The 142656-nt window shown below is 46.5% G+C and overlaps 1 protein-coding gene across 4 annotated transcripts; it reads left to right on the top strand.

Moving 5' to 3' along the window:
• Positions 1-31788: 31788 nt before the first annotated feature.
• On the top strand, positions 31789-104818 carry DICER1 (dicer 1, ribonuclease III). 4 transcript variants are annotated; one of them, XM_046007665.1, is made up of 30 exons: positions 31789-33005; positions 52721-52980; positions 54597-54660; positions 55529-55629; positions 59395-59582; positions 60416-60578; positions 61812-61942; positions 62870-63004; positions 63441-63601; positions 65407-65575; positions 66998-67470; positions 73455-73587; positions 75044-75286; positions 75837-75991; positions 78599-78731; positions 79487-79562; positions 80372-80511; positions 82172-82351; positions 82594-82807; positions 83006-83159; positions 84073-84255; positions 84733-84838; positions 85181-85356; positions 86518-87301; positions 90967-91122; positions 94241-95129; positions 96800-97068; positions 99623-99785; positions 99872-99947; positions 100298-104818. In XM_046007665.1, exons 5-30 carry the CDS (start codon positions 59469-59471, stop codon positions 100461-100463), a joined length of 5742 nt encoding a protein of 1913 aa, XP_045863621.1. In that variant the 5' UTR covers positions 31789-33005; positions 52721-52980; positions 54597-54660; positions 55529-55629; positions 59395-59468; the 3' UTR covers positions 100464-104818. The 4 variants fall into 4 exon arrangements, with proteins under 4 accessions (XP_045863621.1, XP_045863622.1, XP_045863620.1 ...); XM_046007666.1 differs by lacking the exon at positions 52721-52980 and having other exon boundaries at positions 31789-32844; XM_046007664.1 differs by lacking the exon at positions 52721-52980.
• The last annotated feature ends 37838 nt before the right edge of the window (positions 104819-142656 follow it).

Here is a 142656-nt window from a genome sequence, read left to right as displayed (position 1 = left end):
GGTCTAGTTTCATGTTCATGGTATCGCTCTGTGTTTCCTAAAGGTGCATGGTCTTTCTTGTGGTACAGAGGGGAAAACTGGACTGAGAAAGGTCATTTGGGGATGAGGGGAAGGGTTGGAGAGCCCCACTGCAGCCCACACCTGAGGTGCTGACATGCGTCGGGCCCATCTCCACCACACAGGGCTGCCCACGTGCCCTGGAAAGTGGTTGGGGAAAGAATTGCGGGCCGTCCCAAAATGTGCCTATTGGTTATTTTAAATAGAAGTCACTTAAGAGACAGCCAGTGCAAGGAGGACACTCAGAATGCCCTCTGTCCTCTTGAAAGCAGGACATAAATGTCCCAAATGAAAGGTACCCTCCCTGTACCAGGAGGTAAAGAGACATCCTTATCACCAGAGTTAGTACCCCTTGTTACTTTTATTTTTTTAAAGATTTCATTTATCCATTTGACAGACAGAGATCACAAGTAGGCAGAGAGGCAGGCAGAGAGAGAGGGGGAAGCAGGCTCCCCGCTGAGCACAGAGCCCGATGCGGGGCTCGATCCCAGGACCCTGAGATCATGACCTGAGCCGAAGGCAGCGGCTTAATCCACTGAGCCACCCAGGTGCCCCCCCTTGTTACTTTTTATGAAGTTACTACCCCAGCCCAAATTCTGTTCAGGATTCCTTACTGAAGGAACCTCCCAAAGTTAAGTTTTCTTTGTCCCATCAATTCCTCACGGACATATTGTCTTTGTCTAAAAAATATAAAAACTGCCTGCCTTGGTCATTTCTTTAAGTCCCCATTTCATTATTGGGCCTCTCTGTGTGAGTAATTATACTTTGTTGTTCTTGTTTTCCCTCCTTTTAAATCTGTTTCATGTAAGAACCCTGAAGAGTAGAAAGAAATTTCTCCTCCCCCACATAATCTTAAGTGTTTTCTCCCAACTGGCTTTGACTAGTTCAGCTTCAAGCCTCCTCCATCGAGCACAGCCCTTGGCAGGTGGGCCCACGTGCCACTGGAAGAATACTCCAGCCAAGGAAAGAGACTGTGAAGGGCCTGTGGCTGCCAGGGGTGCTGGAGGTCTTTGTCCAGCTGTCACCATGTGGACACAGGTGAGTACCTGGCTTCAGGAAGCCTGTATCCTCCAACATCATCAAAGCACCAGACAGGACTGAACCAAATCAGACTTCTCCCTCTTTCAAACACTCCAGAAGCCCTGAACAACTTGTGGGAGGGAGGAGGGACAAATCTCCAAATGTCCTCCTGTGCATAGCATGTGAAATGGTGGCCGGCACTGCATTCCAGGGACCAATGAGACCTCAAGCCAGAGACACCCCTCACATAGATGCTATGGAAAATGATCAGCTTTTCTAAATTTATCAAAAAAATAATAACAGCTTTCACTTTTACTATGTATGTGATAAGTGGGATAAAATTCTAACCTTCTAGAACATTCTAGAACTTGTGGTTTAAAGTTGTTACTAAAAGCTAATTCACACCTGGGCTCTCCACATCAGGGAATCCATTCAGCCGCATGTTATAGAAACGTAGTCACAGGAGATCACCACATAGGCGTCAGTTTCTCCCACAGGCCATTGAAGTGGGTGGTCCTGAGGGGCGGTGTCTCCATGATGTCACCAGTATCTCAGGATTTATTCTCTTCTGCCACTCTTAGCTTGTGGGTTTTGCCCTCATGGTCTCTTCTGGTCAAAAGATGGTCTCTACAGCTCCAGCCTCCCATCTCTGTGCCAGAACTACAGAAGGAAGCCCCAAGGAGAAGGTAAAACCATCCTGGTAGACTTCCATGTAAGTCCCGTTGGCTGACACTGTGGATATGACCTGCTCTGGGCAGCAAGGGAGGTTGGGAAATGTAGTTCCATAGCTAAGACTGTTGCCGCCCTTGCAAAAGAAGGACCTGTCAGTGAACAGAGAAGAAGGAGAGAATGAATAGCGGGAAAGCTGCTGGTTGTGTCTGCTCCCACATCCCCTGTCCCTCTTGGGGAATGGGGTTAGCTCATTCTTTTACAATGGAACACCAAATAATAATGACTGCTTATTAAGTCTCTATTATGAGCTAGGAAGTTTGTCAATCTTTGCAATAACCCTGAAGGTAGATTATTATCATCCCAATTTTATTTCATTTCATTATTTTTAAAGATTTAATTTATTTATTTGACAGAGAGAGACAGAGCAGGTGGAGTGGGAGATGAAGAAGCAGGCTCCCTGCTGAGCAGGGAGTGTGACATAAAGCTCGATCCCAGGACTCTGGGATCATGACATGAGCTGAAGGCAGATGCTTAACTGACTGAGTCACCCAGGCACCCCTTATTTATTATTTTTTAAAGATGTATTTATTTATTTGAGACAGAGAGAAAGAGAGAACGGAGGGGAGGAACCGAGAGAGAGGGAGAAAGAGAATACCAAGCAGACTCCCGGCTGAGCTCAGAGCCCAACTCAGAGTTCAATCCCAGGACCCGGAGATCATGACCTGAACTGAAATCAAGAGTTGGCCACTTAGCCAACTGAGCCACCCAGGCACCCCTATCATCCCCATTTTATAGATGAAGAAATAGAGGCTGAGAGATGTCAAGGGTCTTGTCCAAGGCATCACCTAGGCAATAGATGAGAAGATCTAAATCTAAACTCTGAGGTCTCCTTAAAATCGAACTTTCTGCTGTAGCCCAGTATACACGGTGATGAGTGCCTCAGAGGAAGGGCTGGAGCTGAGAGATTTTTCACGCTGAAGATCATTCTTCTAAATTCAGCATCTTTTGTTTTCCGCTTGGTCCTCAGCTGCCTGTCCCATGGGTTCACTCACTGATACAAACAATCTGGTATCCAGTCTCAGATGGCCATCTGCATTATTTTTGGTTCCCATGAATATTTTTGTACCAAAACTCCTATAAAAACAAATGCTTGACAGTTAACCTCTGTTTCTTGAGGTCCAAGGGAACTTGGGTCTCAAGGAAACTGATCAGTCAAAATGCTTCCTTCCAAGCAAAAGAAATGGACCCTGGACAATGAAGCAGAAAAAAGTCAATGAAAAGGATAGAGGTGGGGTAGTTAATAATGCTGGAGGGTGTTTGTTTGTTTATTGTTTGTGTAATCAAAGACCACGCATTCTCACCAAATCAACTAAATAAGTAAACAAAAGGATACGGGAAAAGAATTTGAAGCTAAAGCTTCGAGAACAATACCCAAGTCTGATGAGAAAATCTCTGCACTTACCCCTCCCCTTCAAGCCCCAGGGAAAGGCACCAGCAATAACCCCCTCTGACGCCCTTTCAGCACCAGGAGCTCAACTTTGCAAACCTCTACTACCAATGCCTCCCCGAGAACCAGGTGCCCTCCACCACCACATCTCATACGGGGAGCAGGACTCCACTAGCAGGAATTTCTCTAAGTGCAGAAAACTATTCAGAAGATGACAGACCGAGCGACCCTGTGGCGATGGAAGTGTTCTGTGCTAGACTGTATCAATGTCACCATCCTGGTCCTGATACGTCACTCTACATTTGCAGGATGGTACTGCTGGGGAAACTACATAAAAGGTACACAGGGTCTCTGTATTATCTTGAAAGGAAAGGAAAGTTCTTCTCTACCCTCCAGGTCTTCCAGCGGGACCGAGAATTTAAATTTACATGAGACAGATTCACAGGAGAAAAAAACACAAAGTTTCATTACGTGCTCACGGAAAACTCTGAGAGCATTCATTAGTAGGAAATTCTAGTTTGGGCTGGGGTAGTCAATTAGCAAAAAGTAACAAGGGTTATCTAAACAGGCTCCCTGGTTCTAAATTTCCCACCTCTGCTGATCAGGATGGCTCTCGACCTCCTGGCACAAGAAGGGGACCTTTCGCATGTGACGTTTATTTACTGCTTTCAAGAGGATGGACGGAGTTCTGATTGTCCTTCTTGCACTGGCTGTCTCTTAAGGGACTTTTATTTAAAGTAACCAATATGCCAAAAAAGGCACATTTTGGGGTAGCCTAGCGTTGACCCCTGCAATTTCTTGCAACAACCTGTGACTCTATAGTTATCGCAAAATAAAAAGTTTAACTATGAAAGATTGTGATGAGAATAAAAAGGCAAGCCACAGACTGGGGGAAAATATTTGAAAGACATATCTGTAAAAAAGGACATGTATCAAAAAAACAAAAACAAAAAACAAACCTTCTTAAAACTCATAAGAAAACAACCCAATTAAAAAGTAAGAAAAGGATCCCAACAGATACACCACCGACAGAAATATACAGATGGCAAGTAAGCATTTAATAGGAGGCTCAACATCGTAGATCATTAGGGAATTGCAAATTAAAATAAGATCGCCTTTCACATCTATTAGAGAAGCCAATGTCCAGAACACTGCCAACCCCAAATGCCAGTGAAGATACAGGGCAACAGAAACCCATCCATTGCTGTTGGGAATGCAAAATGGTATCGCCACCTTGGAAGACAGTTTAGCAGTTTCCCACAAAGCTAAGCATCATGTTAAAAAAGAAAAAAATTCAACTGAGTAAACTTGAAGATCTAATTGGCTTTCATTTTAATTGCTTTTTGAGCAACTGAAGAATGGGGTAGCAGCCCATGGAGCAAGTAGAGAGATGCTCAGAGTTGTACCAAATGGAAGGTTTTCATAGGCAGGAGGGTGACGCAAGAAGTTATTAGCAGAAGAAAAGAAAGGATTGTTTCAGCCAGAACATCTTCTTTTGTTGGGGGAGGGGAGGGACCGGCAGGGTTTGTATCACGCAGATGATCTCACCACAGCTGATCCGAAATGTCCTGGGAACTTAAAAGGTCATGTTCTTGGAAGAGGTTGAAACTGTAGAGAAATCTTCATTTGCTATCATGGGGGGCGAAAGACTCCAATTTGGGTTTGTTCTTTCTTTTGTAACAATTGTCTTACCAAATGATCCAGCAATCATGCTTCTTGGTATTTATCCAAATGAGCTGAAACTTCTGCCCATACAAAAACCCGTACACGGATGTTTACAGCAGCTTTATTCTGAATTGCCAAACCTTGGAAGCAACCAAGATTTCCTCAACAGGTGAGTAGATAAACAAACCGTGGTACATTTATACAATGAGATGTTATTCAGCGATACAAAGACATTAGCTATCAAGTCTTGGAAATACACGGAGGAACCTTAAATGCAAATTAGTAAATGAAGAAAGCCAGAGTGAAAAGGCTATACACCTTATGATTCCAACTATAGTACATGACATTCTGAAAAAGGCAAAGTTATGGAGACAGTAAAAAGACCTGTGGTCTCCTAGGTTTGCAGGGGAGAGTGGGAGGGATGAATTGGCAGAGCACGGGATTTTTAGTGAAATTATTCTGTACAATTCTGTAATTGTGGGTACCTGTCATTATGACTTTATCAGAACCCCCAGCCCTATCCAATACAGTGAACCTTCCCATAAAGTATGGACTTTGGGTGATCATGACGTGTCAGTGCAGTTTAGGCGATTGTAACAAATGCACCCCACTAATGCAAGATGTGAAAAAGAGGAAAATTGTAGAATTGGGGCGTAGTGCCCCTGGGAACTTTCTGTACTTTCTGCGCAGTTTTTCCTTAAGCCTAAAACAGCTCTACACATGAAGTCTTTTCAATTTTTTTTTTAGCTTAATGAAGAAAAAAAGATGAATGATAACCATGATTACAACAGGAAGTTATTACAGAATTACCTCTAGGGGTTAGAGGTGCACTGCTTGTCTCAGAGGAGAGATCTGAAAAGTCAAGTCGTGTAAGACAAAGAACAAACTTACAGGAACACATGGGGGGAAATGACAGCTAAAGAAATGTAAGTTAAAAGTACCACTTTTCACATTTTAAATTCACAGAATGCAAATCGAGGTGCTATTTTACACACGCTAAATCAGCATACAATTTCAAATGCCACCTGGCGTTTGCAAAGCTGTGAGGAGTGTGATAGGATAATTTCCCACTAGTGGGAGTCTACTTGATAAACACTTCCGTTTGCTGGTGTACTGAGCAAGATGCTCATGTATTTTGACCAGAAAATTCTAGAAATTTATTCTAAGGAATGTTTGCTGAGAACCCAATTCTACAGAAGTTAAAAACCTATTGAGGAATATTCTTGTTCACGGGAAATGCCCTGGTGTCTCCGATACATTGATGACATTTTAAAAAGTGGGTGGGGGGAGATGTTACAGGATAGAAGAGACTTAGAAGACTTAACAACCAAATGTACTATATAGACTTTGTCTGGACTCTGATTTGAATGAATTATAAGAAGATTCTTTTTAGATTTATGGAGAAATTTTAATATGAACTGGAAATGAGGTGATATTGACAAGTTATTGTTAATTTTGTAATGTAAAGAGTGGCAGACGATTATGTTTTAAAAAGCCATTATTAAAGAGGCATTTTGAAGTATTTAAAGGTAAAATGTCATGCTGAAAAGAATCCAACTTTTATGATATGTATATTTTACCATAATTTTCTAAAATCCATAAATATATGTAGTGGTGGGGAAGAGGGGTGTGGGAATGAAATAAGATTGGTAAATGTTGACACTGTTTGAAGATTTATGATGGGTACGTTGATATTTATTATACATTTTTATATGCCTAAAATTTTCCATAATAAAAAGTTTTAAACTATCGCATTTCAGTAGACTTATTAGATGTACCTTACTACTTGTTCTAGATACTTACCGGGGCACCTAGCTGCCTAGTAAAGACTCCATTTCCCAGGCTTCTTTGCAGCTGTGTGTTGCCATGTGATGAAGTTCTGACCAATAAGATGCAAGAGAAAGTGACATGTGACACATGCTGTTCATGGGTCTTGCTTTAAAACAAAACAAAACTCCGTGTACACCTGTTTCCCGGACCTTTGCCATTTTCCACAGCTATCCTGGGGAAGTCAGAAGGAACCACGGAATCCTGACCCTTTCGTTGTCCCTCATCGTAGAAGTTCATTCTTCGTTGCGTAAGAGTAATAGTGAGGATACTTCATCTCCCCGGATCATTTCAGGACCAGTTTCTAGGACTACATCAAGTGGGCCTTCATTCGGAAGTCACTCATTGAACACACTCTCGCCAGCTTCGTTGAGGTGCCATAAATCACAGGGCATCCATGAGCTTCACAGACACAGGCTAGGAACTTTTAATGTCAGCTTATTCGGGAACGTTCTTAGCCACTTCCTCAGTGAAAACAGATTCTGAAAAATTTGTAGGCAGCATCTACTATGTGCCAAGCACTGTGCAGGTCTGGAGGAAACAGATTAATAAGGCATTATTTCTCCCTCTTTTAAAGATCGTGTAGTCTGGTGATTTAATTTACATGAGATTGGAGACAGAAATATGTGCACTATTGACTGAAAATAGATCTTCCCCAGACCAAGCATAATGCTATTATTTCTGATTAGATATAAAATCCTGAATCTCAGCAAATCTCTGCCTGCTTCAATTTAGCAGTAAAAGAATGGAGTTACTATTCAGAATTTTTTTACCTGCAAAAACATTATAAGAACAGAAAATATTTTAAAAGAGACAATTCCACTGGTAATCACCTAATACATACATTATTTAAGATTTTCCATTTACTTTAGTCCTTGTTTATATTTATGTTTATATTTATATACAATATTTACAAAACCTAACCAGAGCATATTTATAATATTATGCTTGGAAATATTTCGTCCAACTCTCCTTTCACTCCAGCATTTTTCATATTTTTATATGGAGTGCAAATGTATTTTGATGGCTGCAGAATATTTCATCATTTCTGATTGCATATTTTGCTTAGTTACTGTCTTAACATTTGTTATTTAGGTTGTTTTGAATATTTTACTATGATTAAAAAAAAAACCCGTTATAATAAACAACTTCCACCTTTCCCTTTTGGAGTATTTCTTAGCAAAAGTTCCTAAGAATGTAATCACCAGTTCATGGAGTGATTATTTTTATGTTTCCCAGCAAGTTGATTTCCAGAAAAATTGAACCAATTCTTATTACTGGGAATACAGCAGTTTTAACAGAATGTCACCACATCTGGGCATTTTCACATACATTTTTGGTTAACTTAGAAAATATGTTTTAGAAATATATTTATTGAAAAAAAATTTTTTTTTGCTTTTTTAAGATTACAAAGGGGGTTGACCTCTTTATTTGAAAGTTGACTGCCCTTCTATGAATGTACCTGTCCTTTGCACACATTAGCTATCAGGATCTTGAAGATGTCATTGTATCTGTGGCTTTTTGTTTTTTTGTTGTTTGTTTTCTTCAGGCTTCATTTTTTTTTTTTAAGATTTTATTTATTTGACAGAGAGAGATCACAAAGTAGGCAGAGAGGCAGGCAGAGAGAGAGAGAGGAGGAAGCAGGCTTCCCGCCCAGCAGAGAGCCCAATGCGGGACTCGATCCCAGGACCCTGAGATCATGACCTGAGCCGAAGGCAGAGGCTTAACCCACTGAGTCACCCAGGCACCCCCAGGCTTCATTTTTTTAAAGTAGTTTTACGATCACAGCAAGATTGAGGGGAAAGTACAGAGATTTCCCATAAACCCCTGTCTCCCCACACAGTGAACCTCTCCATTATCAACATCCCCCATCAACAGAGTGGGACATTTGTTACACCTGATGAACCTACAGTGACACATTGTCATCACCCCGAAGTTCACGGTTTACATTAGGGCTTATCTCTGGCTTTTAATAATGTCTATTACTTGTACCAATTGCTTTCAATCACAGTACAATTTTTAAGGAAACTCTTTAATTAAACATTTTCTGACAACGTGTAGCTAACAAGGATAACCGGGGCAAGTGAATCCCATGGCTTTTTAATAAATTTAAGCAAAAAGTATGAACTGATTGATAGACACCAAAATGTTAATAATTTCGCATGATATATGAAATACAGAATAGATCACCATGAAATACATAGCTCCATCTACTGTAAGGACTTTGAATTGGATATCTCTGGGTTTTGTACTTCATGGTCCTTAGTTTATTTTCGTCCCGACTTTAACTGGGGAGTTTTGTAAGTGATGTCAGGCTCTGAGCGTTTTGCTAGACCCTGAGGGATTTGAACATAATTAACAAGAGGATGCTGCCCCTTGGATCTCCTAGATGAATTTTTTTTAAGGTTTTATTTATTTGAGAGAGAGAGCACTCGTGCGCACAAGCAGTGGGGAGGGGCAGAAGGAGAGGGAGAAGCAGGCTCACCGCTGAGTCCGGGGCTCCATGTGGAGCTCAATTCCAGGATCCTGGGATCATGACCTGAGCCAAAGGCCGATGTTTAACCCACTGAGCCACCCAGGTACCCCATCCTAGCTGAACGATTTCAAGGCCGCCCTTAACCTAGGCTGACCTCTGGTGACCTGCTGACCCGGTTCTGCCTTAGAAGGACTGAGATTTTACGGTCTAAGAGGAATTATTCTGCTTTACCTAAGCTGCAATCATTGGGGGGAAGGGAGGGAAGTTAAGTGACAAGAGGGGAAAGGACTTCTGGGAAGGGTTGCAGAGATGGGTAGAGAAATGGAGGGCCAAGGGCAAGAGCCAGTGATGCTCTCACTTATCCTCAGCTGACCAGCATTTCAAGTCAATGAAAGACACAGAAGAAAGGTCCTTCCATGAAGGACCAGCTCATTCGTTCAGAGCAGGTGTGCCTTGCACAGACCAGACAGCATGTTCGGAAGCAGAAGAACCCTCAAGCGATAATGCTTAGTAGATGAAAAAGATGCCCAAGCAAGAACCACACCCTGTGGTGGGTGTTGAAATAAGCGTGCGTGTTTGCAATGTGCCGTGACAGTAGAGAGAAGGCAGACATTCCCTCTACTGCAGCGAGCAAGGGCAGGGGCAGCGGGGCACCAGGTGTCCCACAGGTGACCTCACGGAGGAGGAAGCAGGTGAGATAAATACAGTACGGTAGGATTTCTAAGGTCACGGAAAGAGAGGAAGAGCATTTCGGGCGAGGGAAACAGTACAGACATCTGCATCAAGGTGTGAAATTTCATCATGTCTTTAGGAAACAGGGCAGCCTGGTGCGGCTAAAGCTTTGTAAGATGTCAGGGCAAGAAGTTACATAAGCAGGACCAGCTTCTGGAGGACCTTAAGCTTCCGGGGGAAATTTCCGCAGACATCCAGAGGTTTGAGGCAGGGCAGAGACAAGAGAACCATCGTCTGGAAGCAAAACAGAGTGGACTGTAGTGCGTTAAGACTTGGAGGTCAGAGAGGCTGTTAGGGAGCTGTTGGAACGAGTTTGGAAGAGAAATGGAAGATCACAATTGGGACAGTGGCTGTATGAAGTGGAGGAAACAGATCACAAGGGGAAGTTCAAATTCGTCTTTGGAAGGAACGCTATGGGGCCATCAGCTGGACTTGCGTGGCATCTCTCACCGAGACAAGGACATTGAGCGAAGGGCTGATCAGGCATTTGATTAATATTCACCCACGGACACACTAAGTGGCACAGAAAAAGTGTTCCATTCGCGTTATGTATTATCGTTACCATTATGTATCTCAAAAACAGAGTCATCATTTGAGTTTTTTCGGATACTCATTTTCACGGACAATGTTTAGAATAGTTAGATAACTAAATTTCTTCATAGTAAGCAAAATACCAGAGACTGCTAGAAAAACTATTATTGCATTTAGGAATATTAACTCTTAGAGCAGAACCTCGGTAACTTCGTCTCCTCGGTGTTGCTCATGAAGCAGCCCAATGAGGACAGTGTTACGATGCCGCCCACCTGCTCTCCCTCTGTCTCCCGCCCTCACACTGGACCGAGAGCATCCACAAGTCAGACGCCAACTTATTTGCCTTTAGGTCCCCACACTCTATGGGAGATCTCCGAACATGGTCACGACCAGTGTTCCCAAATAAAGAATGAAGGAAGAAATGCATGAGAGAGTGGGTGAGGCAACAAAGAATAAAATCTGGGTGGGAAAGAAATTCCTTCTTTTGGACTAAATATAATGTGTATCATACTTGGAAATGGTCTAAATGACCCAGGCAAGGGGCGAGTAGAATGGCCTCCTGGCAGACACACTCAGCCACTCTGGAGTCCACGGTGAAGAAGGGCCAGTTCTCCTCCCACGCAGAGGCGGCTGAAGTCCAGACACCCACATCCTCCCTCTCCAGAACCGTTTTCTTGCTAAATAGACTCGTCAAAGAGGACAGGTTTTAGCCCAAATAATTTGGGTTCAGTTTCTAATATCGTTCAGATTTTCTGCACACTTCACAGACTTTATTTTTAAGATTTGTATTTATTTATTTGAGAGAGAGAGAGAGAACACAGAGGGAGAGGGAGAAGCAGACTCCCCACTGAGCAAGGAGCCCCATATGGGGCTCGATCCCAGGACCCTGAGGTCATGACCTGAGTCAAAGGCAGACACTTAACTGAGCCACCCAGGCGCCCTGCTTCACAGACGTCTCGTATGAGCATATTATGCAGGTACAGAACCCCAGCTACTAGGGATTTAAACAAGGTTGTGTTTCCCACTTGAGAGTTTTAGGCTCTTACAGCGGCTCCAAGCTGTTGGGATTCCAGTTCTTTCCATTTTATGGCTCTTGCATAATCAACAGGCAGCTTTTAGGACCTCGTCTGACATGACAGATCCCAGGAAAGGGAGAAAAGAGGGCAGGAGGACATCCTCATTTTAAGGGCATGACCCAGAAGTTGCAGGCACTGCATTAGCCAAAGTTGGTCAAGTGACCACCGTGGCTCCCAGGCATGCTGGGAGATGAAGCATCTAGCGGGTCCCCGGCGGGCACACCTACAGCTTCCATCACTGCAGAACGAGGCCCTTCACCTTTCTCAGACCCTGGATCCCTCTGGCAATCTGTTGAAACTGCTTCTTGGAATTCTCAGTGTCTGAGTAAAAACCAAAAACAAAAACAAAAAACAAAAACCCTTTAAAAATATTTCCATTAAAAATCATAGTGAAGGATTTGCGTTTGTGCTTCTCATTGCATTAACAACAAGGCCTAATCACTGCTGTAACTTACTGTGACCCTCACCTCTATTACGTCTGTAATTGAAGGAAATGATGAATTTCACTTAGACATTAGTTAAAACAAAGATTTTTTTTTTTCTTATTCTGGTTCACGAACACACTGAATTCTATCCGAAGGCTTCTTGGAGTCTGCAAACCTCTTTTATGCATCCCCGGTAATAGCATAAGATGAAGGGACACTGGGGGGCACTCATAGTATGGGCCGCACCTCACATTCCCATTCACACCCGGGCTCTGGGGTCAACACTGTCCGTAGTCAGCGTTCCCGAGGAGACAGAAACCACAGAAACGTTTGAAAGGGAAAAGTAACCCACGCTCAGCACGGACTGCTTGAGATTTTCTCTCTCCCTCTCCCTCTGCCCTTCCTGCTCATGCTCTCTCTGAAATAAATAAACCTTTAAAACAAAGAAAAGAAAAAGAAAAAGAAAGGGAAAATTTTAATGTAATTATTAACTATAACATATAATTAATATAATATATAACATATATTATATATAACATATAATGTAATTTATGTAATTATATAAATATACTATATTAACTACAAGGATGGAGGAATTGACTCGTAGGAAGTAAAGAGAGCTCTAGGGGCGCCTGGGTGGCTCAGTGGGTTAAAGCCTCTGCCTTCGGCTCAGGTCATGATTCCCAGGGTCCTGGGATCGAGCCCTGCATCGGGCTCTCTGCTCTGCAGGGAGCCTGCTTCCCCCTCTCTGCCTACTTCTCTGCCTACTTGTGATCTCTGTCTGTCAAATAAATAATAAATAAGTAAATAAATAAATAAATTAGCTCTAAAGAATATAAGAATTGAAGATGGGATGAGGGCTGATGACTGACTTTGTCAGAAGACAGGGCCTGGCTTACTGGATGACAGGGTAGTTACTGGTGGAACCTGCTGGAAATCCATCCTCTAGCTGCCGGGGAAAGCCATTCCTGGAGAGGCATCTCGCTGCTGGCACTATGAAACCACCAGTGGAAGCTGTGGGGTGCTGGGTGCTATGTGCTGGGTGCTGTGTACTGCAGCATCCAGGCTCTAGGGAAGCCACCTTTCCTGCCAGACTGCATATCAGGGAAAGCACCGGCACTGTGCAAGCCAGGTACTGGGGGTCTGCCTGCCCCACTGTAACTGGTGATGCTTCAAACCTGATGGCTGGTCAGTGGCCCCGGTGTGACCACCAATTTGCAACTTTCCTCCTTACTCCAGCCTTGTTTTCTCAATCGGTGGTCTGGTGCTGCTGTCCAAGTTCTTGTTCATCTCCTAGTTTTCTAAGCAAAGATTCAAGAATCTTGACTACTGAGCTGGAACCTGGATACTTAGCTCAGCCTTTTCTAGCTCATTCCTTGGAACCCCAAGTTATTATCCAAGTATCTTTCCTTAGCAGATGCAATCTTATCACAGTTGTGATGTTTTCTGAGAACCTCATTTGCTACGGGGTCCTACGCAACAGACTGAGTCTTCTTGGACCAAGCCCAGATCAACATCTTTTGGATTCTGGGAACCTTGCTGACTCTGGTTTCCGAGGGCCCTTAGTGTCCCAAAGCCCCATCCAGTTCCTAATCTCTGCCCTTTCCTGCTGGTGCACTGCTGAGACCCATGATGACTTGGGGTTAATTTCTTCAGACGGCCAACAGCAAAAGTGGGAAGACTAAGACTAGCTTTAGGGGCATGTAGATGTGGTTCCCACCAATGAGAAGTTTTGTTTTGGGGTTTTTTAAAAAAAGGATTATTTATGAGAGAGAGAGAGAGAGAGAGCGCGCACAAATGTGGGCAGAGGCAGAGGGGGAGAAATTCCCCAAGCAGACTCCCCGCTGAGCCTAGAGCTCAACGCAGGACTCGATCCCAAGACCCCAGGATTATGACCTGAGTAGAAATCAAGAGTTGACCTCTTAACCACCTGAACCACCCAGGCGCCCCCTCCCCATCATGTGAAGAGTCTAGAAAATCCTCCACCGAAAAGTTTCTTCTTTCCTTTCATTCCCTGCTCCCTTGTTCCCCAGCCCCCAGACACATATCTTAGCTCCAGGCTCCCTCAATACTGGAAATAGTACCTTTTGTGATTTTTTCCTTTTGGAGTTAAAATCATTGTGATTACAGAAATCTCTTTCAGGTGCTCATACGTACCCCCAAGAGAGAGATAATAAGCCATTATGACCTAGTAACACTTAACGATGTTTTATTTACTCCTTGCTTTTAATAAGCTGTCTGCAAATAGGGCCTGAGGAGATAAGTCCCAAAACATCTAAGTGTGGCTCGACTACACACCCGGCTTACCTGGGACAGTTCCAGGTTATCTGTGCCATCCCAATATTATTTTCATAAAGATTTTGTTTATTTATTTGAGAGAGAGAGAGGAGGGAGAGAGAGACAGGGAGAGCATGAGTTGGGGGGAAAGGCAGAGGGAGAAGCAGACTCCCCACTGAGCAGGGAGCCTGATGCGAGGCTCAATCCCAGGACCCCAGGATCATGACCTGAGCCGAAGGCAGACACTTAACTGACTGAGCCACCCAGGTGCCCCCAATATTATTTTTAATAGTGTCCCATTTCCCTCTGGCCTAGGTTTAGACAATACTCAGTCACTTAACTAAGTGGGATAGGTCTGGGCGTGTGTTTTCATTTGGGGGAAGGGAAATCTGGAGGACGGATTGAATTTACTGGGAAGGAGTGTGATGTATTGAGGAACAGTTGTCAGAGAAGAGAAAATGCCATCGAGAGTGTCGCAGACAAGCTTTGTTGACTCTAGAACCTGCCTTAAAAAATCTCCCCGCGCATTTTAGTCTCCCACCTGTCTGTGGGCCTGGAAAGAGTACAGGTCAGCTTTTTGAGACCCTAGCCTCACAACACAAACCTAGTGACACAGGCTTCGAAGTCAGCCAGTCAGTCTTGGATTTAAATCCCAGATGCACTGCTAACTGGTATGTGACTGTGTCCCTTATCTCCTGAGGTTTCTATTGATAATCTGTGTCGCTTGTCTGTGTCTTTATTTCTTTATTTGTAAAACTGGGGTAACAGGAACATCCACTATTCAAGTCGCACTAAAGAGTAAAAACATTAGTATGGGTAGGGTATTTAGCATTAACACTCGGGGCACAGCAATCCCTTGAGTTCATTGCAGGTGATCCGTAAGGGGTATCTTAGGGATTGGTTCTTCTTCTGTCCTTCTCTGAAAACTTCCCGCCGCACTGTCGTAGGCCGAGTAAAGATGGCGCTCAAAGATAGCCATGTCCAACCCCTGGAACCCATGAATGTTGTCTTATTGGCAAAAGGGACTTTGCAGATGAGGTTAAGTCAAGGCTCCTGGGATGGGAGGATTCTCTGAATCATCCAGGTAAATGTGAGGGGTGATTGCCAAGTCCTTGTAAGAAGAAGGCAGAGAAGGATTTGACTCGGGTAGAGTAAAAGGTGATCTAGCGTTGGAAGCAGAATGCTGTGCTTTGAAGGAGGAGGAAGGGACCTCAAGCCAGAGAACACATGCAGCCTCTAGAAGTGGGAAAAGGCAAGGAAATGGATTCTCCTCTCAGAGCTTCTGGAAGGAATAAGCCCAATGAAACTGATGTCAGACTTCTGACCTCCAGAACTGTAACAGAATACATTTCTGTTGTTCGAAACCACTGTTTGTGGTAATCCATTACAGTAACTACAGGAATGGAAGACACTTGGCCACAGTGGGAGTTTCTGGCCCACCATATTTCTTTTTTCTATGGACATGTAATTGACATGTAGCACTACATTAGTTTCAGGGGTACAATGTAATGACTTGGTATTTGTATGATTGCGAAATGATCACTACAGAAGGCGTTCACGTCTATCACCATCTATACCTGCAAGATGCCTTTTTCCCTGTAATGAGAACTTGTAAGATCTACTTTTAGCAACTTTCCAGTGTGCAATAATATATTATTAACTGTAGTCACCGTGCTGTATATTACATCTCCATGACTCATTTCAGCAGCCTTATTTCTTTCACTTGGTCTAAGACTTGATACATGACCGAAGCTGGACCAATCAGATTCTTCCTCCCAGGCATGTGGAATTTTATTCTAGACTTATGGGTATTGAGACACATCCATGGCAGAATGCCCATGACCGTGAGCTTCATGCTGCTCCTGCTTCGTGCCCTTGCCTGGAATTATTCAACTCACCCTCAGATTATAACAGGGAGATCTATTGTAGGATTTAACAGTATCCTTCCAACAAAATCCCTTTATTGGTTAAGGTAGCTGGCTTTGGTTTGGGATGATTGTCACTCCAAAAAATTGATCAATATGGACAAGCTGTAATCAACAATCAACTAAGAAAACTGCGTGGTCTGCAACAAGCCACTGGACTGCAGCCTTCGTGGCAGCACCGATTCTGGCTTTTGTGACTTTAAAGCAGACAGCAATGGTCCCTGAGAAGATGCTCCACAGCACAGCTGAACCGTGCACAGACCAAGCACCAGGGCAGCTGAGAAGACCGCTCACCCTGGCCTGGCACAGTCAAAAGTGAAGCAGCTCATTTTTAGGGGGAAGCCCCAAAGACGTCATTCTGAGTTGAGTTGCACGTTCTTGACACATTCCTGGATTTTTACTAAGAGATTGTGGTTGATTTTGATGGCGAGGGCCGCGGGGGTGGGAGGGAGTGACTGAAGAAATAGTCTCACTGCCCAGTTGCCAAACTGCTGGGAGAAATACAAAAACATGAATAGTTCAGTCTAAAAATGTCACACTTGCTCTGGCATGTGATCAAGCTCTACCAAGTGTGAACACTTTATTTATTTATTTTTTTAAGATTTATTTATTATTTGACAGACAGAGATCGCAAGTAGGCAGAGAGGCAGGCAGAGAGAGAGGAAGGGAAGCAGGCTCCCTGCTGAGCAAAGAGCCTGATGCGGGCTCAATCCCAGGACTCTGAGATCATGACCTGAGCCAAATGCAGAGGCTTTAACCCACTGAGCCACACAGGCACCCCCCCCCCCAAAGTGTGAACACCTTAAGAGAGAATATTATAGCTGAAACCTGGGGCTGGAGCATTTGTTTCTGTAACTTGCGTACTTTATATTCTTTGGCATCCATTCAAAAGTCAGTTCAGTGACAGTGACTTCCAAAAAACAGGTGTCTTTTGCTTTAGGGCTCATTCATCCAGCAGATGTTTATTGAACTACTGCTTTGTGCCGGGGTGCAGCTAAGTGCATGCGGTACAAAGAGGATCTGGCATGTTTCCTGATCTCAGGGGCCGATCACCAGGTGGAAGACACACAGAAACAGGCTGCTTCTCTAGGAAGCATCTCGGAATTTTGAAAATCCCCATGCCTAGGGGATTGTCAGCATCTGGAGGGCACAGACCGTGAGCAATTCTCTCCTTTCCCTGAGTGCCCAGCACGGGATTATGAGGGTTGAGAATCCTCATATTTAAGATGTACTCAAATATTGCCACTTCTGTTTCATTGATTTCAGTGACTCTTCCCATATGTCTCTAACATTCCTGATAACTACAACCCGTGGAATGTTGATTATGTGCTACTCACTTTATATACAATATTTCATTGAGTTCTTTCAACTCCAAGGCATGGCTACTATTATTATTTACACTTTATGGAATTCAGAACTGAAGCTTTGTAAGGTGATGAAGTAAGAGACGGAGCTGGGGTTCCAATCTCAATTACCTGGAGACAGCCTGACCTCCCTCTCACTATAGATACTGTCCTTGGACCACATTTTACAGAAAATTTGCTAAGGATCAATGAAAAGTCAAGCTTACTATTTTTCATCATCATTTTAATTGCAAGGACAGAGATGCAATTCAAATGGTTTTAAAAGTATTAGAGGCAAGGTGGGATGAATCTGGCTTTAGGGAGATCTTACCATGTCTCCATCTCTGGTCTCTCTCCTTCCTCCTCCACTCCCTGTCTCCACGTCTCATCTCGGTTTTTTTCTGGGTTTCCTTGGTGTCATTTGCCTCTCCTGACATGGGGTCTCTCCACACCTGGGGAACACTTGGCTGCCAGCTGCCTCCAGGACCACGCACTTACAGCACATTGACTGGAGAGGCAAAGGGATTCATCTTCACCAAATCCAGCCACAAAAATCCTAGGGGAGGTTTCCGACTGGCCAGGATGGTGTCACGTGGCCAGGAGGAACGTGAACAGTGATTGGTCCAGCCTTCACACACCCCGCCCTGAGATTAAGGGAGGGGTCTGTGTCTCGCCCTCCTGGAGAACTGCAAGGTCAGAGGTGGGATGGAATGGGATGGGGGCAGGGGCAGAATTCCTATTTAAGAAAGCGTTGCCCCAAGACAGACAAAACAATGTGTGTGCCTGCTCCGTAGACAGGAACCACGGGGTCGTTTCGAGGTTACTGTCGGTGTAGCTTGCCTTGAAAGAGCATGAAGAAGGTATGTTTAGCTAAACTCTAAGCGGAGGGAAGGACCCTCTCACTAGTGGTGTGATAGGCGACTGTTGCAATCACGGGGAATCATTCAGTCTCGCGTTTTGTTCTCCCTCTCCCTCTCTTCCACCTTCCTCCCCCTCTCTCTTTCCCCCTTTCTACTTTTGCTCCATGCGCACAGTGGAGACCTGGAGATGGGTGTGACACAGACACGGTATTGGAGCCCTCGAGGAGCGCTGCTTAGCGGGGACGTGACCCGGGCACGAAGGCAGGGAGGCGAGACGAGAGAAAACACAGTGTGATCAGTGCTGTACCGTCAGAGGCGAAGTTGCTGGGAGAAAACCAAGCGTGGACATGAACTCTCTTCGCAGGAGAGGAGTCAGGGGCCACGACATGATGAAGCGGTATTTGAATAAAGAGTGAAGGACAAGGAGCACCGCAGACAAGGACAAGGGCAGTCTTTCCAGCCAAGAGATATAAAATAACTATGTTGCAAACTCAAGGCAAAAAGAGGGGCCCCGGCATCCTGCCGCTGGAAAGGAGAGTGTTTTCATGGGAGCCCCAGGAGGCCGGTGGACCCAGAGCACAGGGGCCCGCAGATCAGAGATCAGAGACCAGCAGGCCGTGAGACCGAAACCCTGGTGGAGGCTGGGTTTTGCGGGAACTTGAGCGCCATGCTCAGAAGCTTGGATGAGGGCAACCGAAGACTTTTTTTTTTAAGATTTTATTTATTGGGGGCGCCTGGGTGGCTCAGTGGGTTGAGCCGCTGCCTTCGGCTCGGGCCATGATCTCGGGGTCCTGGGATCGAGTCCCGCGTCGGGCTCTCTGCTCGGCGGGGAGCCTGCTTCCCTCTCTCTCTCTCTCTGCCTGCCTCTCTACTTGTGATCTCTCTCTGTCAAATAAATAAAAAAAAAAAAAAAAAAAAAAGATTTTATTTATTTATTTGACAGACAGAGATCACAAGCAGGCAGAGAGGCAGGCAGGGTGGGGTGGGGGGGAAGCAGGCTCCCCGCTGAGCAGAGAGCCTGATGCGGGGCTCGATCCCAGGACCCTGAGATCATCACCTGAGCCTAAGAGAGGCTTTAACCCACTGAGCCACCCAGGTGCCCCAGGGCAATGGAAGATGTTGAGCCATGGAATGAACCAGTCTGAGAGAGTCATACCTCATAGCCTCGCTTTTTCCTCTGAATTATTAGATAAAGGAGAAGATCATAAGTGGACAGTAGGCAAGCAAGGACGGTGGCTCCCACCAGTGTTCAGCTTGGGGTGACACTCTGGCTGTCAGTTTCAGGCACCCCGAGAGCTTGGTGAGGGCAGAAGCCCTGTAGCGTGTTACGGGCTGTGTCGGGTCCCCACAAAATTCACATGTTGAAGCCTTCATTGCCAACCTCAGAAGGTGACTGTCTGTGGAGAAAAAGCCTTTAAAAAGGTGATTCGGGTAGAAAGAGGTCATATGGGTGGGTCCTAATCCAGGACGTCCTTGTAAGAAGAGGAAAGGCAGAGGCGCAGAAAGACATCAGGGATGAGAGTGAGAAGAGGGAAGACGGCATGAAGACACAGGGGAGGACGGGGTCTACAAGCCAAGGAGGGAGGCTTCGGAAGAAACCAGCCCTGCTACCACCTTGATCTCAGACCTCCAGCCTCCAGACTGTGCGAAAATTAATTTCTGTCCCCCCCCCACCCCCCCCCCCCCCCCCGCCAGTCTGTGGAGTTTAATTCCGACAAAACTAGCAGAGCTAATCCAGTCAGTGCGCCCAAGCCCTCCAGATGCTGGGTCTTGGTAGGGAGTGTCCTAGTCTGTTCAGGCTGTTACAACAAAATACCACAAATCGGTATTAGTCGCTGCAATTTATTTCTCCAAGGTCTGCAGGCTGGAAGCCCAAAAGCAGGCGTCAGCATGGCCAGCTTCTGGGGAAAGCTGTCTTCCGGGTTGCAGACCACTGACTCCATCGCTGTGTCCCTACATGGTGGGAGGGGCCAGCAGCTCTCTGGGTTCCTTTTACAAGGGCACGAATGGCACTCAGGGGGGCTCCACCCTCATGACCTAATCACCTCCCAGAGGCCCCACCTCCTATATATATACCATCACCTTGGGATTTAGGGTTTCAACATCTGGATTTGGGGGACCCAAATCTTCAGACCATAGCAGGGAGTGACTCCGTACAGTTACCTTTTTCTGACTGGCTTGGCTCCTATTGCCTGGGAAAGCTGAACCCCTGCTAATTTTGGTTTGTCCAGGAAAACAATCAGGTAGGCGAATGGCAGTAGGGAGAAAGAATGGATAATATAACCACTGAAAATCAATGTTGAAGTCTAAAATTCTGTTTAACGAAGCTTAGCATTAAAAAAAAATCTGGGTATATCCGATTTTATCATTCTAAGCTGTTTTAACAATTGCTTTATGCAAGTACGAATGCCTTGTGAATGTGGTTAACCGAGTAATAATTCAATACAAATTAAGAGTATACTATATACTTTTTCCAAATGATGAAGAGCTAATGCCAAGATATGGGAAACTTGTCATCCAGTGGGGGAGGGGAAGTCAGTCAAATACTGAGACGGGCTGTAATCTTTCTGTTGTTTTGTTTTCCCTTGTCAGAGTGACAAGATACTGAAACTCTGTAAGGGAGCTATTCGGGGCACCGGGAAAAGCAGCAAGTAGTTTTGGGTAACTTTCCCTGGTAAAATACGGAAGAGTCTGAGGGTCGGTGTTCGTTCCTTCTAAATTAAACAAGCCTCAGGGATTCAGTACTGAGGTGAGCGCAAAAGACCTGATTGAGCAAAAGTCATCCCGAAAAAGGAGATGCCAAGAAATACTGACTTCATTTTATTTGAGTGGAAAGAGAAGACTGTATCAGTGAGGATCTAGGACAGTGGAAAAAGGGTATGGAGTGTGCCTGATTGATGTATTTTTTCTTTTTCTTTTCTTTTTTTAACAAAAAAATTTTTAAAGATTTTATTTATTTATTTGACAGACAGAGATCACAAGCAGGCAGAGAGGCAGGCAGAGAGAGAGGAGGAAGCAGGCTCCCTGCTGAGCAGAGAGCCCGATGTGGGGCTCGATCCCAGGACCCTGGGATCATGACCTGAGCCAAAGGCAGAGGCTTTAAGCCACGGAGCCACCCAGGCGCCCCTATATTTTTCTCTATATTTTATTCCAACTGAAAATGCTACTTGAATAGATGAAGGTTCATGTTTGGCTGTTTTCATTGTTCTGATAAAAACAAAGCAAAATAATGACTAAAGTTGAATTCGTGATAAATTAAAGACTGCTAATCTTTTTCCTTTTCTTTTTTTTTTTTAAATTTATTTGACAGACAGAGATCACAAGTAGGTCTTTTACCCTATTGCAAATGAACGCTCCGATTTTGTTCTTCATTTCTACACTGGCTGGAGTTAACTTTAGACAATATAGATCTTACCACTTTGGCTTAAAAACCTTTCTATGGCTTCTCCATCTCTGAGATGAAGCAGTAAATCCTTAACATGATACCCACATTCCTCTGTGTTCTGGCACCATTTTCTGGTCTTTCCTCATCTCTTGCTTTATGTGTGGGTCAATACTGGACTTCTTTTGGTTCCTGGAATGAGCCATACCTCCTTGCCTCTGGGTTCCGGCATCCTGTTCCTTCTACCTGGAAATCCCCCTACACTTTACCTGGCTGCTCGTACTTCAGGTCTCAGCTTACAGGTAGATTTATTACTTAGGAAGAATGTCCTTGACCCCATGAACTAAGTTCGGGGGCCCCCCCTATTGTCTGGTCTCCTACCCAAAGGCATGGGCCATTAAAGTGATCATTGATATTATTATTGATATTATTTGATCTTCTCCCCTGTTGGAGTGTAAGTTCCATGAGAATAGGAACCATGTCTACCTTTTTCAATTCTGTAGCTCTTGCACCAAAATAGTGCCTCCTGTAAAGGAAGTGCTCAATGAATATTTCGTGAATAAATGAGTGTTTTTAATAAAGTAAGAAAAAAATATTGCAAGAGCTGATACTCAGAATTCCTCTTTGGAAAGGAACTCTCTTCCCGGAACAATAGTCTGAGAAAATTGAAGAGGGTGGGTGAGCCCTTGCTGGTTCTGAATGTGAACAAGCACTAAAACCTGCTTGAGGAAGAGGCCGCCTCTCACTATTGAATTAAAGAGCTGAATTTATTGTTTGCGTGGAGACATAGAGAGCTGCGTGCGGCATGAGCTTTCCGGTCAGAGCAAGCTGCTGATCTTCAACGGGCCTCAGGAAGTGTGGAGTTCAGAGATGGGGGGACTTTCAGAAACCGGAGTGTCTGGGGATTGATGGATCATTAGCTCCGAAGACGGGGTTATGGGACCGAGGCTCACTGACTTGCAGAAAGCTAGGGCTGTCTCTGGCCGGTTTTTGGCAGCACATGCGCTCACGTGGAGCGGGTCTGATTTAGACTGTCTCTGGGAGCCACGTGCGGTGCTAGAGAAAACAATAGGTTGTTCTGAGAGGGTGGAGGTGAGAGGTTTTATTCTCAGACCCCAAGAGATGACAGAAATGCCACCAAAGAGGAGACAGGGAAAGAGTTGACCAAGGTGAAGACACAAAGGAACTCTACAGCGATGGGGTGACCAGAAGTCATTTTGAGGATGACAGTGCCTTCTGTTCAGGGGAAGTTGATTTCACAGATAAGAGGCAAAGCCTCTTCCTCTGCCGCATCCTGCCTCCTAACACCACTCAGCATTTTGAGTCGTTATACTTGAGGAGTGTGAAGGAGCCTGTTGGGGAAATGGAGGCAAGGCTGGGTTCCATGTCGGTGGTACAAGGGAAAGGTGGTGTGTGCACTAGTTGCCCTGAGCCTAGGGTGACCATGAAGAGGTAAGTGAGATCCACCGCGGAGTCGTGGAGTAGAGTGGAGTGAAGTCGTGGAGTAGATTCTGGTTTAAAGTTAGGTTTGTTGAGGTCTAATTTGAATTCAATAAAATTAAGTGAATAATTCAATGAGTTTTGTCAAGTGTAAATAGTGGATTATTCCTGCAACGGTTAGGAGAGAGGATATTTTCCTCACCCCCAAAAGTTCTCTAAGACCTTTATGTAACCAATCCCTTCCCTTCATCCTTTGCCCCTAGCAATGACTGATCTGGTTTCTTTCCCTATATTGTAGTTTTGTCTTTTCCAGAATATTATGTAAATGGAATCCCCTATAGCATGTAACCTTTCCTGTCTGGCTCCTTTCACTTGGTGAAATACTTTTTTTTTTTTTTTTTTATGAAATACTTTTGAGATTCAACAGTGTTGGTGCTTATATCAATAGTTCATTCCTTTTTTTTTTTTTCCATTTTATTTATTTTTTCAGCGTAACAGTATTCATTCTTTTTGCACAACACCCAGTGCTCCATGCAAAAGTTCATTCCTTTTTTATTGTCGGGTAGTTTTCGTTGTATGGATGTACCACAATTTGTTTCCCCATTCACTGAGTGATGACATTTGGGTTGTTCCCAGTTTGGGGTGATTGTGAAGAGAGTTGCTATAAACATTCATAAAAAGGTCTTTGTGTGGACATTTGTTTTCATTTTCAAAGGTAAATATCTAGGATTGAGATTGCTAGGGTTATAAGGAAAGTATATATTTAATGAGAAATAGCCAAAGTATTTTCCAGTGTGGTTATTTGTGTTGTATCAGCAATGCATGAGAGTTCTATTGCTCTGTACCTGGGTCGGCACTCTATAAGCTCAATCTTTGTGGCCATTCTAGAGGGTTTGCACTATAGTTTTAATTTGCATTTTTTAAAATAACTAATGATATCAAGGAAACTTTTTCATGTTTATTTGTGCTCTGTAGATGTTCACTGGTAAGGTATCTGCTCAAATCTTTTACTCATATTTAAAAATTGGGCTGTGTTGAGGTGTCTGGGTGACACAGTCAGTTAAGTGTCCCAACTCTGGATTTCAGTTCAGGTCATGATCTCTTGAGATGGAGCCCCGCATTGAACTCCACACTCACAGCGGAGTCTGCTTGAATCTCTTGCTCCCTCTCCCTCTGCCACTACCCCCACTCTCAAATTAATAAAATCTTTTAAAAAATTGGGTTGTGTTTTTATACTGAGTTGTGAGTTCTTTATAAATTCTGGATACAAGTAATTTACCAGATGTATATTTTGAAAATATTGTCTACCAGTCTGTGCTTTTAATTTTCTTAGCAGTGTTTTTTTTTTTTTTTTCAAAGAGCAGCAATTTTTAATTTGGTGAAGTCCAAATTTAATTTATCAATTAAAAAAAATTTCTGGTTCATACTTTTTGTTCCTATCAAAGACACCTTTGCCTAACCCAAGCTTACAAAGATTTTCTCCTATAGTGTTTTGAGAAGTCTTACATTTATAGGTTTTACATTTAGGCTTATGATCCATTTTGAGTTAACTGTATGAATACAGGGTATGATTTGAGGTTCTTCTCCTCTTTCTTCTGCACATTAGTATCTAATTGTTCCAACACCACTGTGGAAAAGACTATCCTTTCTAGATCCTTGCTATCTTTGGCAGAAAATCTATTGACTATATATGTATGAATAGATTTTTTTTATATTGAATAGATTTTTTTGATATTTTGATATTTGATTATTTTCCATTGATCTGTGTTTGTCCTTACATCGGTACCATACCACCTGGATAATTGTAACTTTATAGTAAATCTCAAAGTTAAGTACTTGCATCTTCCAACTTGTCAACTTGTAAGTTTCCACTAAAAAATTCTGCTGGGATTTTTTTTTAAATTTTTAAAGATTTTATTTATTTATTTGACAGAGAGAGATCACAAGTGGGCAGAGAGGCAGGCAGAGAGAGAAGGGGAAGCAGGCTTCCCACCAAGCAGAGAGCCCAATGTGGGGCTCGATCCCAGGACCCTGGGATCATGACCTGAGCCGAAGGCAGCCACTTAACAACCGAGCCACCCAGGTGCCCCTTCTGCTGGGATTTTGATTGGAATTTCATAGACTCTATAGGTCAATTTGTGGAGAACTGACTTCTTTAGGATACTCAGTCATTGTTCCATGAACATAGTATATCTCTTGATTTACTCAGGTCTTCTCAACTTTCTCTCATCAATATTTTCTAGTTTTCAATGTAAAATTCTTGTATATATTTTGTTAACTTTATTCCCAAATATTTCATGTCTTTTGATGCCATTATATTTTAAAATTCCAATCGCTAATTGTTTATTATTTATTTATAGAAATAGAAATGATTTTTGCATATTAACCTGTATCCAGTGATCTTCGTAAACTCATATATTAGTTCTAGTAGGCCTTTGCTGATTCTTTAAAATTTTCTACAATGTTACCTCTTTTTCTTGTTTTTAAGTTCACTTTTTATTTGAAAATAATTCCAAAATAAAAGTTGCAAGAACATATGATGGTTAATTTTATTTCTCAACTTACTGGCCTAAGGGATACCCAGATAACTGGTAAAAGAATATTTCTGGTTATGCCTGTGAGGATGTTTCTGGAAGATACAACATTTGATTCAGTAGGTTGAGCAAAAATTCGCCACACTCACCAATGTGGATGGACATTATCCAGTACACTGGGGGCCTGAATGGAACAAGAAGGCAAAGGAACTATAAATTCTCTCTCTTTTCTTGAGTTGGGATATCCACTTTCTGCCCTGGGACACCAGAGTTCTGGTTCTCAGGCCTTTGGACTCTGGGAATTACAACAGTGGCCCTTGGTCAGGCCTTTGCACTTAAAAACTGAATTACAACCCCAGCATTTCTTGTTCTGCAGATGGAAGATAGAAGAGGGTGAGCTAATTCCTTAAAAAATCTCCTCTTGGGGTGCCTAGGTTGTCTCAGTGGGTAGGTGTCTGGCTCTTGGTTTTGGCTCAGGTCATGATCTCAAGGTTGTGGGATCAAGCCCTGCATCAAGCTCCTCACTCACTGGGGAGTCTGCTTGGGGATTCCCCCTCCCCCCCACCCCCTGAACACATGCACAAGCACGCACACGCTCTCTCTTTCTCCAATAAATAAATAGATAGATAGATAGATAGATAGATAGATAGATAAATCTCCTCTTACAATTCTTTCCTATATCCACTGGTTCTGTTTCCCTGGAGAACACTGACTAATACAAAAGTACAAAGACCTCCCATACACCCTTCACCCTGAAACTCCATTCACTTTTCAGCAATTATACCAACGATATCTTTTAGGGCAAAAAGACCCAAACCATGCCAGGATTACACATTGCATTTATGTTTCTTTCATTCTGAAATTGTTCTTTAGTTCTTCTTTGACCTTCATAATCTTAAAATTTTCCAGATTATAGGCCAGTAATTTTGTAGGCTGTCCCTCAACTCGGGTTTGTCTGCTGATTCCTCATAAGGTTCAAGACACCCATTTTTGGGAGAAAGATTCCAGAAGTGATACTGTAGCTCCTGATATTAATATATTGCCTTGCTGGCAGTGAGACTGATGAGAGACATCTCTATGGCTCTGGAAGCTCATTTCCTTCCCTCTTTTGGTAGCAGAGCTAAGAGCTTGTTAAGCTGGACCAAGCAGTCTGGTGGAGAGACAAGACCTTGGGCCAGGGTCAGTGTTCCTGGGGAGCAAGGCCGTTCCCAGGGCCTTCTGAGCAGACCTTGGTCCTTGGTATGCTTGCTCCCTGTCACCCTATCTGGGGTTTTCCCTGATATATTTCTTATTATCTGGAGAAACTAGGAATTTTCCAGCCCCAACTAGGCTAGCATACAAGCATATAATGCAGTGTGGGGAAGGCTCACATTCTGTCTTGGACTATGGCTCTGTTGGTTTTATCCCTGGCTGCTGGCTGAAGCAAGCTTCCTCCTGTAGGAAACTTTGACATGGTACACACGTAATAGTTGTGCTTGGCCTGTGCTGCATCATAACGACAGTGTGTATGTGTGTGTGTGTGTGTAAGTTTCTCTCAATAAAACCCATATTATAGCTGTACCATGTAGCACCAGGGGGGTGTGTCTATGACCTTCTGCATGACCGTTAACCTTGAATACTTGAGTAGGGTGATGTCTGTTAGATTCCCTTTTGTAATGTTCTTGTTTTTAAAATGAGAGTTTTATGAGGAGATGCTTTGAGACTATGTAATATCGCATTCCTCGTCCAGCTTTTACCCACTAGATTTAGCAAACATGGATAGTTCTTCTCTGATGATTGGCAAATGGTGATTTTTTCCCCAAATTTTTATTTAGATTCTAGTTAGTTAACCTACAATGCAATATTGGTTTCAGGAGTAGAATTCAGTGGTTCATCACTTACATACAACACCCAATGCTCATCACAACTAATGCCCTCCTTAATGCCCATCCCCCGCCCACCTCCCACCATCAACCCTGTTTGTACTTTATCTTAAGGAGTTTATTATGGTTTTTCCCTTTTTGTCCCCTTCCATATGTTCATCTGTTTTATTTCTTAAATTCCACCCAAGAGTGAAATCCTATGGTATTTGTTTTTCTCTGACTGACTTATTTCACTCAGCATAATACACTCTGGCTCTGGCCGTGTCATTGTGAATGTCAAGATTTCATTTTTTTGATGGCTGAGTAATTTTCCACAATATATATATATATATATATATATATATATATATGTACACACACACATACAAACACACAACACATCTTCTTTATCCATTCATCAGTTGATGGACATTCAGGCTCTTTCCATAGTTTGGCTATTGTTGATAATGTTGCTATAACACTGGGGCACCTATACCCCTTTAAATTTGTATTTTTGTATCCTTTGGATAAATACCTAATAGTGCAATTGTTGGATCATAGGGCTGTTCTCTTTTTAACTTTCCGAGGAAACTCCATACTGTTTTCCAGAGTGGCTTCCCCAGTTTGCATTCCCTAAATGGTGATTTTCTTTTTTTTTTCTTTTTTAAAGATTTTATTTATTTATTTGACAGAGAGATCACAAGTAGGCAGAGAGGCAGACAGAGAGAGAGAGGGGGAAGCAGGCTCCCTGCTGAGCAGAAAGCCGGACGCGGGGCTCAATCCCAGAACCCCAGGATCACGACCTGAGCCGAAGGCAGAGGCTTTAACCCACTGAGCCACCCAGGCGGCCCTAAATGGTGATTTTCTAATTCCATTGTTCCTTCTAAATTTATTAGTTACATTCTAGAATAAGAATGACCTGTCTCTTCCCCTCATTTATTTACTCATTAAAAAAACCCACAACGAACACATCAGCATGGACTCATGAATTCTTCTTTACTCCATGGGACATAATCTCCTACTATCATCATTTATTTTGATGTTCCAATTTCCCAGATTTGGCCAGCATGAGCCCCTTCAAGCTGACTTCCTTTTGAAACGCCTCCTTCACTCTTTGGGCATTTTCCTATTTTCTGGCCCAATAAGGAGTTCCAGGCTCATCTTATACTTTCTCTGTCCTGACCCTGAAATCAGATCTTTCTTCAAGGAGCCCTGGTTCCTTTCAGTGGAAAATGTTATTTAGATCTGGGTGTGAGGTGTTCTCCCGGCTGTTTGCTGCTACTCCAAAGCTCTTTCAGTGGAAAGAGCTAGGAAGTATATATACATATACATACTTTTTTTTTTTTTACATATACATACTTAAAAAAAAAGATTTTATTTATTTATTTGTGTGAGAGAGAGAGTACGCGTACACACAATCAGGGAGCCGCAGGCAGAGGGAGAAGCAGGCTCCCTGCTGAGCAAGGAGCCAATGCCGGGCTCCATCCCAGGGCCCCTGGATCATGACCTGAGCCAAAGGCAGACACTTAACCAACTGAGCCACCCAGGCATCCCATATATATACATTAAAAAAAAATTTTTTTTAAAGATTTTATTAATTTATTTGACAGACAGAGATCACAAGTAGGCAGAGAGGCAGGCAGAGAGAGAGGGAAGGAGGCTCCCTGCCAAGCAGAGAACCCGATGCAGGGCTCGATCCCAGGATCCCGGGATCATGACCTGAGCGGAAGGCAGAGGCTTTAACCCACTGAGCCACCCAGGTGCCCCTACACTTTTATATATACTGGAAACCTTACGTTCACATCAAAACCTCCAATTCCAATCTGACCACCCAAGGCTTCTCGCTTGTCCCCTTTCTGTATTTGTAACCCTGTTCCCCAATAGTGAGAAATCTGGCTTCCATTATTCTCAATATAGTTTTTAATTTGTGTAGTTCCCTTGTGTATATATTCAGTCACCTGACTTTGCAGGACTGCACCCCACCTTCCTTTCTTGGGCTCTGACCTCCACCCTCGGCTGACTTTCTAGATGAATAGGGGAATGGCTATATTCTCCCGTGTAGCTGGAAAAGCAGAGAGAACCAGTTAGTAGAGAAAGATACACAGATAAGCAAATGTAGAGAAAAAAAAAAAACCTAGAAGAAGGACACAGAGAGTACCTTTGAGTTCCTGAAAGCTTTCCAACTCCTGGCTGTAGCTCTATTCCTGCTCCCAGCTTTGTGAGAGATCCTACAACCAATGATAAAATTCTTCCCTTTTGGTTAAGCTATTTCAGGGTGGTTTCTGTTACTTGCAAACAGAGAGTCTTAAACAAAGGTGTATTTATATCCTGGCTTATTCTATAAAGAAAAAAAATAAATAAAACAAATTGTGGAAATAATCAGGGCAAAGGGAAAATAAAAATTAGCCCACAGAAAATGCATACCACATGGTACTGTACCATTGTTTAACATGGGCTGAAATATTAGCTCTAAGATTTCTAGTGATCCAAACAAAGTGTGAAACTCTATCCCTTGTAAGAGTTTAGGTCTCCAGATTTAAAAACAAATCAGCAACTGGAGCATGGATAGATGGATCACTGGAACAAAATGCAGAGCGTAGAAGTGAACTCTTCAGCAAATGGCCAATAAATGACAAACTGTTTAGCCATCTGGAAAAAAATTTTTTTTTGGATCCATCCCTCATCCCATATACTGAACCAGTTCCAAATGGTTCCATGTTTAATTGCAAAAGACTAGGAGTCTAAATGTCCACCAACAGAGAATTGGTTAAGAAACTTAAAGCACATCCCAGCAATAAATGTTATGGGAATTGAAAAAAAAATAACAAGGAGCTCTGTATATATTGCTATAAAATATTTTCTGGATATATGATGTAAAAAAAGTCAGGTATAGTAGGTATGTGTAGCATGTCATCATTTTTGTAAATGAGGAAGTCTTGGCTTGTATCTGCACAAAAAAATTCTGCAGAAGAGTAAGAAACACTGGTTCCCTGTTGGGGGAACAGGAGTGGGAGAGAGATTCTTTGTGCTATGTACATTTTTTTTTTCTATGTACATTTTGATACTGTTTGATGGATGAACCATATGTTTGTACCACCTATTTTTTTTTAAAGATTTTATTCATTTATTTGACAGACAGAGATCAGAAGTAGGCAGAAAGGCAGGTAGAGAGAAAGGGGGAAGCAGGCTCCGTGCTGAGCAGAGAGTCCGATGTGGAGCTCGATCCCAGGACCCTGGGACCATGACCCGAGCCGAAGGCAGAGGCTTTTTTTTTTTTTTTTTTTTTTTTTAAAGATTTATTTATTTGTTTGACAGACAGAGAACACAAGTGGGCAGAGAGGCAGGCAGAGAGAGAGAGGGAAGCAGGCTCCCTGCTGAGCAGAGAGCCGGACACGCAGCTCGATCCCAGGACTCTGGGATCATGACCTGAGCCAAAGGCAGAGGATTTAACCCACTGAGCCACCCAGCGCCCCCGAAGGCAGAGGCTTTAATCTGCTGAGCCACCCAGGTGCCCCTTGTACCACCTATTTTTAAAATTTAAAAAAAAATGGTGAAAATCAGACAAATCTGCCTAGGTAGTCTTGACAGATTGAAAAGGCAGCAGGAGGGGCTAGAAGTTTGACCTGCCCACAGGTTCTCACTGCTAGTGGAGGGCTGCCTATCTTCACCCGGAGAAGCCATCCTCCTCACAAAGGATTATCTCCGAAAAAGCTCTAATGTGTGTTACTGGGGGAGGTCTGTTGCCCACAGCACTGAACATGTAAGAAACGCTTTTATGGAGGTCTCTGCCCAAAGCGTTCTACTTCCTAACGTTGCCCATGAGCATTCTACGTTCAGGGGAAACTTCAAGCGAATTTAAGGTAGACAGATGATCAAGATTGGAGCACGGTAGTGACTCACAGCCCACCAATCCCAAAGCTAGACGACCTGGGATTCTAATCTCAGTTGTTCACTTTTTAGCTGCTTACGGGCTGGAGGTTTGTCAGTTTCTTCAGCTGTTAAAACCGGGGCAGTTACCACGCCCACCTCGCAGGGTCCGTATTAATATCACAGGCCTGTAATCACAGGTCTATGAGCCCTAGAGCAGCCCGTCCAACCGCAGTAGAACGTGGGCCACACAAGACATTAAAAGTCTTCAGCTTTCCACATTCGAAAAAGAAAAAGAAAAAGAAACAAGTGAAACTAATGTTTATTCCAACATATAAAAATATTACCACTTCAATTTGCATCAATACATGATCAGTGTCATGTCTTACATTTTTTTTTTTTTTAAAGAACGCATACATCTGGGTTCCAACCAGCACATCTCAATGGGGACTAGCCAACTTAGTAGCGGCATGGGGCTGGTGGCTGCTGCAGAGAACCGTGTCTCGGGCACGTAGTAGGCGCTAAGGGCTGCCGCCCAAGATCCGGAGCAGGGTGTCGGTCACCGTACCTCCTCTGGAGCGCACTGGTCTTTCACCGGGAGTGCTCTGCCGGGGATGCCTACATTTTGGGATGAATTCATAGGATTCCCTTTAAGCCAATCACGTACTTGACCTCCACCCATACTTTAATTCACAGCCACGAGGTTTGGCAGAGGGTTGCGACCTATGCAAATGAGTAATTTACATAAGCGGGGCTGCCGTCTCCATCCCATTATCCGGTTATCCCAGTTCCGGGGCGGGGGTGGGGTGGGGTCTGTTGTCTCCCCAACTGTGGAGGGTCGTGCACCACCACCGCCGGGGAGAAGCAGGCGAGTGGGGGAGGCCCTTTAGAAAGGGGGAGGCGGTGGTAAGAGGAGCGCTGAGCCTCCGGAGAACAATTCCGGCCGTGGGGAAGGGCCACGTTTGGGGGGCGGTGGGAGCCGGAGGGGCAACAATGGAGGGAACGAATTCTGAGAGCCGGGGGGTACTGCCAAACCCGGCGAGCGCTCGCAGTCTCGGCGCGCGGACCCGGGAGCGCCTGGCCACTGGCGGCGGAACGCCCCGGCCCACTCCCGGCGCTGGGCCGCAAACGCCGCCTGGCTTCCGCCTCCCGCGTCCGCTGTCTCCCGGCTCCTGAGTGGCTGCGGGGCCAGGATTAACCTTTCACCGCCGCACTCTGTCCAATCACAGGCTCGCTCTCATGCCGGCGCGGGGCGAGCAGGGCAAGCGGAGCGTAGGGGCGCGGAGGGGGCGGCGCGGGCGCCGGTGGGATTCTCCAAGCGGCGGTGCGCCGTTGCCGCGGGCCGTGCGCGGGCTGCGGGCGAGCCGGGCTCTGCGCAGTCTCCGCAGGCGCCGGCGGGAGGGGTCGAGGCGGAGGCGCGGCGCGGCGCAGGCGGCTGCAGGCCCAGGTGAATGGAGTAACCTGACAGCGGGGACGAGGCGACGGCGAGCGGGAGGAAATGGCGGCGGCGGCGGCGGCGCCAGGCGGCATCGGGAGGCCTGGGCTGTGACGCGCGCGCCGGAGCGGGGTCCGATGGTTCTCGAAGGCTCGCGGCGCCCCGTGCTGCAGGTGAGGCGGGCTCCCGCGGAGCCGCTTTGTGTGCGGGGCGGGGAGCGGCTCCGCCCGGCCCCCGCGCCGAGGCCCGCGTGGGCGCCCGGGCCCGGACCCGCCGGGGAGGGGAGCCGGCGCGGCCAGATGGCGCCGCCTCGCCTGGTCCCCGGCGGCGCGGCCTGCGTGCCGGGCTGCCCCCGCGCCGGGCTCCGCGCTGCCCCGACCGCGGCGCCACTCCGGAGTCGGCGCCTCGGGAGACTCGGTGCGGTGGCCGGGGCCGCGGGCGCGTCCGCAGCGGGCATGGAGCCGGGCCTGCCGCCGGCCGGGTCGGAGGAGAGCAGGCTTTGACAGGTCCGGTTAGGCACGCGGGAGCGGTGCGGGCCCCGCGGCGGCGTCCCGGGAGCATCCTCGGGACCGGCGGCGGCGGGGACCCCCCCGCGCGGGGCCTCCTCGGAGGGCAGGAAGGCCGGCTGTCGGGGCTGGCAGGGAAGCACGAGTCTTCGGGTCCCGCCCGGGGAGGATTGTTCGTGTTTACTGGCAGGTGACCAGCTCTGGGTCCCCCGGGGCGGGTGGCCGAGGCCATCTTTTCGCCCCTCCCCTCCGGTGTTTTTGTTGCCAGAACGCCGGAACCCTGCAGAGGAGCCTTTCTGGAGGGTTTTTAATCTTCGGAAAGTGAGTGTATGTTTTAGGTTAGCACATTAGATTTATGTGGATTGTCTAGAAAAGCCGACCTGCCCCGAAGGCTTTGCCTGCAGCCGAGCTTAACAAAACCACGTAACGTATCTCTAATAGCATGGAGATTTGTAAAAACAGGGATGAGTGGGGAGCCCCGCGCTCTACAGTGTTCAGTGTGAAGGAAGTCATTCTTTCCGCAACACGTTACCGAACATAGGAAAAGTCTAAGCATTCTTAGAACTATCACACTTGAAAAGCATTCGTCTTATGAAAGGGTAATTACTTTGAAGTCTGTGCTGCTTGGAGGTGCTTCTGGCTTTGAATTTCTCAATCTTTACAATCCCGATTTTCAGTTGTCTTCCGTTGCTTGCTTTTCAAGTTGCAGCACACTCAGTGATTGGAAAAGGGCAGGAGCGAGGACTTAAGTAACTTGGAAAATGTATATTTTAAAATGTGCTTTCAGAAACAGGTTCGCTCAGTTGAACATGTATTGCTGTAAACGTTAAATTTCCTAAGTAAGAGCACGTCTTAACCAAGAGCTCCAGAACTTTATATTAGAGGGTAGATGGTGGTCCAGGATTCTGAATGAGGCTGTAGGGAATAGTGATTTTAGCCCTATTAATATTTTCGGGATTATTATTAGTATCTAGGCTCTGGAATAATCAGTTTATTTGGCTGAGTGTTGTCTTCAGAGCCGGCTACTGCCTGTGGTACATGTGTATTCTTTGGAGCGTACGACACACACACACACACACACACACACACGCATATAATTTTAGACCATGTCAAACTTACTCTGTTTACAGATTAGAAATACTATAAAGACTATCTTTAAAATGGTCATTGTGGACATTTAAATGGTAACGTGGGTTAATGGATGTATTCATGGCCTCAACATGCAGTTCTAAGAAAAGATATATTCGTTTAATTTGGGGAGAAAAGATCATCTTTTCTCGCCATGATTTTCGGTTTATGCTGTCATCTTGTCGTTGAAGGTTAAGACCGTCTCCTGTATTTTGCCTGTGGCTCTTGTATGAGTCATACAGCGAGGTTTGGCCATTGCTAAGTTTTCTTGTCTTGGTTGTAGACGACATTGTCTTTCGATGGAGTCGTGATTCTTTTTTTTTAAGATTTTATTTATTTATTTGACAGATAGAGATCACAAGTAGGGAGAGAGGCAGGCAGAGAGAGAGAGAGAGGAGGAAGCAGGCGCCCCGCCAAGCAGAGAGCCCGAGGTGGGGCTCGATCCCAGGATCCTGGGATCATGAACTGAGCGAAAGGCAGAGGCTTTAACCCACGGAGCCACCCAGGCGCCCCGTGATTCTTATTTGATAGCGATTTTGTGGTGTTTCATAGCTGGTAGCTCTTTTGGCGTAGTGCTGCCTTCTAGGGAGAATGACGTTTATGGCATTGAGATGATTTACTCCCTGCCACTGTCTGGCAAGTGAGAGAAGCTGGCTTCATTTGAGAAAGCAGGTGTTCCACAGAGGTTCTCTCACTTGTGACCTTCACATCCTGTGGTCATTCCTTGTGGCAAAGGAAAGAAGGGACACATTCATTAATGAAAAGTGCCCCCTTAATTATGTACCAAGATGTTTCCGTTGCTTTTGTATACATTCTCCTTTAATCCTCGCTGTGACCCTGAGGCCAACTCAGTATTGTCCTTATTTTACATGTAAGGAAACGAAGACTCAGGTTATTGACCCGAGTTAGGAACCTGGAAGTGGCAGTCAGGATTCGGTCATGGTTTGATTTCAGGGGCCTCTGTGGACCCTCTGTATTGCATTGAACTGCATTGTTGTGCCAAGTGGATTTTAGGAGGAAAACCTGCATAAATGCAGGTGAGTCCTTAGTATCTGTTGAAACAAAGAAACTCTAAATATTCAGGTGACCTCCGATTATCTGATTAATAATTTAGATTTTTCCCCCTTTGTTGTGGTCAAGTATGCAGCACAAAATTTACCATTTTAACCGTTCTTAAGTGTGCAGTTCAGTGCCATTAAGTATGTGCATGTTGTTTTGTGACCGTCACCGCCATCCATCTTCACAACTTTTCGTTCATCTTCAGGGTGAACTCTGTCCGCGTTAAACACTAACTCCCCATTCCACCCATCTCAGACCGGGGCACCCCCATTCTTCTGTCTCTGTGGATCTGACTGCTCTAGGAACCTCGTATTGTTGGAGTCATATAGTATTTGTCCTTTCGTGACTGGTTTATTTCACCTACCATGGTCATCAGGGATCATTCATGTTGTAGCTTATGTTATCACTTCCTTCTTTAAGCCTGAATAATATTCAGTACACCACACACACACACACACACACACACACACACACACACACACACACACACACACACACACACACACTTTGTTCACCTGTTTTGCCGTGAATGGACACTTGAGTTGCTTTTGCCCTTGGGCTTCGTGAATAACGCTGCTCTGAACATAGATGTATAGGTCTCTGAGCCCCTGCTTTCACTTCTTTTGGGTATAAACTTGGAAGTGGTCAGACTGTTTCTCGTTCATCAAAACACACAAAAAATTCAGAATTTATTGCACTGTGAGTTTTCTGAGGGTTGTTCCAGGCAGTGATACTATCCTGTAAATAATTCCTCTGTGTTAATAAAAGACTTTAATCTCCTAGAGGCCCAGGATTTGCTCATTTTTATGATCTTGCTTCCTACCACTGGCCAGTGGATGTTCAGGTAACTGAGGTCGTTGTGTTGCTTCATCTGGGCCTCCGTTGCGCTCCGGTGGGTGCTAGAGGAGGAGAATGGGAAGGCACGTGTTTAACTTGCTTCAATACTAAGTTGAAGCCAAGCGGTTTATCTTGTTCACTTTGTGCGCTCTGCTTTTTGGACATTCAGGAATTTACTTTGTTCAGGAACCCCAGGGGACGAATATGTATTAAACTACTAGCTCGTATTCGCAGGTTTCTTTGTAATATTTTTTTCTGTCGTTATGCACTTAGGATTTGCCAAAGTAGACCAGGATCTTGGGAGGCACCATATCTCTTTGGGAGTCTACCCGCTTAGCCTGTGAGGTGGATCTTTTAGTCCTTATTTTCTGATTCTTTGATGTTCACCAAATCTTTTGCATGACCCAGGGTGGTTTTTAGTTGCAACTAATTTCTGTGAAAGCGATTCTAGGATTAGTACAGCGATGTGGAGACAACTGTGTATTACTTTATACTTTGTCTGCTTGAGAAAGGATTTGAGATTGTCTTTCAATGACAGACAGGTTTGAGAAGACTGGAAGGAATGGTGGAGGTTGAGGGGTAGAGAATGGAAGTTGCTGGAGGGAATTAGAAGAGAGGCTTACGGCAAGGATGGCTCAGCATCTGTGTGTAACTAAAGGGTTTTTTTTTTTCTTTTTAAAATTTTTGTTAGAGCAAAAGAGGAAACAGGACTAATTATAGTTGGCAGTGATTAATGAGAGGAAGTATACCAAGAGAAGCAGACTTTTCTCTTGTACGAAGAGTAGTTAATTGTTTGGATTCTTGCATAAAACGATATTAACAATATATGAGAAAATGTTTTACATTTTACAAACGATAGGGAAACATTTATCGCCTGCCATTTTAGAGACAGTGGATAACAAGCTTCAGGCGTAATAGAAAAGCTTTAGTAATACAGGTGTGCTTCGTTGTGGTAATTTGATTCCATAGAGCCAGTTAATTTATCTTTAGGCTGATGTCCCTGAAATATCAATTGTCTCATTCAGGCTTTTGACAGATGCTGAGTAACAATCCATTCGCAAATGAACTCTTTTCTGCACAGTGTAGGCGGTCAGGATTCTCTTGGTCGTCTTTCTTATGGGGTGGTATATACTCCGTGAGTGAATACAAAGAGAGAAGCGGTAGAGAAGCCTAGCTGATGAAATTGAAATTTTCAGTCCTGTAAAAAGGCCTTTGTTAAAATAAACCCAAGTACAAAGTGACTTTCCTGTTTATCGGAAATTGTCAATGAATTGTTGATACTCTTAAAATACAAAGTTGCTTTACATTTTAAATAAGTGACTGAGAAGGTGCCTCGAGAAAGCACCGCCTGAGGATGTCAGCAGGACTGTTACTAGAAAGAAGACGTAAAGTAACGACCCGTCGGCCCTCGTGTTTTCATTTTGGAGGTTCTTGGTGATATTCAGTGTCTTGGCTGCGTAAGGGTTTATGAGAGTAGGGATAGAATAGTGCCGGGCATAGCAGAAGGTGCTCAGATTTGTGGAATGAATAGATTAGTTTATATTTAATTTTTTTTAATTTTAGAAGCTGAGGTAGATTTATGGAGAATAATATTGCATGTATATTAAGGCTTTTAAAAAGATCATTACCCTTCTGATTTTGGACCAGTCATGCTGTCTGATTCTCAATTCTCCTCCATTTGTGAGGTCCATATGACTAGGTGCATAGAAGCATTGTGGACTGAGAGAAGTGTTAAGAATTTCATAGAAGAGGAGTGCTGGGGCGCCTGGGTGGCTCAGTTGGTTAAGCGTCTGCCTTCAGCTCAGGTCATGATCCCAGGGTTCTGGGTTTGAGTCCTGCATCGGGCTCCCTGCTTGGTGGAGAGTTTGTTCCCTCTCTATCCCTCTGCCCACTCATGCTCTCTGTCTCTCTCAAGTAAATAAGTAAAATCTTTAAATAAAAAGAAAAGTGCTATAAAAATTGGAAGTTCTGCTGGTATAGAAAGCTTCCTCAGTGTTGAAGCAACCTCACTCTGGTAGTTGTCGTGGTAGTTCTGTTTTAGTTGACAACTCAGTGTATACACTAAAGCAGTGATTTAAAAAACAGGTTTGGAAAGTCTTCTGGGAATTAGAAAATGTCGGCAAACCAGTTCAGAATTTTAGAAATAATGTATTTACAGAGCTCAAATAAGGAAAGCAGGATCTCAATTTAAAAATTGATCTTTGAAATGTTAGAAAGGTTCTCTAAGAAGTTAGAGCAGTAACATATTTGAAGGGGAAAGAAAGGCAGTAGACATGTCTGATACTTTGAGATTCCAGAATTTTTGTCTTCCTACTGGTAACAGCCCAGGAAGGCAAAATTAACATGATGACCCCAAAGGTTTGAAGGGGTCTCCTTCTCTCCTTCTCTTACACAGCCTGCTGCACAGCTGTCGCTTGGAAGGAGCTCTGATCGGTGGTATTTTAAGCTTTTTCCACGTTGCAAAATTAAATATTAATATTTTATCAGAGCTTTATAGAGCAAATGTCTGATGTCAGAGAGACCAGGGTTCTGATGCTGACTCCCCCATGTGTAGCAACCTTGCCAAGTGTCCGCCTCCTCATTGGTAAACCGATCATAAGACTACCTGTTTGAGGTTGTGAGGAAAAAAAATGAGTTTCTTAAACTCGCATCCCACTTCTGGCACATAATTACTCTGATAACATTTAGCGGATATTATTTTTCCTTTATCTGCATCGAGAACATCTTATTTATGTTCCTAATGTGGTTATGTTATGATCCCCCCCCAGAATTATTGTGGTAGGGATGGATGTCCAATACATTTATAATGGAAAGTGAAAGAGAGGAGGGCTGGAGAGAAGTTATTTCATAGGCAAAGTTCTATACTGAAAATGGTCTACATTGTGTCTAATGGTTCAGCTGTCTCACTTGGGTCTCTGCAATATGATGTCAAGTGTGATAGTGCCTTAATATTGCTAGCTCTCCCTAAATACCCATTATTCTTCTATTAGGCATGAATAAATACATCGTCCTTTATCTATATTTCAAACCGACACGAACTTTCTGTGTATCTGTCTCCCGTCCTTGGTGTGGGCCAGTGGTTCTTACTCCTTGCAGACTGCTGATTTGTTGAAAGATGTAAATCTTATTCCCAGAAAAATATACATGCTCATAATTTTACATTAAATTATAGGAGGTGCAGGGACCTTTCCTGAATCCTAGCTGTAGATGCTTGATTAGGCTATGTCTACGCATATAAAGAGAAGTAATAGGTTTCTGAGGACTAGTGACACTATCCTGGGTGATAAGGCCCAAGTTCCACCTGATGGACGGAGTGGGACGAACAGTGCCGACTACTGTATGGTTAAGGAGCCTCTGCTCTAGATGGGCTTTACTTCTAAATAACTAGCTGCAGGCTAAGGGCAGGCCACCTCGGCCTTTCCAGACTTAGCTTTAATTTTCTCTCCAGTAACATTGAGAACATTTACAGGTCCCTAAATATCTTAGAGTCAGTCGTCTTTGAAGCACTCGTTCTCAGACCTCTCTGTTTGAAGCTGAGATTCTTTACTAAACTGAGGTGTGGAATAGAGAGGCTGCATTTTTTTGCCCATTAAGGTTTGTGCACAGTGACCGTGAGAAAGGAGACCATGGCCTTGTGAGCTCTTCTGAGCAGGGGGAACATAAGATGAAAACCCCTTGGAAATCATCTTGAAAAGTAGAGAGAGCCAGGTTTTGCCTTGAACGGAGGGCAGAATCAGAGACAGTGGAGTCTTTTTTTCATTTTCTGTCTCTGTTCCTAGTGCAGCTTGGTGAATGCCTGTCAGTGAGGGAAAATCCAACAGACTGTTTAAAGACTTCTCTCTGATCAGTGTGGTGACAAGCAGGTAACCCATCAAGAGGCCTCTGGTCCTGTGAATGAGGGGGAAAGTGTCTAATAGACACCCTGCTATTTTAATTTTAAAAAGGCTTTTCTTTTGTACATAACACTGTGCTGAGATTACTTTTCTCAGTCTTGTATAGCTAAGTATTAAAGAGGAGAACTCCCTGACTTCTAAATCTTTATATGTCCCTCCTGCATCTAATAAACTCTTTATTAATCTTAGACCAAACATAATTTTGGGTGTTTTAAGGAAAAGGCAGGATTTTGTTGATAAAAATATGGGAACAAGTAATAAAACAACCTAAATTAGGCATTTGAATGCCGTTTGTAAATTGAACAGGAATTCAGGCCAGCTGTAATTTCTTGTCTAAATGCAATTAGTAGCTTCAAAGGAATCATTCTTTTTGGCTTTTCCAATATACGGCCTTTAGTTTCCAGCCCTTCTTCAATTATGTGAAATAAGGTATTGCCAAATAGCGCTGTCCTTTTGGGATGTGTTTGTAGAAGATCTCCACTGACTTATGATGCAGTTCTGAAGGAGGATATTGGTTTTACTCGGTCTGTGTAAACACGTAGCTTTTGTATTGCTAAACAGTGGGAGAATTCTGGGAAGTTGTTTTTTTGTTTTTGTTTTTGTTTTTTTTAAACCTGAGTTGGGTCTGTACTTTGGCCGAGAATAGGGAAACAAATAATTTGCTTAAAGCCTTTTTAAAGCACGCGCCTGTGTGCGCACACCTACATGCGTGCATGCGCACACAATCCATACACATATGTGTATGAAATCTGTATCAGCTGTGTATCTGCGGCACATGCTCAGGTGAGATGCTTCCTTGTGTCGTCTGAGTTGAGTGAAGACAAAATTACACAGCAGGTTGTAGTTTCTGAAATATTATCTAGTTTATTTCACTGTGTCTGAACCCCCTCTATGATTGTAATCTCTTTTAAGGTAGTACTTTCCGTTTCACTAAGGAAGTCGTTACGTAGTATTTGTAGCCAGTAGTGCATCACGTTTAGTCATCAGGTGAATGGAATAGAGATACTAGGAAAAAATGGTGAGATGTATAGTCAGGTACTATGTATTTATTGAGCATCTATGTTCTTAGACTAGAAAGGCCAGGGAAATGTCCGTGGGCAGAGCTGATTTGGGTTGCCACAGGCTTTAAAATCAAAGGAATATTTACTTATGTGTGTGTGTGCAGATTGAGCTAAAATTAAAATTTTAGTTTGCTGCTGTTAATGTTAAATTGCATTTACTCTTTTTTACCCCTGTCGCGAGATCAAAAGGAACATATCCAGAAGGAGCTTATTTTGACGGGCAAATCAGTGTAAATAGATTTAGTGTAAATACCCCAGAGGGTAATTGTATATTACAGAAATAAGTTTGGAGTCAGAATTTAAGTAGAATTCCATCTCTCCCATTTATTGGGGCAAATGGCCCTGGGTAAGTGTTTTCAAATCCCTGTAAAACGGAAATGACCCTTATTTCAGGGTTGTTTTGAGGATGAACTGAGATAATAGAATTTGAGTGCTCAGTGAAGGTAAATCTTCTCCCTGCCGTCTCACATGTGCACCATGGCAAATGAGGAAGTTTTACATATTGTATTAAGGATCGCTTACTTCTCTTTCAAAATAAACTTTAAGTGGCATCAGTTTCAGCTGATAAACCAGAAAGTACATAAGTCACAAGGATATACAAAGTGTTTCCAGGCAAGTTCGCCCCACTAACCCCTGGCCAAAAACACCATACTGACTTTTCCTTATTTTTAACTCTGTGTATTGGAAGCTGTATGGTTTCGTGTTGGGTTTCTTTCCTGAACATCTTAGGTGGGTCAGGTTCATTCCGTTGCATCATCTGGGGGTCCGTAGAGTTCTGTTACATGAATATGTCAGTCTTTCCTTGTCTGTTGCATTGTGGGTGGACATACGGCTTGTTTTTGGTTTGGGCTGTTACGGATATTGTAGTTTTTGTTCATGTATTTTGGTGAATATATGTGTATTTCCGTCGTGTGTACACGTAGAATGGAATATCTGGGTTATAGGGTATGTGCATATCCAGAGCATACACGTCTCCTTGACCGTTCTCCCAGCTCTGTAGGAAAGTTCTCGCAGCTCCACATCATTTCTCACACTTGGTATTGTGTCCTCTTCATTTCGGCCATTTTGATGGGTGTGGTAGTGGCTCTTTGTGGTTTAATTTGCATCCTTCTAACTGCATATGAAGATTACTCACCATTGGATATCCTGTGCGGTGAAGTCCTCTGTCCATTGTTCTTTACTTGTTTGTTCCTTATCGATCTGTAGAAATTGTTCGTGTATCTTCTACCCTGGCTTGCCTTTTCACTTTCGTAATCAGGTCATGTAACCAACAGACATTTTTAATTTTAATCTAGTCCAGTTTGTCCATTTTTTCCCCCCTTATGATGAGTGCTTTTAATGTCTTCTCTAAGAAATTTTGCTCACTTCAAGGACATGGAGGTATTATCTTGTTTCCTTTTTTTTTTTTTTTTAAAGACTTTATTTATTTGAGAGAGCGAATAGGAGAGAGAGGGAGAGAGCATGCGTGTGCGCGCGCACATGAGCAGGGGGAGGGGCGGAGGGAGAAGCAGACTCCTGTCTCTGCGGGGAGCCTGAGGTGGGGATGCAGGGCTAGATCCTGGGACTCTGGGATCATGACCTGAGCCGGAGGCAGATGCTTAACCCTGAGCCACCCAGGCACACTTCTTAGGTTGTTTTCTAAACACTTCATTGTTTTAGTTTACACCTTTAGATTTGCAATCCAACTGGCATTGATTTTTGTGCGTGACTTGAGGAATGAGTCAAGACTTGGTTTTTCCATCTGGATACATAGTTATCCTGGTTGTTACTTGAAAAGATCATCTTTTTCTGTACCACAGTGCAGTATTGTTTTTGTCACTAATTAAATAACCTTCTATGTGTGGGTCTGTTTCCATAGTGTGTTCTGTTGCATTGTCTTTTCTTGTGTCATTACCCACCCTGTCTTAAGTATTGATGCTTTATAATGAGTATTGGTGAAAGTCAGTTGACTTTTGCCTGTTAAGCCATCCTTGCATTGCTGTGATAAAGCAAGATGGGTCTTAATGCATTCTCCTTTCTGCATATTCCTGGATTATTTGCTCATATTTTGATTAGTATTTTTGCATTTCTAGTTTGAGAGATAGGTCTATAATTTTCCTTTACTGTAGTGTCCTTGTTGACTTTGGGTGTCAAGTTTATGCTGGTCTCCTGGAAAGAGGTGGAAAGTATTCCCTCTCATTTCAGTCTTACTGAAGGGTTTGTTTTTAAGATTGTAGTTCTTTCTTTAAATGTTTAGAAGAATTCACTCTAGTGCAGCCATCTGGGCTTGGGAGGTTTTTTTCTTTTTTTTAAGATTTTATTTATTTATTTGACAGAGAGAGATCACAAGCAGACAGAGAGGCAGGCAGAGAGAGAGAGAGAGGGAAGCAGGCTCGCTGCCGAGCAGAGAGCCCGATGCGGGACTCGATCCCAGGACCCTGAGATCATGACCTGAGCCGAAGGCAGCGGCTTAACCCACTGAGCCACCCAGGCGCCCTGGGCTTGGGAGTTTTTAATTATCTGTTTTCTTTAAAACCTATAGGTCTTTTCAAATGTTCTTTTTCTTCAGATGTTAATTTTTTTTTTAATTTTTTTAATTTTTTTTAAAAGATTTTATTTATTTATTTGACAGAGGGAGAGAGATCACAAGTAGGCAGAGCAGCAGGCAGAGAGAGGAGGGGAAGCAGGCTCCCTGATGAGCAGAGAGCCTGATGTGGGGCTTGATCCCAGGACCCTGAGATCATGACCTGAGCTAAAGGCAGAGGCTTAACCCACTGAGCCACGCAGGCGCCCCCAGATGTTAATTTTGATAGGTTATGTTTTTCAAGGAATTTGCCCACTTCTAAAATACTATCTTGAGTAGCTACTAAGAAGTAATTGATACTAAAAATAGAAATAACCAGGTAAAACTTGGCTCCATTTGGAAAACTGCAACTTTTTTTTTTAGAGATTGTTAACTGATTTGATATAAAGAATATTCTTCATTGTGGTTTGTGGGAGAATTAACAGTGGTTAATGCTGCTCAAATTAGGTTTTTTATTCTAGTGTGATTTATATGGACAAAGTTAGTTCCCTGAAAACAAATTATTTTCAAAGGCTTTTGCTATGTGAAATCTGTAATTAGATTTGGAGCTTTTTTTTTTTTTTTTTTAATTAGAGAGAAGGGGGAGGGGCAGAGGGGGAGGGAGAGAGAGAGAGAATCTTAAGCAGTCTCTGTACATAGCACAGAGCCCTACACGGGGCTCAGTCTCACAACTCTGAGAAAATGACTTGAGCTGAAATCAAGAGTTGGACACTTAACTGATTGAGCCACCCAGGTGCCCCTTGGAGCTAAATTTTTAACTTTGCTCCATTTTGGATTAATTTTGGATTTATTGTTTTCTAAAGACTTGCATTCATTTTGGATTCATTAGACTAGTGAATTATAATTTAACATGTTCTTGGTTGTTCCTTGTAGGATTGTTTCTAAGGGATAATAAACATAAAAACGGTGATTAAAGTATGAAATAATAGTATCTTAATAATTCTTTCGGAGGGGGGCAGTCAGTGTTCAAGTAACCTCTGTCTGAGTTTTGCTTAGTATTGGTGAGAATTATCAGCACTCATTCATTTATTAAAAAACATCCCGTGTGTGCCTGGCACCCCAGTTGGTTCTGGATGTACAGATTTACTGTCTTTTCACTGAAACTGTTGACTTTCTGAAAAAGTGGCTCTGAGACCTACAGGTTGAGGGGCAGTTAGCTGGGGGATAGCATGTGCAAAGGCTCTGGGGTAGGAAGGCGTTGGTGGAGGTGCTGAGAGGTCCTCACGGCTGTTGGGAGGTGGCAGAGTTACGCAAGGTCCAGTTAGAGATAGATGCAGGGCCATACGTAGTACGGATTTGGGATTCTAGCCTGAGTGCTGGGGGAGTCCAGTGAAGGTTTTGAGCCGTCTTGCTATACTGGTTTGATTCATGTTTTCCTCAAACCTAGTTGCGCACTGCTTTGAGCTCTGTTAGTATTCTTCTGTTCTTAATCTCTTTCTTTTTTTTTTGGGACTTGTGCTTGTTGGTAATCCTGGGCAAGAGCTTGGGTCTGGCAAATGACAAATATTTACTTCTGCCTCTAGTGTTCATACTGTGTATCACATTGTCCCTCGCAGTTCTGACAGTTTACTTACGATATCGGTCCCTTACACGTGCCAGACTTTACCCATGCAGTAAGGTGTAAGCGGATGTGGAAGATTCTGAAACGTATTGCATGTCCTAGGCTTTGCTCGTGTTCAGACAGCGTAGGATGTTAACAGCACCCCGGCTTTGCAGGGTATGGTGGCTGCCAGTTTGGGCCTTTGGTCTACTATGGATTCTTTCCCGTGTTTTCTTTTTCTTTCTCTCTTTTTTTAAAGGAGTATAAATACTCTGGGAGACATGAACCTCCAGTTGTAGTTGTTCCTGCTCCTTTCCCATCCTTTGGGATCCCCACATGTGTCAGTGACGTCTCACGCCCTTCACTGTGCTCCAGCGCAGTGTTCTCCAGCGGGGCCCTTGCGGTGTCCCCCGTCCCCCTGCCTCCAGTACGCAAAGTTCTCTCACAGCCAACAGCAGACCTGTCTTCTTAGTGATCTGCAGATTTGACTTAACTAATGAACTCAATGTGTATGTTGTGGATTGTGTAGGGGAGGAAGAGGAGCCAGAGGCCAACATCTCTGTGGGTCCTAGGGTAGAAATGGGGCTTATGTGGGAAGGCAGACAAGGTCATTTGCCCAAGATCTTGTAGCTCACCGAAGGATTCTGTCACCGCTCCAACTTTGGAGCCCGCTTCTTTTTCCTCTCTCGTCTGGATTCTTTCTGTAACGCATGTGTCCTGGGTTTAATTGTGACATAATTGAGCGAAACAAGGGTGGTTACCTTAGGAGGCTGTGTTTATTCTGACGCTGCTTCTCTTTTTTGAAACCTCTCTCTAATTCCTGTAATGGATGTATTTTTGGAAATTATATTTAGCAGTAGTGAATCTTCATCTTTCTTATTAGATTAGTTTAGTTTTGGGAACAGCCGCAAGTTCCCTTGGTAGCTAAGTGTGGATCTGTCTCCAAGTGGAAATATGCAATCGGCCCCCAAGGATAGAGAATTGTAGCTGGAAATGGGGTGACCAACCCTTCTGGTTCCTCCAGGGTTGGGATAAGTCAGTGGACAGTGCCTGGGACAGGGGACTTTCAGTGTGCAGATGGGCAGTTCCAGTATACTCCATGATTATAACCGGGAAAAGGAATGTCTTCCAGCGAAGAGGGAACTTCAGGAGTCTCTTGTCTTGTCTTGTACTGTTCCTGCCTCTGGAGATTTGTTCTCGGCTGAGATGAACTGGGGGAGAGCCCTTGGTGTATGCTGAGAACAGAGAAGCAGGGGCCCCAGTCTCGCTTGAATTCCCCAGGATGAGAATCGGAGCCTTGTGGAGCTGTGTGTTAACGTCCTTTACGATGTGGCCCTGCCTTGTCTTAACCTGTTGCACCGTTTTGCCACACTCGTGTGGGAACAGTGCCTTGGCACACTGCTTGTCATTTCTGCAGCTTGACTCGCCTGTGTCCTTGTAGTGCTTCTCCACATGCCCTCACCCCCGTGGTGCCCTGTTACTGTCTCCTCTCTGATGGGGCTGGTACTGCTGCTCCTTCAGAACTGACCTCCAGTCCGGGCCTCATCTTCTCCAGAAGACAGGTTTGCAGTACGTGTGTCTTGCTCATTAAGTATTTGTTGAATGAATGGATGATTTTAAGGGGCAGGACTTAAAGTTCTTTTAAATAAGGAAAATCACCTTAAATGTTACTCCTTAGACTACCCAGAAATACAGCTGGACAATTTCCGTTTTTCTGTGTTCTGATAGTCAAACATTATTATCAGTTTGTAGTAGAGTTTCATTTTTAATATTGTTTTAAAATATTACAATATTACAAAATATTACAAAAAATATTACAAAAATATTTAAAATAATACAAGCTTATGAGTTGTAAGAATAGTATGAAGATTCCCATATCGATACCTACATTTACCAATAGTTAATACTTTCCACACTTGTGTGTTCTCTCTCTCTGCCCCCCACCCCCCATATATAGTTGTTATTTTTCTGAACTTTTTTAGAATAAGTAGCCGGCATTATGCTCTTCACTACTGAATATTTTCAAGGTCTGTTTTCTAAGAACAAGAGCATTCTCTCACATGACCACAGTAGAATTACTGAATTCAGAGCATTTAGCATTCATTGATGATAGTTAAATTGTACCAGTGTCCCTGTAGGGGGAGGGAAAAAGGTTTTCCTCTGTGCTCTTCGTGGGTGGAGCCTGTGAATTAAATCAGCAACGGACAGATGAACAAGAGAAAAAAGATTTATCTTGTGTGCACACTGGAGATTCACCCGAAGGAGTGGAAACCCAAGGAAGTGGCTGGACTCGAGAGCTTATATACCATTTTAATAAAGGGCCGTGTATTGTGGTTAAGTGACAAGCCAAAGGAATGGGGGGCGTTTGGGCTTTTAGGGATAGTAAATTGTGGGAAGGTGAGTAGATGACCGAAGACAGTAGGGGTTCGGAACAGGGTTTGTGCAGGTGCAAGTCAGGGGTGTCTTTAGTGGTAATTGTCATCTCCTCTTCCTGGTACTGGAGTGGGGAGAAGGGACACTCACAAAAGCAACATTTGTGTCCCGCTTTTAGGCAAAAAGGGAAAGGGCAGAGAATTTTTCCTGTATCTGCTCTTTCTCTGTTGCCTTCAGCTCAGAATAACCCTTATGGCAAGGCGACATGTTTTCAAGTGGCCTGTTCTGCTCACCCTTCAGCCCGGTCATGTCCTTCGCAGCGGCGCTCCTTCTCTGACACAGGATTCAGTCCAGGAATGTGCATTGTGTTTAGCTGTCATGTGTGTTCACTCTCGGAATCTGGAATCGCTGGGCAGCTTTCAGCTTTTATGTCAGCTGACGTTTTTGAGGAGTGCAAGCCAGTTTTGTAAAACGCATCTCAGATTCGGTTTTGATGCTAACTCATGATTAGATTCCGGGTTCTCACTTTCGGCAAGAAAACTGCACAAAAATGGTACATCCTTTTCAGCTCATCACACTTAGGAGATACAGGTCAGGCTGTCCCAGTACTGATGAGGTCACTTTGGTGGAGGGTGGTGTCGGTCAGGTTTTCCCCAGAGTGACTATACCCGTGTTCGTGAGGATCTGCGGGGAATCTGTGCCGAGGTGCTGTGAAGTGATGTAAATATTCTTCTGGAAACTTCACCCAGTAGCCTTAGCGCCCGTTAATGACTCTTGCCTCAATTACTAACATGATGGTTAAAGATGGTGATTTTTCTGTTGTTCCTCCTACATTTATTAGTTGACATTGAATAGAATTTTTAATCTGGATTTTAAACCTAATAAAACACTGTTTCTAAAATGAGTCTTTGGGTTTTCCCAGTTATGTTGTTAACTTTAGAACCGTGCATTGTTGCTGGAATATGTTCATGGTTTGTATCAGGTCAGACTCCATTAATGTGGAAGACGATTTTGCAGACTTTGGGAGTTCTGGGAGGGATGAGACTGGAGGGATGGGTGTCGCTGGGACGCTGTCAGAATTATGGTGCGTTCGAGGCCACTCTAGCTTTGCTGGTTTCAGATCGGCTCTGAACTTCTGTTTGTTGGAGAAGGGGCACTGAGGGGGTCTTAAACTTGTTAAAATAATTTGGGTTGTTTCAAGTCCTTTAAAAGTAAGAAATATCTAAATTGAATTTTGTATTTGACCTACAAAAAGTAAACATAGGATTTTAAGGGTAGATCAATAAGGTTTATACTGAACGTAGAATTAAATATCCATATTTGTGGGTCTTTCCAGCTTTCCTGCAATTCTGTGTAAGTCAAATATGAGATCTTTCCTTTGAAAAATCTTACAGTTTCAGGGGAAATGGCAGTAATAATAGTATCTAATATGGGACAGAAGATACAGATGAGTCCTGGTCTGGGTGGTACAGATGGCCCCTGTGTGCTGCATGAGAGGGGAATCAAATAATAGAGGTTTTTAGGTTCTTGGGGGAGGGGGTAAGTGGCAGATGGGGGCCCAGAAACAGAGGCTTGTTTGAAGGTTGGGGTATACTTGTCACAGCGCTCTAGGAAAAGCAGACAACGTGAGTGGTTGGGGACCTTGCACATTCCTGTAGTGTGCTGCTTTACCCCTTGCCTGGAACTTTTAATGTGTTTGCTTTCCAGACTCAACGTGTCCCGCAGTCTCTCAGACTCATTCTGTCTCACGACCAACCTCTCTTTGGTATTAAAATATACATGCATTATATTGTGTTAGAACAGCTTAATGTAGAAAATTATGGCCTTTTTTCCTTCATGGATGTTCTTACAGGGCGTATAAAAGATAGGCTAGAAGGTGGTCATGAATTGAGTACATTTCTAGCATAGCAGTGTTTTTATGGAGTAAAGTACAGAAACGTGGAATCAGACACTAACCTTAAAACTGACCTTGAAAGTTGGTGGTGTATTAAGCGTTTGCCTCTCTTGAAACAAAACTGAAGGGTAAATGCCATTGTAGGTAACTTGAAGGGGAGGGGTGGTTCTGGGTGCCATTTTGGTACGTTGGAATGTTGTCTTTTTAGGAAGTATTCCAAGTACGTGGGCCATTGGCTGGCAGCCTAGAGATACTTTTTATACAGATTTTGATGGGTGATACTTGTTAAAATGCTGTTTGACCTGTATTCAGTTTCAGTTTTGGATAAATCTAATTTTAGGCATGATGACATTGAAGTATAAACATAATATGTTTGTTACAGATTTACAGAAACCCAGAAATTTATTTGGTTTACAGAGTAGTACAAGAAAAGAAGGCTAATGAATTCGTGGTTTAAGTCATAGAAACTGGGGTAAGTTTTAACTAATCTGATGGCTTAAGGGAGTTTTAAAAAATGCTTTTTTTGCTTGTTGTTTTCTTTGTTGTTTGGTTTGTTTTTAATCTAAAATGAAATCATTGCTCTTTAGATTGATTTATTTAAGTCATCTCTACACCCAACATGGGGCTCAGACTCACAACCCTGAGATCGAGAGTCGTGTGGCCCATCAGCTGAGCCAGCCAGGTGCCCCCAGAATCACTTCTATCTAAACTGTTGTCATCCTACAAGTTATCCTCAGTAGGAAAGCTTGTTTTCCAATTCTAAATGTAATAAATTGTTCAAATTGTAGGAAATTTTAGAATGCAGAAGAGTTTTAAGAAGAAGGAAATCGCTCACGGCAGTAATCCACTCCCATCCTCAATTTTGGGCTGAATCTTCTCTCCATTCCTCCTTTTCTTCTTTAGTTTTTAACTTGATTTAATCATGGTCTTCCTGTAAATAAAAATGCTCTACTTTTTTTTTTCGTTGTATGCCATACCGTAACCATTTTTGTTCATTATAAGCTGTCATCATTTTTAATGGCTCAGTTGAATTGTATCATGTAAAATGAACCACAGTCCACCACACCATCCCCTCATTTGGTGTTAGACATGGGGCATTTTTTGCTGTTTATAGATGGTAATGATGAGAGCGTTTCTGTATGAGGGTTTTTGTGTATGTGTGTATATTACTATTTTAAGATAGATTAATGTGCAAGAATTGTAAATTAGTGAGAGATAAAACTGTCCGGGAGCAGGAATTCCTGTCCTCTTCCAGGTCCTGTCACTGGGCTGAGGCTCAAACTGGCTAAAAGAGATTAACAGGAGAAAATCAAATGTAATAGCGTACGTACAGGGAAACCATGCAGTCGTGGACATTCCAAAGATGGGCGGGCATGGCGAGAGGTCTGTAGGTCATCCAGAACTAAGGGGAAGGGCAAAGGGTCTGGGACTGCAGAGGAGAGGAAAGCACTTCAAGGGGCCATAAGGAGAAGAGCAGATGTTTGGTAATTAGATGTTTGCTCTGCCTTACAGATGGGTTGATCTCTGCTAATAGCTCTTATTCCGGGAAAGACCCTTGATTTAGATTCTTTTATGTGCTTAATGGAAGGGCAGAAGTTTCTTTTGAGCCCACCGGGCCTCCTTGCCTTCAGCTCAAAAGAATCTCTGTGCCGAAGTGGCCCATCATGGGGGCGGCCTATCCTTGGCCCCTACCTAACAATCAAAAGTAAACATGGAAGTATTTCTCTTGAACTGTGTATTTCATTTTCTGAAGATGCCGGTGCTTATATTTTTGAAATTATTACCCCTTTTCTCTTTGGTCTTTCGATCTTTTGTTCCACCTTAGTCTTTCATAATCTATATTTACCAAATGGTAGTTGAGAAATCCTTGAAATACTTTATTTTATATACCATGGGTATTTTGTTATTTCCTATCTTTTGGGGTATTTTTATATTCTCAGACTTTAACCATTTGATGATGATTTCTTGCCCGTTGTGTAGCATTTCATTGTGTAAGAAACGGCTAAGTGAAGTCGTGTTTTCAGTGATGTTTGTGGAGCCAGACAGAAGTAGCGTATAGTGTGCTTTGCTTTTTGCTTTTAAAGAGAACGAGGGGACACAAAGCTATTTAATTTTATTTCACACTGTTTACTGAATTTTGTGACTTAAATGTTTGATTTTCATGCTACTGTAAATTCATGATGACTAGGTAGTTCGTGGTTTGTGGTTTTCAGGTTCATCTGGTTAAAAATACTGTATAAAATCTTGTATACTTTAAATGTATATGATAATGTGTTTCCTATGCCAAATCTTAGGATTATTAGGGTATTTTAGATTTTCTCTAAGAAGTTTCTTAAAGTCTTAGGAATTGCCTGAAAACAAAGGTTCTAGATAGAGGTGGGAATGTGGTTTTGTAGATAGTACCATACATTGAACTTTTTCTGTGTTGGGGGAACGTCTTTCTACCAAGCAAGACATACATGATCTTACTGAGTTCTCTTGATCGCCGGGGGGTTATTTAACAGGCAAGGAGATAAGCTTGATAAGGGCTTGATTAGCCCTTGTCTTGACACTGGACCCCTTGCCTGCTTTCAGATGATTTTAAAATGAAAGATACTTTAAAAAAAAAAAAAAAAAAAAGGTTTGCTTTCCAGATCCCCGGTGGTCTTGCTCTGTGCCCCTCATCCATGGCGGGCCTCTGTGAGGGGTGACTGTATGACAGAGTCCTAAGGGATGAGGACATCACCTCGGCTTCGGAAGGTAAAAACAGCTGAGATTCCTCCTGCTCCAACTTTCAGTTTAGAAAAGGAAGGCTGGTGGGAGTGATTTTTAAACAACTTGGATCCTTTCTGTGTGCAGATTCCTTTTTAATGTAGTTAAGTGTTTGCACACGTAGCTCCATCTTCGTTTTAAAAGCTCGTCTCCCTCCTGTAGCTGGGCAGCATATTCTAAGATTTCTCCAATATTCAAATTCCAAGAAACGGAAATTTGTTATTTGGCATGGATTTTATTTGAGGATATATTTTATGTCCTTTTTTTTTTTTTTTTTTTTAAGGCCAGTCTTGAGGAAATAGAATTAAAAACAGAATATCCTCCCTACCCCAGAAAACCTATGCGCAGAGGTAGAGGGAAGAAAGCAGTCCTGTTACTGGGTAAGCGCTAAACCAGAGTGCGATGTGCATCACAAGCTGCCCACCGAGGAGACTCGGAAGACAGACAGAAACCCACTCTTTTGTATAGCTAATTGGTTAGACACTTGACACCCACGTTTTTCAAGGCAGAATTGCTCATTTCCTCGCATCTTTATGACTGGAGGTGAGTCAAGTGACAAATTAGGCCCATCTCTTCCTAGGAAACTGGCAGATTGGGGTATTGTCTTTCTCGATGATTCTGTTTCAGGGATGGCTTTCAGGTCCTTAGGGAGACGTTCCTGAGATGTGACACGGGCAAGAGGCACTTATATTTGGAGAAGATTGAGAAATTGTGAACAAAAGGAAGGGGGAAGGAGGCTTTTCCCTTTATTATTGCCTGGGAGAATCAAGTCTCTTATTTTTAATTTGCCTTTATGCCAGTAATTATATTAACCTGTTTGTATGTATAGCTAAGGATTCCCTTCGTGACTTTAGGGTTGGTTGGTTAAAATAATGCCCTAGATCTCCATAGCATATTTGTTACTAGGACCTCTAAAGGCTTTTCAAACATTTCTTACTTTTATTTGTAAGCTTACAGAAGTACTTTCGACATTGTTTTAATGTCATGGTGTTACTGGGTGTGTGTGTGTGTGTGTGTGGGTGTGTGTGGGTGTGTGTGGGTGTGTGGTTCACAACACGGGACTTTATGGTAGTCCTGCTTGGGCTTCATGAGAGTAGGAAGGAAACCTGGACAGCGATACTTGTAAAGTTAACAGTATCAGCATCTGTGACACGTTGTAATAAAACGACTAAGTTGGGAGTTTTGTTGCCAGTTTTGGAAATGTGTACCAAGAAGCTCTGGATGCTTTTAGATTTAAGATTAAGCAGGGTTAAGCTGTCTGTTGTTACAAGCCTTTGTCTGAAGGGCTACAGCCGCATACCGGATTTAGATGCTAATGTGGGTGAAGTCTGTTGGTTTGTACTAAAACTTGGCTGAGTGTCTGGGATGTGGCACGTCTTTTTCAGTCATCTTAAAGGGGCTTATCAGACAGGAGTTTGCATGTCTGTAATCTAAGTTAGGATCATCAGTTAAAATGACAGAACTTGGCCTATTGGTTCTGTTTCATGAGCACATGAAATAAGTTGTCCTTGTACTTGGTGTGTTAACTTTCTGATGTATCTCTGTACAGAGTGGTCTGGGGAAATAATTTGGATAACTCAAGCAGTACTTTTGTAGTCGTGGAATTGCATTGACGATTAAAGGAATATCAGTGTTCTTATTTTAGTTATGGTATTTCTAGAAAAGACAGGAACGTGGATTAGAACAGTGTAGGGCAGGACACATCAGGCCTTGTTGGTGTCTTGAGTTTGCATCTGCCTAGGTGGCAGCGTAGAGTGGAATTAAGCCTCCAAGTCTGGAGGGAACTTCAGAAAGGCAGACTGACCAGAAGAGGGAAGATCTGTTCCCGTGGAACATGGTACTGACTTACACAGGGTTCAGGGAAGCTGGACTTTACTGGGGGGAAATGTAGTGTACTTCCAAGAATTCTCCCTTATATCTCACAGGATTGTGCAAACAACTTTCAAACATTTTCATTTGTATTAGAACATAAATACGAATTTTAAAGGCAGCTCTTTGAGGCATGTACTGTTTTCTTGACACTTTCAGTAGAAAAATGAGTTATCGGGAATCCTATTCTGATAAGTTAAATGTGAAAATTTTGTCAAATAGGAATATTCTTAAAGTTGGTTTTTAAAATGAGTTCTATGTTCTAAAATACTCTCTCTGATTGCTTTTAGGTTACCTAGGGTATGAATTAATACAGACTTGGAAACTGAAAGAACTTAGAATCAGCATTTTGAGGTAAATATGTACATACTAAAATAGTGCTAAGGTTTCCCCATTCTGCTTTGTTAACCTTCTAGCAAATCAAACTTGTCTCTGAAGCGAGAAAGTGTAACCAGAGCATGTCCACGTCCTCGCGCGGACTAGACGAGACGGACACGCGTGTGACGGCTGCTCTCCCCGAGCTGCTGGTAGCGAAACTGTCCAGGGTGTTGAGCACAAGCCCAAGTGGGGGTCACAGCTGACCGGATCAGCACCTGGTGACTCAGTTAAGCTTTCTGGCTCAGGGCTTCACGCTTCCCTTCTCTCTGAACTGTAGTCCCTGAGGAGAACCACACTACATTTGTATGCATTTATAACAGTATTGTTGAGGTGTGTTCTGCATTCTTTTATTCGCGAATGCATTCTACATGTAAAAGAGGCCGTGGTGTGGGTTCCACCGTGGCATTTTTAATTCCATCTTGAGACACTGAAATAACTGACCAGTTGCGTCCGTGTATCGAGTGATTGGGATTTCTCTGCGGAGTGCCTCTCCTGGTGATCTTTATTTCTTTCGTATGTGTGAATTTAGGAAGTAACACATGCTTGTCTTCTTTTTTCCCCCATTGTCCCCGGCACTATCTTTAGATTTCCCCATATCCATTTGGAAATCTTTTCTTGGACTTGCCTCCAGCTTTTTCTCTCCCCCAGATCTCTGGGAATTAGGCGTCCCCTCGTTCTGTGTTTTAGAGAGCAACAACCCAAATGTCTTTTGTGTAAAATTTAATACAAAATAATGGTCTTTTATTTAACTCCTCATGCCAATAGGGCTATCTTGTAAGATGTGTTTGTATTCTTGTTTAAGCGCAGGAATCTTACATTTGGCTATTTTTGCATTTATTTTTAGAGCAGAAGCTTGGGCATGCTGTGATTTTCCAATAAACCGCAATCACAATGTCAAAGTGCAGTTCAGACAACAGCAACACAGAGATCTCAAACATTAACACGGTAAATCTGTGATTTATCATATGCGGAAGGAGGAAGAGTGTTTATTCATGTGTTTTGCTCCGTAATTTCTGAGTGAATAATACATGGAAATGATGAAACAGCCTCACCGATCTCACGAATGTAGATTGGCCAGAAAGTTAAAATCTGTGATTGAAAAACAGTCGGGAGGAGTTGTCTCTTGGCTCTGTGAAAGCCGCCCACCCGATAGTGAGTTCATCTGCGAGACTGCAGGACTTCGGCTGACCAGCGGGGATTCAGAACTTCTCATTAAGACTGAGTTAAGGAAAAAAAAATCTATTTAAACATGTCAAAGAAAATAAAAATTGGCAAAATTGTACATTTTTCTGTTTTCACATTATTGGATAACCTTCTCAATTTTTTCATCATGGATTTGTGTTTTCTAAATAGGAAGTGTGTCTCTGGGGCCAGCCACTATATATGAAACGAATGAGGATTAACTTAGCGGTTATGACATTATGGAGAAGGTCACTGAGGGTTCAGTCGCTGTCCTCCACCTCCGTGCAGGTCCTCTCCTGCCCATCACCCCCCCCCCCCGCCCCGCCCTCTAGTTGGGGAGGGCATAGCTTTCCAAAACATAGAGAACTGGCTTTTGAACTGTGACCAGTTCACAGTTGTTGGGTGACACTCATGAATCTCTTGTTGAGTTCATCAGATACTTACGTAAACACACGTACAGCATGTTGTAGCAGGAGATTGAAGAGCTGTAGACAATGAGATGCGCAGGTAGCACGTGTGCCGGTGAAGGATAAGGCGTGTACTCGTGTGTCTCTGTGCATGTATGTGCAAGATGATAAAATCTGAAAGGCAGACAGAAGCTCTTGGAAGCTTTTTTCCCCCCAAGATCTTATTTATTTGAGAGAGAGAATGAGCAGGGGGAGAGGCAGAGAGAGAAGCAGGCTACCCTGCTGAGCAGGGAGCCGGACATGGGGCTCGATCCCAGGACCCTGAGATCATGACCTGAGCCGAAGGCAGCTGCTCAGCTGACCCAGTCCCCCTCCCCGCCCTCTGATTGGAAGGTTTTTATGACACTTTCCATTCTACAAAGTTGCCCTGCTTGTTTGCCATGTTCTGGGTTTGGTTGGATACAGTGGGGATGACCCAAGTCATCCCCATGAGACCTACAGCTCCTGTATGCAAGGAAATCCCAGTCCAGCCGGTCATTTTTGTTTATTGGCTTTTAAAAAGTCTTTATTTGGAAATAACTTCAAACGTGCGGGCCAAGTGACAAGAGTAAGCATAGGACAAAGAACATGTGCTCTCCCCATTTGCTTTGCACACTTCTCTGTGTGTGTGCGGTTTCTTTTTCTGACCCATCTGAGAGTGAGTTGCATACCTCTCATGGCGCTTTACCTCGAGGTGCTTTGGGGTGTATTTCTTAGGAATAAGGATACTTTCTTAAACAGCCATAGTGCAGTTATCGGCTTCGCTGACCTGAACAGTTTCATCAGGGGCTTTGTGACGCCCTTGATGGCGTCCTGTAGTACAGGACCTCAGAGATCGCTCACTGCATTTAGCCGTGGTGCCTCTTTGTAGTCTTCTTTAATTTGGAGGATTTCTGTAGTTTTTCTTTATATTTTACTCCTTTTTGAAGTCTACAGATTCTCTTTAAAAAAAAATGGACTATTTTTTAAATAGTCTTTCTTAGACTGCCTCTCTGGAGTAATTAGTTATTATCACCGCTGTTACCCTGTGAGAAGAAGTGGTGACGGCGGGGACAGTGGCGGGAGGAGGGGTGCTGCGGGTTCCTGGCTGTGTGTGGTGTTTGGAGGTGGAGGAAGAGGGATTTGGGGATTTGCATTGCTGCCTTCTTCCTATTTTATTCTCGCCAGCTGCCGGGATTTAGCCTTATTCCTGACACCTTTTGCCATGTTTTAGATGGTCTTGGATTAGCATTTGGCTTGGACGAAAAGTGAGCGGGTCAGGCTTGAGCATAAATCATTCCAGACAGTGGGCAGCCTGTCGCAACGAAGATGTGGAGAGGTATCACCAGGATGGAGGTCAGGTGGGAAGTGCCCGCCGTGTTGGCTGTGGGCCTCCAGAATGACCTGCTGCGTCTCCGGAGGGCAGGTGTGGTGGGTTTAACTTCGGGTTCTGTGCAGCCATGTGGAGTAAAAAGCTTGACTGATGAACCTGATGAACCTCACTGCTCCTTAATACCCACTTGGGTGTGTCTGTCCTCACGAGCCGCGTAGGAATTGACATTGGTTTGAACAACCATGAGCTGGCGGGCGCGACCAGTGGGCCTGAGGAGTTGAGCTAAGTGAAGGCCAAGTGTGGGGTCAAAAGATGGCTCTTGGGCTTTGGTTGAGTAGAGAAAGAGCATGTTGTGTCCCCGGGAGAATGGTAGTTGTCAGAGTGGACTCCGGAATCCTTGGCTTGCCGTCTGCCTCTGAGAAGGGTGACGAGGACGGTTGTGCTGTCTGGTCCGGTGGCACCTGCCCCGTGGAGGTCCCGGGCCGTCGCAGCCCTGTGCCCCCTGCTACTGGGCTTGGGATCGCGCTGCTGTTAGCTGGGTGCCGAGTTGTCAGCAGAGCTAATCCCTGGAATCAGACGTGGTATCGTGCCTGTGCCTGGAAGAGACTACACTCGAGAGTCCTTGTTAGATCAGGTGGGAGAGCTCGTCACTCTGCTGAAATGCACTCTGTCACGTTGTGCATTTCATGTGTCAGGAGAGTCAGAGGTTCGTATCAAGGAACAGAGTGGGCTTCTTTCTTTCCGGTTTCGCAGATGGTAATAATGAGCACTCCGAAGCAGGATGAGGGTGAAAACTTCCTTGAGGGGCAAGTAAATTCTGCTGGCAGTAAGAAAGCTGATGGACTTTCATGGTGAGGTTTGAGACCTTAACCCTCTATGTGCAGGTTAGGAGTTTTAAGAAGACTCCTGTTTAGTCTGTCATTTTACAGAATCAAATTTCTTGTTGGGAAAGCGTGCGTGAAACACAGAAAAGTGCTTACGTACCATGAAAAACTCACAGAATGGTGCACTGGCTTTAATTTATCTAGGACATGTGTAATTTTAAAGGTACATATTTAAAGAGTTGGTCAGTTGTGCCATTGTGATAGGCTGTCAATCGAGAAAAAGACCTTGTGTGTTTATGGGCTATTGATAAAACGATAAAATGTTGGCAGGCTTTTGAATCTTTCTTATGTGCAGGCACAGCGGGCAGTGATAAGTGCCCTCCATCCATTATCTCACAAGTTTATCAATAATGGCATCAAAGAATTGACAAAGAATGTTTGAAATGTATTTAAGTGCCTATCGACTGTGCTTTGTATGTACGTATATGTTTAAAAAGGCATCATGTTCATATTGTCTTTAAAGCTGTATGAGAAAAGGCATAGTTCTCTTCACTAAATATAGACATGGATTTTCTTCGTGGGTTCAAAGGATTCCGTTGTGTAACTGTACCATAATTTACACAGCTCGCGTTTTTGTTCATGCGTTCGAAAGGTGTTTCTTGCTTTTGAGGAATAATGCAGCAATATATACTTGTGTATTTTTGCCTTTGTGTAGTCGCCTAGTTCTTTCAGATAAGTTTCTAGATGTAGAATTGCCGGGTTGGAGAGTGTGGAACACTTGACTTTTTAAAATGATCCTCTTAGATCAAGAAAAAACGAAAACAATTATAGGAAAAGTGTGAAAGGGTCCATAGGAATGATATGCTGATGTTTCTCTTGTCTCTGTGCTTTCTTTTGTTCTTAACCCTGCATGGTGGTGTAATGGTCTTCTTTTTCCCTTTTGTAGTAAGCTGTGCTAGAGCAGAAGGCAATGAAAGAAGCACTGGATGAGTGAAAAGCCCTGCTTTGCAGCCCCTCAGCATGGCAGGCCTGCAGCTCATGACCCCTGCCTCCTCACCAATGGGTCCTTTCTTTGGACTGCCATGGCAACAAGAAGCAATTCATGATAACATTTACACGCCAAGAAAATATCAGGTACTAATGAGAACACTAATACTGGAGCATTTTCACTAAAATGGAATAAATTAGCATATCGTTGACACGACTTATGTAAAACCCTTTTACCTTTTCAAGCTCTCCTCTTCTGATTAATTTTCTCATTCCAGATACTTTTGTTCTTAATAGTCCTTTTCTTTTCTAACAGCTGCCGGGTAATTGATTTGATAGTTTTATTTGTGAACATCCTTATTTTTTTTTCCCTCTGAAAACCTCCCCGCTCCTTAATACGCACTTGGGTGTGTCTGTCCTCACGAGCTGCGTAGGAATTGACATTGGTTTGAACAACCATGAGCTGGCGGGACCCCGGTTACTGTAAACTCAGTCATTCAGATTCTTCTTGAGAAGTTTTCTGTCCCCCCGAAAAAATAATTTTTAAATTGTGAATGTCCTTCCACGCATGTTTACTCGACACAGCTGCAGAGTCACAGGCATTTTCTTTTTTAAAGCTTTTATTTATTTATTTGACAGAGAGAGAAATCACAAGTAGGCAGAGAGGCAGGCAGAGAGAGAGGAGGAAGCAGACTCCCTGCTGAGCAGAGAGCCCGATGCGGGACTCGACTCCAGGACCCTGAGATCATGACCTGAGCCGAAGGCAGAGGCTTTAGCCCACTGAGCCACGCAGGCACCCCACAGTCACGGGCCTGTGATGATTCTTACGTACAGATACAGAAGGTCTGTTTCTTGGCAGATTCATCAGAGGGAGATTGTAGAAAACAGTGACATTTCCTGGATTAAAAGAAAATCCGATTTTCTCAACCTTGTACTTCGGTAAGAAGTGTGTAATCTTTTTTCCCCCACTGTATTTCTAGGTTGAACTGCTTGAAGCAGCTCTGGATCATAATACCATAGTCTGTTTAAACACTGGCTCAGGGAAGACGTTTATCGCAGTACTACTCACTAAAGAGCTGTCCTATCAGATCAGGGGAGACTTCAACAGAAATGGAAAAAGGACGGTGTTTTTGGTCAACTCTGGTAATAAAAAAATTATTTCATGAAATTGCGTGGAGGAAATTGCATGAGAGTTTATGGCGAAGTCCATTTTCTCTGTGGGCATTCAGTTAGATTATTGAAAGTATAGAGAGTTCGAGAAATAATGTCTTTGTTGAAATTGTGGTAGCAGAGACATCATTTTGATTTTTTTCTTAACTTTGTAGCAGGCCTCTTTGTTTTTAAGTGTTAGCATTTTATTCTAGGGGGTTAGACTTCAGCTTTTTCCTTAAATGTAATTGTGTTATTTTTTTTTTTTTTTAATTTTTATTTATTTGACAGACAGAAATCACAAGTAGGCAGAGAGGCAGGCAGAGAGAGAGGGGAAAGGCAGGCTCCCTGATGGGCAGAGAGCCCGATGCGGGGCTTGATCCCAGGACCCTGAGATCATGACCTGAGCTGAAGGCAGAGGCTTTAACCCACTGAGCCACCCAGGCACCCCATTAAATGTAATTGCATTTAATTCTGATTCTGCATTCTTTGCTTGAGTGACTTTCTAGAACATCATCGAATCTAAGCCGTGGCAGTTATTTTTGCTCTTGATGTTTTAGCTTTGCAAAGTATGTCAAAGGGTGCTTGATGATGAGATCAGTAACTTTTTGATTTATGACTTTGCTATGCCAGTTATGGAAGGGAAGTTAGATGCTTCTTAAGAGTTAGATATTCAGTAAGACTTTATGATACTGGTTTGTGTGGGTTTGGGCTTATATATTACTAGTATCATTGTGAACCTAAGCTTCTCGTAGGGCACGAATATTACCCTGCTGCTGCTCTCCTTTTTTTTTTTTAAAGATTGTTTCGGTGTATGATGTTCTCATGTACTTTAAACATATATTTCTTAGTGAAATACATTTCTTATTTCTTAGTGAAACGATCCGATTTTACTGAAGAAAACAGGAGGGGTAGATCTGGAATAATTACTATTCTAGCCTGGAAGTTATATTCTTGGTTTGGGGAAAAATCAGCCATAAATAAGGAAGGTGGTAAAAGGTTCTCTGAAGGGAATGACAGAGTGTGGGGTCTTGAATCTAGATCTAGTGAGTGCGTTCTGGAGGATGAACTTGGAAACAGGATTTTAAATTGGCTATCTGAAAAATTGGGGGTTAGCTGTGATATTTGGTTCTAAAGATTTCCTTAGCTGTCTTAATCACTGGTAGCCTGGAGAGCCTACTAGATAGGATTGGTCATATTTACATGAAATACTATGTTTGTCGTCAGCAAACCAGGTTGCTCAACAAGTGTCAGCTGTCAGAACGCATTCAGATCTCAAGGTTGGGGAATACTCCAACCTAGAAGTAAACGCATCTTGGACAAAAGAGAAATGGAACCAAGAGTTTGCTAAGCACCAGGTAAGACTCCTAGAGAAATTTCACTTTTCAGATCCCTGCAGATCCTTGGCTTCGTTCGTTGAGAGTCACCTGTAACCTCGAAAACTCTACTTTCCTGTACCGCCCTGTACTTTGTCAGCCTAAAATCTGGCCCTTGCATCCTCTTCGTCTTACTCCATAGAAGAGAATCAGCTCCATGCTGTGATTTACTTGTTCGAAAAAAATGCAATTTCTGGTGATCTCTTTCCCACTTGTAGATAACCTGCTTTTCAGAAAATTTATGCTTGAGTTGAGGATCTTGAAACTGGAGGCATTTCTTGGTTGAGATCTCTGGGTCTTTGAGAGACTTCCTCTAAGTGACCCGTTTCTGTGGAGGCGCACGAGTTGAGGGACTCTTGGGTGTCGCTGGGTGACGTGGTTAAGAGGAGCTTCCTCACCAGCTGGAAGCTGTCCACGAGGACGAGTGTGTCTCCCCTGTGGGGCTGAGTCCTCATCGATAAAACGGTTAAATGTCCGCACAGTGATGAGTGACGACACTATAAAAGAATATTGAGTCTGCACCTTCATCCGGAAAATCCTCTCCGTTTAATGGGAAAAAAGAGGAAAACATGGTGAATTGTTTTGTGAGTTGATTAAACTGATAGGTCCCATCAGTCAAAATATGGCTGTCAGACCCTGAAAACCTGAAGTAGACTTAGTAGAGTTACCATTAACAATGTGGTCTCTGTTATCAAGGATTTTTTTTTCTCATCATCTCTTCCTGTATTTTCATAATTCTGCTTCTTGGCTCCAGAGTGTAAGCCTCCATACGTTTAGATTTTGTTTTAATTTTGACTAATGAATTTCTTAATTCTCACCCACAATATAAGGTTTCCGTAATCTGGTTTAGTCTAAGTGTATCCAGGCAGGTGAAGGGCACATTTTTATACTGATGCCATTTTCTTGTAGGTTCTCGTTATGACTTGCTCTGTCGCCTTGAATGTTTTGAAAAGTGGTTACTTATCACTGTCAGACATTAACCTTTTGGTGTTTGATGAGTGTCATCTTGCAATTCTAGACCACCCCTACCGAGAAATTATGAAGGTAAAATTTTAGATTGTATCAGTCTTAAGTCAAATTACTGAGCTTAAGGAGTGTTTTTATATATCAAAAGCAGTAATACTAGTTACCAAATTGGGGAACTTGGTTCCATATATATGAATGAATGAATGTTAAATTAATTTTTACTTAAATCTATGATAATGAAATATCCTAAGTAACGTACAATAAATCGAAATCTAGAAGAAAATTTTTAAAACTATATAAAGTACATGATCTGTGATAAATTAATGATCTGATCTCTCATAGCATATTTAAATGAGCCTTTTTGACAAGCAGGTCTTTTAAACAAGCTACAATAACTCCGTAAGTCATGTTTTTAGTATCCGTCCATCTTCTCGACCTGTGTTAACGCAGCAGCGTCTCCTGTTCCGGCCTTGCAGAACGAATTACTGACTGTCAGTATCTTTTGTTGTGTTAGCTCTGTGAACATTGTCCGTCGTGTCCTCGTATTTTGGGACTGACTGCTTCCATTTTAAATGGGAAATGCGATCCTGAGGAATTAGAAGAAAAGATTCAGAAACTGGAGAAAATTCTGAAGAGTAATGCTGAAACCGCAACGGACCTGGTGGTCTTGGACAGGTAGGCGCTGGGGCTCGGTGGCCTTCCCGTGGCCAGCACCCAGCTCGGCCCTCGTCCCTCCTGTAGGCTCTCCTGGCCGGCGCCCGCTCAGATGAATGAAGCGAGCAAGTTGGAGAGTTCTGTCAGGGTGGTTGCCCGCGAGGGCAAGGATCTAACCTTGTGTTCACAGAGACCAGTGGATGGAGGGGTTTCTTCACTCCGAGGGAAGGTTGTAGAAGCGTGGGTCCCGACTGTTTGTGGCCATTGACGGGGACCCGCAACTCAGACAGGACTTTGGTGTTCTTTTCTGTCCACGTGTGCTTGGTTGTTCCCACCTAAGTGTCCCACGGGATCCTTTGAAAGAGCACTCATTTATTGGCAGAATTCAGTACTTTACAGTATGTTTTAAAATGATTGGAAACACCCTGTAGTGTGGAAAATGGGTGTGAGTGTCTGAGAAAGCTGTGTGTGCTTTCCAGGTTCGTGTCTTTGAGAAGGTGGCTGTTTCCAGTTTCAGTAGAATCTGCACACACGTGCACATTGATTTGAGTTGGTGGAAGGGAGCCTAAAGTAGTTCGGTTTTTAAATAATTCAGTTCATAGGCAAGTATCCTTATTAGATATGGTCTTCAGCAGGGCTAAAGATTATCCGGTGGTGGCTCTTAGAACAGTTGCAACTAGAGGAGCTGATTTCTGAGGATGTGGACTTAACTCAGTTGGGCTTTGAAGCTTTGAAGCCGCTAACTGGAGGCCAGTAACCGAAGCCACTTAGGGGGCATCATGTGGTCTCCCAGACCCTGGAAAATGGCACGGACAGCGGTTTCAGGGGATTCTTTGATAATCAGTCTCATTAAAAATGGCGATGTGCCTGCCATTTAATAGAAGCTTGGGGAAAGTTCTCTTTGTAGAATGAGATGAAAAAGGAAGGTTTCAGCTTCATGGAACTTCAGGATTCACACGCCATAGGACATACAAATCTCAGCACCTTTCGGACATGTTGTTTTTGACGTCTTGAGCCTAAATGATCTGAGGAGGAAGTAAAAGGCTTTTACTTCTGCTTTTATCTGCCCTGATTTAGATTGGCGGGCTTGTACACTTGAAGTGTTCGGAAGTAGATATGGTAGAGCGTTTAAGTAGAACTGTTAAGTGATCTGTTGAATCTGATACTTCCTAGTTTTCTAAGCGTGACCCCCCGGTTAAGTATAAATGCTGACTGAAAATAATGAGAACTGTAGTAGTTAAGTTTGTCTTTATCAATCATTATTAGTGCTTTTAGACTACTATGTTCTGTTCTGGTTGTCATATTTTATGAAAGGCATAAGAGATCCAAGGATGATACCATAACTGGTTGAAAATTAGGTGAGCTCTCCTTACGACGATACCTTAAAAACACATTAAAACAAAACTGACATTTGCAAATGCCAAAAATTTCAAGTAGTGTGGAAGTGGATAGATTTAATGATAACAACCTTCCCTCTAGGATCTGCCCCCTCATCCCTGTTTCTGCTTCCAAGAAGTAATCATTGTGTTGTTTGAGTTTCGTGATGCCCAAGAAGGCAGAAGTTGAAAGTCTAAACCTAAAAACCGAAACAGAAACCCTGAGAGAATAAGGTAATGATAAGATCCACAGAAGTCTCTGAATGTCAGACTTAGGCAGTCGTTCCTGAGCCCTTCCAAGTGAGCACAGGTGCAGATAAAAGTGAGTACCCCATTAGGAAGACCTCTGCGAGCCTGCCCATGATCGCAAGGCGTAGACACGTCATAATGGATCGTCGTGCTATAGTGAGTTTCTGGTGCCAGTGACCACTTCTGTTTCCCCTGTTAAAGATACACTTCTCAGCCGTGTGAGATTGTGGTAGACTGTGGGCCATTTACGGATAGAAGTGGCCTCTACGGCAGACTGCTGGTGGAGCTAGAGGAAGCACTTAACTTCATCAACGACTGTAACATATCTGTGCATTCAAAGGAAAGAGATTCTACTTTAATTTCTAAGCAGGTAAGCACATACAAGTGAGCAGAGAAAGCAAAATAAAAGGCTTTTGTTTATTTTATTTTATTTTTTAAGTTTGTTTATTTGACAGAGAGAGACACAACAAGAGAGGGAACACAAACAGGAGGAGTGGGAGACGGGGAAGCAGTCTCCCTGCTGAGCAGGGAGCTTGATGCGGGGCTCGATCCCAGGACCCCGGGATCATGACCCGAACTGAAGGCAGATGCTTAACGACTGAGCCACCCAGGCACCCCTCTGTTTATTTTTAATATCGAAACGAAAACATGTTTCTGATGAGGCTATTAAGTATGTTTTAGTTTAAGGCCTTATCTCTTTGAACATTTCTCATTGAACAAAGCATATTGGGTTGAGTTTATGGTTATTTAACAGATAATTAAATGTAGACCTCCCTGACTTAAGGGATGGATTGGGGTTCATGTCCTGAGTCAGTCCCTGCTGAGAGCTCGGACTGAGCGAATATGCCGTGTGTAACGGGGAGGAGTCTGTCCTTCCTGAGCGGCCCGGCTTCTGGAGGAGGTCCCTTAGATCAGTGGTCCTGAGTGTGGCCTCCAAAGCTGCCGTGTGCCTGTTCCCCCTGGAACTTGTTTGAATAGCAGATTGGGGTCCCATCCTTCACCTGCTAAAGCCCTGGTGGAGGGGTGCAGCTTTCTGAGAGTTGGCAAGTACTCCAGTTACCCCGATGCCTTAAAATTTGAGACCCACCATCCGAGGACTTTGCAGCCATTTGTGAATAAGGCTGTTGAATCTGAGTCTCCCTTTCTTTCCTGCTGATTTGCTCTGGAGGAGCAATGCCTAGACTCTTCTCGATCCTTGATTGCTCATTAAGTCTGTGTTCCACCGGGTTTGTCTTTTACTTGCCTGCGGAGCTGACAGTTCCCCGGTTACAGCCTGGCTGTGGACTTACTTTCTGCTCGGAGCTAGACTTGTAAGATGTAGCACGCCACGTGTAAGGTGCAAGGATACCTACAGTAAAATATCATGATACCTAAATGAAATCACTTCTTTGATACCTAAAATAAAATTGCTCTGCTACATAATTCCTTGCATATTTACCTGGAAGTAAATTTCTCATTTCTACTTGTAACTAGTGACAGACCTGAAATTAAATTTTATTAACCTTATACACGTGCATCTTTTATTTTCTATTATTATTTTTTCTGGGGAAAGCAAAAGGATGGTTCTGGGCACACACACACACATACATATACACGTATGCATGTATATATATATGAAAAAGTAGAGATTGAAAGACCACTGGCTATTACCCGCCCCTGACTTGAGGAATTGACCTCAGTGTTTATGCTAGCGGGGAACATTTATTGGAAGAAAACTTAAATCCCAGTTACACCTCATATGAAAATGCTACCCGATTACTGTTTAGCATTTGGCTCTTTACTTTTTTTGTAGATCCTCTCAGACTGTCGTGCAGTGTTGGTGGTTCTGGGCCCCTGGTGTGCAGATAAAGTCGCTGGAATGATGGTAAGAGAATTGCAGAAATACATCAAGCACGAGCAAGAGGAGCTGCACAGGAAATTTCTCTTGTTTACAGACACCTTCCTAAGGAAAATACACGCTCTGTGTGAAGAGCACTTCTCTCCTGCCTCACTTGACCTGAAATTTGTGACTCCTAAAGTAATAAAACTCCTTGAAATCTTACGCAAATATAAACCATACGAGCGGCAGCAGTTTGAAAGTGTTGAGTGGTATAATAATAGGAATCAGGATAATTATGTGTCTTGGAGTGATTCTGAGGATGATGATGAGGATGAAGAAATTGAAGAAAAGGAAAAGCCGGAGACAAATTTTCCTTCTCCGTTTACCAATATTTTATGCGGAATAATTTTTGTGGAAAGAAGATACACAGCTGTTGTCTTAAACAGGTAAATCTCTTAAGATTAACGAACATCCTTTCCCGTAGTAGAATAGGGCAGCATTTGGTTTCGTGAAGTGGTGTGCTGTAATAATAGCTTTGAACCTGGCAGAAGGCTTAGGTGAGTGTCCTCTGTTCGGCACCACTGTAATTCATGCGTCACGCTGTGCAGGAATCTTCAGGGAGGACGTTTGTGGGACTGAAGCTTTCCCGAAAGGCTAGATTTGATGGGACCTGGGATTTTTTTTTTTTCCTTAAAGGTGGATAATCTATTCTAATCCATTTAAAATAGAGGGTAAGTGCAGAAAGATGAAGTTATATTAAGGGAAAGCAATTTTTGTTTTGTTTTGCATTTTTTTTTAAATTCAATTCAGATGTGGTTCATCTGTGACTGTGTGTTAGGCATAGTGTTGAGCCATTTCACACCAAGCTTTCTCCTTCAGGTAATCTTAGGATAGATTTTACGTAGGAATTATTGTGGCTGTCTTTGTTGTTGTTGTTAACTTTTTTTTATCTTGACCAATATCGATTCAGGTTTTGCAAGTCTGAAGGGGGAAAAGTTCAGAACAGTTGGGTTTGCATTTTGGGTTGGTTCATAGACTGTGTATTAAAATTTTCTGAATCAGAAGAAAATAAGGTTAGGGAAGAATTCAGAGAATATTGGCAAAAGAGGACGGTTCCTCCAAGTTAGGCTGTGGATTCCCATGTCCACCTGTTTCTTCAGTAGACGTTGATTTTTCCAGAACACAGACCCGGCCAAAGAGCTATACTCCAGATTTGTGTCACATGGTCAGGGAATGCCTGGTTCTTCTGGTGTGTGTACAGATGCTGTGGTATATAAGGCCACAAAGGGTCCTCAGTTTGTACTTCAGACAATGATCTGTTTCTCTGTGAGATCCATTAATTGGCCAGAGTTGATCTCTAAGCACCAGTTGTACACAGAGTCATCTCTGAGGAGAAATTCAGCTTTGGTTCCTGTGGTAATTTGGGATTTTTTTTTTTTCTTTTCCCAAACTGCTTCTGACTGTTTGGGGGCTTTGAAAACTTACTGGAGTAATGAGAAATTGGACTCTGGGGTAGTCATCTGGCAGTTTTTAGTCTGGTAATTTTCATAGTCATTGGGCCTGATCCCTATGATGAATACAAAGTAAAATGACTTTAGGTAGTGAATTACATTGGAATCAGAAGTTTAAGGTTAGAAAGGGACTCATTGACTATCTAATCCAGCCCACTTATTTTTATAAAAAAAAGAGAAAGGGCCTCAGGAGGAAAAGTGATTTGCTCTGAGTGAAATTGCTAGGCAGTGGCAGAGACAATTCTAGAATCCTGATATCCTGCATCCTAGTTTCCAGGTCCTTCTGCAGTCATAATGCCCCTGGGCACCAGAGAACACTAAAAATCTGTGTGGAAGACAGCCAGGAGACAGACCAGGGAGAGCCTGACCGTCAGGATTATTTCTTAGAATGGGGGAAAAGACATTTCAGGGGTCAGAGAAGTTTAATATCAGCACAGTTCCCAGCCTCGTTATAGACATGCTCCCTGCCCCCATACAGAATGGTTTAAGAATCAAATACATCTCACGGTGCTTAGAAAGAAGAAATGGTGTATTAACTTCTTTTCCGTCTTCTGTACATGCATTCTTAAATGAAGAGATGTGCCGGTTTTCATGGCACGAATATTAGCCTGAAATCTTTATCAAAAATCAATCAGTTATTTCCTGTTGACTTTGAGGATCAGATTAATTGTGATCAACTTTCATAAAATGGGGCTGGAATTTAGTGTTGGATGATGAATCAAGAGCGGTTTGAGGGTTGACTTTATGGGCAGCTAATTAAATATACAATAGAAGTCTTGTTCCAGTAGACTTTTTAATAAGCTTAGAAAAACTTCCTGAAATCCAGAGTCTTTCCTTCCATCAGTTTAATAGGAGGAAAAACCCTCAGTGAACAGTTTCATGGGAATCTGAGCTATTGTGATACATGGGCAGTTTTGTCCTTTTCTAATTAAAAAAATAAATCATAGCTACTTCTGTAAATAATGTAGCTATGTGTACAGTCTTGTGTTTATAGTTTTCCTTTTTGCCTTATGTATGTAGGGCTTTATGGTTTATAACTTACCTTTTGATTCCTTTTTAAGTCTTACAACACTCCATGAGGGAAGAAGGCGCATGTTTTCACTCGATTATAGACGTGGAAGCCAAGACTCAGTTGGTGACCCGCCCCAAATCGCACAGATATCAAGAGGCAGAAAAGGGTTTCTGGTCTCCTAAGTCTGGTGCTCTTTCCACTGTGTGCGAGTGACGAGCCTGGGTTCAGCACCTCTGTCTACCCATCCCCCTCTGTTTGCCTCCTAACTTTGTTTACAGAAAAGTTGCAGAGTAGAGAGCTCCACTACCGACCCGACGGGGTTTCCTCCACCTGTTGTTAACATCGTGTGTCCTCCGCTGCAACCGGGAGACTGACTTCAGTGTATCCCTGTTAACCAGACTTCAGGCTGGTTTGGCACATATCCGTTTTCCCCTTATGTCGTCCTCTTAATCCCGGGTGTCCTGTTGCGTCTTGTGGTTGCGTGTCTCTAGTCTCCTCTGGTTTTCTGTGTTTTCTGGTTTTCCTTGGCTTTGATGCCCTCCACGGTTTTGAGGCGTACTGGTCGGGTGTTCTGTAGAACGGTTCTCAGTTTGGACTTGTCTGATGTTTTTCTCAGGATTAAAACAGGGGTTTAGGATGGAAGAACACCGCAGAGAGGAAGTGCCTTTCTCATCACATTCCGTCCGGGGGCCTCATGGTCTGGACATGAGACGTCACTGCTTGTGGGAAACTTCATCACATGGCGTTTGCCAGCCTTCTCCACCGGGACGTTGTTACTGTGTGGTTCCTCACTTTCTTCTCTGGGAGCAGGTCACCAAGTGCAGTGCGTCCTGGGAGGGAGGGCTTGAACGCCATTCCTGGACGGAGGCGCGTTTATGTTGTTATCGGAGTTCTTCTGCAAGGACAGCTGACTCTTTGATCTCATTTATTGATATTTATTGACTTACGTTTGCTTATTTTACACTTGGGTTATAATCTGATAGTAGGTGATTTATTTTGTTCACATTGTTCCACTCTGGGCAATGGGGCTGGCGGCGGCGGGGGGGGGGTGCTCTTTGAGGTTAGTTCTGTGTCTCTTGGGCCCTAGTCCTGGATTTTTTTTTTTTTTTTTAAGCATTTCCTGACTTTCTAGCCCTACTAGATGCTCTAGGCTCTTATATTTTTGTTGCTCCAACCATAGAATCAGCCATTTCTCTACGGAGCCCTTGTTCCTTTGATGTCGACCCTCTTTTTAAAAATGTCTATTTTGTGAAAGGTTTTTTTTTGTTGTTTTTTTTTTAACTTCTCAGGGTCTTCATTTGTAAAATAGTGATAGTCTCTGTCTCTTCACAACCAAATGGCTGTTTTTTCACCGGATTCAGTAGGTGCTGTTTCGTTATGGGCTTTATGCACACATTTGGGGCATCTGGGATCCGTGTACTGTAACTATTGGTAATAGTCTTTCTGGCGAGATCACAGAGGAATCACATTTGATTTTCTCACGTTGTTAAGGAAGTACAAGGAGTAAAGGTACTACTAAAACCTGTTGTTGGTAATGTGCTTTAGTACCTGGCAGACATTTCAAATGATGTGTTTGTTTCTTTGAATTTGTTTCCCCCGATGATTGTCTGCGTAAACTAGCACATTTAGTCAAATTCCGGTTCCTTGTGGTCCATCTCCTAGTTCCGCGTCCGTATCTGCTGTGTCTGGTGTAGCTGGGGAGGCCGTGTGCGCGCACCACGCGATCTGGGCCCTGCCGCCAGCCGAGCAAGTGAGCTACAGAGACCGAGGGTGAATATCCAGACGCTCTTACTTTGGACAGCGGGCTCTGTCTCCTGAATACAGTACGATTGAATCTTGAATTTGAATGCTTTCAGTTTCATTTTCTTTGTAGATTTTCGTGGAATTTTAGAGAAGTGCTGGTCTCTGATGGATTTGAAATTAGAGAAAAAAAAAAAATAACTGGCTCCTAGCTGCTGATAGTTTCAGAAACTCTGTGCACAGGAGATCAGCCGTGTTTGTCAGATCACTTGCTGGTGGAGTAGCTCACATAAACTCAGTGTAAAAGTCAGAAGAAAACAAGTAAGGCTTTGTTCTATCAGTTTAGGGTACCGTGAAATCTATAAGCAGTTTGTGTTACTCACTTGTAAGCCCCGGGACCACTGTAGACCTTGTTGTTTCTCTGGAAGCCTATGGCTTTGTCTGAGGACTGTGGTTAGGCATCCCTTAATTTATCAGAAAAAGACATTTTTCTCTCTAAACATTACCAGCATGGGTATATAGGATTTAATTACTGCTTACAAGAGATTTGGTTTGTTAATGTGCATATTGTCTCTTCTCTGAAGTATTGATGTGAGTTTCATTAAGGGGAAATGCATTTACTCTTGGTGCTTCTGCTTCTTAGTTAATTGAAATCTGCTAGACTGATCATTTTGGCAAAGTAAAGCACATTCTTTGCTTAATTGAAGTAATTAATTTGCCTAATGCTTGCCATGAAATGCATTTTTTTAAGCCTCTGTTACATTCACATTGATGCTTATTTACAAAAACTAACATTTGGAAGTACATATTTCTAAGATAATTTCATAATTCAGACTTTGGGCCATGTGATTTTTTTTGCATGTAACATTGCTTTCTGCTACTGACATCATGTTTTATTTTAATAACTAAACAAACTTGGAACATATTAAGAAAGTTCCTGATTCTGAATATTTTAAGTATTTGAATGTAGAACAGACTCTTAAACTAATCTAGACATGCAAGTGTTTGGCTGATTTGGAGGCAGGAAGATATTCTAGATGGCCACTCAAGGTTTCTTCCAACTCTTTGATATTAGTCTGTTTCATGTATTTAAAAAAAAAAAAAAGAACGGTTTGACTTAAAAATGCAATTTTCTATTAGGAATTTATACTATGCGTATGACTTCAGAAGAACCATCTGGAATCACTTATGTCAGGTGTGGAACCATTTATCCTGTGTGCTGAGTTTTTGAATGTGGATATTTCCAAAATAGCTGTAATGGCAACACTAACTGTTAACCTTCTGTCCCCGTGTAATGCGATCCCATCCTGTAGCTCTTTTCCATTTCTTAGCTAGAAGGCTAGCTTTAGGTTACTCGTGTTCTGGATTAATACAGAAGAACAGGCAGGAAGAGGGACGAGCTGGGAAGCTTCTCTTTCATGACGGAATGGGATGGGGACTCTGGCATTGCCCTGGTCGGCGGCCTGGGGGCAGGAAAGCGTTGGGAATGGAGGTGCTTCCCAGTAGATAGGCATTTCTTGCCCTGGCGCTCTGCGTCCAGTGATTAAAAAGGGCATTGGGGTAAGACTAAAAGAAATAACCGTGCTATTTTCCACACACGGAAGGAGCTCTCTTCGTCCATGTAGCAGGGGAATGAGGTTTCCCTTGCTGTTGAGTCGCCCCTTGGCATTGGGTGTTGGTACTCACACTGTATAAACATGGCCGTGGAGACAAGGACGGCAACGGCCGCCCCAAGTTGTGTGTGCGTGGAGAGAAGTGCAGTGAGCTGCAGTGAAGTGTGTGGCTTTTTCATGATAGATCCTGGGCTTGAAACCAAGGTATATGAGGATTCCATGTTTCTTTCTGCCTTGCTCTGTCCCCTACAGGGCCACGTTTCTAGTAAGTCGTCATGGCCAAATTAGACAGTCTGAAGTACCGTGACCATTTTGTTTGTCAGTATAAATCAGCCCTCTATCTGGGGTTGTGAGTGTTTGGTCCACAGATCCACACAGGGAAGAGCGGCAGTGATTTCTGTTTAAGCTAGTTGGGAAAAAGCACCAAGTCCGTTTTGTTAGGTATGTGGGCAGAACATATGTGTATTTCTATTTTCAGGGAGACCTTACAAACAAAAGTTTAAATTTTTTTCCCTCAGCAATGCTTAACTTCCAAATGTATATAATTTTCTTAGATTGATAAAGGAAGCTGGCAAACAAGATCCAGAGCTGGCTTACATCAGCAGCAATTTTATAACTGGACATGGCATTGGAAAGAATCAGCCTCGTAACAAACAGATGGAAGCCGAATTCAGAAAGCAGGAAGAGGTAACTTAAGTTGAAATAATTGTACAGTAACAGTTTTCAGAGTATATATAAACTCTGCTCATTGGAACTCCCTTTCTTCATGGTTGCTTGGTATTTTTTTGTAATATAGAATATTTCTTATAGATAGACTGGCTGTCTCCTCTGAAGTAGCTGTGTAGTGATTCACATGTTCAGAATTAGAGGAGTGGTCTGGTAAATCAATTTTCTCTTAATTGCCGTCAGCCATTTCATTCTCCTTTATTGGACTGTTGGTATTTCACAGAAAAACAAAGCACGTGTAACCATAACTCCTGTTGACTCCATGTGAGTGAGCAACAAAATGATTTTTTTTCCCCTAGAAAGTGTTTTGTTTTCTATTTAAAGTCCTGCCTTGGTTGAATACATTAAAGATTCTGGCTTAATTTTTTTCATGCATTTTAAGATTTTAATATAGGAGACAGCATAGTAAAGATGTGAAACCTAATACAGTGTTCTGGCTGGCAAACAAAAACTTTTTATTTGAAGTTTGTTATTTAACTTAGACGTAGAATAATTCACATTGAAGCTCATTTTCTGTGTCCTAGCTTTTTGACAATATTCCAAGTTTGGGGAGTCCACTAGCCCACCAGTGCGATAGATCTGTTTTAGAAGCCAACTTACTTTACTTATCCTGGATTGAGAAATGGTGTTACTTTAGATTTAATATGAAAAAAATTTCCACTTTACTTTTTAATCAGTAGTTCTGATTCTTTAAGTTGAAAAATGTCCCAAGATGCCAGAAAATAGGTAATGCCTTACTTGTAATTTTTAAGTTTCAGGCATTTTAGGGATTTTAGTGAAAGGGTTTTGACCTCTTTGGAGGGCTGTTGGCACAGTCTCATAGACATAAGACACTACACGAAGGGTCAGAGTGTCAGCAGGACTCCCGAAGTGGATTCATTTGGCCACTTTGTTGGGTAGATCTTCCGTGGCCCTTGAAGAAGCCAGTCTCTTCAACCCGAGGGCTTTCTGTGATTTGGACGTACTTCTGTATGGTAGAAAGTCACTTTGGTATTTCAAGTCCTATTCAGTTGAAAACTGTCATTAAATCAGAGAAGAGTCTCTTTGCCCATGTGTTCGTGCATCTTGAGTTTTGTGTGGTGTCGTCATCTTCCTTAGCCTGGACCGAAAGATTTAGTGTACCCAGAGTATGTGTCAGAAATGACGGTCCTGGGGCGCCTGGGTGTCTCAATCGGTTAGGCATCTGCCTTCGGCTCAGGTCATGATTCCAGGGGCCTGGGATCGAGTTCGCCATCGGGCTCCCTGTTCAGCGGGAAGTCTGCTTCTCCCTCTGCTTGCAGCTCTCCCTGCTATGCTCTCTATTTCTGACAGGTAAATCAATAAAATCTTTTAAAAAAATGACAGTTGTCACTTATTTCTACTATAGCATTGCTTTGGAAATTTCTTAGAATTGCTTTTCTTGGTGGACTTTTTTCAGGTCCTTAGGAAATTTCGAGCACACGAGACCAACCTCCTCATTGCAACAAGTATTGTGGAAGAGGGTGTTGATATACCAAAGTGCAACTTGGTGGTTCGATTTGATTTGCCCACAGAGTATCGATCCTATGTTCAATCTAAAGGAAGAGCAAGGGCACCGATCTCTAATTATATAATGTTAGCAGATACGGACAAAATAAAAAGTTTTGAAGAAGACCTGAAAACATACAAAGCTATTGAAAAGGTAAGATCCAAAAGTCAATAGGATATCTCTGAGTTATTTTTTATGTGCTGGGAAATAGATAAAAACAGCTTTATCTACAGAGAGTAGTCTCAGCAGGGGTGTGCAGTGTATACATTATGAGAAAGTCAAGTAATTCTAGAAAGTGTGTGAAAGCTCACAGTGAAAATGGTCAGATGGATTATGGGGGGAGAGGCCTGAAAGTGTCCTGTTAGTGTGGACGGTGTAGTCAGTCGAGTGATGGAGTTGTGGAGCGACTGGAGCGTGACGACACAGCCCCCGTCTGTGTGTGTGTGTGCACGTGGGGGTGCGTGTAGGTACAGTGCTGTGCAGACCGTGCGCGCATACAGCAAGTGTGTCCACGTGATTGAACCTGGGGGGACTGCTTAGGGAGGGAGTTTCTGCATCGAGTGACTTGAGTATTGTAGTGTTTTTAGTCGAGAGAGCTGTTCTGTGTCAGGGGAGCTTTTTCTGTAGGTACAGAGGCAGACTCCTGACATATGGCAAAGAGAATACTCGTTCTCATCATAAAATCTGTTTCTACGATGTTCAGATCTTGAGAAACAAGTGTTCCAAGTCAGTGGACACTGGAGAGACTGACGTTGAACCTGTTGTAGATGATGATGATGTGTTCCCACCATACGTGTTGAGGCCCGATGATGGTGGTCCACGAGTCACAATCAACACGGCCATTGGACACATCAATAGGTAGGATATGAAACCATTTGCATGGAAAACCTAGGAGTATTGCAGGATTTAAGTCTAAACCTGTGAGTATTACAGTGTTTACCTTTTGCGAATATTCACCAGTCTTTCTGTTTATGGCTTGTACGATTTTGAGAGAAAGAAAAGAAGTTGCTTTTTTCCATTCATTCTTCTTTTTGATCAGAAGGCAAAAACAGTATTGTGCAGTGATAAATGTTTAGTTTTTGTTGGCAAGGCTGACTTAACGAAGGCATGCTTAATTTCGATTAGATTTTACTTAACTTTCTAGTGCTCACTGATTTTTTTATTCTGAAATCTGTTGTTTTGTGCCATTAATGTTGAGGGATGTTGAATTTTCCATTGGCTAGGATATAAGATCATGATAAATTAACTCGCATTTTTAATTATGTTCTAATTTACTGTGTCCTGAATTGGTAATAAACCTTTCCAAGAACTGAGAAAAGCAGATACATACCTAGATTATGTATCAGGATAAGTATTGTGCGGAGGCAAAATAAGGGAGCAACTGAGATTTTCTGTTTAACTTTTTACTTTGAAACAGTTTCAAGCTTTAAAGTGCTGCAGGAATACTGCCGAGAACTCCCATTTACCCCTCAACCTGAGGTTTCATGAGAATGTCTTTTTGTGGTGAAAGGATCCAAGCCAGGATCAAGGGCTGTATGAGTTTTTCTCATCTCTTTAGTCTCCTTCAACCTGGAACCATTCTTGTCTTTCCCTGACCTGAATGACCTTGCAACTTTTAAAGATTATAGGCCAGTCATTTTGTAGTCTGTCTCTTGGTTTGGCTTTATCTCATATTTTCTGATAATTAGCCCCAGGGTGTGCCCTGGGGCCGGCACATCGCATAAGTGATGCTTTGTTCTTCTCCTCCCGTCCTCCCAGGTGCACTGATGTCACTTGGAGCTCTTACTCGTGGGGGTGGCTCTGATCACATACAAAAGGCCTGCCAGCTTTCTCCGCTGTAAAGTTGCCTTTGCTCCATTCATAACCAGCGCATATTTCTTGGGGAATAGTTTGAGACAGTCTAAAATTTATTCCTCTTCCAAGTTTCACCCATTAGCTTAAGTATCCATTGATATTTCTCACCTGAGTTGATTATTGCTGTGGCATCGGCAAAACGGTGATCTTCTAATTCCGTTACTCTTTCTGTTCCTTGGCATTCTGCTGGAAGGAAGAGCTTTCTCTTTTCTCCACTTAGTTATTCCCTTTGTTTTTTTAATCTAATAGGAGCTGATGGAGTTCTGTTTTATTCAATGGGTTATAGTTTGATTACTGTCTTTTATTATTTATTTTGATGTTAAAATGATCTCACATTTGGCCAGTGGCAGTCCCTTCAAACGAGTCTTTTTACGTCACCATTGTTCTTTATTACTTCCCTATTTTATGGTGTGCTAAGATTCTTAGCCTCAACTTCTGTTTTCCCTGCCCACCTCAATATTGGCTATTTCTCCAAAAGGTTCTGGTTTCTTTCAGTGGCAGCTGACTGGTGTTTAGAGACCAGAATCTGGGCGCTCAGCGCTGGGCATGCTTATTGCCCCTGGAGTGTTGCTGCTGCCTGGCTCCTTAGAGCTAGAAGCAACATTTGTGTGATTGTGTGTGTGTGTGTGTGTGTGTGTGTGTGTGTGTGTGTGTATGTGTGTATTCACGTGCGCAGTTATTCTGTGTCTGACTACCTGTGTGTTGTTCCCTTCATTTTTCCTGTCACACCACAGGGTTCATTCTAGCTTTCCTCTCTTCCATCGTTATTTCTGACTGCTTCAGTAGTAAGATATTGGACTCCCATTGTCTTCAGAATCGTTACTTTATGTCCAGTCTCCCTGAATCCAGCCAGTGTCCTACTCTGCGGGGCTGCTACTGTGTTCGGGTGCCCTTACTGCACAGGCTGTGACCTTACGGGGCGGCTGCTCATTCCAGTGCCTTCCACATACGCGTCCTGCCCCCACCGATTACCTTCCTGTCCCAGCACCTTCCGTGCTCAGTCTCAGCACCCTTGAAGCTAGCTAGCTCCCTGCCCTGTAACACTCGCCTGCTGCTGCTGTGGGGGCGTGGTGGGCAGCGGGGGTGGTCTTCTTGCTTTTCTGCCTTCTGTTGTGTCAATACTGGGCTGTCCTTCCAGCCTCTTCTGACGCCTTCCTTGCACAGGCCCTGAGAGTTTGCGGGTGCGTATCCGATATTAAGGAACAAAGACTAGCAGCCTGTTCTCTTTCAGTGGATTCTGAACAGTATTTTCTGCACTCTGTGGTTTCATTGGACATATATCTATTGAAATTCAAGTTTTAATTTTAATTAAAATTAAATAAAATTTAAAAATTAGTTTCCTAGCTGCCTCACCACATGTCAGGTGCTCAGTGGCTGGCCTGTTGGACAGTGTAGACACAGAACACCACTGCTGAGGATTCTGTTGGACAGCACTGTTCCATCTTGTTCCAAGTTCAGAGCGGTGGAGCCCAAGCTTCACGTGTATATGCCAATCCGGTAGCGGGGAAGAGGGACGTGCGAAATCAAACTTGAGGCTGTGAATGTCGATACAGAGTTTTTCCTCCGTTTCCCAGGTGTAGATTTAGCATCAGCATTTCTTTTTCTTCACAGATACTGTGCTAGATTACCAAGTGACCCGTTCACTCATCTAGCTCCTAAATGTAGAACCCGAGAGTTGCCTGATGGTACATTTTATTCAACTCTTTATCTGCCAATTAACTCACCTCTCCGAGCCTCCATTGTTGTAAGTTTAGAAAAAGAAATGATTGTGCTTTTCAAGTATGTCATTAATGGATTGTTTTTCAGCTTCCCTACGCCAGCGCAAGTTATAGGGAAATTTAGCTTTAAATCCGTTCTTAAGCATAGGTTTGTAAGTCTCTTGTGGTCAGCGACATGTCCAGACCCTCAGTAGACTGTCCGAGTGGATAACCGGAAGTCCCCTCTAGGATCTTACCAATACCAACAATCAGCTGTGGCTTAGACACTTGAGGGACAGAATGTATTAAATATATTTGGGCTTCTCTAGCCGTTTTGTTGTTCACTCAAAAATCTGCCTTTGCGTGACTGCCGTCCTTGGTCCCAGTACTGATTTCCAGATATCCCGAGGTGACTAATTTCTGTCGCACATGAAAATTTGTCAGTGCTGTTAACGTGTATGGTACAGCCACGTTTTGATATATCTTTGTTTTTGTTTTTTTTTTTTCTTATTTATAGGTTAGTGAAGATAAGCTGCATTAAAATCTTACTAAAATGTAAATACATTAAAATCGTCAAATCTTCGTTATAACTTACCTAGGTTTTACTGGGCAGGATTTTTAAAAATGGCTGTTTCAACTGTGGAGATTAGGATTTTGACAAACTTGCTGGCATTTTTCAAAATAAACCACTTTGCTCTCATAAAAAGTTTGGCATTAAAGATTCTGGTTTCATAGAAGTTTTATGTGTTAATGATAGATGGCTACGCGCATGTACAGTGGAAATGTTTTTTGTTACTTCCAGGGTCCGCCAATGAGCTGTATCCGATTGGCCGAAAGAGTTGTAGCTCTCATCTGCTGTGAAAAACTGCACAAAATTGGTAAGAGTGTTTGAAAAGCACACGCACATAAGAAGAAAGTTGAAAACATTGTCAGACAGAAGCATGTCAAGGACTTGATCGTTCTCTGAGGATTTTGTAGCGTTCTGACCTTGTTGCTCTCACTGGGCGGTGGTGAAGACGGGTGGAGATCTGATGCCACCTGAAGGTCCCGTGACGGGCCAGCTCCCTGATGGCCGCAGCTCGCTGCAGACGGCTGCGCTGTATTTGCTCCCCTTCCTGACCCCTTGTCAGTACAGAGAAGTCTTCTTGTCACTGCTGAATCATGGACGCTCAATTAGTTTACAGATTCCTCTTTTTTTTTTTAATGGGAAGCCTCGTTTTCCATAGACTTTGTGAAACAGTGGCTATGTGCTATTTTTGTTTCAGTATTACTGAACTCGAGTTGACACACAATGTACATTGGCTCCAGGTGTCCCACTCAGTGATTGCAGAGTCTCCACGGGCTGCTCTGTTCACCAGATGTGCAGCTCCCCCCACCCCGCCCCGCGCCCCCGTCCCCCCGTCGGCACACGGTGCTGGCCCCGTACCCTGCGCTCCGCTCCCTGTGCTGTGCTGTGTGTAGATGCGATGTTTGCCTCTTAGAACTCGAGGCCCTGCTCACTGAATGTATGAACGCCCAAGTAGACCGTCTGACACATCACGTGTGATCAGTTTGTGTCACGAAAAGTACAGATGCTTTAGTTTTCGTTACCTTTCTAGTTGCTTTCTAATAGTACTGCTCTGGATTCTTTCGTAATTAGAGAGGCAACATCTGGATTGTTTATGTTCATTGTCTTTACATTTCTTAGGTGAACTGGATGACCATTTGATGCCAGTTGGGAAAGAGACTGTTAAATATGAGGAAGAGCTTGATTTACATGATGAAGAAGAGACCAGTGTTCCAGGAAGACCCGGTTCCACAAAACGAAGACAGTGCTACCCAAAAGCAGTTAGTATCGGTTAGAACGAATACAAAATCTCGCCTTTCTGACTTTTTATTTCCTGCCACATCAAATCGACATTCCTCTGCTTGCCTTCCCTGACCTTGTAATTTGGCCCACTTGGGATCTCTGCTCACTTCCTCCCCTGACAGCTTCTCTCAGATCAGCCAGCCCCTCCTTCCCACCTGCGCTGTGGGCACGTGCCCACTTAGGACATTGCTTTCATTTTTCTTCTCAAAAGGAGTGTGGACTCATTTGTCAGATTCTATCCAGAATGAGTCTGTTTCTTTTAAAGAGACATTTTTTTGTTTCGTTCACTTTAGTGGTAAGATTTTTGCTTTACTTATGTTTGGGGCTGAGAAAGAAGAGAATTTGCAGGATAAAATGGGCGTGTGAAAGGGTACCCGCTCCACGTGTGGGGGGCCCGGCTGGTATGAGCGTGGTGACAGCGAGGGTTTGTCAGGAGCGAGGCTGTGGCCCGCCAGCATGCTGCGTCTGCCTCCATCTGCCGCTTCCTGCCGGGGTTCATACATTATGACGTCCCAGAGTCGGACTTCTCGTTAGAGCCATGCTGGATTGAAGGACTTATTTTAAAAATATCTGCTAATATTTGTCCCCCATGAGAATTGCAAACAAAAGCAAAAAATCGTAGCCTAAAAGTGTGGTTCTTTTGTTTCATTTTTGCAATTGCATTGAGTTGCTACTTCTAAAAAAGTTTTCACTCAGTTTCACTCGAGCATTTTCAAGATTCAGAATCATGTCGTTCTTTTAAAAATTAAGAATGTGACCTGTGCCCTGAAAAGCTTGTTTCAGCCTTCCTACTCTAACATTTACTCCAAAGACCACTGGACTCTTTCATGTGGTGCACATCGTCATTAATAATAAAGTGTTTTAATTACAAATACAGTCTGGATTCTCTGCTATTCTGTCACTGTAACCGTCTCCTCACGGCGGCGTTTCTGTGCCTTCTAACTACATGTGCAACCCTTAACGTCCCTGAGCCTCAGAAACCGCACGACTCCCCTGCGTGGGGTTGTACGAGTATTAAAAGTTTAGAAACAATCTCAGACTCATTAAATTATAGTTTACTCATATAATGAGATCACCACTAAAAATGATACAGACAGGAAAGATATTCTCTTTGTAGTAACTGGAGAGAAAGGTCAGGTGATGACTATCTTTATTGTGCCATTCCATAGGTAACAGAAAGAACACTAGTGTATGTTTATCTGCATTTACACATAGGAAAAAGTTGGGAGGATGCTACAGTATATCAGAAGTTAATCAAGGTTATCTTTATATAATCATGTAGGACTTTTTGTTTTCTGATACTCTACAGTGTTAAGAGCCTAAAAATCCCAAGGAAGAAAAAGAATTCTCTAATCAAAAGAAATAACTCAAATGAATACTGTTTCTAAGACGAGGCCCTGTGGGGTTTGATTGTTTTATATAATTTGGTATTCGTTATCTAGTCAATAGCGCATAATGAGGTAGGTGACCCCGAGCCACCTTGCCGCCCGAGGTGAGACGGGCTCCCTCCCTGTGTTTTTCTTACCTTTTTCTCATCAGCTTTTAGCGAAGCTAAGAAGAAATTTGTCTTCTTGCCAGGATCTGGAAAAGAAGCTGTTACACGTGATCTTGATGCTTAGGTTTTCTTTCCGATTCTAGATTCCAGAATGTCTGAGGGATAGCTATCCTAAACCCGATCAGCCCTGTTACCTGTACGTGATAGGAATGGTTCTGACGACGCCCTTGCCCGATGAACTCAACTTCAGAAGGCGGAAGCTCTATCCCCCCGAAGATACCACCAGATGCTTTGGAATACTGACAGCCAAACCCATACCTCAGGTAGTCAGCTCCTTACGACTCCCATTAAAAATACCTTTTTGGTTTTGTTCTGTTTTAAAAGAAGGGAACAGCTATTTATGAGTAACTACCTTTTATTACCTCAGAATGCTTAGTATTTTAAAGTCAAGGTGTCCCTTCTGTTTCCTAGATTGAACGCATCATTCCTCCTCTGAGGTTAAATATTTGTAACGGGATAAAATACCTGTTAACTTTTGGGGATGCTCTGTTTTGTTTTTGCTAAGATCCCGCACTTTCCTGTGTACACGCGCTCTGGAGAGGTGACCATATCCATTGAGCTGAAGAAGTCTGGCTTCACGTTGTCTCTACAAATGCTTGAGTTGATTACAAGACTTCACCAGTATATATTCTCACATATTCTTCGGCTTGAAAAACCTGCACTAGAATTTAAACCCACAGACGCTGATTCGGCATACTGTGTTCTACCTCTTAATGTTGGTAAGAGGGGCCCGGACTCTGCAGTGTTCGCTGAGACTAGCTCATGAAGGGGAGTCTGCTTACCATTAGTTCATCGTGGATGCCAGAGAACTCTCTTACAAGAGACAGCTCTGCCTTAGGCACATCCATGAATAGAGGGCGTAAGTAAGAATCTTCTCTGTAGTACATTTTAACAAGCTAGTCTTTTCCTTCCCTAAGTGAATGACTCCAGCACTTTGGACATCGACTTTAAATTCATGGAAGATATTGAGAAGTCTGAAGCTCGCATAGGCATTCCCAGTACAAAGTATTCAAAAGAAACACCCTTTGTTTTTAAATTAGAAGATTACCAGGATGCAGTTATCATTCCAAGGTGGGTGTGTAAGGGGAAAGCAAAGGGGGGGTGGTGTTTCATTTCAGGAGATTCACTTGTTCGCGTGGAAACGTCACTGGGCTCTAGCATTGAGGTCACTAGTAGGAAGTTTAGGTGTCTCTTCCTGGTGGGCCTGTCCTCCCTGGTTGACCTCTTGTACGAAACAACACCTGGCAGGAGCACCGTTGGCGGAGGGGTTTCACCTTGGGAAGCTCGGATCATCTGAGTGATGTCGTAAGGCTTTCTGAAAATCTTCATCCTCTTAATCCCCAAAGTCTTAAAGGACTTCATTGTAAATAATAGCCTCCTAAACTTTTTATAAAGAATAATGGATGGTATTAAGTGCAATGAAGTAGTAAGTCGGAATAGTTTTTTTCTTATTTCGTAAAAATTAAGGGAATAGAATTTTGAGCAATAAATTTAAAAACAGGAACTTTTCATAATTAGAGTGCTAGCTGTAATTTAGTCTCTGATCTTTTTTCTTCTTTGTTAAAGCCGTATTTTAAATGTTAGCTGTCATCAAACTATGAACACCGGAAGTGGGGTCTCAGTGTGTTTGTGCAACTGGTGCCTTTCACATGTAGCGTGTTAGTAATGCAGGGTGCCCGCTCAGTTGGTGGGCGTTGACAGTTTTCTACCCTGTGCTTAGTGGTGAGATGAAGAGAGATTTCAAGGTCCTATTTAGCATTAACGTGTTAGTGAAGCACACATATTTAGAATGTGGATAATAGTAGAGTGGAGAATCCGTTTTCACTTACTATAAATGTACTTTTTGTCTTAGACCTACTTGAAATATTTAGAATTGAAATTTTCAGTTATTTATTTTTAGCCTTTGAATTTACTCATAATTTGCCTTTTCATATGAAAAACATTCGTTGAGAATAGTTGTCTCTGTATTGTTTTTCTTTTGTAGATACCGTAATTTTGATCAGCCTCATCGATTTTACGTAGCTGATGTGTACACTGATCTTACCCCACTGAGTAAATTTCCTTCCCCTGAGTATGAAACTTTCGCAGAATATTATAAAACAAAGTACAACCTTGACCTGACCAATCTCAACCAGCCACTGCTGGATGTGGACCACACATCTTCAAGGTAGGGGGTTTCAGAAAGGACATCTGAAATCTCGTGCGAGGCATTATTTGCAGAGGTCAGTAGACAGATGTACAGGTTCGCTGTCCCCACAGCCCCACCTGCAGACTCTCAAATCGGGAGACTGACCCTTCACATGCAAGACTGCCCAGGGTGGGGTCTGGAGTCCGCACACTGAAGGGGCGGAACCACTGCGAAGCAGGGACTTGCTTGTATTTTATCGATTGATTGATTATTATTATTTTTTAAGATTTTATTTATTTATTTGACAGAGAGAGAGAGAGACAGTGATTGAGGGAACACAAGCAGGGGGAGTGGGAGAGGGAGAAGCAGGTTTCCTGCCAAGCAGGGAGCCCTATGTGGGGCTTGATCCCAGGACCCTGGGATCATGATCTGAGCCGAAGGCAGACACTTAACTGACTGAACCACCCAGGCACCCCTTTTATTTTTGTTTGATAAAATATTTTGAAATTCTTACAGACTTAATCTTTTGACACCACGCCATTTGAATCAGAAGGGGAAAGCTCTTCCTCTGAGCAGTGCTGAAAAGAGAAAAGCCAAGTGGGAAAGTCTGCAAAATAAACAGGTAATGTGTTCATTGTCACTCGATAATTTAATATGTTGAAAGATAAGTTTGGCTTCTATATTATTAAGTGAACTGAGTGACATAGGAATTTGTTGGAAGTTTCCCAACCCTTAGGTGTTGTTTGTTTTAGGTAATACCGTGTGTTAACTTGTATTTGAATGTCTTTCTGGTAGAAGTGTGAGAGGTTTGCTTTTATACTTGGTCCGTTGATACATTTCGTCCTTGTAAATCCTAGTGTTTATGATTTTTGTCTTTGTCCATTAGTGAAAATGGCCTTAAATTTAATCTTTTATTCTTTTGTGTGTTTGCTTTATATTTACCCACATTTTTCCTTATTCAAAGATACTGGTTCCAGAGCTCTGTGCTATCCATCCGATTCCAGCGTCACTGTGGAGAAAAGCAGTCTGTCTCCCTAGTATACTCTATCGCCTTCACTGCCTTTTGACCGCAGAGGAGCTTAGAGCCCAGACGGCCAGCGATGCTGGTGTGGGAGTCCGATCACTTCCCGTGGATTTTAGGTACGCCTGTGCCGGCAGCCGGCGACAACATGGGTCATGAGATCCTATTTGCAGGAGAACTGAATTCAGTTCAAGTTTGAATTTTATAAAAATAATTCTTAAAAGGTTAAGAAAAACACGCATGTCTTATACATGCAATAAACAACATCCTTTCACTCCTGTGTCCTTGTAAAGTCACAGAAGGGGAGGGGGTCCCTCCTCCTCCAGGCATGGCAGTCAGAGTAAAAACGGAAGCAGTTCTTTGTAACCACACTGACCTTTTAGGGCTGCTTCCTCTTTTATAAACATATATTAAACGGCAGTTGCCTCAATATGTTCTTTGTCTTTTTCACTTTCTTCCCACTAGGAAAGTGGCTGCATCATCAGGAGAGTACTGGCTTAACCACTCTGATTAATTTGGGTTATTTAGTAGTCAAGACCGAGATGGTTCTCGGGATTAAGGAACGTGAAAATAGACTAGTGCAAGTCACAACTGCGTTTGTCAAATACTTAGTATAGTGTCCGATGCTGGTTTAAATGCTGGCGCCTTTATTAGGTCACTTAATCACTTAGGACAACCTAGGAGGTAGGGGTTGTTAGCCCCTCTTCCAAGTGCGGGAAGCCAGGGCACAGAGAGGGGTTCTGGAAATGAGCATCTGGTTAGCTGGAGGGCCTGGAATTCCAGCCCTCACAGAGGCTCCCGGGGCCACCCCCAGGCCTGAGCACTACACCACACTTGCCGAAGGGCAGCGAATGGAAGCAGCCCGGTGAGCCCAGTCCCCCTCCCTGATGGGCACCGCAGAAGTCCAAGACTGCTGGTGTCTGCCTTGGAGACTTGGTTCTCTCTCTTTTTTTTTTTTTTTTTAAAGATTTTATTTATTTATTTGACAGAGAGAGATCACAAGTAGATAGGCAGGCAGAGAGAGAGAGAGGGAAGCAGGCTCCCTGCTGAGCAGAGAGCCTGATGCGGGACTCGATCCCAGGACCCTGAGATCATGACTTGAGCCGAAGGCAGCAGCTTAACCCACTGAGCCACCCAGGCGCCCCAAGACTTGGTTCTCTTTTGAAGTGGAGCTGATTTCTAGCGATCTTTACTTGATTTATTTGTCTTCTTCACATTGCTCTTGCTCTAAGCCTAGCCCTTCTGAAGGATCTGACGGAGTCATGAAAATGTCTTTGCAGATACCCTAACCTAGACTTCGGGTGGAAAAAATCTATTGACAGCAAATCTTTCATCTCAATTGCTAACTCCTCTTCCACTGAAAATGATAATTACTGTAAGCACAGCACAATTGTAGTCCCTGAAAATGCTGCACGTCAAGGTGCTAATAGAACCTCCTCTCTAGAAAATCATGACCAAATGTCTGTGAACTGCAGGACGGTGTTCAGTGAGTCACCTGGTAAGCTCCAAATTGAAGTTTCAACAGATCTTACAGCAATTAATGGTCTTTCTTACAATAAAAATCTTGCCAACGGCAGTTATGATTTAGCTAACAGAGACTTTTGCCAAGGAAATCAGCTGAATTACTACAAGCAGGAAATACCTGTACAACCAACTACCTCATATCCCATTCAGAATTTATACAATTACGAGAACCAGCCCAAGCCCAGCGATGAATGTACTCTACTGAGTAATAAATACCTTGACGGAAATGCTCACAAATCTACCTCAGATGGAAGTCCCACGACGGCCGCGACGCCTGGTACTGCCGAAGCTGTTCGAGCGCTCAAGGACAGGATGGGCTCCGAGCAGAGCCCGTGTCCTGGGTACTCCTCGAGGACTCTTGGCCCCAATCCTGGACTTATTCTGCAGGCTTTGACCCTTTCCAATGCTAGTGATGGATTTAACCTGGAGCGGCTTGAAATGCTCGGTGACTCCTTTTTAAAGCATGCCATCACCACGTATCTCTTTTGCACTTACCCTGATGCTCATGAGGGCCGCCTTTCGTACATGAGAAGCAAAAAGGTAAGGATGTTTTTATCTGGGGCAGTTTGAGCAACTGGTCAGCTGCCTACGAGTGGCTTCGGGTGTTGGGTGGTTCTAGAGGATGAGGGATTGTGCAGGGCTTGTGGTGCACCCGCCCAGGGCTTGACCGTGATCTGGTTTTCACCGCTGCAGCACTGGGGTTCTGGGTGGGTGTTCGCTGATCTGCGTGTGGCTTACTTATTGGTAGGAATCCAGTTCCTACCATTTGGGAGAACCATTTGGGAGAATGTGTGTGCTTCCTGGGTCCTGAGCAGGGCGTAAGGAGATGCGTGGCACGGTCACTCCGGCAGCTCCTGCTTTAATTTCATCCAGTTCACCATTTACTCAGGACAGTGCCATCTCGGCTCACGGGGCGTACAGGCGTGGATGAAACACGGGTCTTGCATGGAGGAGCCCATCTTCAAGGTTTTGGAGCATGAGGAAGGGAAAGAGTAGCCCTCCCCTAGCTCGGTGACTCTGTGGGGTCAAGGCCGTGTGGCCAGAGCTCCGAGCAGGCGGTTGAGAGCCCGGAAGAAGGGTGTGTTCCGAAACCAGCGCGAGTTCAGATTTAAGGAGGACGCGCCACAAAGTTAGAATGTTCCCCCGATGCTGAGAGAGGTGGTACAGGTTCCCGTGCACCTGCTTGACAAATAGCTTCTAAAGCTGCTAATTGCCCTAAACACTCAGAAGGAAGGACTGTCGCTTGTGATCAGAAGGCGTTCATGGAAGAGGTGCGCTCGTGGTGTGTGAACACAGTGAAGGACCGGCAGAGCGTGTCAGCCCTCAGGGAGTAGACTGGAAGCGCCTGAGACGAGACCTAGAAGGCAGGCGGGTGACGCTCTGCTGGGGACGATCTTCAGTGCTGGGCGAAGGAGTTTGCACTCATGTTGAATGTTGCACCAGGGATTTTTTTCTTTTATTAGAGAGAGAGGTGGCGGGGAGGGAGGGAGAGAATGCCCAGCAGGCTCCCTTGCCCAGTGCTAAGCCCAGCGCAGGGCTCGATCTCACGACCCTGAGATCACAACCTGAGCCGAAATCAGCAGCCCGGCGCTCAGCTGCCTGAGCCAGCCAGGCGCCCCCTAAGGGACTCTTCATGCCCACGAGCTGGTAGCTGTAGAGGACGGCTCTGGGAGCGGCGTGCAGCCTGAGTGGAAGAGCAAAACCAAACGGAGCTGAGCGATCCGTTGGGCCTTCGAAGACGTCTAAGCCAGCGGAAAATGGGATAGTTCCAGAGTTGCGGCAGAAAGGGGAGGGTGGAGGTGAGTAGGAGTTCGGGGGAAGAGGAGTTGTGGCTCAGCTAAGTGCTTCCTTTTGGCAGACAGCGCTCTCGCCACCTCACGTACACTCATCGCCTCGTGTAGTTCTGTGTGCTCTCATTTAGTCTGTAGTCTTACAATCGCGTGTACTTACAGTAGTCCTGGCCCACGGATGAGGGTACTGGCGCAGGAGACATCAGCTTGCCCGAGGTCACCGGCACTACGCGTCGGAGCCCCGACGGTCTGGCTTTAGAGACCTCGCTCTACACCGTCACCCTCCCCTACGCCCCACGTCCGTCTCCCCCACCCCTGAAGGCCCTCTGCGACCCCAGACACTGGCCTGAGCATTTACAGCCCTTCTCAGCGAACCCCCGAGGGGTAGATAATGTGTCCCCATTTTGCAGAGGGGGAGAGTTTATTCGTTTAGAGAGTTTAATTAGTTTGTATAAGGTCGCCTGCCTAACCAGAGAGTCAGGGAGGTGTTGGAGGTGAGAGCCGGTCCCTTCGCCACCCTTCTCGCTGTCGGTGTGATTAGGGGCAGAGAGACCTGCCGGGGTGACCGTGTGTAACTGGGGGAACGGGGATGATGGCGGCACTCGTGGCGACAGAGGCACAAGTGTGGGAATAAGGGTCAGGTGTAGGGTTTTCAGACCTCATGGAAAGTAAAGTGGAATATTCAGTGAGATGTTCGGATAACTTGGAATTTAGGACCGAAGTCTGGTTTGGGGGAACGGTCTTTGTAAGGGTGATCATCAAAGCTGCCAGAGAGAATGCGATTCCCACAGGTGGTTGCAGGAAGGGAGGGTCAGAGACCGAGGAGGAGTAGGAAGCAGCATTGCCCTCTGTTCCGTAAGACAGGAATTCGCGTACGTTCCAGAAGTTCATCTGTTCATCTGCCGGGAAAGCCTTGACTCCTTACGTCCTGTAGGAGTCATTGCTGTTCCCTGAGCCTGGTCTTGAAGGACAGACTTTGCGTGCTCACTCCCCGGACACGTCCTGCGTCCTGACCAGGCCTGAGCCCCTAGCTGGTCCGCGTACAGGCTCCAGGCACGCACACCCCCACTTCGTTCCTCTCTCAGGGCTCTCCCTGCTGCCGCTTGTCCGGTTGTGCCCGTGTAGCATTGCAGCTCAGAGCGCTGAGCTCTTTCTTCCCGTTCCACCCCGGCCCCGTTCCGTCTGACTTTGACTGTGATGGCCACCTTCATCCTCTCTTGCCATCCACGATGCCACCTCCTTGTAGGCACAGGGATGCTGGCGTTGATCTGAGCTGTTCCATTTCCGATGGCGTGCTGTGCACGGTGCCGTGTGCAGACTACCTGTCCCCTCCCAGCTGAGTCATCCGCAGGGCCTGCTCCTCAGTTTTGCCAACGCTGTTCTCCCAGGGATGGCCAGCCAGGTGCCCCTCCCGGGGTGGGTGCCTGTAGTGGTATCAAGTTCCCCGGAAATGGGGCTCATGATACTTATATAAAAAGGAACTGAGTCGGGGCGCCTGGGTGGCTCAGTCCTTAAGCGGCCGCTTTCGGCTCAGGTCATGATCCCAGGGTCTTGGGATCCAATCCCACAGTGGCTCCCTGCTCAGCAGGAGGCCTGCTTCTCCCTCTCCCACTCTCCCTGCTGTGTTCCCTTTCTCACTGTGTCTCTCTCTGTCAAATAAATAAATAAATAAAATATTTTTTAAAAAAGGAACAAAGTTTATAGAAAATGAAAATGAGATTGACAGTTCTAGATCCTGGCTTCCAGGTTTTTACTAGATAGTTCTGGATAGAGAAGGTACGATTTGACTGAGCTACAGAGGACATCGAGTCCTTAGGAAAAACAGACCAGAGGGTAAGCAATGAAGCTATACCTTTTGCTGATTTAAAATGGTTGAACAAAATTGTCTTGATGTGCCATCCAAAACAAAGGAATGATATTTGAGAAAACATTACAATTAAAGTGATATTTGTGGCTTAGAGTCTAGGAGTGTAAAATTCTCTTGGCTCTCTCCAATGCCAGTTTCTACTTTATAGCTAGAGTTTGTGGCATTTCCCCCACTTTATTTCTTGAGAATGTTGTAACATCTAGACTTGTTACGTGGATTATTTTCTGTTCTCACAGTTCAGGGCGGCACTTTGCGTTTGCTCTCATCACGTTGTTTGCAGAAGCTTTAAATTGTATGAACCTTTTGTTCTGACTTTATGAGGAATTTGCCTATCAGTGTTCTCTGATCTGCTTCTGAAATCAGATTCTCATCTACCTATGCTGAAGGATATAGGAAGTATGGGTATATAATATTTGCCATCAAGAATAATTGATGACCGGTTGTAGTAACACGAAGAACGTTTAGCTAAAAGTATGTTTATTTGCCTGGTATAAATTTCAGCAGTGGTCATTTGCAGATAAGTATCTTATAAATTTTTTCTGCTAAAGGTCAGCAACTGTAATCTGTATCGTCTTGGAAAAAAGAAGGGACTGCCCAGCCGCATGGTGGTATCAATATTTGATCCCCCTGTGAATTGGCTTCCTCCTGGTTATGTAGTCAACCAAGACAAAAGTAACACAGATAAATGGGAAAAAGATGAAATGGTAAGTTTTTTGTAACTGGAAGCATTTATTTTTTAGTGAATGGGAGAATTTTGTGCTATTAATTTTTGTGTTCTCTTTCCATGGTGTATTTATAATGGAGTAGGTATTTGATATACTGAATCAATTCCTTTAAATAAACGGTCTCTTCATTGAATTTAGAAACAGTGTTGTGTGCTCGCTTCGGCAGCACATATACTGAATTTAGAAACAGTGTTGTAATTTTGATGGGGGTCAGTTATGTCATCATTTTTCAGAGGCAGAAGTATATATGATGTCGCGACTCAAAAACGAAAAAAAGCAAAGCTCCGTAACATTTCATTTTATTATTACATAAAACAATTCATCCTCCCTCGATCCTTAGCTCTGTTCAATGACTTTTCAATGAACCATGATCTCCAGTCTATGAAATAATTAATTTCAGTAAAGCCTTGCTTTACAGGTCAGGGTTTTCTCGGTTAGGACTCGGTCCTCTCTGGTGACTTTAAAACAAAAGAAAAGAAAGTAAGTCATAAAGGTTATAGTTTTCTGGAAATAGTTTAAATCTTGCCAGTGGCTTAAGGCCAGATAGTAGGTGCAGCGTCTTCATTTTGTCTTGTCTGGAAGGCCACCAGAGGGCACCTGGGAGGCCCTTGGAGCTGGAAAAGCCCTCTGTCCGGAGCCGGGTGGCTGGGAAACGCTAGCGCCACTCTCAGAGCTAAAGGCGATTTCTAGGCCACTTTCATTTTGTGGACATTTATTTTGCATCAGTGAGAGACTGGATCATTGTTACTTAATTTTTCCTTCAGGTCAACAGTGAGAACACGGATTCTTTTCACAGGTCACGCTTTCTAAATAGACAGGCTTCCGTGTCCTCTTTCTGGCTTGCCTGTGCTGGTTCTCCATCTCAAGTTTCCCTAGGTCTGCCGCTCTGCGCCCCGATTTTGATTTTTACCCCTTTATGGAGTACATTTTTAACTCATGCAGTGTTCGATGTTTTACAGAAATTGAACTGCTCCAGAAAAACATTAAGAGAATATATTAATACAGGCTGGGTTCGAAAAATTACATTTGCTATTAACTTAGAAATAGGTAGACGCTTAGAGGGAAGTGTATAGATTTTGAGGACTTTAGAGAAGATATTGCATATTTATGAAAAACATTCCAGTAGTAATTATTCTGCCTTGTAGTTTCATAATGTAATTGGCTTTTTAAAAAAATTAGCATAAAAGTGACATTGACAAGTCCTTCGGATTAAAAAAGAATTTAAAAAAATACAATAGAAATTTCTTACTTCCCCTTTCAGATGGTCTGGCACTTTGGTTTTGGGAATACATTAAACATACCATTCATGTTTTCACTTGGTAGTTTTATACGTACTGAAGTCGGCCCTTACATGGTATGGGAAGGAGCGGACTTGCATTCCCGTTCTGCTTGACTCACTCTTCAGCAGATAGGTTTAAGAGAAACTTTGCATACGAATGCCCAAGTGGTAATAAGTCAGGTTGAAAGTGGACTTGAACAGGAGGAAAGAATTTTATACCAGTATTTTTTTTCCTTTTCTTAGGCACTTGAAGTGTTCCCTGAGACCATTTAGTGAGGTAGAATCCCGCTATTTTGCAGGTAGAGAAACTGAAACCCAGAGGCATTAAAGAACTTTGTCCAAGATCACATAGCTTATTTGTGATAAAACCTACTCTTTTGTGCATGTGCGTGTGTGTACTGCCAATTTTACACTACGGTAGCATCTTACTAAAGATATATAAGGGTTTTTTTTTTTATTAAAAAATTATTCACTTTGATTTTTTTTTTTTAAATTGCTGTTGCCTTTTTAAATGTTAAGGACCAAACAGTAGTCTGAAACATCTCATGTTACACCTGGGAAGGTATAGGATTTTTAACAGGAAATAGTTCCTAGAGATCTGCCCCTGCAGTCTGTTTTCATGTTCTTGGAAAATTTTCTAAACATTTTTTCATTAAAAAACAACAACAACAAGCAAACCCGTAAAGGTACATAGTTACAGAGACATGGCTTGGTTCGCTGCTCTCCTTTACAAATATGCTATGCCTTTGGGTCTGGCTTAAAATGAAATGTTGCAGCGTTTTAAAAATACTTGACAAAGCTGGAAAACTTTTTTGTCAGGAAATCTCTGAAAGTTGTCCCTCTCAGAATTGAAGCACGCCCTCCTGCCTTTTTCTCCCCAAAGTATAAAGTTTTTTTTTCTTTTATTTCTTGTGCAACAGAAATTTGGCATCTTTTAGCATTGCAGAAAAGTTACATCATTACTGAATCCTCGCCCGTTATTAAGCTTGTCATTCACAAATAAGCTTTTGCCAAAGAAATTGGAATTAGCAAAGATCTTCTGACCGAAATTGGATTGTTGTGTTTCATGTTAGTCTACATTTTCTTCTTTTTTTGTCAGTTATGCTATAATCTGTTCCTCTGATGACTATAGCACAGTGGAGGGGAAAGCATAATTTCTCAGATTTGTAACTTAGTTCAGTGGTCACTAGTTTTCAAGTAGAGCAATCTAGTTTTACATAGTAGCAAATATACTTTGATTTGAAGTGGAAATGGGGACAAACCTTCAGCATGAAACCCTATTGCCTATTTTTAATATTTGACGGATTTTTAAGGTAATTTGTCTTTTTTTGTATTTATGCTCTTTATTGCCCAGATAATGCTTTTTCTGCATCTGGAATTTAATTTTATTAGTTTGAAAATCTTTTTGAAACATTTTAAAACTTTGTCAGCAAAATGGAAGACCTCTGTGATCAGCATGTGAGTGCTTTTACTGTGTGTCTGCTGGAGTAAGACTTCTTAGCTGAAGTTTTGCCTCGTGGACATTAATTTTAACTTTATGTCCATATTCAAAAATCCTTAACTTAAAGCTTCATATGGGATAAAGGTCATTTTATAACTTAGAGAATGAACATTCAAAGAACATGTTTTACTTTGTTTATATGATTAAATAACTTATTTTATGTTAATTGAAAACAAATGGCCATGATTTTAAAGTTGCCTTTTAGTATTTGTGGTTGTCATTTGAAATTATCCATAACCCTTGCTTTTATTGAGTTTCAAACCCTTTTAAAAACAGCAGCTATGTCTCCCCTCCTTCCCCATTCCTCCTCGTTTCAGACAAAAGACTGCATGTTGGCTAATGGCAAGCTGGACGAGGACTTCGAGGAGGAGGCCGAGGAGGAGGGGGCTCTGATGTGGAGGGCTCCAAAGGAGGATGCCGAGTACGAGGACGATTTCCTGGAGTATGATCAGGAACATATCAAATTCATAGATAACATGCTCATGGGATCAGGAGCTTTTGTAAAGAAAATCTCTCTCTCTCCTTTTTCAACCACTGATTCCGCATACGAATGGAAAATGCCCAAAAAGGCCTCCTTGGGTAGCATGCCCTTCTCATCAGATTTCGAGGACTTTGACTATAGCTCTTGGGATGCAATGTGCTATCTGGATCCTAGCAAAGCTGTGGAAGAGGACGACTTTGTGGTGGGGTTCTGGAATCCATCGGAAGAAAACTGCGGCGTTGACGCGGGGAAGCAGTCCATTTCGTACGACTTGCACACTGAGCAATGTATCGCGGACAAGAGCATAGCGGACTGCGTGGAGGCCCTGCTGGGCTGCTACTTAACCAGCTGCGGCGAGCGCGCTGCTCAGCTCTTCCTCTGCTCGCTGGGGCTCAAGGTGCTCCCGGTGATTAGAAGGACTGGTCGGGAGAAGGCCCTGGGCCCGCCTCGGGAGAATTCCAGCAGCCAACAAAAGAACCTTTCAGGGAGCCGCGCTCCTGCCTCTGCGGCCGGCTCCCGCTCCTCCGTGTTGAGAGACCTGGAGTATGGGTGTTTGAAGATCCCCCCGAGATGCATGTTTGATCACCCCGATGCAGATAAAACACTGAATCACCTCATATCGGGTTTCGAAAATTTCGAAAAGAAAATCAACTACAGATTCAAGAATAAGGCTTACCTTCTACAGGCTTTTACCCACGCCTCCTACCACTACAACACCATTACCGGTAAGGAGCCCCCGGCCGAACTGCGCTGCTCAGAAGCTGTGAGCTCTTGTTAACTGCACTCTTTCTGCCGTGTGTGTGTGTGTGTGTGTGTGTGTGTGTGTGTGTGTGTGTGTGCGCGCGCGTGTGTGCATGTGTCTGCATGGGGAAGAGGGCCGGCCCATGCATGTGCAGACTTGGTGCTTCGGATGGCCGGTGGAGCGGGGAACAAGAGAAGAACGAGGGCGGCTTTATTTCCCTCTTCCTCTGGGAGCACTCCCAGCTCCTCGCCGCTGATCGCTGCCAGTGTGGCCGCCGGACCTGCTCGCAGGGAGGTCATTTCACGTGCCACACGCTTGGAGAAATCGGGGCCTTCCTACTTTGTTGTGCTTTTCCCATTTTTGTCCTTCCCCGGCGACTTTCTGATGCCTGTTCAGCTCTGTTTATGGTTCTTGATTTCGTATATTCTGGATGTATTTCCACGTCCTTTTATCATTCTTCCCAAACTAAAAGGCCCCTCTCTTAAGGTCATTTTAAATGTAAAGGAGTGTGGGCTCAGAGAAGCTTCGGGGGAAGGTGTGGGCGCCCTGGCTTGAGCTCTGCTGCCACCTTCCACTAGGAGCCATCCTGCAGGGTCTCTCCCGCTTTACCTAGCGGCGGCCAGTCCAGAGATGCGAACTGCGGTCAGCTTCGGCTTATGAAAAGCCTGGTTATTTTTTTCTCTACCAGAGTAGTGCTGGGTACTGCCGAGTACCCGAGTACCGAGTACTGCCGAGTAAGTGCTCGAGTCTAGAACACCAAAGCAGAGTATAGAGTGTGTAAGGAAAACAAGAAAGGTTAAGACGATCACAAAAGCGTGAAACTGAAATGTGGAAACCGGTCTGGCGCTGGGCTAGAAGGGCTGGTGGCCCGGTGCTCCTTCCCTTTGTTTCTCCTTCCTCCCTCTGCTGAGTGGTGCCCCTGCCTCGGCGCTCTGGGTGTCCCGGACGCCCCACTCCGGCTGTCCCTGCCCCAGCCTCCTGGCCTGAACGGGCTCTGCTTGGCTGGGTGAGGAGCTGGGGTGCTGGCCGGCTTGGGGCGCCTTCCCCCCAGCTCACCCGTGCTGGCCCAGGTCTGCGCATGGCGACGGCTCTCCTTTCCCAGGCGGTGGTTGGTGTCATGTCAGCATGTCTCACTCATGTGGGCAGGAGGGTTTTCTGGTACTTACTGGGCGGGTGGCGAGGCACGGTGGCCCCAGTGCACTCTCGCTAGTGGTGGGGGCGGGGTGCGAGGGCAGAGTGCAGGGTGCATGGGGTGCACGGGATGTACTGGGGCAGAGTGTGGGGTCGCGTGCAGCGAAAGGCCCCTGACGGCCGGCGCGTGAGTGAGGCTGCGGCTTCGGCAGTACCCAGCACCCGCTCGGCCAGCTCCGTGCCCGCGGGAAGGGCCTGACCTGATGAGGCCCCCGGCCAGTGTCTTGTCTGCAGGAGCAGTAGCCTCTGGACCATGGAAGGATTTTATGACCCCAATTCATAGATAAGAAACAGGAAGTGTGACATGTCACATGGGTTGTCACTGAAGAATACAGGCAAAAACGAAGCCTGGTGGCATTCTAGGGGGTGGGGGTGGTTCTGGGGCCAGACCTCACGGTGGGTTCCCATGTGCGAAGAGTGGGGTTGGCGCGCGCTGACGCCTGCGCCCTGGGCCGCCCGCAGATTGTTACCAGCGCCTGGAGTTCCTGGGAGATGCGATTCTGGACTACCTCATTACCAAGCACCTTTACGAAGACCCGCGGCAGCACTCCCCGGGCGTCCTGACCGACCTGCGGTCCGCGCTGGTCAACAACACCATCTTCGCGTCGCTGGCGGTCAAGTACGACTACCACAAGTATTTCAAAGCCGTTTCCCCCGAGCTCTTCCACGTCATCGACGACTTTGTGCAATTCCAGCTGGAGAAGAACGAGATGCAGGGCATGGACTCCGAGGTGCGTGCCGCCCGGGATGCGGCCGGTGCGGGGGCCGCCGTTTCTTTCCTCCGGTTTGGGGTGGGGGTGGGGACATGGGCTGGCTCTCCAGGTGGGCCCTTTAAGAACTTGACTGCCCCCGCCATGGTGCGTGTGGTCCTTCCAGGGGAGAGAGGGGGCCAGAGGCTGTCGGCTCTTTTCTGCTCCTGATGCCTGGTCAGTCCCCGGAAAAGTCCTGCCAGCCCCTGCCAGCCCCCGCCGGTTCCGTGGCACTTGAACCTCAGGGAGGGCTCCGTGTGGTTTATTCTGCCTTTCTTTCTGTTGAAATGGGTGAGAAAACAGTCCCTGGTACCATCTCAGGTAAGTCTCAGAAATGTATTTTCTGTTCTACTTGAAAATAGGAAAATCTCATTTAAAAACCAACCTTCTAAAATTTTAACCATTGGAATTTGAGAGGCTTCTGTGGTAAGTTCAGCCAAAGGTTCTTTGGTGATGGAGCTAATTTTAATGTGTTTGTGAGCTATTTTGAAGTTTTGTAGTGAAGAATTTCCCTTAGATCTCCCCTCTCCTCTGATCCTTCGCTGCCATCCATCTGCATACCCGCATACCCAGGAGAGCCCTCTCCCTCCCGTTTTCCCCGTTCTGATGGCCTTGTCTTCTGTGTAGATGTCTTATAAGGGGTCAGAGAATTTATTCTTAATTCTGGTGGCTGTTTTAATTCCTCTTTGTTTAATTTGTACTTTGCTTTATGTATTTATTTTTTTAAATTGCACCAAACGGTGGCTGGGGACTAGTGCCTTTCCTTGGCTTGCTGTGAGAGAAATTAGAAAGTGTCCTTCCCTGTAAGCAGTACAGAGCATGTGCCGAAGGGGGATCCACTTTCCCCTGGGTGTCCTCCTCCAAGGTTAACGGTCTGAGTCAGAGGACAGCTAGCAGGGAGACCAGGAATTAGAGCCGTCTCATATGTACTCTAGCTATTTCTGCTCTTACTCCTCTGAAATGTTTAAGCTTAGAATTTGAGGAATTAGCTGAAATTAGATTTAAGTTCTCTTTTGATGACAGCGGGACATGCTGGTTCTGTTAATTTTTGTTCATTCTTTTCCTTTCTTTTGTTTATATAAACATATGTATTAGAAGTTACAGAAACTGATTGGAAATGACAGTGTCTGGCTTTTCTAAGGTACTGTTGAATCTTAAGCAAGTCTCTCCACCTCTCTGGGTCTCAGTTTCTTCATCTGTGAAAGGAAAGAATTCGATAAGTTTTAAAATTCTTTTCTACCTCAAAACTGTGATGTATGAACAAGAAGTGTCTTTTTTCCCTTGTAGCCAGCATTACAAGTGTTTTATATAGAGCTCTGTGTGGCTAAACAATCCATTTAGAATTTTTTTTTTTAACTCCCAATGCCCTCTTCTCTTTTTTTTCTCTTCCACAAGTACTTTGTGTTTATTTTAGAAAATACAAATAAGCAAAAAGAAAATTAAAGTTATGCAAATATACTACCTTGGATATAACCAAAATGAACATTCTGTAGTGTTTTATTGCTAATGTATATAAACATAAGTATCCATAAAACAGAATTATATTATGCGTAGTATACCGTAATGTGTTTTTTTTCACTTAATATTCTGAGGACAACTTTCTTTGTATTCTCTGGCGTTTTGACTTTCAGTGGCTGCACTTTCGTCAATAATATATGGCTATGATGGAAAGTATTTAAATAGTCCTTTGTGGCTAGGTATTTACATTGTTTAATAAACATGGGTGTGGGAAATATATTCAGTACATGCTTAAGATAGACTCCCAAAGGTGGGATTGTTGCTTCAAAGAATTAGGAACTTTTAAAAGGCATTTGACACATATCTAAGTTTTGTATTACATTACATTATTTATTATTACATTATATATGTAACATTATTTCACATATTACATGTTTACATTATATACATATATACAACATATGCTCTATATTACATTATTACTGTATTTTGCATACCTCCTGTGTGTCAGGTACTCTCCTACAGTCAGTGTGTATGAAGGGGTTTCATAAAAAGGGAACTTGGAGGCACCTCTTGTCCGGCAGAGTTTCCCTGGGAAGATGCGGCCGTTTGTACTTGGCAGAGCAATGCGTGCACCACAGTCCGTGGCGCACGAGTTAGGATTCAGTCGAATCCTGCCAAGCCGCTGGGGGGTAGAACTGTTTTAAGATGCGGTTCTTTGATTATGAGTGGATTTGAAATTTTTTTCATATATTTATTAACTATTTCTAATTTCGTGTGGTTTTTGTTCTCATTTGGAAGGACTCTTTTTCCCCTTTGCTGAGTGTAGAGCAATAATACTAACAGGGGAAGGTGTTTTTTGATCCCTTGAGAAATTGGGGAAAAAATTTTATTTCATTTTTTTTGGATAAGATGTTTATGAAGAACCTATTACAGTGTGGTAGGTGATGGCCATAAGGTATTGTTACCCTTGTTAAAGGGTTAATAAAAGTCCGAGCCAAGAAAAAAAACCCAGCATCGTGGGATGCCTTTAAAGGTGGTATTGTTGCTTACAAATCGGTTTTCTCTATGTCAATAGCTTCGGAGGTCTGAGGAGGACGAAGAGAAGGAGGAGGACATCGAAGTTCCAAAGGCCATGGGGGACATTTTTGAGTCACTTGCCGGTGCCATTTACATGGATAGCGGGATGTCCCTGGAGATGGTGTGGCAGGTGTACTACCCAATGATGCGGCCGCTGATAGGTACTGTTTGCTCCCTTCGAAAGAAGCCGTCATATTGAAAAACAACTATAAGGATATTATTCACATGACTTTTCTTTTGATTACAGAAAAATTTTCTGCAAACGTGCCCCGTTCCCCTGTGCGAGAATTGCTTGAAATGGAACCAGAAACTGCCAAATTTAGGTAAGCAAATCCGCGCATGGAAAAAATTAAGTTCCTTAAAAACAAGAGGGGAAAGAGTTGTCAAAGATGCCATCAACTAATGATTCTGAGAAATATTTACACTAGGGCACGCACTCTGCACTCTCCGTTTGTAGTCGGATTGGCTTTCCCTTCTGCTTTGATAGAGTAAGGCCAGGTTAGAGAAGAGACTTGGCCGGTCTGCCGCGGCCACGCCGCTGTGTAATGTGCGTTTCCTTTGTGTGCCGGCAGCTTCTAGCCGGCCCTCTGCCTCCAAGCGCGAGCTCCGTCCTGATTGACAATAATAATAAATACTTCTGACTTCGGATTCAAGCTGTTTGGCTTTTTTACAGCCCGGCGGAGAGGACGTATGACGGCAAGGTCAGAGTCACGGTGGAAGTGGTGGGGAAGGGGAAGTTTAAAGGCGTCGGCCGGAGCTACAGGATCGCCAAGTCTGCAGCAGCAAGAAGAGCCCTACGCAGCCTCAAAGCCAATCAACCTCAGGTTCCCAACAGCTGAAACCCCTTTTTACAACGAAAAAAAAAACAAAAACAAAACACAAAAAGCAGAATTAAGGGGAAAAACTATTTAAATTGAGAAGGATGGTTTCAAGTCTATAGTGAGGGGAATGAATCGAAGGCAGAATTTAAAGTTTGTTTGATAACAAGATAGATTACAGAATAAAACATTTAACATATGTATAAAAATTTTGGAACTAATTGTAGTTTTAGTTTTTTGCGCAAACACAATCTTGTCTTCTTTCCTCACTTCTGCTTTGTTTAAATCACGAGAGTGCTTTAACGATGACATTTAGCAAGTGTTCAAGAGAACTATTGACAGTTATTTAGCTTTGCTTTGTTTTGGGGTTTTGTTTTAGTTTTTTAGTTTCATTTCTGTCTGCTCTGCTTAGCGTTAGGAGGCCAAGGAGGTTACCGCTAAGACAGCCCCTGGATTCCGGGGAGCGCCCTCCCCTGCTCAGCGTGGGCGCCGGTCCCACCGTGGCCGCTGCGCCCAGGAGACCAGTGCGGCTTGCGAGAGGAGAAGCGTGCCCGCACCGTCTTTTCTTTCCAGTTCTGTTGCGTGAGAGGATGTCTCCCGGTTGCCATTGCACTTGAGAGAGTAAGGGACAGGTTTTTAATGAACGCTGGCTGGCATGTTGGTGAATCAGGTCTTCGTTTTCTCATGCCACATAGTCTTGCATACAAAAGGTTCTTGCCTTAAAAGTAAAACCCTCATGGATGTTCTTTAATTTCTGATCTTTTTGGAACAAACTATTTTACATTCCCTTCCTTCTATTATGCATTTAGATGTTGAGCTAGAGCGGTATTTGCAACTCACTAGTGTAGTCGTGAGGTAGTTTATTACAGGATTATGTTAGAGTTCCTGTCATATGTGTCCTGAAGGCATTTTGAAAACCAGAATATTATATATGTAGTCTATGGATTTTTTAAAGCACCGTAATAAAAATCTTTGGCTAAATACCCAATTTTGCTAAAAACCTCCTGCCAGGTCGTTCCACTGATGGAGATTGTTCGTGGCAGTTCCGCCCGGTAGGCTGTTGCTCTAACAAGATAAACTCTAGACATATCACACCTAAACTATGCTGCAGATTTTATAACCGATTGGTTACTTATTTAAAGAAGCAAAACAGAGCACCTTTACCCTTAGTCTTGTCACTTGAGTGTCTCACTGTACTTGTCACACTGTTGCGTGCGTTCTTCACCTACCAAAGCCGCACCGCTAATGCCGTGGGAGTGTAGCGTTTGCGACAGACTGCCGTCATCGCGACACGCCTGCGATTGAGCTCAGTAATGGAGGGAAACAAGCTCATGATTTCCATCTTTGGAAGAGAGAAAAAAAAAAAGACATTTGTAGGCATTTGCCGAAGTTTCTTTCGTTAGACTTGTAGGCACTCTTCACCTAAATACCTCAGTTCTTCTTTTCTTTTGCATGCGTTTTCCCCCTGTTTGGTGCTATGTTTATGTATTATGCTTGAAATTTTAATTTTTTTTTTGCACTGTAACTATAATACCTCTTAATTTACCTTTTTAAAAGCTGTGGGTCGGTCTTGCACTCCCACCAACATGCCAGTAGAGGTTTGCTGCAATTTGCCCCATTAATTATGCTTGAAGTTTAAGCAAGCCGAGCAGAGGTGTCTCGTGTTTTCCAGCACATGGTTCTGAACTCGACGCTTCATGTAATGCTGCATTTTTCGTTTTCGGTTATAGCTGAATACTGTACTTCTTGCTTTACCTGCACCCCCCGCCCCCAGAGAAACACCTCTGCACGCGTGCACAGAGAAAACCGTCAGCTCCACTTTCTAAGGAGACCCGAGTGAAGGGGATGTTAAGCTTCTCCAACATTATTTGTTGTCTCCAAACTTACATTTAAATTGCGATCTAAATTATTAAATGAGTTTTCGAGCAAATTGATTTGGGTAGACTCATTTTAAAAATATTTCTGATTGGGAACCTTCGATTTCTTTCTTTCGTTCTTTCTTTAAAAAAAAAAAAAACAAAACAAAAACACAACCTCAGCGTAAGATCTCCTAGCAAGTTAAAACCAAGCAATTCTTGAATTATATTAACTGTAAACATGTACAATTAACAAGTAAGGCTGGATGTGAATTTTACTCGCGAGGGTGATTTGTGATCAAGTTAGATTGCAAATCTCTTCTTAATTTATAAACTACCTGATGCCAGGAGCTTAGGGCTTTGCATTATGTCTAATGCACTAATCCCAGTATTAAGGGATTCTCTCGCCTCCTGGCACCAAAACCAGATTGTTTCACAGTTACAATTCCCGTTGGGAGAAAAATGCCTCAATATATTTTGTAACTTTAAGAAGAGTATTTTTTGTTAATACGAAAAAGTTCAGACTCGGATAAGATTAGGTCATAACATTCTCAGGGGTTCAGATTTCCTGCTACCGTTCAAAATGTTTTATCAATGGCAAACTTTAGCTATTTCATTTTTTTTTGTTGTTGGAGAAAGATCGCTAATTTTAATTTGTGACTCGCACTTGGACACATTCTGTGATCCCCTGGTTGCTAAGTTAAAAAATAAAAACTCTGAGACATACGAGATGGTTATGAACGCTTTCGTGCTGCTGATTTTTGATGCTGTAGAGTTCCCCCAGTCTAGCTTCTTGAAATGTTTTGCATCCATTAACTAAGGAAGAAAATCACTCTGTGTGGCCCCCCTCTCTGGCCCCGTGTGGGTCATCCTTTTGTTCCTGTGACTGCAACGTGAGACCGAATGCAATACGGAGGCCCGCTGGTGGGAGGTGTGGTGGTGGCGTGGGCGCGTGTGCGCAGGACTGGGGAAGTGTGTCTTGAAGAAGCACCTCCGGAGTTCCTTGTGATGATTGTGTGGAGGTTAATCGGCATGAACCTTCGTTGTAAAGATTTTTGATTTCTTTTAGAATACACTTTCAGTAGTCCTAACTATGCTGCGTTGTGTAACAGCTTTGTCCCGCTTTGTTCTGTTCGTGTAGCACAGATAAGCATTGCACTTGGTACCCTGCTTTACCTCATTTCAAGGAAAATATGCTTAACGGAGACGGAAAAAAATGTGGTTTGGCCTCGCTGCTGTTTTGATTTACCGGATTTGAAAGAGATAATTATAATGCCTGCAATGTGTCATATCCTTGCACAACTTAAATAGGTCATTTTTGTCTGTGGCATTTTTTTACTGTTTGTGAAAGTATGACAAAGATGTGTTAACCGAACTCTTAATTATGTTTTTTTAAATGTTTTGTTACTGTTTTTTTTCTTTCTTTTCCGTCATGTGAAGTGATTAAATTTAGAATGACCTCTAACACTCCTGTAATGATCTCTTAAACTACTAATAGTTTAACGTTCTTCGTAATAGCTTGCCCTCAGAACGATCAGACTTCCCTCCCTGACTAGCGAGGCCCCGGGCTGCTCGGCGGCTCATAAAGACGGCCCTTTGCCCAGCACCACGCCCTTCTAGGTCGTTCCCAGTCTGATGGAGACTGGGCCGCCCAGAGTGCCCCATACCCAGCCCTGCCATGGTGCTGTCTAAGGGCCCGGCTGATGGCAATCTCTCCGTCTTCCTCTCGCAGGGTATTTAATCCACACAGGACCTAAGCCGCCAATCTGAGACCTGGGTATCTCTATTGAAACCGCATCTGAGAGTCCGTCCGAGCCCTCGCCCAGCTCATGTTCCCGGCGGTCCACCTAGATGGTCGGTTTAATTGCATTTCAGTAGATATATTTTTTCAACCACTGATTACTTTTCAGGAATTTAATTATTTCCAAATAAATTTCTTTATTTTATTTTGTACATGAAAAGCTTTTAAGATATGTTTAAGACCAAGCGTATTAAAGCGAATTTACCAATTGTTGGTGCCGCCAGGAGTTATCTCACGGGAGCTTGCATTGAGACGAGTGTTGTGGTTTCCACTAGCAGTGAAGATGGTCTTTCAGAACTAACTTGTAAATATATTGCAACCATTAAGTGTTTGGGTTTTTTTTTTTTTTTTCCTGGTCCATTTTTCTTTGGACACCCACCACCGAGAATTAAATTTTCTAGATGCGCTCCGAATTCACTGCATCAGCAGGTTACCCAGCAAAAACGCAGAGGTGAACAGCGAGTAAACTTTCTGGCTTTTCTGCTGTAAATAGAATGAAGGAAAATGACTAAAATCAAGGAAAACTCACATAATTTGATTGACAGTAGCCGACTTGCCATCACATGCCGCAGCTGTTCTAAGGAACGTACTGTAACCCGTCCCTCCAGTAACTGTGCTGCGGGACCGTGCCGCCTGCACCTTACGGGCCCCGAACTTCAGTTGTTTGTTTTGTAATAATTGTAGCAGAGTCAAGCGCCAATAAAGTTATGGTCTGTTCATTCCGTGTCCTTCTATCTTTTTCTCTTCCCATTTTGGTTCTGTTCAAGAGGGTGGTAACACCGAAATGGTTGTAGCAGACAGGATCTTTCACGTGTTCTGGCTCCATGGTCGTGTGAAAATGCCCATTTTAATACGATAAAAGTTTTGCTGACCGAGTTCTCCTTCACGTTTACTGACAGAGTTGTACAGTAGTGGTTGCCTTTTTCTTTTTAAGATTTAAATAATGAGTGCGTTTTTCTGAAATTTTGCCACATTGACTGATGCGTTCCAGGTCCTGGATTATACACGAGATATTTGACACATTCTTTAAGTGAATTTGGTTATTCTAAGATTAAGTGGACAGAATGTTCAGCTTCCAGGTTTTTAGGATGTATTCCTGATACTGTTGGTTAAGCAAGAATTCTGTCTCCCAAGATTTGACCCAGTCTTCTTGTGACTTAGTAAACTGAGGACCAATAGGAAGGACTTGGCTGTAGGAACAAGATGGTTAGTAATAAGTCTCTTAGAAGGAGAAAAAAATTCGTAGTTTTCTTCTGTTCCAAGTCCAGATTAATCCCTTCCTTTTCCTCCCTTCCAACTTCTCTAAACTAAAGGAGAAAAAGTCTGTGTATTTGAATGCTGAGGAATTTGGTGCAGCACCACAGGCTTGAGCGTGCTGGCGTTACGGCCCAGAAGTCACTGGATAGCGTGGGCCGTGTGTCGGTACCACAGCGCTTTCCTGCCACCGTGCCCCTGCCCTCCCCTGGCCGGCGACAGGGAACGCAGCCGGGCCAGGCAGATCAGCTTGCAGGTCATGATGGGCGTGAAAAGAATCCAGATGGAAGCGAAGTGTTTTCTTTTTAACAGATCCATAAGCAGAACACAATGCATGCTTTTAGATGGGATGGAAGATGCTGGGTCACGACCGGCCAGGTTGAGAACAGACTTGGGGTCCTTGCGAAGATGCTGGGAGCAAGGGCGTGCACTTGTGGTAGCTGGGCAAGCCACTAGCTCACTTTTTAAGCTGCTCGCAAGGCAACGTGGGGAGAACCCTTCGATCTTTTTTTTCTCTTTTTGTTTGGTGGTCAGTTAGATATAAAACTTAACATTTCGGCCATTTTTCAGCGTACAGTTTAGTAGCATTAAACACGTCCATGTTACGCAGGCGGCCATCCCCACTGTCCGTCCCCAGAACTTTTTCTTCATCCCAGACTGCACCTTTGCATCTGCGAAACACTCACTTCCCTCGCCTTCCTCCCCGAGCTCCTGCCCGCCACTGTTCTGCTTTCGGTCTCCGTGAATGCCACGACTCGAGGTGCTTTGATAGAAGTAAAATCACGCAGTATTTGTCCCTTGGCATCTGACTGACTGATTTCACTCCAGGCCCATCCATACTGAAGCAGCTGTCGGAATTTCCTTCCTTCCTCAGGCTGAGTCGTACTCCAGCATACGTGTATGCCGCGTTCTGTTTGCCCATTGAGCCGCCGGTGGAGGCCTGGGTTGCTTCCCCCTTCTGGCCTTGTGACAAGCGTTGCTTTGAATATTACTATACACATACCTGCTCGAATGCCTCCTGTCAGGTCGGCTGCAGTGTCCGTATCCAGAAGCGGACTTGCGGGATCGTACAGGAATGCTGTCTGGGGCTTTTGGAGGAGCCGCAACCTGCTTTCCAGCCTTCTGCTCCGTTGGACGTGCTGCTCGGCGGTGGAATGGGTTCTGGTTTCTCCACAGCCTCACTGACACTTGTTTCAGTGTCTTGGTTTTCTGTCATTTCTATGCGAAGGGGTAAGAGGTGGCATCTCGTAGTTTTGATTTGCCTTTTCCTAATTATCAGTGACACGGAGCATCTTTTCATGTGCTTCTTGGCCATCGTATGTCTTCTTTGGAGAAACGTCCCTTCAGGTCCTTTGTCAACTTTTGAAGGTTTTTTTGTTTTGTTTTGTTTTTTGGGAGGGGGGTTGTTTGTTTTTTTTGGTGGTGTTGAGTTGTGAGAGTTCCCTGTGTATATTGGATATTAAGCCCTTTTGCCAGATTTGTGATTTGCAAGTATATTCTTCCTTCCTGTGGGTTGCCTTTCACTCTGTTGAAACATTCTGAGTTGCAAAATATGTTGACTTCAAGGACAGGGCTTGTGGGCCCATGATAATCAGCCAAGGGTTATTGAACATGAACTTGGTGCCTGATTGTTGCCGAATGTCGTACACATTTTATGCCACTTACTCCTCGCCACAAGTATGGAAATGGTATGGAAGTGGACTCCTTGTGGAGGCTCATACTGAGAACCGGAGTCAGCCTGCCTGATTTCCAGCACTGTGTGACATTGGGTAAGTCATTAGCCACTCTTGGCCTCATGTCCCTGCCTCTGCAGGGATGAACAGCGTCATTCAGATTCAGTGACAGTTCATGTACAGTGCTGGGCACAGTGCCCCGCATGTCATGGGCCCATAATAAACGCTAATTGTTACTGCTGCGATCCCGCTTTTCAGATGAGGAAAATGAGGCACAGAGTAGTGAAATTCGCCTCCCTCAGGGGGTGCACCTTGCCCATTTCAGGTCGATAGACATGGTCTTCCCTATAAACCCAAGTCTGCAGCTTTTCGAGAGGCCTTTTTAGGTGGTGGGGACCCTGCCTAAAAACTATCCTGGCGCTCCCCACCTCCTCTACTCACCCAACACTACTCACCCTTGCAGACGCAGCCGGGCACCTAGCCCGCGGGACGCCTTCTTCCCACCACCTTGCAGCCCGTGTCCACCCTTTGGTCCCCGCCACTTCTCCCTGTGTCTGTGAGCTGCTGGAATGCAGCCACCACCCCGTGGCCCAGGTCCCAAAAGCTTCTGGACTACAGTGGATACTGCTCTCAGTTCGGGGCTGTGCTGTTCTGGGTCTGCCGTCGTCGACGATTCTCCGGAGACAGACGAGGTGCGGGATCAGGAGGGAAGTGGGCATGGGGAGTGGAGCCAGCACCATCCGGGGTCCGGGGGGACATCCCTGCTTTTTACCATGTTTTCTCCAAGAAGAATAGGACCTGGGTCTCTCTCCCTCTCTCTCTCTCTCTCTCTTTTAAGATTGTATTCATTTTAGAGTGAGCGTGTGTGCCAGCGAGCATGAGTGGGGGAAGGGGCAGAAGAAGAGGGAGAGAGAATCTCAAGGAGATTCAGGGAGCCCGACACAGGTCTTGATCTCACGACTCTGAGATCATGACCCAGGCCAAAATCAAGAATCAGCCACGTAACCAACTGAGCCACCCAGGCGCCCCAGACCTGGTCTCCGAAATATTGTGTCCTAGTCTTGGGTGAGAGCAGGGCCTCTTGGTCCTTTGGACACATTTGGTTCACGTAGAGTTAAAGACCCAGCAGAGAAACACCTGGCAGAGCCGCGATCGCTGTTCCGGAAGATTCGGTTTAAATGGACGTTGGATGTTGTCGCAGCTCTGTCCCCTTTTTGCTCAGACTGCTGCGCCACTCCGAGCCGGATTTCTGGTGGACTCCAGTTCGTCCGTTCACTCACTCGTTTATCCAGCGCCTTGCGTGTGCAGGCACTCCTGTGCTGGGAGCAGGGCAGGGAAGCATAGGAAGATTTTGCCCTTGTTACCAAAAGTTACGTTCTAGTGGATCCTCGTGGGGGCAGACCAGCCGTGGCCAAACCCACCAGAGTCGTCTGGGGACAGGTCCCAGTGTGCGCAGCTTCTCCACCTCCCTGGTGCCTCCGCCCTGGCCTGTGGTGGCATCTGCGCCGTCACTCTGGGGAATGAGACCGGCTGTCGTGAGCACATTGGCTCTCCTTGGTCCGGGATATATTTATTAAGCAGCTCCCACGTTTTTGATGTGGGGCCAGCCTAGGTGAGGAAGGGGTGCTTGAGGAGGCAGGTACCGCTTGAGCCTCATCCTCGAACTTGGCACTGGCCCTTGCGGCCGAGGCCAGTGGGCCGGCGTGACAATGATAAACGGGTAGGGCTACACTTCGCAGGGACGGGGGGGCGTGGCGCTCTTTGTTTTCTCCCTTTGAGAGCCCGGGGCTCCACTGTGGGCAGACACAGTGGGACAGAAGTTTCTTTTATGGGAAAGCGTGTTTGAGCTTTAAGTTCTCCTAAGAGCCATAAGGCCCCTTTGGGTTTTGTTTGGTGGTTAGTCATTTTTACTTATATTTACCTATTTGGGAATAAAGGGCTGAATCAGTCGTCTTAACAAGCTAGAATTCCAACTTGAGGTTATGTTTATAAATAGAAAATCTAGGCTTTCCAGAAGTAAGGCTCCCCAAAACCAATTTTGTTGACAAAAGGGAGGTACCGTCAGCTCGTGGTCTGAGCATTTCGAGGCATCTGGCATTCCTGAGTCCCAGACACACCCCTGGGGCAAGCCAACTTTAACCCTCCTGTACCAGGGGTGCCCAGAGGAGCCAAGCGACCAGGGTCCAGGAGCTGGCACCACAGCATCGCTGCCCCGGATCTGTCACTCCCCAGCCAAGCCATCAGTCTCCCGTGGCCACCGTCTCCTCCTCTACGGTGAAGGAATTGGCCCACGGGGTCTGCTAACTGTTGATACTCAAAGCCACAAACATTTAATTTGCAGAGGCAGAAGCAATGCAAACCATGGCTGGTTAAGACTGTAGATTCCTAGAAGCCGAGCTCATGTTCTCGCTCTTTTGCTCGACACATCATTTGTGCTTCCATCCATGAGCACTGATTGATTCAGCAGACTCTGTGGCCCGGGCCCTCTGGGCCCTGTGACGTGAGCGTCCCTCACGTTCATGGTCACAGATGCTTAAATCCCGGGAGGGTGGGAGGGTGGAGGGGGAGAGAGATCTTAATCAAAGAAAGCTGATCATTTCGGAGAATGGTATTTGCACGGGAGATAATGAAACAGAGTAATGTATTTGAGTGCAAGGCAGAGTGGCGTGGCCACGTTTAAGTAATAGTGATGGCTAACATTTACTAAGTGCGTCCGGTCCCTGAGCACCTTCCCTGTGCCTCAGGTGCTGTGGCTGCTCTCCCAGACGAACAGAGAAAAGCGGGGATGCTGAAGACATCCCTGAAGATGAACAAAACACAGGGCCTGGGTTTCAGGGCTCAAGTTATGGTGGTGACAGGTGTGTAAACCAAGTAATTCCAATCCAGTATCCTCTCCAGTGAAGGGCTGGCCAGCCACAGTAGAAAAAGGCTAGAGGATGAAAGGATGGTTTATTGGGGGTGGGGGGAGGAGGGAGGATGGTTTGCGGCTAGGGTAGTGCTTGAACTGGGTGTTGAGGGATGCGTAGAAGTTCTTACAGGATGTCTCTATAGAACCAACAGTAGTCGTTGGTCCACGATGCCGTGGACACGTGTGGTCTTTTCAGGAGACCATGGAATTCTTTGCCGTTCACGTTCTTTGCCTACATCACGAAGCCCTGCGTCTTTCTGAGGAATTATTTAAGGTAAACGGTCACTATAAATCTTCAAAATTAACTCACATTTTAACCCGAATTTACAGTTTCAACGTGGAGGATGACATCCCGGCACACATTCTGCGAGCAGGCTATATTTTTCTGGGCTGTAGTTTTAAATCTTGACTTCCTTAAGCACATCTCTTCTGCTCGGGGTCTCTCAGGCTCCTCAGACATAAGGCCAGACCAGCATATCTGAGTTGGAATCATAACAAAGCCAGAATCTCTGGGGTGAGGCTCAGCCGGATCCTGACGTGTAGCCGGTGTGAGGAATTGTGGGAGTGCAAACGGTCTCCCATCGTGTGCTGCAGGAGGCTGCGGGGGCTGGGCTGGGGTCTCCTTCTTCCCACCTCGGCCAGACCCGGTGCAGGTTTATCTGTTTTATTTATTGGACTCTTACAACATCGTGTTGGAAGGAAGGGTTCTACTGCCAAAAATGAATGTTTGAAAACCCCCTGGGACCGCCTGTGGGGACCCTCCCACTCTACATCTGTGGTTCCCTGGGCTGTCCCCCCGCCCACCCCTGGTCTGGATCTTGGTACCGTTTCTGCGCTCCCATAAAGCAGCCGCTGCCTTCCAACCCAGATCTGGCTACGCTTCTTTGATAGGTGAGCTAATCCCCAAATGTGGCAGCGGCGGCCTTACAGTGAGGGTTTCTGTTACCTCGTTATGAATTACAGTGGAGCGCCCTGGTGAAGGGTCGAAGGTATTTGAGGTCCTTTGGGATCAGATGCAAGATATTACTAAAACGAGACTCCATTTAATAGGTGATAAATCTTGATAGTGTAAGTTTAATATAGTTTGATGGTTGTAAATCCAGTGGATCTACTGTAGGAATTTGCTGTGTGTTGCATTTATGAAATATTTAGTCAGGTGTTTTTAAAGGTACGACTTTTCTCATAAGGTACTAATTTTTATGGGCTTACCAAGAAAAATTCATATTGGTGTCAAGTACGCTGCTGTGTGCGGGTCTTTGAAATGAAAAAGGAAATGGTATTATAGGCTCTCTTTTTGTATTATAAGAAAGCCCTTAGACAATTTCATAGTAATGGCCAAATCAAGAAGCAGATTTTAGTATATTTAAGAATATATTGTAGGATTAGAAAATGGTAGGATACAAGCTACTTAAAAGTAAGCTTATATTCAGTGTTTGGACTGCAAATATTAGAAAGGAGCATACACATGGGGTAGAAATATGGTCGCGGTGTGGTTGTTGGAGCCCGTCTCCTAGGTTGGTGGCCAGGAGGCCCCGAGTGCATTACGAGCCAAGTGGACTTGTTTTCCATGGCTGGGTCACAGGTTGACATACATTTGATGGCCCAAAACAGTATGCATTTGTTACCCCAAGGTTTCTTTAGGCTCAGTTTATCTGGGTTCCCTGCTCAGGGCCTCAAGGCCACGATCGAGGTGTTGGCTGGGCCGTGGTGTCATCTGGGCCTGGGATCCTTCCAAGCTCACATGGTTGTTGGCAGAATTCATTTCTTTCAGGTGCAGAACTTCTGGGAGCTTGCTTCTGCAAGGCGGGTAGGAGAGCTGCTTTCCCACTTCAGTCTCTTTTCAGGGAAGACTTGGATCCATTTTTTGTTCTTGGTTATTGTTGATTAAAAGCTCACCTGGTTAGGTCAGGCCCACCTAGGATAATGTGCCATTTGATTCTTTTAGGGTCAACTGATTAGGGACCTTAATTACATCTGCAAAATCGTTTTGCCTTTGTCATATAACATAACCTAAGTATGACAGTGACATCCCATTGTGTTGCCCACAGCATGTATGCTGAGGGGTGGGGGTCCTCAGGCCATCTTGGAAGTCTGCCTGCAGCACCACAGGTGTGACCTTAGACACTCTTCGTACTTCTGAGCTTTCCCTTCGATGGCTGTCAGATGGGAAGAGTAATTCCCACCTGTCTTGGAAGGATCTTGTTGGCCTCAGCAAGATAACGTGTGGGAAGTCTGGGGCTCTCCCGGAAGCCTCAGGCAGGCGGGAAGGACGCGGGTGAAGAGTACTCCTGCGGATGTGCCGAGAACTCCGAGTCTGCGGTTGTACTTCGGTCTGAAGGTCCCACCAAGTCCCCGAGCGCCTGCAAACATGAGGACACCACAGGCAAGTCTGCCGTCCCCTCTGATTTGATCCGCGACCCGAGCAGGCACTGAAACTGCTTACAGTTCCCTTTTCAAAACGGTTGCCTCTCCAAATCCCCGCACTCCTAATAATGGCCACATCTTTTTTGGATTAGGAATGGATGCAGGGTCCAGGCGTTGACTTTGATTCTGATCTCCTCCCAAAGACACTGTGATCAACAACTCTGTGATTTCCCACACGAGGTCCATTCGGGGCCACGACCGCCTCCTTCCCGCCTACCCTGTGGCTTCCCGGTACCCCTTCCCTCCCCCCCTCAAAGTCCCCGTTGATCACTTTCCATTTCACAACTAACAGAGAACCCAACGGGAGGCAGATGGGGAAAGACGCACAGTGGGTCACTGGTAAGCTATTGGTCGAATAGTATTCGGAGCACAGATAGCTGCTTTTGCCATAACCGAAGGCGTACTCCGCGCAGCCGTAATTACAAATGCAGGGAAATGGAGGGAAAAATCCATCTTATTTAAAAGTGTTTTAGTGTCAGCAAACACATTGCGATGCCATTAAGAAAGTTTTTGTTAAGGACACGTTCGACTTGAGGTTTTTAATTTGTTTGAAGTATTTTGCTAAAACAGAATTATGTTGGAGTTTACATAAAAGTAGAGAATGACATGAAAAGTTTTAACTTAAGCAGCAAAATATAAAGGCTAATCTTATTTAAAAGTAATATGTATGTCTTGATGGAGTGCCCAGATACGCTCAACTGGGACTTTTTAGTGGGTCGGGTCTAAGCTGTTACACTGAGTTATACCGAGAAGGCTTTCCTCAGCTTATATTGCCAGACCTGAAATACTCTTGTGGCTGCATTTAATAAAGAAACGAAAGTCTTGAGTAAGGGGATATGATTTTTTATGACAGAAGGAATGCAAATAACTTTTAGTCTCATTGCCTTGACCGGGTTTGGTTTGATTTGATGGAGTTTAATAGTGACTTATAACCTGTGCTGACAATAAGCAGGCCCGCACAACGTCATTTAACTCATTTATTCTGCTTGCTGTAAAAACAAAGAGATGGCAAATAAATATATGGAACGTTCATTGTTTGTCAGAGGGCCCAAGCCAAGAGTTTTCAGTGACCTTTTAAAATATGGTCCCAGGCTAGTACTAAAATGTCTGTCACTCAGCAGACACACTTGCATGCTTTGCCCTTTTAACCCGTGCATCTTGTGTTTTTCTCTTTCAAATGGGTGTATGAATTTCCAATCAGCTGCAGCGGTTTAGGCTTTTGCATTGGAGGATTACTGTAAATTGCAGCCTGACAATTACAATCCGCAGGGCACCGGCGAGTTATTAATGGGCTCGCCTACTGATGGCCTTTCAGCGCAGCCTCGGACCTGCTGAGCCTCAGCCTAATTAGATCCAGGGGTAGCGGCCCCTGCAGAGGAGGCCAGTGGGGAGGGGGCTCCCCGAGACCCCGCCTCCAGCAGAGGAAGATATCAATTGATTATGGATGGCTCCTGTCCGCCACGTCGGATCTCTAATTCACCTCCTCCTTAATGACTTGTATTGGCTTAAGGAGCTCTGCGTGATTTGACAGCGTCAAGCTCAGCTGACGAAGACCAGCAGGTGACTTTAATTGAGGACTTCTATTGCAAGAGATTTTATGCAAGACAGAGCAACAGTTCAACAGACACAAAAGAGGCCCGTTAAAAAAAAAAAAAAAAAAGTCTGCAGCGGTTCTGGGAGGAGACTGGGAACAGACCTGGAGTTAGCTACTTTACTTTCGTTTCGTTTACACTTTTTTCACCTCTCCGGCGGTGGGATCAGGAAGAGAGACCCCCTTTCCTACCCGCCTGCCCCTGGAAATTCTGCAGCCGTCTCTCCTCTCTTGGGTTTCAATATTTATCTTTAGGGATGAATTATGTCCAGGCATAAATTATGTTTGACACATCTCGATGCTGGGGGAAAAAATTAAATTTTTCACCGCTCTGAAAAACATTCCCCAGAACATATCACGCGTCCTGAAAGAAACAAGCGCGCTGTTTAGTTTTATGAAATTAAACGGACGGCCTGTCTGAAGCGTCGGAAGGATGGAGGATAATGATCAGCGAGTGAATGAATGAAAAAAAGAAACTGATGGCTGATAGGATGGCAGCCTTAGAGCCCCGGGAAAGGAGGGGAGAGGGAAGGGTAAGCTGGGTCTGGCCGGAAGGCTCCTCACAGTCGGGTCCTTTAGAAAACCCTTGAGCCAATGCCTCGGTGTTTCTGGAGGGTCGCGTCCCCTAAAGGTGTGTGTTGTCCAGGCGAATGAGCAGCCACCGTCTGCCGATGGCCTCCCATGTGCGCTGCGTTCCCGGGGCTGGGAGGGACGGTGTTTACCTTCTTGGCCACTGAACTGGCGGTCTGTCCTGATGCAGCCCGAGGAATTCCGTGTCCTCGGCGGCCACCCCCCACCGCACCCCCACCAGGATCCAAACTTCCCACCTTGATCCGAACATGCCTCCAGCCTTGTGCCACTTTCTGCCTGAATTTCCCTTGCTCGTCCCTCCCTCATCTCACTAACTCCTAGTTAGCCTTCCGAGAGTGTGGCCGCCGCCTCCAGCAAACTGCCCAGCTCCTCTGGCCCCTCCCCAGGCACTCCGCGTCCAGAGCCCGCGCATCCGGCCATTCCGCTGTCCTCTCCCACCGCGGGCTGAGGAAGCATTTGAATATCTGATGGACCAGAACGCTATTTCTGCCCCAAGGAAGGGACCCAGGGAGTCACAGAGTCAGAGAGAAGGCAGTGATGGGTTCTGGGGGAGATGAGTAGAGGTGGAATCAGGAGGGGGTGGGCTTGGAAGGGAAGTGGTCCTTGAGGCGGGGCAGGACTATGGGGCAGCGGCGGCAGCAAGGTTTCCCCGGCAGAGCTCGGACTTCGGAAGTCTGTTGGGCGCCAGTGCCGGATGGTTTAAGGGCTGGGAGTTCTGCCCAGAAGGACTCCTGATTTGAAGTGACGATGTGATCCGGAACCTCCAGGATCTCATGGGCCTAACAGCCCAGCTTGGTCCATGAATTATGAAAGGGTTGGTAGTTGTCCCCCACCCGACCCCAAACAAGCAAACCCATATACTCCAGCCTCCCGACACACTTCCGCTGTCATGGCCTCAATCTCCTGCCTCTGCTCTGCTGAACCACCTTCTCTCTCCATGTGGCCCACTTTTCCCGGCATTCAAGGCAATCCTTTCTCTAGGAAGCCTTTCAGATTCCTCATCTTGGTGGAACTGTCTCCCGAGTTTGCGTACCATGTTCATCTGCACATGTTATCAGTCTTACTCTGCATTCCTGAAGCCCTACTGTGGTCCACTCGGGGGCTGAGCTCAGGATCATCCGATTCACCTGGGGTGGCCACGGTCTGTTGAACAACTGAGAAGGCAGAATGGAGGAGCAGATCCCAAAGCTCCATCCACAAGTTTCAGAAGTTAGGTTGCTTGATTTTTATGTTTAATTGGAACTTGGAATGGTTTAATGATTATCTGACAATGAGTATCTTTATTAAATAACTGGTAAGTATAACAATCAACCGTATCTTATTTGGTTGCCGAACATCTGCACAACGGATCCTGCTGGGGTTGGTGGCTCCTGCGACGGAGGTGATGCCAGTCCAGCTGTGGGGGGTGGTGCACAGAGGCAAACAGCACAGCACACCTGGACCGAAGAGATGGAGGTGATGGTGGTAATGATGATGGAGATGGTGATGATGGAGATGGTGGAGATGGTGATGATGGAGATGGTGATGATGGTGGTGGGGAAGGCACCCTGGCTGCCTGTGTTGTCAGAGTCACTCTGCCAGGCATGAGGGCCCTTGGATAATTGAAGTCATCTGGTCCCTTCGCTTGTCACTCAGGCAAAGGCAGCGAAGGATGCCTTCTTCCTTGCTGGGAGGCTCTTGGAGGAGGATTTGCGAATTTCATTCTCCTTCCAAAGGCACAGCAGTGACGGGTGGATATTTTTCTGGCCAAAGCCAGCTGAAGTTGGACCTGCATTTCAAAGTGTCAGGCTGCAAATGACAAACCAGTAGGGTTGGGGGGGGTGGGGGGTGGGGAAGAGGACATGGCAAGGGGGCCGTGGACTGAAAGAGGGGAAGCTGGGGAATTACGTACTCAGGAGCTTGCCCAGGAGAGCACATCCTGAAGGCAGCACTGCCAGTGTGGCTGTCCCCGTGGAGATTAGGGCACTGGGACCTCGCATGGTGGTGAAGGACTGCCGGACTCCACCTAAGGGGCTCCAGAGACAGGCATCTGGAAGAAGGAGTGGCCTGTCAGGAGAGTTGGCAGCTAAAACCCTAATCCCCCAGCGGAATGTGGAGATGCAGCGAAGACTCCGGGATTGGTCAGATTTTAGGGGCTGGGGCTGTGATGAGTGTTTCCTCTGCCCTCTTCAGGGAATGCCCAGACTAGACCTTCCTTCCTCCTCCCTCTTTCCTAATCCTCAGGCTCTTGGAACCATGCAGGGTGACAGCCGTAGAGAGCATTCAGACCTTCCAGCATCATCCTTGCTTCCCTCCCTCAGACCATTGCCTGCTTTCCTTCCTCCTTTCCTCCCTCCCTTCCTTCCTTCCTTCCTGCAGAGAGAGAGCGCGTGCATGCGCACAAGGTGGGGAGGGGCATCCTGGATCTTATCAGAGGAAGAAGGTGAGGAACCACTTCGCCATCATCCCCGGTGCCCGGGATGGCGGCCGTCTGCACTCCCGCCGTGCCAGGACCATTACGAACCATCATTGCCTCCCTGAGTGTGTGGTCCAGAGCCCGAAACCGGAGGTTTTCAGTACAAATTAATTCAATGAATGAATGATGCTGAATGTGCAGAGCGGATTCTGAGTCGACACTTCAGCTCTAAGACCACACTGATCTTCCCGACGCTGCCCAGCTTTTCCCAGGCGCAGCCCAGGCACAGCGGGCTCGTCATTCCCTCTGCTTTTCTTCGCTCGGCTGCTGCACCTGTTTTTCTCCTCTAGAAACGTCAGACCCCCTTCCTCCTCCTCCCTTTTGCTCGCCTCTCCCTTAGAATTTTCTCTCCTGGCCATCCCTGCATGTCCAGCTTCTGCCTCTCCTCCTGGCCTGCCTGGACCTGTCTCATGGCCCCTAGGTGGCAGCCCCATCTTCAGCCTTCCTGTCCTGCCAGTCTGTCCTGTGCAGCTGTCGGACAAAAAGAGCTCAGACTGTGCCCAGGCCCCAGGTGGCTTTGTCCTCCCGTCTTTCTCTACTCCCCGCTTTGCACCCTCTTCACTTGGCTCCTCAGTGGGCCCATCGCAGCTGTCACCTGGCTCCAGCTCCTTCCTTCCCGCATCTTCCACCTCCCTCCAGCTCAAAGACTTAAGAGATGCAGGGAAGGTATTTCCTGTCACATCCTCATTTATCTCATTGGCTTTAGCAGCCGTGGGTTAAGTCTTGGTGAGTCAGGCAGCCTGGGTTTGAACCCGGATGGTGCCACTTAGCAGCTGTATGACCTTCTCGCACAAAAGTCACCGTGGCCACACCACTGTCGGATTCTTCCGTTTCTTAGCACAGGGCCGGACACGCCCTGGAGGGGCAGAAAGAGAGAGAAAATCTCCAGCAGACTCCATGCCCAGCATGGGGGCTTTCCAGGGAGCAGTTACAAGGAGGCGAGGCCACGACAATGATGACATCCAGGGGACATCCAGTGGCCTTGCCATGCCTTGCCATGCCATGGACCAGCAATCAGTCCCCAGCCTGGCCTGGTGATTCCTAACTCCTCTGGTGTTCATGCCTCCAAGGTCTGAGTTTCCTTTCAGGGAAAGGAATAATGGGATTGAAGCTAAGAGCAGCACCATTTCCTCACTTTAGGTGGGGCCTAGTGGGCAGCTGATGTGTAATCGGCTTCAAGACATCGATGGGACTCAGTCAGTAAGACGCCTGTTTGGTGGTGGTGGTGGTGGTGATGTTGGTAATGATGGAGATGGTGGTGGTGGTATGATGGAGATGAGGGTGATGGTGATGATGGAGATGGTGGTGATGGAGATGATGGAGATGGTGATGATGGCGGTGGTGATGGAGATGAGGGTGATGGAGATGATGGAGATGGTGGTGATGGAGATGAGGGTGATGGAGATGATGGAGATGAGGTTGATGGTGATGATGGAGATGAGGGTGATGGAGATGATGGAGATGAGGTTGATGGTGATGATGGAGATGAGGGTGATGGTGATGATGGAGATGAGGTTGATGGTGATGATAGAGATGGTGGTGATGGAGATGATGGAGATGAGGGTGATGGTGATGATGGAGATGAGGTTGATGGTGATGATGGAGATGGTGGTGATGGAGATGATGGAGATGAGGGTGATGGTGATGATGGAGATGAGGGTGATGGTGATGATGGAGATGAGGGTGATGGAGATGATGGAGATGAGGTTGATGGTGATGATGGAGATGAGGGTGATGGAGATGATGGCGATGGTGATGATGGAGATGGTGGTGATGGTGATGATGGTGGTGAAGGTGATGATGGTGGTTGTGATCATGGTGGTGATAACGGTAATGACAGTGATTATGTTGATGGCAGTGATGGCAATGGTGATGGTGATGGTGCTTGTGTTAGTGGTGACGATGGTGACGATGGTGGCGGGTGATGATGGTGTTGGTGGTGGTGGAGATGACAAGGACAGCGGTGAGGATGATAATGATATCATTCACTCCCTGTGTGACCTTGCATGAGACTCGTATCTGCACTGGATCTCAGTTTCTCCATTTACAAAACAAAGAGGTGGAACTTCATTGGGACCAAACGGGGACAGAGGGAAATATTTGTTCGGTCACCAGACAGAGGAGCGACCTCTCCTGAAGTCTCTCTCCCCGCTGGCCTGGGAAAGCTGTCCCTCCGCTTCTGGGGGACCCAGAGTTGCTCCCGCTGGAGCGGAGGTGGATGCGTGACCCAACCCACTGTGCGCGGACTGTACCTTATTTCCCAGCCCAGCGAGTCCTCACCTGCTAATTACATCTCCCAGGCCTGCCTCCACCGAATTTGGCCTCCTGGAATCTCTGCCCCACCCCCAAAGGGTCTGGAGCAAATCATTAAAATATCAGGTTTCCAGCCCCTGGGGGATGAGTAGGTGCTAAAAAGAGGCCAAGCTGGATTTGTCAAAAACCAATCAACTCTCACGCACCAAATATCCCTGCTTGGTGCAGGCAACCAGCCTGGTGTTTAGGGCTTTAAGAGGCAGCGGGAGGGGTACAGAGGGGGCTCTGGGAAAGCGCTTAACCCCAGGGCACCAATTAGTTGCCCTCAGGGCCAGACAGAGCCATGGGGAGCCAGGGAAGAGAAATTACCCGGTGAAGAACCTACAAGTTCAGTTCTCCGCCAACTGCCGAAGATTTTGACGGCTCAGACTTTCGACCTGTAGCGTGGGGTCAGCCTTGCTCACCTCTTACAAGGGTCGCCAGGGTCCAGAGAGGTGGTAGAACTTTGCAAGCTGCAAGGAGCTAAGGAAATGCCATTCATTCATGTGCGCCTTCAATCAGGAAAGTCTTCTTAGAGCGCCCCCTATGAGCCAGCCCCAGGGAGGCGGCAGGATCCTACCATTCTGCCCTTGGCCGCCCTGTCGTCCTCTCTCAGATGTTCTCCCTTGGCCTCTGTGACCACAGCTCGGTCTCCTGCACTGGCTCTTCTTCTGATGTGAGAGTTCTCTGAGCTCTGCCCTGGGTGCTGCTCCCCTTCCTTCCCTCTCCTCATTCTCTCTGGGTGACATCTTCTAGTCCCATGGCCTTGACCGCCGTCGGTGCAGATGGCTCCCCAGATCTAAATCTCCAGTCCGGACTGGTCGTGCTCACTTCTGGTCTCGCATATCCATCCATCCCTTGACTCCCCCTCAGATGGCCCTTAACATCATCTCATTGAGAACAGATCATCTTCCCAGGCTCTCCGAAGTCACTCCTTCTCCTGTGCGTCCTTAGTAAAGGGTATCACCTTCCACCCAATTGTCCCGATCAGAAACCTGGGAGTCATGCTCGTCACTTCCCTCCCTATCCCCTCACCTGCCTCCCAGTGAGCCCTGACCCTGCCAGTTCTTCTGTTAGAGCTTCTGGCTTTGGTTGTCTTGCTCAGCCCCGCCAGGGCCCATCTCAGCAGCCTCACCGCTGCTCTCCTGCCCTCACTTCCTCCTTTCCGGACTCCTCTGCACGTTGCCACAGTGATCTTGCCGAAGTGCAAGTCTGATTCCACCCCCCCCCCCCCCACTTCCAGGAGACCTCTGGTCCTCTAGGCTATGTCCCTGCATAGAGTACATAGGGGCCCCTCTGAAGCCTGGGTTCCATGGGGTCTCACTGCTGAAGGGCCACCTTCCAGTGCTTCTCATCTACTTATCAGTCTAGGTCCCAGCAAGTCACTCAGCACCCTGGGCCTTGATTTCCTCATCTGTAAAATGGGGATAATATGTGCTTCATGCACAGGATTATTGTGAGGTTTGAGTGAAGTCACGAAGGTTCGATTTCACCGATGGGGTCCTGGCCATCTCAGCATCTCAGTGTGTGTGTGTGTGTGTGTGTGTGTGTGCACGCGCGCGCACGCGCACGTGCTAGGGAGTACAGAGAATTGCAGTGTAAACATGAAACACATTCTTATAATATTACTTTTAGTCAATTCTTAAGGTCCAATGTCTGTCTATTTATCTATCATCTACTTATTTTTCCAATATATTTCTATCTTAAAACAGACGTGGACATATCATGGAATCAAACGCAGATTTTGCATCCATGTAAAAGAGAAACATGAGCTCTGGCTGACGCCATTGGTGGTCTGCCCCCATCTCCTCACCCAGAGGACTTCAGGTCTCACCACTTGTCTCCCAAATGCTGGCACTAGCCTTTCTGTGGCTGCCGGAGCTCACCCCTCCTACCCCGTGCTGGCCTGGGGGCCAGGAGGTGACCAGCCTCTGCCGACAGCCCTTAGCCAATGAGCGACTACAGCTGGTGTACCAGGGCTGCAGCTTCTGTGTGCATAGGGGTAGGGGGTAGGGTAGATGGATAGCTCTGAGGTGTGTGGGCTCTGAGGTGTGTGAGCTCTGAGGTGTGTGAGCTCTGAGGTGTGTGGGCTCTGAGGTGTGTAAGCTGTGCGCTGTGTGAGCTCTGAGGTGTGTGGGCTCTGAGGTGTGTGGGCTCTGAGGTGTGTGAGCTCTGAGGTGTGTGGGCTCTGAGGTGTGTAAGCTGTGCGCTGTGTGAGCTCTGAGGTGTGTGGGCTCTATGATGTGTGGACTCTGGTGTGTGAACTCTGCGGTGTGTGGACTCTGAGGTATATAACCTATGAGGTGTGTGGGCTCTGAGATGTGTAAGCTCTGATGTGTGCAAGCTCTGAGGTGCGTGGGCTGAGGTATCTACTCTCTGAGAACTCTCCGAGAGGCTCTGAGGTGTGTAAGCTCTGATATATATCAGCTCTGTGGTGTGTGGGCTCTGAGGTGTGTAAGCTCTGAGGTGTGTGGGCTCTGAGGCAGGTCATCTCTGAGGCAGGTCATCTCTGAGGTATGTGGGCTGCATTGGCTCCAGAGCCCCCAGCAGGACTTGGGGGCCGTTGCCCACAGTGCTGACAAGCTCGTCCACATAGGCTTATTCGGCTGCCTTCCCTTCCTTGTCCCATTTTCCCAGCTCCCCGCTGGTGTGTCCTGGGGTCCTTCCTCTCCCACAAACAAACCTCTGCACCTCCTCCTGGCCTCAGAGTCTGTTTCTGCGAGAATGAAACTGAGACACGAGACACCCACCAACAGCAGCAGCAAGAGAAACAACCATGACGACAATATAACTAGATTCCAATTAGCACGCTAATCATTTTTCACGCATCATCCTCCCTTAACCTTTCGTGTCCCAGCAGGAGCTCTCTTTCCACATGAGGGTCCTGAGGCTGAGGGAGGTTATAGGGCTTCCTCAGGCCTCATAGCTCCTGAGTGCCGCGCGGGGATTCCAGCTCTGGAAGAGTCTGGCGCTCGTGCTCTAACCTCTAGGCAAGTAGTCATGGTAGCTGGTGCCCTTTGGTGGAACCGTCCAGAAGCTTGTCTCTGGGGAAAGCACTGGTGCGCTATAATCCAGGAGGTCTGGGTGGGCCAGGCAGCTGTGAAGGAGTCCAACGAGCCCAGCACGCGTCTAGGTCATCCCTCATGTCTCACTGCCCTTTTTTTTTTTTCTTTTTTCAGTGTTACTGAGCTTTATTTTCTTGGAATCAGTTATTTTTATAATACAAACTCTAAAATCTCTTCAGGCAAAGCAAATAATTATATTCGACAAATACCCATAGATTTGAGGACTGTGAGCGTTCTGAAAGAAAGCAGAAATAGAAACCTTTTCATGCACTAACACATCGGATATTGCGTGTACGTATGTGTGTATTACCGGTTTCAGAAGTAGACTTTAGTGATTCATCGGTTGCCTGCGACACCGCAGTGCTCATGCCATCCCGTGCCCTCCCCCTCAGCAGCCCTCAGTGCGTTCCCTCGCGAACAGTCTCTTCTGGTTTGCCTCCCTCTCAATTTTCATCTTATTTTATTTTTCCTTCCCTTCCCCTATGTTCATCTGTTTTGTTTCTTAAATTCCGCATAGGTCTCACTGCTCTTTTTGAAACACTTGGCCTTTTTAACTCTGATTTTCCCGCCGGCTAAGTACCGGGCACGAGGGCCAGCTCACCGCCTCGGAGCTTGCTGGAAGGAGACAGCAGCCCGGGACTGAATGCCAGCGGCCTCCCTTCCTGAAGGCAGTGTGGGCTGCACGCTGCCACGTGGGCTTTCCAAGGAGCAGCTCGAAATCCAGATCCCTCTGTGAAATCTCCGCACCTTAAAATACGGGCCGCTGCTCTCACACTTGGAAAATCCACCCTTTGGGGGCCTGGTTAACCCCCTGCCGAGGCTGCCTTTTGCCCGCTGGCCAGGCCCTGGAGCGATGGCCGCTGGAGGCCAGGAGGGTGAACGGGCCATCTGTCTGTCTTTTCCGCGGGGAACCAAGCAAGGTCCCCCGACTTCCACCGTGATTACGGGAGGGACTCGTTCCTGGGGCCCAGCCTGCCTCAGGGGGTGAAGTCTTCCCACTGAAGTATCCCGGCCTGAAGCTGAGCCGCACCTCCCTCTACCTACCCCCCCACCTCGGGGAAACTGAGGCTGACGGGGGAGAGAGTGTGCCGAGCTCCCCCCCTGCAGACAGCATGTGAGCCCGAGACGAGGCCACCCTTCCCGGGCCTCCCAGGCCGCCGGGCCCCCGCGGGGCGGTGGGAGGTGCCCCGGTGTGGGCTGTGGCCGCGGGAGCCTCCTTGCCGGCCGCTGTGGGTGGCTCTGCCCGTCGGTGCGCTCGCAGAGTCTGGGGCCGTGGAGTTTGCCCACAGCTGCCAAAGCCGGGGCTGAGCGGTGAGCCACCAGACTTCAGAAGGACCGGGGCTGTTTATTTAAAACCTTACAAACAGTTTACAGCCAACGGAGCCCGGTTTACAGGCAGAGACCTCAGTGCTGAGCGGCCCTCGGAGGCCTCCGAGGGGGCGGACAGCTCATCCCTCCCCCCATGCGGAGAGCCGGTGGGGGGGGGGGTGCGGGCCCAGGGGGCCACTGCGCTGGGCAGCGCTGGGAGGCCGCTGGCTCCGGCCTCGCTGTACACACTCTCTTGGGATCCCCCGTCGTTGTGCGTTGAACTGTGTCCCCTCAAAAGATACGCTGAAGTCCTGAACCAGGTACCTCTGGACGGGAACTTTCCTTGGAAATCGGGTCTTTGCGGATGGAGGCAAAGTCAGGACGATGGACCCTCGTCAGTTATGACTGATGTCCCCGTAAGAAGGCCATCGGAGGACACAGACACACATGCAGTGGAGAGGCCCACATGACCAGGGCATAGAGCTGGGGTCGTGCCGTCACAAGCCGAGGACGGCCGTGAATCCCGGGAACCCCCAGGAGCCAGAAGAGGTGAGGAAGTGTTCTATCCTAGAGCCGTCAGGGCATGGCCCGGCCGACACCCTGACTTTGGACTTCTAGAGTCCGGCACTGTGACAGGATGCATTTCTGTTGGGTCAAGCCTCCTGGTTTGTGGTTTTTGTGGTGGCCTCCCTAGGAAAGGAACGTGCCCGTCCTTCCCCAGGGCCTCTGCTAGGGTCCCTTCATCGCGCACTCCCACCCGCGGCTCTCCGGGCTCCAGACACACACACGGCTGAATGCCACGTGGGTGTGTCCCCCGGGCCGCCCCTTGGGCCCTTCTGGCTTAGCTTCCCTGTGGCAGGGCCAGGCTGTGCCCTTGTGGTGGCCCGGCGGAAACCACTGGATCCTGGAGCAGGTGAGCCAGAAAATGGCAGATGCCTTCCGGGGTCCGAGAGAACGTGGTCCTGAGCAAGTCAACGACACCAGGATTCCTCGGGCGAGCCGAGGATGGCACGGGGGGAGAGATGCCGAGATCCTGCCTTCGAGGGGGGACAGGCGAGAGGTCCTTCCCCAGGCTTGGGGCCATCAAGTCTCTGACCCGGAGCCCGGGCAGAGTCTCCGTAACCCCTTGCTCCTGGGTTAGTTGTGGACTAATAACTATGTGAGCCTGTGGATTCTGGGACCTTCCCCAGACCTGCAGAATGAGAATGTGCATTTGACCAGGATGCCTGGTGACTGGCATGCACGGGGCGTGGGAGAGGTGTGGGGCTACCGTGGGGGGCGTGGCGGGATGGCTGCCCTGGCTCCCCCTGCCTCTGGGCTCCGCCGGGCTTCCCACGGGAGCTGGCCAAGCGCGCCCAACCTGGTGTCTGCACGTGCCAGTGTCAAGAGGAGAAGAGAACTGTCTGGACTTCAGGGGCCCCCGACATGTCTTCCTCCACTGCTGACAGGGGCTCCAGGAAGAAACCTGGCATCCCCCAGGATCCTTCTGTTTCCTGACCGCATCCCCCTGCAACCCTGGCCTGGTCACCCAGCCCAAGAAGGCAGGAGGCCTGTCGTCACTCCACCCCCATGGCCCGTCTCTTCTGCCTCTTGCCTGGGCCACTCTAAGGCGCCCTATAAAGCTTTCCCGTCCCCTCCCAGACCTGCCTCCTCCAAGCCTCTCTCCACTCGGTTGCCAGAACGACAGCAAATACCCTTAACTCCCACCAAGCCAGGCTCTGGCTTAACCCTTCCATGCCCCTTCCCTCCTGGCGTGCTTGTCCACGCAGTTCCTCCCCCCACACCTTCCCCCCCACCTGCTGCTTCTGCTCAGTTGCTACCTCACCCGGGAGACGCTGCCTCCCCCGGGAGGCCCCCAGGTGCCCCAGATCAGACCAGGCTGTCCCTGATATCTGCACCCACGTGCCCCATGCTTTTCCTCCTTGGCACAGTGATGATCGTGGGCACCAGAGGGCAGGGCCACTTCACTCAGTCAACAGGAAGGAAATATGGCGCAGAAGGAACACTCAGTCTATTCTCCATTCCGGGGCCCAGGCTTTCCTCCCAGATGACAGGTGGCCGTGCAAATGTGGCAGGCACAAGAGAGAGGCCTCTGCCTGGGAAAACATGAGGACAGCGGTTTCCATGGGTGCCTCTGCCCTGAGCCGAACTTGCTGAACATCTTGGGTGGCGAAATTTGGGGCAGGGCAGCTTCCGGAGATGTCTGGGGTGCGCTGGCTGCCCCCGCGTCCGAGTCCAGCAAGAGACGTTCTCCGACTGCGGGCTGGCAGGTCTGGGCCAGCGGACAGAGGGCAGGCTGCCTCCTCCTGCCTCCTCCACTGGCGCCGCTCCCGCCCCTATAACAACCCCCTCCCTGGGTGCCAGGAGGGTTTTGCTGGAATGTAGCCCGAGTGGGCCTGTGCCGGAATGGACTCTCCTCGTGGGTCCCCAAGCGGGCCGAGGGGGTGAAGGGACGGCTGAGTTTCAATGCACCTTTGTGGCTTTTCCGCGCATAAGCGAGGAGAGAGAAGGGTGCACTCTCACACCAACCCAGACGAGAAGTCTGGGCTCTCTTGGCCTCACCCCGTCTGTAAACTGGATAGAACCCCTCCGGGAGACGGGCGTGTTGTGGGATCCCCCGTTTGGCCAACACCGTCCTTTTTCCTCAACCGCCCGCCGCCTTTCCAGACCAAGGACCTTGCCTGGAGAGCAGTCATCCAGGACCCGGCAGAGCCTTTCGCAAGAGCCTTTTGTCTCCAATTAAGGAATCCAGAGCCCAGGCACCTGATGACCTTGGTCATGTCCCCGAGCCTCATATTTGGATGGAACGGCTTCCTTAAAGAACTGGGGTATATTCGAGAAGTAATGGCAAATATTTAAGCAAACTAACGGGGGCAAACACGCCTTCGATGTGGGATCTTGGGCAGGTCCCCTTGCCGCTGTGGGAGGTCACCTTCTCTGAGGCGTGAGGAGTGGGCAGGCGCCCCACGGTCCCAGCTGCCCCCCTCCCCGACTCTGGACTCGACTCTGTGGCCTCCTGGACAAGGGACAAGCTGGTCGGGTGACTTGGGCTGAGATTCTGCTGCTCTGCCGGGCAGGACGGGGGGCACGCTGGGGGCAGGCGTGTGCCGTGACTGCTTGCTGTGAGTCCGTCCCCCTGTGTCCGCAAATTCACTTTTGTTTATTTTCCCGAAAAGCTAAGTAAGCCGTGAGACTGAGCAGCTCCATACCAGACGTGCGTTTTCATTGTAAAAATATTTTTGCGGGTCAGAAAATTGCACCAAAATGTTTTCACAGGCAGAACGCTGCCGTGCACTGCTCAACCCCGCGGCTTGCTGACACCGAGGATGGGGCTGTGTAGGTCTACCTCGGCTACACAGTCCAGTAATAATAGTAATAAACATGTGGCGAGCGCTTCCTATGGGGCATTTTTCCAGTCAGTTCTGTGCGATGTTTTCACCCCACCCCTCTCTGTGTGGTCAGAGTGATTATCATCAGTTCTGTTTTGTAGATGAAGGAACAGAAGTCCAGAGAGGCTGAGTGACTTCCCCAAGGTCACACAGCCTGCCAGGAGGAGAGCCAGGAGCAGAATCCGGGTCTGTCGGGCTTCAGAGTCTGGGGTCTTGCCCACCACGGTGCACCTTGGAGGCCCTAATTCAAATGTGCCATATGCCCTGGGCTCTCCCCTCAAATTCTTTGTGGGTCACCGTGTTTTCCAGCAGTTTTCTAGGGCGAAGTTTTCTGTTTCACAGCTACAGCTTGTTGCCCATCTAGAGAGAGCCCAGAACATTCCATGTGTGGAGGACTGTTGGCCCCAGAGAGACTTTGACGATTACCTCCCGGGACCTGCTCCTGTGTCCGTGCAGGCGAGGTGAGGCGCACGGCGGCCCCGGCACGGTGGCCCCAGCACGGTGGCCCCGGCACGGTGAGCGGCGGTGCTGGGCTGAGGCGCCCGCACTCCCAGGCTCCCCGGCTGTGTGCTGTCCTTGCTGCCCAGCTCTGTGACACCAGATATTTTACATAAAGCAGCCCACGTGGCTTTGCTGTGCAGCCGAAATCCCTGACGCACGCATTCATACACAAAATCACGGCAGGATGTGTCGCAGACCCGCACAAACTGCGTCCCCGGTCGTAGAACACCTTCCTCCGAACCGCCATCTGGGGTCTCTTCTTGTGTCCATGCTCAACTATATGCTGCCAGGGAAGAAACTGGAGTAAACAAGTTAAATAATTCAGGCCTCCCTCCCCGACAACCACGGATGATGCCTGTGTCCCAGCGGGGGCGGCCACCAGCCCTGCCCCCAGGAGCCCACGGACGCATGGCATCTTTTTCCTCCAAGGTGGCTCCAGACACAAGCCAGCTCAGTGGCCTTGTGCTCGGGGAGGGGGGACAGTGTGAGTCACTGGGGCGCAGGTAGGGCAAGGGCCGGGCTTGCTAGGAGGCAGCGGTGAGTCTCCGAGGCAGGGGCACCCCGAGGTGGCGGGAGGGAAGAGGGGCTGTATATGTGGGTTCTCACGACTCTTATCATCTGTACTGTTGTAGCCTCGAACCCCAGGAGGACGAGATCCACTGTGCGAGTTTACCAACGTCCTCCAGGACAGGGCTATGGTGATGCCCCTCGGCGTCCCCGGGCCTGGCACAGATCTGCTGCTCATGAGTGCTGGGTGACAGATGGCATGGAGCTAGGGTCCTGCTGTCCTCGGAGCAATGGAGCCCTGCCTCTGGCTCTGGGGGATCACAGACCTCGCCTGGAGCTAGAGCTCCCAGCGACTGTGGGGAAAGGGGAGGATAGGCAGGAGAGGCTGTCCAGGGGGCAAATCCCAGCTAGGACAATGACATCCTCAGATGTAGGTATCAGAGGGCCAGTCAAGCCCCCAGCACACCTGGGGGGCTCAGTAACTGTGGAATGAAGGAACGCGCTCGGCTGTCAGCCCCTTGTCCCCGCAGGCATCCATAGGCCCTCAGCCGCGTCATGTCTGCAATTAACATCAGGACGCCTGGAAGAAGACATCACACATTCCCACTATGGTCTCTGTTTCCCCCGAACACAGCCCCATGCCGGACACCGAGGGGTCTCTGCGAACAGTGTTTGAACAGAAATGCCTGGTATTTAGAACCGTTTCATCCAGGATGACGTCCCTCTGAGAGGGTCGGTGACGGCTGGCTCTCATGTCAGCATAGAGACAAAGGGGATTTGATAGACCAGTTTCTGTTACAGATCCGGGGAGCTGCGCGATCCTGGAGTGTGTACGCGAGTGTAAGTTAGGGGTGTGTGTGTGTGTGTGTGTGTTGGATGTCTGTGTGTATGCATTGGGACACAAGTGTATGTGTTGGGGGTGTGTGTGTATGTGTGCGTGTGTCCATGTACATTCACATGCGGCGGGGGGAGACGGAGATCAGCGCCTGGGGGGTGCTGCCCTGGCAGCCACAAGCACGGGTGCTCAGGAGGGGTCCGAGCTGGTGGTCGGAGCAGACGGCAGTGAGTGGAGAGAGCAGGCGGCGGCCGGACTGCTTCCAAAGAGGAGGGCAGGCGAGTGACGGCAGCGGAGGGACAGGGGTGCGGGGGGAGAGTAAGCCTCATGGACCCCGGCCCGTTCAGTCCAAGCCCCAGCCTCCAGGGGCTGGACTCTGACTCCCATGGTCAGCAGAGGGCATGACCCCAGACACATGAGAGGACTTGCCCAGGGGCTGTGCTGTCTGAGACCGAGGGGCTCCATGGGACATGGACGTCTTCACCTCTGAGATGGTGAATTTCCATCTCGACTTGGCTGGGCTATGATGTCCGGGTACGTGGTCCAACATTATTCCGGGTATTTCTGTGACAGTGTGTTTGCACGAGATTAACATTTAAACCGGTAGCCTTTGAGGAAAGCAAATGACCCTCCCTCAGGTGGGTGGGCCTCTTCCAATCAGGTGACGGCCCGAAGAGAACAGAAGACTGACCTCTGCTAAGCGAGATGGAATTCTGCCAGCGGACAGACTTGAACCAGCTTGCCCTGCAGACTGCGCACTTGCCAGTTTCCCCCCAACCGTGGGAGCCAATTCTTTAAAACAAATCTCTTCACGGTTCTGTTTCAGTCGAGAACCTTGACTACTATTCTATACCCTCAGGAGTAGATGTCTGTAGCAGAGCCTAGGACTGACTGGACAACCGGAAATTAATGTGAGTGGAAACTTCTGGGCACCCCAGGTGGCTGAGGCAGGGGGTCACACCAGTGAGCTGGGAGGGCCCCGGTGGGTTCCAGAGCAGGAAAGAGCGGAGCAGGGAAATGGGTGGTGGTGAGGGGCCAGGACACCCGATCCCAGCTCCCCCCACATTCTTGCTCTGTGACCACGGTCAAGCCTTCCCCTGCCAAAGTGCTTGCTGCCAACCCAGGCTGCCTGGGGAGCAGAGGCCCTCACGCCCCGCTGCCGGGTTCCAGCCCCACGTCCCGGACTCCCACGACATCGTGTGTCGTCGTCCCCTTGGCGGTGGCCTCCGTGTCATCGGACACCCCTGAGTCAGATGTTGCAGCATTAACGATCCCCCACATGGTATAAACAGAGTCTAAATCAAATGCCAGTGAAAGGATATTGCCTTTTAAATGGGCCCTGAGAGCTGTGGAAAATATTATGCCCAAATAGAATCCTTACATACGACAGACATTAATTCTTCGAGAACCCCTAAACGGGTCCTCTGGATCGTTTGTAAGATTTTATTTTATTATGGATTGGACGTATTGAAGTAAGACTATAATCTTATTGTGCTCTGACCTCTGTTTTTATAGCTCTGTATAAACAGCAGTTACCGTGTTAGAAGGAGAGATGTTTACAGACGGAGAACTAGAAACACGCCGCTTTACCGTGTTGTAGAAACCTGAAACCAGCCCAAGGCCGGGCCTGGGTTTTGTACGTCCGAGGCCCCCGCCTGATGGGAGTGGACAGCTCTGATGGGCAGGAGCACGGAGCAGGGCATGGTTCCTCTTGGCGGGAGGACACAAGCCTGTGGCTCCTCCGTGGCAGGTCCCGTCACCCGTCTCCTTCCGAAGGCTCCAGGCTTCCGGCGGGCAGGCTCCCTGGGCTTGACGCCGCTGAGAAACAGAGGATCTCAGCCCCAGAGTGTTGGGGTGTGCGTCTTGCATGTCTGTGACCTCCCAGACACGGAGGCTGTGCAGAGAGGTCACAGGCTTTGTAGCAGGGCCCACCTGGGGTTGGTTCTGGCTCGGTGCTGCTTCTTACTGATTCTCTGACCTTGACTTAGGCCGCCCCCACCCTTGACCCTCAGCTTTCACCTGTGGAACACGGGAGTGGAAACACCTGTCCCCTAGGGCAGGCACAAAGGAGATAGCAGAAGGTTCTGGGCACTCCAGAAAGTTCCTTTCCTTCCCCCCGCCCCTTTCCTTGAACAATCCCGTTATAGTTGTGTGATGGTGGACCGGAGGCTCAGGGAGTGGTCTTTGGAGGGTGACCACAGGCCACATTCTGGAGCCCAGTGAGGAGGCCCACTCTCGGATCCTTGCTTCCTAACTCATGATGTGCGGAACGCCAGCTAGGGACAGGTGCCAGGAGAAAACAAGGCAGAAGAGGGAAATGGGCTGCCGGAAGCGGGGACAGGACAGTTTTAGGAAAGGGTGGCCGAGGAGAGTTTAACTGAGAAATTAAGCTTTGAGTAAAAACCTGAAGTAGTTTTCCACGTAAACTCTATGTAAGTGCCTGGGAGAACAGGGCTCCAGGCAGGGGGTCCGGCACAGCCAGGGCTGCAGGGAGGGGATGGCGGAGGGGACGAGGTCAGAGACATGGCAAGGTCAGACGGGGTCCGGCGTCCGACTGGGTGTGTGGCCGGGTCCCATCCATCTGCGGGGAGCCTCAAAGGGCTGGCTGCCGGCGTCGCAGGGGCTCTCACTGGGCAGGCCACTAGAAGCATTTAGAGGTGCTATGGACTGAATGTGTCCTCCCCAAATCCGGAGGTTGAAGTTCTAGCCCCCAGCGTGATGCGTCAGGAGGTGGGGCCTGTGAGAGGTAACAGGTGTAGACGAGGTGATGGGGTGGAGCCCCCAGGATGGGGTTAGTGCCCTTCCAAGAAGAGGAAGAGAGAGCAGAGCCCTCTCTGTGCTCACAGACAAAGAGATCATGTGAGGACACAGAGAGATTCGCCACCTACAAGCCAGGAAGAGGCCTCACCAGGAACCACATCTGTTGGCCCCTTGATCTTGGACTTCCAGCCTCTAGAACTGTGAGGAATTCAAAGCAATTGTGTTGAGCCCGCAGTCTGTGGTGTTCCATTACAGCAGCCCGAGCGGACGAAGACCAGGGATTCCCCATATCAAACCATGGCTAGTGACGGCCATGACAAAGGATGGCCCAGCGGTTGTTAAAAGCCACCTGTTGGGGAATTGTTAGAAGCGACAGATGGTTGAGCGAGTTCTACCATAATTCATGCCACCTGGTTTGTATACCCAGGAGCACCCTGGAATGAATGAAATATTTCTCTAAGTCGTCTTTACGTATTGATTAGTGCATTTGTTTATATGAGCGTAGTAGTTGATGACTCTCTCACCACGTCCACAGAGCGTGGCTTATGTGACGTCTGAGGCTGTTGCCAACCCAAGAGCTTACTCGTTTCTCCTGCCCTGGTATCTCCTGCCCTCCGTGGAGATGTTTCCCGAGAAGAGAAGGGGAATCATGGTTTCTACAAACAGCCAATGACCTGGAACCCAGGGGAAGGCGCAGCCCAGTTCTGGATGGTTCCAAACAGCGACTGACCCTGTAGCTCAAGCCAAAGAGAACTTTCGAAAGAGGAGGGCTGTCCTAGAGGCAAGGACCCTGCTCCAGAGCTCCCAATGCAGGAGGCGTCAGAGCAGAGATGGGGGACAGTCTGATGGAGAAAGGATACGCGGGCTTCTTCCGCGTGAAGAGGTGAGAGTCTGGACCACTCATTCCTCCCCGATCTGAGCGCTGTGAGTCTAGGGCAGTGGTTTTCCATGGGGGTGGGGGAGGGTGCTCTTACCCCCCCCAGGGGACATGTGGCAATGTCTGCAGACATTTTTCATGGTTACATGGTGTGTCAGGAAGCTGAAGATAGACAGGCACGTGACCATCGCCCTCAATGCCTCTTCTAAGATGTAGAGGCAGATGCTAGGCCTCGGGTGTGAACCACAGCTGAGCAGAGCAACATCCTTTCCCCTCCTTTCCTTGAGGCCCAGACAGAGAAAGGGTCTCATATGGTGAATCAGAGCAGAATCAGAACGAGGACCCCGTTGACTCTTCATCCAGTGCTCATATCCCGGGCCCATTCAGGCACCTGGTTCACCTCGGAGACCCCAGGTCCCTGCCAGCCCTTTCCCTGTGTAGACAGTGCTCAGGACTAGCCAAGGGTTAAGACGACACTGTGTCCACAGCCTTGTTTTAGCGTAGACACCGTTGTTGCTCACTGTGTGGCTACAAGAAGGAAACTCTCTCTCTCTCTCTCTCTCTTTTCTCTTTCTCCCACCAGAATCTGGACGGCACTCAAAGCAGACTTGCCATCTCATCCCTGAGCCACAAACCCACGTGGGCCTCCCGACGCATCTCTCTTAAAGTCTAACCCTGGCAAGTTATCCCCTGCCCCCACTTAACGAAAACCAGCGGGGCTTCTGCCTGCGGCCTGTGGCCTGAATGACAGATAGAAATTGTCTTCTTTAGGACAGAATGGTGCAATGAAAGATCCCCGGCTCCAGCTGGCGGGGGATGGGCCCACAAGGAAGGGCTCCAGCCTGGGGTCTCCAGATGCCATCTCCCCACTGCTCTCTTGGGAGGCTGTGCATGTGAGCAACCACAGATCTGGGTAGAATTTTCTCTTATTATATGAAACACGCAGGGTCTTCCCTCAGAATTCCCTCCTGTTATATCACAGATCATCCTGGAAACATGTAGGGTCTTCCCTCATTCTGGTGCAGAATTGAGACAAGGGGAAGGGTGCCTGACGCACGCACGTGTGTGTGTTACCCACACCGGAGAGGCGGACCTTGTGGGTTTCCAGTCCCTTCCAGGCACAGGAGTGTGAATGACTGGTCCATGGCACTGGGCCGCCTGCAGGTTTCCCAGAAGAGACAGCCACCTAGCACCGATATCACCCGGTGTCCGAAGGATGGAGAGAGGAGGGTGGGGAGGGAGGGTCTGAGATTGGGGTGGTACAGAAATTTTATCTTTCTTTTGGAATAATTACAGACCTATCAGAAGTTGCAAAAACAGTACCAAGAGGTCCTGTGTGAGCTTTCCCCCAAGGGGACAACATGCGTGACCATCGCCCATGATCAAAATCAGGACATCGTTTGGCACAACACAGCCAACCGGACTATAGGCTTTGCTGATTCCACTAGTGTTCACGCACGCTTGCGTTACTTTTTTTTTTTTTTTATGTCTTTGCATTTAGTGCTGTGACACGCTGATTTGCGTGATTGTTACAGTGGTGACGATCTGGACTGTTCTCCTCCAGGAATTCCCTCCTATTTCCCCTGGATGGTCAGGCCCGCCCTCCCTGGGGCTCCGCGTCCGGCCCCTCCCATCTCTCCCGTGTACCGTTCGCTCACACCGAGAATGTCACGTAAATGGAGCCAAGCGGCCTGGAGACTCCCGAGACTGGCTTTCATTCACTCAGCGCCTCCCCTCGAGATCCAGCCAAGTATGTTCCTTCTTATTACTGAGTCGTCCAGGGTGTGGACGTACCGTGGGTTTCCCCCCAATTCCATCCGAGGGGTCGAGTCTGCCCAGCTGGCGCTGGCTGCCCGAGATGCGGGGACAACAGAGGTCACTCGGCCGTGGTCAGCAATCCCGTCCCTGTTCAGCAACCCACACAGTCTCGGGGATGTGGCACCAACTCTGTGCCACACGAGCCGCGGAAAGGATGAAAGAAAGAGCCCAGTTCTGGATGTCGTGAGCGTTTGGCTCCGGAGAGGGGGCTGACAGGTCATAAGTCAACAGGTGAATACAGAGTTATAATTTGCGATGGGGGCTTGGAGGAGAAGAGCCGTCGCATCTGGGCAAGAAGAAGAGGTTCGTGGAGGGGAATGGCCTTCCAGGCCTGGCAACAGCATGCGGGTGGGCTCTGAGCCTGGGAAGAGGCACCCACGCAAGAACGGAAGGAAGGCAGAAGGCCTAGAGCACGATCCAGGGTCTGGGCTAAGGTAGGGGCTGGACCAGACAGGTCCTCGAAGAAGCAGCATTTGATCTCTGGACAAGGGGAGGCCTTTAGAGCTTTTTAACCAGGGGAGAGGCATTGTATGGCTGGCGTTTTTACCAAGATCGCATTGGCTGTGGCACGGATAGATATTGGGCCATAGTGGGGGAGGATGGAAGCCAGGAGACTCACTGGGATGTCATGGCGGCCTCCTATGACCGTGGCCATGGTGGCCTGGTCTAAGCCTTTGGCAGGGGGCACTAAGAAAGGTGGACCGGTGAGAGGTGGACCCAGTGTGGTCCCTGGGTGGAGGGGATGGAGACACAGCTGCTCCCGTGTCTTGGGCCTGCGGACGCTGCTCTGGGCTTCAGGTCAAGGCTGAAGGGCTATGTGAGGGGGCTGAGCGAGCACAGATGGGCTCCGGGCAGAGTGACTGAGTTGAAAATCTGCCTCTACCTTGTGTCAGCGGCCTGTGCTCCAGCGGACTTCGCTTCGCACAGCCTCTCCTTCCTCCTCCCCCGTGGAGCGCTTACAAGGGCCAAACGGGGTGGCCTGGGTCTGGGCCCCAGCCGTGGCCGAAGCAGCAGGCCCTCGGTAAGTCATAACCAGCGTCTCACCTCGTCTCATTGAGGACACGAGTTTTGTTTAGCCTGATCCCGCCAGCCGCTAGCAAGCGCCTGACATGGGCAGGTGCTCCGTAAAGCCCCGTGAATTTCTCCTCTCTCCTTGAGTTTCCTCTGGAGTCTGCTTGGCCAGGGACACACGGACAGTGCAGGGTGGCTGTGGGGCCCGGAGGTGGCGGTGCGGGTGGCGCAGGGGACAGATGGCACCGCCTGGGGCCCTTTGATGTGTAGGACCTGGGGGTTCTTTGTTTTCGAGAGTGCGTCATTCAGACTGCACGTTGGCCATTGGAGCTTTAAAAAAACAGGACCCCAGGGAAAGCAGTTTGGAATGAAGACTCTGCCGGTCCAAAGGGGCCACAATCTACCGTATCGCCTTCATCTGAAATGGATGTTCTTTCTCTTTCTCCCTGCCGTTTCGGGTTTTTGAAGTCGGGATGGATCTTGCATCTGTGCGTACACTTGGCGTTGGGCGGCGGCGGGGGAGGGGGTTGGCCCCTGCCAGGACCATCGTTAAATCTCCCAGTCGCGGCTATTTTACATCAACTCCAGCTTTGCTCGGCTTCCCAGTCCCGCCGCTCCTTCCCGCTGATGGATGAAGTCGCTGTGAGTTAGGCGGGACGAGACAGACAGATCCTGCCTGACGGATCTCGGAGTCCCCGGGGGTCTGTCTTTGCTGCCCAGAGCTTCCGAGAGTACAGGGGAATGTTTTATTATTTGGTAGCTTATAACTTCCTCAGCGTGTGGTCTCCTGGGGGTCGTTACTGGTGAACTCAGAGACATTTGCTACACATCAGAGTTTACCCTTGGACAGCGCGAACCACGACGTGAGAATTCCCATCTATGGCGTGTGGACCACAGGAGGCACCGACAAGCGAGATGTCCTGGGCAAGGCCAGCCGTCGGGGAAAGACAATGCCCTCCCACCCGGGTCCTGCTTGTGAGCCGTCTTGCTTCAATGAGCCGTTCAGGGGTCTGGACGTCAGAGAGCGGCTGGTGGTTGTCCAAACCCAACTTGGTACCCAGTACCCAGTTCGGCCAGCGCACGAGCTCCCGCAAGGGGGTCAGGGTGTGCGGAGTGGAGGAGCGGACAGAGGGAGGCAGGAGGGAGAATGCTGAGTGTGGAAGGGTCAGCATGGGTGGGAGTCCCTGACCCCTGACCTCAGGTCTCCTGGGCCGCTCCTGGTCAGGGGTGTGGCACGTCCAGTGACAAGGGGGCCCACATGTCTATGAGCCGTTCTGATTGCGGACACGGCAGTCTGCAAGGCTGGCCCTCCTGTTGTCAGTTCTGTGGTTTGGGAGACACAGCCCCTCCCTTCCCCTAACACAGCCCTTCAGAGAGGCGTGGCTTTGAGCCCTGAGCTGTCACTCTCCATATGCTCCCCTGTGATGTGGCGAGCCTATCTCCCAGGTGGACAGGTGCTTGGTGCTGTGTGGGGCCCGTGGGCATCAGGCTGTCACGAGGACACCGTGGGGCCTGGCAGCGTGTCCCTTGAGGACCCAAGCAGCCCATCGTCCTCTTGCCTCAGTCCCGGCAGAGTTTGGGTGGCAGCCGGGCTCACCATGACTGTATGGGAGACACAGCAGACCAGCTTGAGGGTGTCCCGACGGGGCAGCCCAGAGCCCGGGGGTCTGAGGGTGACTCAGGGCAGCTGTGGGGTGCGAGGGACGGAGCAGGGGAGCTTCCCTCCCCTGCTCAGAGCAGCCCCTCGCCATCTGTTTTCTATATGGTGGTTCCTGGTGAAGTGACTTCTGAGAAAGGTTGGCTCCTTGGAAGGCGTGAATCTAACGTGCAGTCCTCCGGGGCCAGGGGGCCAGGGGTCCTCACCGGTCACTGTGGATCTGACTCTGGGCCTCCCCTTATTCTCCTGCCCTGTTCCCCTCTGGTTGGTTTCTTTACATCGTTTTTATTTACATGGTACGTGTCCTTTCCTGCTGTCCCAAATCCTTTTCGGTTGTGACCCAGGCATGATAATCGGCCGGCCGAAGAACACAATGCTGCCTCTGTCCCCTCTGTCCTGTGCGGGGTCCAGGGCTGTGAGGGGCTGGTCAGGGTGCGGGTGGCTGGGGGATGGGCCCGTGTACCCCTCACCCCCTCCACTTCCCGGGGCATACCTCCTCGTGTGCACGGCTCCCCCAGACCTGTGCCCACTCCTTGTGCCTAAACTCTCTGGGAGGCCGAAGGCTCCTGGATCCCAGCCCCAGCCTGGGCTAACTTCCTTTCCTAGATTGTTTGTTTGGATTTTCTTCTGCCCTGTACACGCTGGAGGAGTGTGGGGGCATGATAAGAGCTGTTTAAAGAGAAGCAAAGCCCGAGTCTCCGGCTCTGGAGTGGGGTCACACTGGAGCCAGCCCTTCTCACAGAGGCCGAAACCCTCCGTGGAGAGAGTGAGGCTTGTGGGCACAGGGAAGCCGTGGTACTGACAGACCACAGGGCCCAAGAGTGGGGCCCGACCCAGAGCCTGAGGTCCAGTGCTGCGTGGGGTCCCTTTTCTGACCTGTTTCCTCTCCCAGGGGCATCGTCCTGGGGGTGCATCCTGAACAGGGCCACAGCTCTGTTCTCGAGCCCCTCGGCTGCGTGGCGCAGGTCCTCCCCTCTGTGGTTTATCTAATGGGGGGCATTCGGGTGGCCTGTTGGTCTCCACACCGTTTCCACTTGCTGCTTCCCATCCCTGGGCCTTCTGGAGCCCTCAGGAAAAGGCAGTAGCAGGACCCCCTTATGTGTGTCCTGCTGGCTGAGCAGCCTCCCCTCCTGGGCTTGCAACCCGGCTCAGACCCCGCCCCCTCTGCAGTCCCCACCCACCCCGCTCCCATAGGCCCACCTCCCCCGAGAGGCTCCGCCCACTGCCAGGTGCTCACTCACGTGCCCCACGCACTCCCCGACACGTGCACTCCTGTGCCGAGTCCCACACGCTCCAATTGTTCATACACACGCACGTGTGCTCTCCCACGCAGCTCTCCACAAGCTTGCCTCTCACTCCTTTCCTCCCCAGGGAAGAGCAAGGATGTTCACGCTCTCCCGAGAGCACCGTTTTACCTGCGGGGCTGCCGGTCCCCGTTCTGGCCCAGCACACAGCGGTGCTCCTCTGACTTCAGTAGCCTGAGTTCCTCCTGGGGACCTGCCCCTCTCTGGTCTCCGCCAACAGGGTCCAGCTGGGCCTGACCCCACTCTGGACCCCAGGGAGTGAGTCAGGCACAGAGGCCAGCCTCCTGGCCACAGCTACCATGCAGGATGGGTACGAGACCCAGTCTGGCCAGTGGGAGCCCTTGGCTAGAACTTTCCAGAAGGAAGCTGTCCCCTTCGCCGCCCTGGTTAGAGTGAGAGTCCAGAGCTGCCTGGTGAGGTGTGGTGGGAGGAAGCGGGGTCACCTGGCTGCTTACCACGGTGAAGCGAGGACCAGGAGTCCAGCCTTGCTGCGCCAAGCCCCATCTCTTCCTCCGTCCGTTCCCTTTGGGGACCTCCTGTCAACCTGTCAGGCTCTGTGGGGTCCCTCAGAGTCCCTGAGCTCCGAAATGTCCGGACTCGGGTGTGGCAGGCCCTCAGTGACCCTCACCTTTTCAGATGGCCCCAGACTGACGCTGGCCTGAGGCTGGGAGGCTGCGGGCACCTCAGTAGAGCACACATGATGCGGACCCACTCCCTTCTGCTTCTAGGTATTTCCAATTCTTCTTTAACAAACGGAGACTACAAAAATCCACCCCCAAGCAGATGTCAGCTCTTCTGGGAGCTTTTCCTGCCCCCACAGGCAGGGTTAGGAGCCCACTCCCCGCCATGGTACTTCCAGGCTGACTTTCATCACTCGGGACTAGGGGTTTGCTTGCTAACATCCTGCAGGATGTCCTTAGGCACAGCCCTGGGAAGTGTGTCTTAATCGTATCTGTTGCCTGGCCTTCAGACCACACCAGACACATCGTAGGCGGTGAGTAAATATCTTGCTGAGGTTTGGGGACGTTTCCTAGTCGGACACACTTGCACAAGATCTGGCCACATCTCGGAGCCTCAGTTTCATCCATGGCAGGTGGGGTTTGTGAACACCCTTATCCTAGGAGTGTCCTGTGGAGTCTGTTCATGCCCGCCCCGTACCTCCTGTGCCCATCTTAAAATGCTCGGGCCGCTGTGGTGGACCATTCCCAGACGACGACAGTTCCCCTTCTCCAGGGTCTGAGTCTGTTTGGCCTCTCTGCCCGAGGACATTCTCTGGCTCCTGGTCACCATGAGGGCTTGTTCGCAGCTGGACACGGCAACTCAGAATGACAGGGGAATTACCACCCTGGGGGAAACCCTCAACCAACGGAGACAGGGTGAGAAAACCCTCGACCAATGGAGACAGCAGGTGAATGCACCAGCCTTCACGTCCTCCGATGGGACAGTTCCAAGGGACATTCAACAATTTGTGAAGCCCAATGCCCGCAGAGGTGACTAACTCATTAACACACCCTCTGCTCCTCAGTCCCTCGCTTGTTCTTCATGGCACAACCTCCAAAGAAGCAACTGCACCCAAGTCCTACCTCAGGGTCTGCTTCTAGAGCAAGCAAATTGAAGCTGTTCTTTTGCTGGTACAATGAGGCAGTGGGTCTGAAGACAGACACAGGCACTAGTAAATGCTAATAAACTTGGGCCATTGCGGTTCTATCACCACTCTTGTTAACATCATCCACATTGTCACCATCACCAACACCGTGATCGCCAAGGTCACGCCCTTTCTTGGGGCCAGTGCTGCCTAACCAAATGAGGACAGATTTCAGGCATATGCCCACCCCCCACTTGCCATCCCCCTGCATGGGAGAGTGCAGCAGTGTTCTCTACGTTCACCTTCCGGGTTGGTTGCCAATCCGATGTCCCGGGACCTTGTCCCCGGTCCTGGCACCTGTCAGGGGCCCCGCTGTAGCTTCTTTTCTTGCTTTTCTGCCTTTGAACTGTAAGGTGGAGGCTCAAGTGTCCCTCTTGGAGCAAGGCCAGGGGAGCCCTCCCTGTGGGCCTGGCAATCCCCTCCAGCCAGTTCCAGCAGGAAGATTCCGTGATTTGCAGAAGGCAGTCATTTCCCGGGCCCAGATGGCTGCACCCCCAGCCCCTCCCCAAACAAGATGCATGGCCCTCCTGCTCCATGGTCCAGTGATTAAAGCAAACATATTCAAAGTAACGAGTTGCGCCGAATCAAAGGAAAGACGAAGAATGCATAAAACCCCAAAAGTTTAAGTTTCATATTGGAATATCAAAGGAATATTGAAATATAGGAATATCAAGTACCAATTCGTTATTTTTTTAATGTTTTGCATTTACAGACTCAATTTCAATGGGATAAAGCCTCCCCTCTTTAAGAGGCTCCCATATAATAGAAACTTCGTTGGTTTTAAAAGAAACACATTGGAAACCTGGGGCACAGATAGGTTTTCTTTTTCTCTTTCTTGCACAGCTGTGAAGGGTCTAAATGCAAGGAGACCCAGAGCTATTCGCTGATTTATTAGTGAAGTCTCCAAGGCCTCAGGGAGGAGCTCTTGTATGCTCAGTGTCCCACTGGGTGCTGGGGAGACGTGGAGAAGTAGAATGGCACGTTATGGTTCTTGCCTTCAAGGAACACGACTACCACTTCTTCTAAAGTAAGACTGACTTTCATGGATTAGTCAGGGTTCTCTAGAGAAACAGATCAATAGAATATAATGTGTGTATACGTGTATGTGTGTCTATGTGCATCTATCTATCAATCATCTATCTATCTATATCTACCAGCATGTAAGAAATTGGTTCATGTTGAGGGGGTGCCTGGGTGGCTCAGTTGGTTGAGCATCTGACTCTTGCCTTTGACTCAGGTCATGATCTCAGGGTTGTGAGCTCTGGCCCCACCTACGGCTTCATGCTGGATGTAGAATCGGCTTAGGATTCTCTCTCTCCCTCTGCCCCTACCCCCCAACCAGCTCTGGCGTGCCTATGTGTGTGCGAGCATGCATGCTTTCGTTTTCTTTCCCAAAAAAAGAAAAAAGAAAAAGAAAAAAGTTGGCTCCTGTAATTGTGGGAGCTGGTTAAGTCTGAAATCTGCATGCTGGGTTCACAAGCTGGAGATCCCAGCAGGAGTTGAGTCCAAAGTCTGTGTAGGGGCAGAATTCCTCTTTACCAGGAGGCCCAATCTTTGGGCTTAGGGCCTTCAACTGATTGAATGAGGCTCATTCACATTATGGAGGAAAATCTGCTGTCCTCAAAGTTTACTTATTTAAGTATTAACCACCTAAAAAATATCCCTTCACAGCAACATCAAGACTGGTGTTCCACTAAGCACTGGGCACCATAGCCAAGCCACCCTGACACGTAAGATTAACCATCACATTTGTCAAACAACCTGAAAGGAGTAGAGTTCAGGACTGAATTTGTTGCCAAGCCCCTCCAATGTGCCCAGCATCATTCTGAGTACTGGAGAATAAGAGGGAGACTGGATGGCAAAGCTTCCAACATTCTCCTGGTGGAAGCCTGATAATAAGAAAGTGAATGAACACATGAACAAGGCAAGTCTGGGGAGTGAGAGGAGCTGTGGGGAGAGTGAAACAGGATGATCTGGTGGAGAGAAGTGACATGCAGCTCTGGGCGGAGGGAGAGCAACTTTGGTAGAATGGACGCTCACCTCTTTGGGGAGGTGACACCTCAGCTAAGGTCTGAACTCCAGGAGGGAGCACGGATGCCACAAATGGAGGGAAAGTGTATTCGTGGCAGAGGGTATAGCAGGTGCAAGCCATGGGGTGGAAGACAACCTGGTATTCCAAGATCAAAAAGAAACCTGGGGGATGACTGGGTGGCTGTCATTAAACATCTGCCTTCTGCGCAGGTTACTGAGCCCTGTGTCAGGCTCCCAGCTCTGCGGAAAGCCTGCTTCTCCCTCTCCCACTCCCCCTGCCTGTGTTCCCTCTCTCACTTTGTCTCTCTCTGTCAAATAAATGAATGAAATCTTAAAGAAAGAAAGAAAGAAAGCTGGCATTGAGGAGAGAAGTGATATGTCATGCATGAAGTCAAAGGGTAGGTAGTGGATGGAACATTCTGGAGTCACTAGGCCATTTATATTTCTTCATCTTTTTAATAAAAAAGCAATAATAGTAACATCAAAAAAGAATAAAATAAATAGGGTAGGTGTAACAAAAGAAGTGTGAACTTTATACTCTGAAAACTTTATAAAACATTATTGAAAAAAATTAAAGAAGACCTACGTAATGAAAAGGCATCCCATGTTCATGGATTGGAAGACTTAATATTGTTAAGATGACAATACTGCCCAAACTGAT

Source organism: Meles meles, chromosome 6 (genome assembly GCF_922984935.1).
Source record: "Meles meles chromosome 6, mMelMel3.1 paternal haplotype, whole genome shotgun sequence".
In the NCBI taxonomy this organism is placed as follows: Eukaryota; Metazoa; Chordata; class Mammalia; order Carnivora; family Mustelidae; genus Meles; species Meles meles.
Note: the sequence above shows the minus strand (reverse complement) of the source record. Positions and strands in the feature narration are given on the sequence as shown.

What these genes read in the sequence shown, in the direction of transcription:
- DICER1 (XM_046007666.1), top strand. Translation starts at nt 59,469, where the DNA reads ATGGCAGGCCTGCAGCTCATGACCCCTGCCTCCTCACCAATGGGTCCT. An exon ending in ACACGCCAAGAAAATATCAG is followed by an intron (nt 59,583 to 60,415) that starts GTACTAATGAGA and finishes CTGTATTTCTAG; the next exon opens with GTTGAACTGCTTGAAGCAGC. An exon ending in GATGCAGTTATCATTCCAAG is followed by an intron (nt 83,160 to 84,072) that starts GTGGGTGTGTAA and finishes TTTCTTTTGTAG; the next exon opens with ATACCGTAATTTTGATCAGC.